Below are 144,179 nucleotides of genomic sequence, written 5' to 3'. Positions count from 1 at the left end.
AATGGAGAAAAATTCAACTTCATCAAAATAAAAAGCATTTGTGGGGTGCCTGGGTGGCTCAGTTGGTTAAGTGTCTGACTCTTGATTTCAGCTCATGTCATGATCTCAGGGTCATGGAATGCAGTCCCTCACCTGGCTCTACACTGGGCATGGAGCCTGCTTAAAAGTCTCTCTCTCTCTCTCTCTCTCCTTCTGTTCCCCAACCCTCCACTTATGAGCTCTCTCTCTCAAAAAAAAAAATTGGGGGTGTCTGGGAGGATCAGTAAGTTAAGCATCTGACTTCAGCTCAGGTCATGATCTTGAGGTCCTGGGATTGAGCCCCACCTTGGGCTCCGCTGTCACCAGGGGCCTGCTAGTCCCTCTCTCTCTGCCCCTTCCCCCACTGGTGCATTAACTCTCTCTCTCTCTCTCAAATAAACAAAATGTTTTTTAAAGATCTTATTTATTTATTTATTTGACATAGAGAGAGTGATCGCAAGTAGACAGAGAAGCAGGCGGGGGGCGGGGGGGAGCAGGCTCCCCGCTGAGCAGAGAGCCCAATGCAGAGCTCAATCCCAGGACCTTGAGATCATGACCTGAGCCGAAGGCAGAGGCTTAACTCAACTGAGTTGGGTTAATCAAACTGAGCCACCCAGGCACCCCTCAAATAAATAAAATCTTTTAAAAAAATGTTTGTGCTTCAAAGGACACCATCAGGAAAGTGAAAAGATGACTCATAGAATAGGAGAAAGTATTTGCTAATCATATATTGGACAAGAGACCTGTATCCAGAATGTAAAAAGAATTCTTTTCAATTCAATATTAAAAAGATAGACAACTCAATTTTTAAAAAGTGGGCAAAGGATCCGAGTGGACACTTCTCCAAAGAAAACATACAAATGGCCAATAAGCACATGGAAAGAGCTCAACATCATTAGTCATTAGAGAAATGCAAACCAAAACAACAATTAGATACCACTTCACACCCACCAGGATGGCTAAAATAAAATAAAATAAAACAAAACATATAATAGGGAGTGTGGGGGAGGAAGAGGAATTGTTCCCTTCTATGTTGCCGATAGCAGTGGAAAATGGTGTGGCTGCTTTGGAAAATAGTTTGGGGGTTCCTCAAAATGTTAAACATGGAGATACCATATGACCCAGTGTTTACTCCTAGCTATAGACCCCAAAGTAATGGAAATATTTATCTATACAAAATCCTGTACATGAATGCTCGTACCAGCATTAATTATGACAGTCAAAAAGTTGGAAGAACCTTAAAAACATGATGCTAAGTGAAAGACACCAGCCACAAAAGACCACACATCATATAATCCCATTTGTATGAAATGTCCAGATTGGCAATTCTGTAGAAAATGAAAACATGTTAGCAATTGTCTGGGGCTGGGGGAGCAGCAGAGATGGGATCGGGTGTGATGGCGATGGGTGAGGAGCACAGAGTATGGGGTTCCTTTTGGGGGTGGGAGTGGTGAAATGTTCAAAGTCATACTTAGTGATGGTTGCATGACTGAATATACTGAAAACCACTGAGCTGTATACTTCATGTGAATTATATTTCAACTAAGATGTTTTTAACAATTAAATTAAAAATTAATGTCTTTAATCACACCAGCCACATTTTTAAAAAATCAGGGGCAGGGGACTTTAAGCAAATGACTAATGAACTGAAACCGGCACTTTTGAGAGAGAAGAGAAATATATGAGAAGAAACAGTGATGCGCATGAGCTGGGCCATGCCTTGTGAACAATGGACTCTCAGTGGGTACTAGTGAACTGTCTGTGAATATGAAATAGATGTGTTTTAAAAGGTCTCTTGAGACTCTTAATCTCACAAAACAAACTGAGGGTTCCTGGGGGGAGGGGGTCGGGAGAGGGTGGTGAGGTTATGGACATCGGGGAGGGTATGTGCTATGGTGAGTGCTGTGAAGTGTGTAAACCTGGTGATTCACAGACCTGTACCTCTGGGGATAAAAATACATTATATGTTTATTAAAAAAATTAAAAATTAAAATTAAAGAAATGAATACATAAAAGGTCTCTTGAAACAGAAGATATATACTACAGGAAAATTGTCTGAACTAAAAGTACTTAAAGCCCCAAAATTGGCAAAGCCCAAAAGCTGAGGAAGTAGAGGAAGACATAAAAGTTTCCCGGAGTTCTCTCCTTATTAGGGCAGAGTAAAACTGGGGGAAAAGTGTCTTGAGGGGAAACGTGTGACTTAGTGGAGGGAACAGTTGGTATGTTGTTTTCAAATAATGCAAGAAGCATATGTGTTTGATCTCTAATGTACAGAGACTGAATCACGCATCAATAAAAGGGAAAGCAAGGTAAAACTTCTGAATTAACAAGGAAGATGGAATGGGAAAAGGAGTCAAGAGCTGTGTGAACACACCAGCAAATACAAGAAAAGAAATAACTTAAAAGCATTTTTTTTTTTAAAGCAGAGCTGGTTTTGTCTCATGTTTTCTTGAAGTTACACGGGGATTATGGGTTTTTGGAAAGAAAAACCACAGAAGTGAAATGCCCTGTCATCACATCCCATCAGGTGATAGATGACATGCACACAACATCACTGGTGACATGAATTTTCATCACTTGGTTCAGGTAGCGTTGGCCAGGTTTCAGGCATAACTGTAAAATATTTTCTTTCCCTGATCTATTGTTTGGAAGCCAGCCGGTAGGTGTTCGACTCCCAATGGGGTGGGGATGAGGGGGTGTGATGGGGGTGCCCTTGCAGGATGGAATTAAGCTCCATCTGCTGGACCAGGAAGCATCTACATATATTTGGTTTTTGGTTTTTGGGTTTTGGTTTTTCATTTTATTTTATTTTCTTTCTTTTCAGTGTTCCAGAATTCATTGTTTATACACCACACCCAGTGCTCCATGCAATACATGCCCTCCATAATACCCACCACCAGGCTCACCTAACCCCCCACCCCCTCCAAAACCCTCAGTTTGTTTCTCAGAGTCCACAGTCTCTCATGATTTGTCTCCCTTTCTGATTCCCCCATAATTTGTCACTTCTCTCCGTCTCCCAATGTCCTCCGTGTTATTCCTTATGCTCCACAAGTAAGTGAAACCATATTATAATTGACTCTTTCTGCTTGACTAATTTCACTCAGTATAATCTCTTCCAGTCCCATCCATGTTGATACAAAAGTTGGGTATTCATCCTTTCTGATGGAGGCATAATACTCCATAGTGTATATGGACCACATCTTCTTTATCCATTCTTCCTTTGAAGGGCATCTTGGTTCTTTCCATAGTTTGGTGACTGTGGCCATTGCTGCTATGAACATTGGGGAACAGATGGTCCTTCTTTTCACTACATCTGTATCTTAGGGGTAAATACCCAGTAGTGCAACTGCAGGGTCATAGGGAACCTCCACAATTCTAGAATGAAAATTTGTCTCTTCTCTCTCCCATGAAATAAATTTTTAAAAAAGCATAAACATGAGAGGAATAAAGTCCAGTATATCAGTCATTCCAATAAATGTTAAATAACTAAATTCCCATTAAAAAGCAGAGACTGTTCAGCAGGTGGCAGAGGAAAAGGGGAACAAGACTAGACATATGCTATTTACTATAAACATATTGAAAAGAAAGCAAACATATTAATTAATTAATTAATTAATTAAAGACACAGGCACCAAACAACTACTTTTTTAAAAGCAGGAGCTAACCACATCACTTGGCATAAGGGAAATACAAATCAAAACCACAAGGAGATCCCACCTCACACCAGTCAGAATGGCTAAAATTAACAAGTCAGGAAATGACAGATGCTGGCAAGGATGTGGAGAAAGGGGAACTCCCCTACACTGTTGGTGGGAATGCAATCTGGTGCAGCCACTCTGGAAAACAGCATGGAGGTTCCTCAAAAAGTTGAAAATAGAGATACCCTATGATCCAGCAATCGTGCTACTGGGTATTTACCCTAAAGATACAAATGTAGTGATCCGAAGGGGTATGTGCACCTGAATGTTTATAGCAGCAATGTCCAAAATAGCCAAGCTATGGAAAGAACTTAGATGTCCATCAACAGATGAACAGATAAAGATGTGGTATATATATATACACCATATATATATATATATATATATATATATATATATATATATAATGGAATACTACACAGCCATCAAAAGAAATGAAATCTTGCCATTTGCAATGAGGGTATATGCTGAGTGAAATAAGTCAATCAGAGAAAGACAATTATCATATGATCTCCCTGATATGAGGAATTTGAGAGGGAAAATGGGGGATTTGGGGGGTAGGGAAGGAAAAAAAACGAAACAAGATGGGATTGGGAGGGAGAGAAACCATAGGAGACTCTTAATCTCACAAAACAAACTGAGGGTTGCCAGGGGGAGGGAGTTATGGAGAGGATGGTTGGGTTATGGACATTGGGAAGGGTATGTGCTATGGTGAGTGCTGTGAAGTGTGTAAGCCTGACGATTCACAGACTTGTACCTCTGGGGCAAATAATACATTATATGTTACTTTGAACATTTTTTTTAAAAAGCAGGAGCTAAGATCAACAAAAATTTAAATTTAAACAGATTAACAGCATAAAGGGAAACATTTTGTATTGAGACAAGGCATAAGGCAAAATTTTGGAAGACAATATGACTCATAACCCTGTGTGCTTAAAGTAATTATGGCACCTAAATACTTAAGGAAAAAACTATTAGAAATGTTAAGGAGGGGGTGCCTGGGTGGCTCAGTGGGTTAAAGCCTCTGCCTTCGGCTCAGGTCATGATCCCAGGGTCCTGGGTTCGAGCCCTGCATTGGGCTCTCTGCTCAGCGGGGAGCCTGCTTCCTCCTCTCTCTCTCTGCCTGCCTCTCTGCTGCTTGTGATCTCTGTCTGTCAAATGGATAAATAAAATCTTAAAAAAAAATGTTAAGGAGAACTTAAAATTTCAAATATAGTGAGAGACTTCATTATATCTCTTTTATATTTAGATAGATCCAATAGACAAAAAAAAGACAACCAACAAATCAGTAGAAATTAATTCATAGATATGTAATTATCTATAGTTATGCAAATAATGGATAACATAAAGCAAACCATTAACTATTTTAGGTTATATTTCATTTACAATGGGAGCAAAAATTATAGAATACTTAAGAAATTTAGCAACAAAAACACAAGACTGATATGAAGAAAATATAAAATCTTAAAGATATAAAACAACGTGGGGAAAATACAAAAGCATACTACAATTCAATCTTAAAATTTGGCATCAAAAACAGTCAGTATTCCTGAAATCATTTCCTAAAATTTTTCCAATTAAAATTTCAATTAGTTTGTCTAATTGGGTAAAATGATCTTAAAACTTACATAAAGGAAAAACGTGACCAAGTACAGTCTAAGGAGGACATCTTGACTTACCAGATAACAAAATATATGATAAGGCCATTGTAGTCAAACTAATAATCTATTTCCATGAGATGAGGAAAATAGATCAGAACAAAATATAAAACCCAGAAATCGATCTCACTGTATATGATAATCCATTTTATGGCAATGAGAAAATTATGGATAATTTAATAATTATTGTTGGCTCCACTAATTATCGATCTGGAAGAAAAACTTTGTATATCTGTCTTAAGCCTTATAGTAGAATAAAGTTCACATTGCTTAAATATTTAAATGCAAAAATAATAGATGATTAGGATTTTGCTAAAACTCTAGATGATTACATAAACAATCTAGGAAAAGGAAAGACCTTTTCTCTTTTTTGTTGTTTTCTTTTAAGGAAAGACCAAGACTGAAAACCCTGGAGCTGTAAGGAAGAGATAAGCATATTTGCCCCTATTTTTTTATTCGACAGATATTTATTGTGTGCAATACAGTTCCCAGGATTCGCTACACACTCAAGACAAAGTCTCTGCTCTTACAGAGCTCTCATATTGGAAGGGGAAGATAATAAACAAATAGATGCCTAAGTAGCAAACCAAGTGATGGGAAGTACCATGATGAATAAAGCTGAGTGTGAGAGTAGAGTGGCAGGGCTGTTCCTGTGTGTAGGATGGTGTGATAGCCTTGGTGGCAGCCTCTCAGGTCTCTCTTCAAGAGAAAACCTGCTTCAGGCAGGGCTGTTGATACCATCAGTGGCTGCCATACCTTCAGGATCCCCTGCAGTACTCATGTCAAGGCCCCTCGCTTCGCAAGCTCCTCCCAGCCATACCTGGGCATGGTGTGGTGTGGCTACAACAGCTGGGACCTTCCTGACCCCCATAGGACCCTTCTTCTAGGCATTCCTTGTTCTTGGACCTCCCAAAGCCCTGGATAAGATGTTCTCAGAGCTGTATTGTCTTCCAGAGATCTTCCAACCTCATCCTCCATTCTTCCCTCTCTCTTAACACTGCTGTCCTACCTGCACTCCTACCTGAAACCTATTTCTGCCCACTGCTGCTCTTCCCCCTCTGCATCTCTCATACTTCTACTTCTGTCTTGACCTTTGCTTCCTGGTGGTCCCCCAATGACGTACATGGTCATAGAAGAACTCATTTTTAAAGTAAAAAATGCATGACCAGAATCCGGAAAGAATTGAGGTAGAAAACCAAGAGGATATCAGGTGGAAGAAACACCCAGAGGGAGGGGACAGCAAGTGCAAGTCTCTGAGGTAGGAACATGGTGTTCATGTGAGATATATTGGATTATTGTCCCCAGTTCCTCACCCTTTGTCTCTCAAGTGACCTTGTGGTACTTACCAGAAAATAGAGAATACATTTCCACCCACGGGCTTTGGGTTTGGCAGTATGATCTGCTTGACCAACAGATAGTTAGAGGAGATCACTTTAGCAGAGGATTTTTTTTAAGCAGAGGCTTTAAATGCACTTACAGAGATCTGGCTGGGCCTCTTATGCTTCTGTGGTCACTGTAAAAGGAACATGCATGAGCAGCCACCTGTCCTAGAAATACTGAATATGCATGTAGCAGGTCTACACCCACCCGAAGCTTGGACCAGCCTAGCCCAGGTGAGCTTGGCTTAACCTCTGAGTAAGAAAAATAAGTGTTTTATAAGCTCTGAGATTTGGAAGTTGCCTGGTACATCAGGTTTTGGGGGAATATCTGATACCTGGTTAAGAAATGAGAGTCCAGATATGGACCCTCAGCTCTATGGTCAAATAATCTTCAACAAAGCAGGAAAAAATATACAGTGGAAAAAAGACAGTCTCTTCAAGAAATGGTGCTGGGAAAATTGGACAGCTATATGTAGAAGAATGAAACTCAGCCATTCTCTTACACCATACACAAAGAAACTCAAAATGGATAAAAGACCTCAACATGAGACAGGAATCAATCAGAATCCTAGAGGAGAACATAGGCAGTAACCTCTTCGATATCAGCCACAGCAACTTCTTTCAAGATATGTCTCCAAAGGCAAAGGAAACAAAAGCAAAAATGAACTTTTGGGACTTCATCAAGATCAAAAGATTCTGCACAGCAAAGGAAACAGTCAACAAAACAAAGAGGCAACCCACGGAATGGGAGAAGATATTTGCAAATGACGGTACAGACAAAAGGCTGATATCCAGGATCTATAAAGAACTTCTCAAACTCAACACACACAAAACAGATAATCATGTCAAAAAATGGGCAGAAGACATGAACAGACACTTCTCCAATGAAGACATACAAATGGCTATCAGACACATGAGAAAATGTTCATCATCACTAGCCATCAGGGAGATTCAAATTAAAACCACATTGAGATACCACCTTACACCAGTTAGAATGGCCAAAATTAGCAAGACAGGAAACAACATGTGTTGGAGAGGATGTGGAGAAAGGGGAACCCTCTTACACTGTTGGTGGGAATGCAAGTTGGTGCAGCCACTTTGGAGAACAGTGTGGAGATTCCTTAAGAAATTAAAAATAGAGCTTCCCTATGACCCTACAATTGCACTACTGGGTATTTACCCAAAGATACAGATGTAGTGAAAAGAAGGGCCATCTGTACCCCAATGTTTATAGCAGCAATGGCCACAGTCGCCAAACTGTGGAAAGAACCAAGATGCCCTTCAACGGACGAATGGATAAGGAAGATGTAGTCCATATACACTATGGAGTATTAGGCCTCCATCAGAAAGGATGAATACCCAACTTTTGTAGCAACATGGACAGGACTGGAAGAGATTATGCTGAGTGAAATAAGTCAAGCAGACAGAGTCAAGTATCATATGGTTTCACTTATTTGTGGAGCATAACAAATAACATGGAGGACAAGGGGAGATGGAGAGGAGAAGGGAGTTGAGGGAAATTGGAAGGGGAGGTGAACCATGAGAGACTATGGACTCTGAAAAACAATCTGAGGGTTTGAAGGGGCGGGAGGTGGGAGGTTGGGGGAGCCAGGTGGTGGGTATTCAGGAGGGCACGTATTGCATGGAACACTGGGTGTGGTGCAAAAACAATGAATTCTGTTACGCTGAAAAGAAATTTTTAAAAAATGGCAGGGAGCTTAATGTGACTGCTGCATGCTGAGCAGGGGATGGTGGTAGGAGACATAGCAAAGAGCCTAACCATTGAAAGCCTCATTTCAGAGACTGGAGTCTTTGACTCTTACTCTGAGTGAGATGGGAAGCCATTGGAAGTTTGAGACAAAGGGTGATGGTATTATTGACATTATAGAAGGATCACCATGGAAGTGGCTTATGGAAGAAAAAAAGGATACTGTTAAGTGAAGTCAGTAGGTGTCATATTAGTTTGCTAGGGCTTCTGTAAGAAGCATCACAAACTGGGTGGGTATTTTTTTTTAATTTTTTATTTCTTTTCAGCGTAACAGTATTCATTGTTTTTTCACCACACCCAGTTCTCCATGCAATCCGTGCCCTCCCTAGTACCCACCACCTGGCTCCTCTGACCTCCCACCCCACCCCACGCCTCTTCAAAACCCTCAGGTTTTTCAGAGTCCATAGTCCCTCATGGTTCACCTCCCCTTCCAATTTCCCTCAACTCCCTTCTCCTTTCCATCTCCCCTTGTCCTCCATGTTATTTGATATGCTCCACAAATAAATGAAACCATATGATACTTGACTCTCTCTGCTTGACTTATTTCACTCAGTATTTTTTTTTATTATTTTTTTAAACCTGGGTGGTTTAAACAGCATAATTCATTATCCCACAGTGCTGAAGGCTAGAAGTCTGAAATCAAAGTTGACCTCTTTCTGGAGGCCTTGAGGGAGGGATCTGCTCCAAGCCTCTCTCCTTGCATGTTATAGCTCTCTTCTTCCTGGGTCTTCATAAGGTCTTCCCTCTGTATGTTTCTGTGTCCAAATTTCCTCTTCTTATAAAGACACCAGTCATGTTGGATTAGGGCCCACACCAGTGACCCCATTTTAATTTGATTACATCTGAAAAAAAAATCTATCTCCAAATAAGGTCATGCATGTTCTGAGGTACTGAGGTTAGGAATCCAACAAACTGTTTTTGAAGAGACACAAGTCAACCCATAACAGCTGTACGATAAATCTGGGGGGTATTTTCAAAGAGAATAAACAGAATTAACATCCATATTATAAAAGGAGCTCTTTTAAATTGACAGGAACAAGTCTGACAAACCAATTGAAAAATGGGCAGTAGACATGAAGAGGCAAACTAAATGGAACAGAACAGCAAACCCAAATGACCACAAAGGTTATAAACAAATGCTCAAGCTTGCTATAAGTGAAGAAATATAAAGTGACAATGAAAAATCACTTTCCACCTATCAGAGTGGCTAAAAGTAAGAATGCTGATGATATCTGCAATTGGCAGAGATACAGAGAAAAGAGTACCCCCACATACCAGTGGAGGAAACAAACCACTGCAGCCTTTTACAGAAGCAATCTGGAAACTTGTACTAACGTCGGAAAGGGTGAGCAATTTCTGATGAGTCGGCATCAGGGTATATGCAAACCCCATTTCCCAGAAAAACAAGGATAACTTGTAAAAAAAAATTATATTTTAAAATACCAACATTTTAGAGTCTCTAGAAATTGTCCTAAGGGCATAGAGCAAAGAAGAACTTGTTTAGGAAAATCTACTTAATTTTGGTAAGAAAAGCAAGAATCTACACCACTTATGAGACAGCTTTTTCCTTCTCTCCCCTTGCCCCCAGTTCACTGGGATGGAAGTTTCATTTCAGGCAAGTGTGGTCAGGAGGATGAGGTTCTCTCTCCCTTAACCTGTCAATCAAGGGTCTGGTATCAACCTAGGAGGAGCAAGCTGTGCATTTCACATTCCTGTCCACTACTCTCCCCTAGTCTATATTACAGAGGCTAATCTAGGCAGGCAAAACCAAGAAGTCAGAGGCTCCATTTTCCCCCAGCCTATACTCAAATGCTGAAGGCTCTACCGTATATGCCTCTGGATGAGAATAATTGAGGACTACCATCCCAGCTCACTTGTTGGGTATAGGTTCTACCAGGAGAGGCAAGCTGAGAAGACCAGAAGCTACCACCTCTGACCAATGGCCTGTTTGTAAAGCAGGAGTCATTCCAAGAGAAGCAGGCTATGTCCCTGCACCCAGCTCCAAAAAATCAACCCAGAGATTTTGCCCAGAGAAAAAGTTATGTCATAAAACAGAAAGCTCTGAAGCTCTCCACAAGGGAACTGACATGCAGACTTCTAACAAGAGAAGAGATCGCTTTATTAATTGAAAAAACTTTCCACAAAGAAAAGCCTAGACCCAGATAGCTTTAACGGTGAATTCTACTGATCATTTAAAGAATTCTTCGCAAGCTCTTCCAAAAACTCAAAGAAGAGAGAAACTTTCCCAATTTATTCTATGAGCCTGTATACCAATAGCAGTCAAAGATAGCACAAAAAAACTATAGACTAATTTATCGTAGGAATATAGATGTAAAGTTCCCCAACAAAATACTAGCACATCAAATCTAACAACATGTAAAAAGGATCATATACTATGACAAAGTGGGATTTATCCCTGGAATGAAAGGTTAGCTAATATCCAAAGATTAATTAATGTAATACACCATACCAACAGAATAAAGGACAAAAATCATGTGTTCATCTAAACAGACTTAGAGAAAGGCATTTGAAAATGTCCAACACACATTTATAATTTAAAAAAACTCAGGAGCGCCTGGGTGGCCCAGTCGTTAAGCCTCTGCCTTTGGCTCAGGTCATGATGCCAGGATCCTGGGATCGAGCCCTGCATTGGGCTCCCTGCTCGACGGAAACCCTGCTTCTCCCTCTCCCACTCCCCCTGCTTGTGTTCCCTCTCTCACTGTGTCTCTGTCAAATAAATAAATAAATAAATAAAATCTTTAAAAAAAATAGTGAATTAGGAATAGAAGATAACTTTCTCAGCCTGATAAACGGCACTTACGTAAAACTCACAGCTAACATCATACTTAATAGGGAAGGACTGAAAACTTTCTCCCTAAGATCAAGAACAATACAAGGATGCCCATTCTCACCACTTTTATTCAATATGGTACTGGAGGTCCTGGCCAGTGCAATTAAGCAAGAATATAAAATAAAAGGCAACCAACCTGAAAAAGAAGGCATTAAAACTATCTCTTTTCACAGGTAATATGATGTTATACATAGAAATTCCTAAAGAATCAAGACACACACACACACACACACACACACACACACACACACACCATTAGAGATAATGAGTGAATTCAGCAAAGGTTCAGGATACCAGATTGACCCACAAAAATAATTTGTATGTCTACACACTAGTAATGAGCAATCAAAAAAAAATTAAGAAAATAGTTCCACTTTCCACTTTGGAAACAGTTTAGCAGTTCCTGAAACAATTAACAATAGGCTTACCATAGAACCCAGCAATGCCACTCCTTGGTGTATGTGATGGTTAATGTCATGTGTCAGCTTGACTGGGCTGCCCAGATGGCCACTTAAACATTATTTCTGGATATTTCCAGAAAGAGTGTTTCCAGAAAAGATTGGCATTTGAGTTGGTGGACAGAGTGAAGCTGAGTGTCCTTCCCAATGTAGGTGGGTATCACTCAATTCACTGAGGCCTGAGTAGAATGAAAAAGCCAAAGAAGGCTGACTTTGCTCTGTGCCTGAGTGTTTGAGCTGGGGCATCAGTCTCCTGCCCTTGGTGCTCTTGCTTGTCAGGACTTCAGACTGAAATCTGTACCATTAACTCTCCGGCTTAGGTCTTCAATCTACCACTGGCTCTACTGGGACTCCAGCTGGCAGAAAGCTGATCATGGGACTTCTCGGCCTCCATAATTACATAAGCCAACACCATCAGATAAATCTCTTCATTTATATCTTGATTCTGATTCTTTGGAGAAGCTTGACTAATACAGTACGTACCCCAGAGAATTGAAAACAGAGACTCAAACCAATACATGTACACCACGTTCAAAATAGTACTATTTACAGTAGCCAAAAGGTGGAAGCAGTCCAAAGAATCACTAAGGGGTGAATGGACAAACAGAACGTGGTAGAACCGTAGTTGAATATGATTCAACCATGGAAAGGAGTAAGGTACTGATATTTCCTACGCCATGGCAGAGCCTTGAAAACGTTATGCTAAGTAAAAGAAGCCAATCATAACAGACCACATACTGCAGAATTCCATTTCTCTAAAATGCTCAGGATAGGGAAATCTATAGTGACAGAAAGTAGATTAGTGTTTGCCTAAAGATGGAAGGTTGGTGAGAAGTAAAAGTGACCACTATTGGGTATGGGTTTTTTTGCAAGGAGATAAAAATGTTCTGATATGGGTTGTGATGACTGCACAACTCTGTAAATATTCTAACAACTATTGAATTGGTTTCCTCAGAAATACAATTCCCAGGACATAAGAATACACACCCAGGGATTCTTATTGCAACATTGTTCACACCAACACTGTATCAATTACAATTAGAATTACAATTAAGGTCATGAAAACAAAGTGACTGTTCATCTATAGGGGGTTGTGTGCATTAGTATAATACACTCATGCCATGAATTATGGTGCAGCCATTATAAAACATGAATTCATTCCCTAACAATGGCCTTGAAAGGATTTCTATTAGTTTTTATGAGCGAACAAGACAAATGGAATAACTGTGTCTATAATGGGATCACATTTTTGTAAAATAAGCAAAGACCCAAAACCTGTTTCCTATACATATATTTGTGTACACAAACACACACACACACACACACACTGTACCTGCTCATCTCAGCAGAACTGTGATCATGGCAGAAGTGTGCAAAAATGCCCCAGGAGTGGGTGGGTCATTGGAGCTATGGAAGAAAATGATATTGCTTGGGTTTCCCAATCAGATACTGAAATCAGCGACATGTCTGACACCTGAGCTTAAGGACAAGACATTTTGAAACTATTGAAACATAAGATCTGTATAATGACATGCATGTTCCACAGGATCCAGTCCCTGCCACTTTCTAGCTCTGTTGTTTTGGGCACATTACTTCTCCTCTCTGCGCCCCAGCTTCCTCATTTAAAGGGGAGATAATCAGGATCTGCTTCAGAGAGTGGGGGTGAGGGCTGAAAAAGTTAGTGTGTATTAACACACACATCCTGTTGTTTGCTATTTATTATTATCTGTATGACTCGTTCTTCACTGCAAATTTTGTACAAAACCACAGCCTGTTCCTGCTCAGGAAGTACAATATGGTTGTTTTTCTCCTTGTTGGCTTTTTCTTCCTCTTCTCCCCACCTTCTTCCCGTAATGGAAGGACGTGTACTCCTGGCCTGCTCTGTGGTCACTCTGAAGTCATGGCAACACTGAACGGAGAAATAGGCCAAGCGTCAGGCAAGGCCAAGTGATAATATAAATGGACTTAGCAGACTAGAAATATGGACAGCACCCAATGAAATGAGAGCCATCTTGGGAGGCAAATGCAAATGACTTTATCTAAGAGGAAATAGTTCGATGCATATTCAGCCTGAAAGGGAAGAAGAGCATCTCTCAGGGAGATGGACACAAGGGGCAGGAAGGGAAAGGACTCTGACAGGGCTACGGCAGTGTCCCTGCTCTGCACATCATGACCCCAGGGAAAGGAGATAATTCCTCATGAGATACCCCCTGATAAATATGTCCTCATCCTATGGACTGTTTATTTTGCTTCATTTGGATTTTCCAACTCAAATAGAGACCAGTGGTCAAGTGGTTGATGTCATTTGTTCACCAAAAATATTTTTGTCAGTTGCATTAGTCATTCTTTTGGCAGCTTTAACTACCAAATTAGAACCATCGCACATAGTCTGAACCACTGCTGGGCACTGTGCCCTCATGACAAGCACAAATACCAAATCTAGTACAGAAGCAGGTCTCCATTACACTGTATAGACACAGCCTTGGGCTCCAAAGCTAATGCCTCAAAATATACTTGGCACAGAGCTGGTGCTGGGTGCTGGGAGGTCACTGCTGTGGCTGTATCTCCCCATGAATTTTAGCTGGAGCCTGCCTCTCTTCTCCCGGTGGGGCACATCGTCTCAGGAGGCTTCGTGTCTGTAGACAGGAGAAATAGACTGCTCTTAAGAACTAAGTATGAAGCATTAGAGGGCAACTGACTGATTAAGTTGGGAGAGAACCCACTCATCATCCATTCAGCAAATACTTCTGTAGTTCTCTCCCAAAGCACCAGACACAACGGGGTTGCAAAGAAGAGACAGGCATGGTTCCTTGTCTTGATGAGTTTACACGCTGTCAGGAGAGACGGAATGGGAGGTAAATAAATATCAGACTAAAATGCAGGCTTAAATCAAATATAATGAGGAGAGAAAATATGAAAAAATTACTTCCAGCTCAGAAAGATCTCAGAGAGCTTAGTGAAAGAGAAGTGCGTTTCTCAAGGCTCAGAAAGAGAAGTGCCTTTCTCAACTCCCAGAAGGAGTTCAGTAAATGAACATGTTGGGGAAGCAGGAAAACAGAGATGCCAACATTCCAGGATGAGGAATCATGGGAATAAAGGCTGAGGGAAGAAGGGGGTTTCCCTGGAGAGTGGGGAGTTGTGCTGGAGTGATGAGTCTGGGAGTGGAGAGAGATCCCAGAAAGGAAGACATGGAGACAAGGCTTGGTAGATGGAAGCCCAATCCTATGGGGCCTTGCTTACCTGGTTAAGGAATCTGGACTTTGCTTTGCAGGCAAAAGAGAACCAATGAAGTTTTCTGGTCAGAGGAGTGACATGCTCATTGCTGTGCACGAGATAAGATTCCTCTGGAAAGAATGGGCAGTAGAAGAGATTAGTAGAAGTGGCAGTGAGGAGAACAAGGAGGAAATTGCACAATCCTCAAGTTATATTGACTAAGGTCTCAGCCAGGGCTGCGGCAGTGGGGATAGAAGGGAGGGACTGAATGAGAAGACATCAACTCTGTGTGGGCTGGGAGCTCAGGGGGATGACAGCTTCTTACAAGGATAAGAATGGATCAGTATCTGTCTTGCCTCTAACTATGACAACTTGGACTAGTCCCCTAGCCTTCTCTGCATTGGTTTTTTTCCTCTGCAAATTGGGGACTATAACTCTGGCATCTGATACAATCAGCAGAGACTGGGGAAAATAAGATGCCTTCAACCCCATGAACTGTTTACAGCTCCCTGGAGTAAAGGGGCCCTAAATCTACAACAATCTTAGCAAAGAAAGCCAATTGTTTTAGAGCAACAGGATTAATGGGTGGTACTTTCAGTCCCTACAACCTTCTTGTGGTTGAGCTGACTCAATTTCCTTTTTAAAGAAACTTTTCCTTTTCAAGGTTGAGAACAAAAAGATCTGAAGGTCATCATAAACGAAAGTGAACACCAAAGCAAGAATGTTTCTGTAACTAATGACATCATCAACACACGTTGGAAATCAGTCACAGGATCTGTCAATAACGGGTTTCATTGTCAAAATCTACTAATTTCCTTTATGGATGCCAGATTCTTGATTCACTAAAAAAATCTATGAGAGCATAATCTCCATCAGGGAAGTAAACAGAGCTATCTTGTTCACCTGTCAAACCATCATCACCTAGCTCAGGCACCCTATCATTGAAGGAGTGAATGATATGAGTGAGCTACATGGTCACCCCCAGTTAGTACACGGTACATTCTCCTACCAGAGAGAAGTGGCAGAATTATTTCAATCAGACCTCTCTAGCAGCACAAGGGAAAATGTCAATGGACCCAAGCAAACTTTTTCTAGGGGAAAAACTTATATTTTTAGATAGATAGATAGATAGATTTCTAACATTATGAACTTTATTTCCTGCAGACTGAGTTCTTTCGGTCTCATTCAAATTTTTCTTAAGGATCTCTACATGTATTTCATGCTAAGGCAGAAAGTGGTCATGATGAGCATCATCATATGGGTCAGGGCTCTAAGTTATAAGTGATAAAAACCTATTTAAACTGGCACATATGTTAGAAAATTACTTGTCTTCAAGCGTGGCTGAATGCACATATTCCAACAATGCCAGTAGGAGTTTGTCTCTCTCCATCTCTTGGTTCTTCTTTCTTCTGTGCTCGCTTAATTCCTAACTGGGTTCTCCTTTGTTAATGGCAAAGAGTCCAGAAACTTCAGGCTTCAAGTTTTACCAGTCTAAAAACCCAGGAGGAAAAAGAAAGCCTCTCTTTCTCAGTGATTCTTCCTAAAGTCCCAGAACTGCCTCTCATTGGCTGAGCTTGGGTCTCATGCTCATCCCTCCACCAATCGCTGGGATTCTAATTGTTCAAGGCTAGCCCTGGAGCAAGGGAACTGAGATCAGTTCCTTGAACCTCTGCTTGAACCACAGAGACTATAAACAGAGGAGTGGGAAAAGAGGTAGTTTCCCAAAGGAAAATCAGGTGCTGTGAACAAAAAGGGTAAATACATATTTATATGTATAAATATATACAACAAATATGTAAATATAAATGTAAATATATGTAAACATATATGTAAATGTATGAAACAAGTAGGTTCATGCCACAAAGGCAAAAATGACTTGATATCTTTAAAAAAAAATCTATCCGTGTGATTTCAACATAATGATGAATCAAAGGAGAAAAATCATATGATCATATGGACTGACACAAATCAAGTGTTTGTTAAGTTCAACTCACATATACCAGTATTTTTTTCAAGAGGCAACTTCTCTGCATGACTTATTTCACTCAGCATAATCTCCTCTAGTCCCGTCCATGTTGATACAAAGTTGGGTAATCATCCTTTCTGAAGGCTGCGTAATATTCCATTGTTTATATGGACCGCATCTTCTTTATCCATTCGTCTGTTGAAGGGCATCTAAGCCTGGAGCTGGGTATTAAGGAAGGCACGTATTGCATGGAGCCCTGAGTGTATTGCATAAACAATGAATCTTGGGACACTGAAAAAATAATTAAAAAAAAAAGGGGGGGTAAATGGATGGTGGGAAGACTGGATTGGCAGGTCACCATCTCCATCCATCTAGAATGTGGATGAGTAGGGCCACATCTGATGGGCTGTCAGAAAGAAGGTGATTAAGCCTCTTGCCACTATGGATGCCATGCATGTGCTTAATGATAACAAATGAGATCCAGCTCAGCCGGCAGCTGCAGAAAAGGAGCCAGCAGGGTTGGGAGTGGAAACCAAGCAGCAATCCATCTTATAGCCTAAGAGTTCCCTCAAGTCTGTTTTAGTACATGAAATGCCCAGACTGACTCAGGCACTTTTCAAGTTGCAAAACTTGCTCTCATGCTCAGCAGATATATTCGAAGCTGTTTTATGACCAACAGTTAAACAGGAGGAAATTAAGGGAGAAAAATCAAGGATACAGCTTCATGCATAAAACTCAGCCACACAATTAACAGAGCCCACGTTAATCACACGTCAGTTAGGCCTCAGTGGTTTGATGGTTTTTCATTGGCAGAAATACGCAAATCCTGATAGGCAAAGAGGGTTGATGCCAACATAACTGAAAAACCTAAACATGGGGGCTCTATCATTAATTAATCAAGTTATCACTCTTTGTGGTATTTGTGTGATATTTGGTAATTGAGTTTTTTAGTGTTTCTCTCCCTTTAGCCCCAACTCTTTATCATACCCAGCCTTCCTTTATCTAGACGTTCCAGTGGAAGATGAGATGTGTTTTTAATAATAATAAAACCCTTGTATTTGTAGATCACTTTGTACTTCATAAAATGGCTCACTAGAGTCTTCCAGCAGCCTTCGAAGATAAGCAAGACAAATATTATTCTCCCAAGTAACTACCAGAGTGTCAGGGTTGGAGTCTGGCTTGAAAAATACCAGCAGAACCCAATTATCTTGCAAGCAGTAAGATATCTTCTCGTTCTGCTGGTGGAGTGTTCTGGAACCTTGGTTCAGGGTGAGGCACAGACAGGTGGAGCCTCTTAGTCAGAACAAAACCACCCTTAGTACTTGTAGTCCAGGGTCCCAAGGAAATGCTACACAAGAGGAAAGGGATGAAATATCCCTGGGCTTGAACAGAAATATCTCAGGCCAGCAAACAATAATTCCATAGACAGGGAAGAAAAACAATCACGTAGAAAATCCAGAGAGATGCATTTCATAAGATAATACAAAGATGCTCTAGCTATCTTCCTACTTCTGGTGTGGTTAAGAATTCTTTGTACTTCCTTGAAATGTACTATCCCGTTAGGTCTCAATCTCTTAGACCAGAAGTATCAGCATCCGCATGGCTTTAGGAAATCTTGAGGAAAAAGTTGAGTTCCTACAACTGGGGGAATTCTTATGTCTTTCAGATGCATCCCTCCAAAGCTGATAAAGTAAGAAATGTACTCAGACAGTGGTTCCTTGTTTTAATAAGAAAAATAGTGGCACATTGAATTAATGTTGGTTACTTTTTTGCATGACCCTAAGGCCCATGCTTGGAACTACTAACCCTAAAAATGATCATTACTAAGATCATTATCTTAGTTCTGCTGGACACCTGCTGTCTTAGGAATCCTCTTCACTGCCTTTCTGAACCTGAGTCACACTTTTATAGATCCCATGTCTTCCTCTTTTTATTTGTTCTCTTGTTTTAGTAGAACACATGCTGGACAACTTCCTGAGAAGTTATTTATTTCTAAGTCCTTAAATGACTCAAAATGTTTTAATTTATCCAATATACTTCATTGATGAGTTGGGTTAGGTAATAACAAATTCTAGAAGGAAATCATAATACCTCGGAATTTTGAAAATTTTAATCACTCAAATTGCCTTTTACCACCCATTGCTGCTGATAGGGTATTTGGGTGATCTAGTTTGATTCTGGAAAACAGGATTGCCACATTTAGAAAGTAAAAATACAGAATACCTGATTGAATTTCCATTTCAGATAAACAAGGAAATATTTGGGACATATTTATTCTAAAAAATTATCCTTGTTTGTATGACTTCAGATTTAATTGTGTGTCCTGTGTTTTATCTTTTACCCCTGTTGGGAAAGCTTTTAGGACATTCTCATTATCCTTGATGTACTGGAATTTCATAGTATATTTTAAAAGATTTTTATCTATTCGTTTATTTGAGAGAGTGCGAACAAGAGGGGGGAGGGGCAGAGGGATAAGCTAACCCATTGCTGAGCTGAGAACCCAACCAGAGCTAGATCCCAGGACCCGGAGTTCACAGCCTGAGCCCAAGGCAGATGCTTAACCAGCCGAGCCACCCCAGTTCCCTTGACGGTATTTCTAAGTGTGAGTCTTTGAAAGAAAAAAAACTCATCATATTAATGCTAATTGAGCCCCAAGAAAGAGGGTATGGTTTTTGTTGACTTGTTTAACTGGTGAGTCACGACTGTTCCCATGCCACACCTCTCTGTCAGCTTGGGTTTGAGGAAGTGGAGCAAGAAAAAAAGTTTTATCAAACACGGAGTTTAAAAATCCTTAGAGAAAGTATTATCCAAAAAGAGGCATAGGAAGACTCCAGTGTACTCCATATAGGGCCTGGTCATCTAGTTAAATTATCCGGTTTGCAGCCCGGCCACCCAATCATCATGTCACACAGCATCAGTGAACAATCGTGGGAAAGGACCCAGAATTCAGGCTGAAGAGCCTTGCTTTGTAAAAGTGACTATTCTGAACACATCCTGAATTTACCATGTAATTGCTCTGCTGTGAACATAGCACAGAGATATGCTATCTCCAACCGAGAAGATGATTTGCTTGTGAGATGCATATTTCCCGGGGTTATCTCGGAGTGAACTAGCCAGAAAGTAAGTGAAGAGGCAGAGAGATAAGAAGTAATCACTTTGGAAAGTAGTCGTAAAATCAGGCAAGGTAAAAACAGGTCAAAGAAATTAGAAGGAGAGCTATAGAGCCAAGAGAGAGGAGATTAAAAAAATAACTTCAGAATCATTGAACTGGGCATGACCTTAGAAATCACCTGGGCCAGCCCCTCCTCTTACCAGTGACAATACCCAGCCTTGGGGAGCAGAAAGAGTCACAGAACCAGACCAGACCAGTTCCCCTGATTCCCAGTCCAGTGTTTGTTTATTCCACTCCATTGACGGTGCCGTTTGGGACCTCTTGCACAACAGCCCTATTTAATCATCTTGACAGCCTCTGAGAATGATAAACTTTCTCCGCAATGATCTGACTCAGCTCAGAGTAGCAGCTTCACCAAACGCCCCATTAAAATGCAGTCAACTCCATAGGGGTGGTGGATTTCAGGGGGCTTGCAGAAGGTTCCCCTGACCAAAAATATTGCCTGCACCCACCTGCCTCTGTGTCTGGAATTAAACGTTGAAAATGTCTGTTGTAATGCAAATGACTACATTTAACATTTTGCTTCTATCTTTGTAACAACTCCTTAACAAAGATGAAGGTCTTGATGGAATGTGACATGGACAAATATGTCTTGATTGGACGGGGGTAGAATGATTAGACGATGGCCTGAAATGTATTAGGACCCATCAGGTACAAATGGCAGCAGGTGCCTACTTCACCATCATCATTTCATATCAGACAAAGCAACAGATTGCTTTGTGCTCTAATCATTTTCCTGTCATCAGATTTCACTTTTGGTGTCTGATGTCACAGTAAGATATTTTAGTAGACCTAGTTTCCTTGATTACTTGAATAATTCACATTTTGTATCTGAATATGGGATGTTTTCAACAGAACAAAGTCCCTTTAAATGGCAATTTTGATTTCAGCAACAAGAATTGCTGTCTGGACCACATGTGAAGGTCATTTGCCTTCTTCTCCTTGTGAGCAGAAGTTAAGGAAGATGAAGATTGAAAGATGGCCACTGGTTTTCGCCAACAAAGAGCAGGTGTAATACAGTGATATGGACCAAGGATAGATTGCCATGCCTTGTTGAGAAGTGAATGCAGGTGGGACATCTGTGTGGCTCAGTGGATTAAGCCACTGCCTTCGGCTCAGGTCATGATCTCAGGGTCCTGGGATGGAGCCCCACATCTGCCTCATCATCCCTGCTGAGCAGAAAGCCTGCTTCCCCCTCTCTCTCTGCCTGCCTCTCTGCCTACTTGTGATCTCTCTCTCTGTCAAGTAAATAAATAAAATCTTTTTTAAAAATTCTTAAAAAAAAAAAAAAGAAGTGAATGCAGGTGAAAATGTGGGGGAAAATAATGTAGACAGTCTTTAGAGAACCTTGACTATGGCCACAAGAGAAAATGTTTTATTAAAATGTTTGATATTGATTGGCTGGTTAGTTTCAAAGGTGGGAGAGCTTGAGCATTTCTACTATCTTGGGAGAATGAGGTAGGGCCTCAGCGTCTTCAGCTGCATATTGCAGAAATGCTAGTACCACCATAAAAAAGTCTGTGCAAGATCCCCTAGCCTATTGGCCAAAGCATCAGGATTGAAATTTGGGTCCCTTATCAGCTTGTTCTCTTGGGTGCATGGGGTCTCTCCATTTTGCAAATGTTGGGTTTTCAGTGGGTCATGGGAGGATATAGGTGGTTATTTCTGTACAAATACATTTGGAGAGAGCTGTTAGGTCCTCTTGGGCATGGCAGGGACAAAGAAAGCAAATACTTGGCTAAGTAAATGCATTCCATTTGTCAGACACCAGGGTAAGCACTTTACATATAACAAGTTATTCAATCCTCATAGCAACTACACAGAGCAGACGAAGTTACTATCCTTATTTTACAGAGAAAGACATTGAGGCTCAAAGACATTAAGTAACTTGCCCAAGATCACACAGCTAGTAAAGTCCAAATCAAGGAGCCCATGTCCTTAACCACTAGACTATACTGTCTTTCATGGGGATGCAGAGTAATGCTGATTTTTATCACAAATTACCAAATAATATTTTAAAATGTCACAACTCAGTTTTTTCTGGGCACAGTCATACTTATTGTCCTATTTTACCTTATTTTACTTTCAGAGCAACCAGTTGTGAGACAGCTAAGGCAGAGAACACCATCTGCATTTGAGAGTAGGGAGACACTGAAGCATGTTCTCTCCTCTCTCTCTCCCCCTTCACCTCACCCCAACCAAACACACACACACACACACACACACACACACACACACACGCATGCACGCACACACACTTCTATTAGGAAACAATGGAGCCTGGGCTGGCTCAGTGCCCAAATTTGCTGCAGAGTTGCCAGGACCCTTAAGGGAAGAGATTCAGTCCTCTGCTGTTTTTAGCAAGTAATGCCTGGTGTCCAAGGTAGAGAAAATAAACCCATTCCATCAAAATGCCAGAACACGGGCCCTTGAGCTGCTTTATCAAAGAACTAAGTGAGAGGATTCATAAGTAATAACCAAGGAAACAATTCCTAGTAATAGAAAATCTTGAAAAAAGATAAATGTAGCATGTCCTGACCCCTTCTAGACTTCTTCCCCCTTCCAGGTGACCTACAGTCACTTGGCATCAGGGAGCTCTTTGGTGAGATGGTGATTTGCAATTAGCTTTAGGAATAAAAGAGGAAACACAAGTTGGTCCCACATGCTCTTGACACAGCAGATTATGTAAAAAGGCAGTATTAATCACTTATGGAAAGGAATCACTAGTATGAAGAGGAAAAGTCAGCCCAGGTGTGATTTGTTGATAATTTTAAGGAAGGGTCATGTCTTATTCATCTTTCCACCCCCAGCAGCCAGAACAATGTTTGGTGCACAGTCAGTGCCCAATAAATTTTATTTAATGATTGATGAATATTAGTCAGCATATAATGATGGTCATGCCTGCCACCATGATTTGATTCTCAAAAACCAATGATTACGCTTGTGAAATCTACTTAGTTGGGCAGAAGGAAAATCAAAATGGCACCAAAAAACTGAAATTCCTGGCCTGAAATTCCTAGGGAATTGTCTCAACTTTTAACTTGCTTGACTGGTAGCATTCTGACCTTTATGAAAGCAATTCTATCATTGGTGGGTAAGTTTCTAGGCAAACTATAAGATTCTTATATCTATGTTCAACAGCAGCATAGAACCATATTCCCATTGTAATTATGTTTACTTGGCAAGATTTATTTGGCGCTCCAATCTGAGATGGCAGAAAGAGACATTCTTTTGCTGGAGTCCCAGTTTCAGATTCAGGAACTCCTTTTTAACCCCCTTCCAACTCTGTCTTTCTCTCCATTACCTGACAAACCTAGTCATACTGCTCTGTGCCCCGACAGAAGCCTCTTCTCTTTCTATTTCCTGAAATCTCAGCCTATTTTCTGAATCTCAGGGACTCCAGTCTGACGCTTTGGAATCACCCTTACTCAGTATTCCCCTCACTGCCACACACACACACACACACACACACACACTCACACACACACACACACACCTTAACAGGCTACCAGGTACCAGTGATTCTACTTAGCCATTACTTTATTTCAAGACATTATCTTTCTGAACTACTGCAAAATGTTTCTGTGTCCCAGGGAGAAGAAAGCTATAAATGCTGTAAGTCTTTTTGCCATTTCTATGCATGGAAAATTACCTGAATTCATAGGTTTATATGTGTACTCAGGTGCCTACAACACTGGGGTAATAGATGAGACTGTAAGAAGGGATAAAACTCTCCAAAAAGGGCACACTCATTCTTCAGGACCTTGGAGAGAACCAGCAGAGGCAGCTGATGAATAGATATCGGCCAGTGCCGTCAGAACCAGCTCGTGAACAAGGCCAGTGCAGGGAAGAACTCAAGTTAGATGTCTGGTCACAGATTTCCCTTCTGGTTCTTGAAACTTTGAACCCATTCCTGTTTCAGGGCTTTTGTGTCAGATGTTTCTTCTGGCTGGAACCCTTTGCTCCTGTATATTTGTATTGCTCTCTGCTCCTCTCCATTCAGGTCTCAGCACAAATGGCTCTGCAGTAAAGCCTTTCTTCAATCACTCTTATCCCATTTCCTTATAACAGTGACCACTATTTGCAACTGTGCTACGTATTCACTTGTCTACCTGACTGTTGTCTCCCTCACTTTCACAGAAATTAAGCTCCGTGAAAGAACAGACCATGTCTGTCATCCCTGTGGTGTTGAAAACGTACCTGACACCCAGAAGGCACTCTATAAATATTTGACAAATGAGGAGATGAAATAAGACAAGCAGTGAGAGCAGGCAATTAGATTTGAGGCTGAGGAGACTGTTGAGGACCTTGAACCCAACAGTTTGAGCTAATACCAGACACGTATTTTTGGGTTTGGAGAAGGAGGATCTAAGATGCCATGTGTAGGCTTGTGTTAGCTTGACTCATGTAGAAACGGGCATCTAACAGACTCATTGGGTGACCCTGCCAATACTACATTTTCATTTCTAGAATAACCAACACATTTTGAACTAATAAAAGTGAGACAATTCCATATTCTTCAAAACCAGAAGGGAATGAGGAATGTTTCCCCATTTACTTCCTCCAATTATGTACTTTGATTTTCTCAGTGACATCAAGTGGAGACTGACCAGGCAAATCACTGAATGGGTTGTTGAACTACTCCATAGAGGTCAATGAGTAACAACAGTTGCCCCTTGTGCACCCAAATGTTTATAGCAGCAGTGTCCACAATAGCCAAACTATGGGAAGAACCTAGATGTCCATCAACAGATGAATGGATAAAGAAGATGTGGTATATACATACAATGGGATACTATGCAGCCATCAAAAGAAATGAACTCTTGCCATTTGCAACAATGTGGACGGAACTAGAGGGTTTTATGCTAAGCAAAATAAGTCAATCAGAGAAAAACAGTTATCATATGATCTCTCTGATATGAGGAATTTGAGAGGTCGTGGAGGGTAGGGAGGGAAAAAATGAAACAAGATGGGACCAGGGAGGGAGAGGAATCATAAGAGACTCTTAATCTCAGGAAAAAAACTGAGGACTGCTGGGGGGTGTTGGGGAGGGGATAGGTGGCTAAGGAGAGGGACAAGCAGACTCCCCGTTGACCAAGGAGTCTGATGTGGGGCTTGATCCCAGGACACTGGGATCATGACCTGAGCTGAAGACAGACATTTAACCAACAGAGCCAGCCAGGAACCCCAACACTTACCTTTTTTAAAGGACTTTATTTATTTGAGAGATTGCACGAGCAGGGGAAGGGGAGGGGCAGAGGGAGAAGCAGGATCCCCGCTGAGTAGGGAGCCTGATGAGTTACTCAATTCCAGGACCCTGGGATCATGACCTGAGCTGAAGGTGGACACTTAACCGACTGAGCCACCCAGCAACCTGCTCCTGCACCCTTATTTACAGAATTCTTAGGAAATGGTAGAGTCTTATGGCCAGGGAGCTGGAATCCTGCCACGTCTGCTGATGATGAAGGAACACACCCAGGTGGTAGAACCATCTGTCTGCCCAGGATCTGAATTTGGTTAACAGGTTTTATTTGGCCCACATAGTGGTTTTAAGTTTTTTAAATTAACCACCAGCATTTTATTTTTATTTTTATTTACTTTTATTTTTATTTTTATTCAAGGAGGTTGTGTGGAGCCCAACATGGGGCCTGAACTCACAGCTGTTAGATCAAGACCTGAGCCGAGATCAAGAGTCAGACACTTAACCGACTGAGCCAGCCCCGTGCCCCTCACCAGCATTTTAAAAAATCTGAAGAGTTCACTTAAAATAAAGATTTCCAGCCTGTCTTAAAAAGGCAGAAGTTCAGGTGTGTGGTGGCTCAGTCCTTGGGCGGCTGCCTTGGGCTCGGGTCATAATCCCGGGGTCCTGGGATCAAGCCCCACGGGATGATCCCTGCTCAGCAGGTAGCCTGTTTCTCCCTCTCCCACTCCCCCTGCTTGTATTCCCTCTCTCTCTGTCAAATAAATAAATAAAATCTTTTAAAAAAAAAAAAAAAGGCAGAAGTTCTAGTAATACCGGCCTTTGAATTCCCACATGACAAAAGTCGCCTGACACTGAGTAGCAGCCGCACTCTGTAGGCGGGATCCGTGGCTTCAATGCCATCAGAGTCCCCAGCACCCTCCCTTCGCACCGCTGAGCCTACTCCGCTCATTTATCTTAACTGCATGGCCCTTGAAGGTGCTTGAAATACAAGGATCAGATGGTTTTGGCATAGGGAACATGAGAGTGATTAAGAAAACAAAGTATCTATAAGGAATTAATGTGTCCATTTTTCCAAAAAAGCAACAAATCTGTGATCCATTGCTATGGGCATGGACTTTGTAATACTATGCAGATATTTATGAGGACACCGTACGCAATTTTGCAGTGTCCCCTTAAGAGAAGTTCTGGTGAACTCTGCATATGCGTACATGTGTGCACAGAGGCATGTACGCAGGAGATACTCAACAAATATTAACTGAATAAATTAATGAGGGGCTCAAGAGAATTCATCAAAATCCTAAACCCTAGGGGCGCTTGCGAGGCTCAGTCAGTTAAGCATCTGCCTTTGGCTCAGCTCATGATTTCAGGGTCCTGGGATCGAGCCCTAAGTCAGGCTCCCTGCTCAGTGCAGAGTCTGCTTCTCCCTCTCCCTCTGCCTCTCCTTCCCTCCCCCTCCCCGCCCTTGCTCATGTTCTCTCTGTCTCTCACAAAATAAATAATCTTTTTAAAAAATCCTAAACCCTAAAAAATATTATGAACTACTGCTATGCATCTTCCAGCTTCTGAATCCACTGTGCTGCTTTTTTTTTTTTGCCTCTTATTCCCCTCCCCAGTATTAATCCAGAACTAAGACTAGAGATGTAAGTAAAACCCATTAATTAATTATAAAGAGGCCGCGTTGATCAATCATCTGTTAGTCTGCTTGCATTCGTGTGATGTGGTTTGATAGGGCCTTCATTACATTAGTGAAGCCAGGACTTCTTAGTTGGGAGATACAAAGTCCTGGCCTGGCTCTACCACTAACTGGTTGGGGTTCTTTGAACAAGTCACTTGGCTCTCTGGCCAAAATTTGGTCATTCATGTAATTATGTGATCTCCAGGGCTCCTCTCTGCTTTACCGTCTCTGTTTGCCTGAAAAGCAGACACATATGAGGTAAGAAGCTGGGAAGACAGAGCAAACAGAGTCTAGCAAGGAAAGACCAAGAAGAGATTTTTTTTTTTCTTTCCTGATAATTAAGGCAAGGAGGTCTCCAAATGCCTGGGCCGCAATCCATGGAGGGACAGGAGTGGAACGTGAACTCATTAGCAGGATGTTGAGTAAAACTCAGAGAGGGAAAGAGTAATGGGGAGGGAGTTCAACTGGAGACTGAGAATTCTAAAGAAAGAATGGAAAAGTACTGCTAATTAGGTCATTTAGAAACTGAACAACTGAACGTAATTCTTGCTGAAGCAATAAGAAAACACCGAGGGGATGCATATTAGGAACAGGGATACATGCTAACAGACAAAAACAGGATCTCCAGGATCCCCCAAGTAACTCAGGAAAACAAGCCCCAGGCAAGCCAATAGATACCAGGTAGAAAACGGCCCGTGAATTTCAGCACAGTTTTCAAAAATATACAAGGAGACACACAGTAAGTGCTCAAAAAATATTTGCTGAATTATATTATTAAAAGGTCAGATGTGCTTTATTATGTAAGAATTCTGACATGAAAAAAATGAAAAATATGAAAAGTCTCAGAGTAATTATTCATTATTACAAAAGGATTCATTCCTGGGGCACCTGGGTGGCTCAGTGGGCTGAGCTTCTGACTCTGGATTTTGCCTTAGGTCATGATCTCAGGGTCGTGGCATGGAGCCCCGTGCCCTAAGTTGGGCGCCATGCTCAGTCTGCTTGGGATTCTCTCTCAGCGTCTCCCTCCCCCCTGCCCCTCCCCTTGCTCATGCACGCGTGCACGCACGCTCTCTCTCTCTCTCAAATAAATAAATAAAGTCTTTAATTTAAAAAAGGATTCCCTGCATGGATATTTTCTTGAAACAGAATCTTCCACCTTTGAAATGTAAAATTAAAATATTTCTATTTAAGGTTTTTCATTAGTAAATAAGAGTTCAGAATCAATGCTTTATTTAATTTAGCATCCATGTTTCCTAACACAGCATCAGGCACAGAGGGAGAGTTAAATAGCTTGCAGTGAATAAACACATGGGTTTTGTTTACCTGCTGCTGCATATCATGCCTCCCTAACTGAATAGCTTAAAACAACAGCCTTCTGTCTCACAGTTCTCTAGGTTGACTAGGCTTGGTGAGAAATTCTTCTTGCGGTCTCACTTGGGTTCTCTTGTGTGTTTGCAGTCAGATGGCAATGGAGTTATCTGGAGGCTCCTCGCCTTCTTGGTGTAGTCTCAAGCTTCACCCGCTGCATGCGGGCTCTCCCTGTGGTCTTTGCAGCAGGGCAGCCAGACTTACTATAGGATGGTGGCTCAGGGATCCCCAAAGCACAAAATCAGAAGCTGCCAGGGCATCCGAAGACTTGGGTCTGGAGCTAGAAGCATGGTGTCCCTTCTACCATAGCCCGTGGGTTAAAGCACATCACAGAGCCAGCCCAGGGTCAGTAAGTGAGGGAACTACAGTAAGTGAGGGAGGGATAGGAAAAGGAGGTAAGGCTCACTGGAGGAGTTTTTGTAACCTAGTCACGCAGCTTGCCCTCACTCAGGGCTAGTTACTTCCACTGAGGCAGAAAGCAGGCTTAGAGCCACATAGCTGCAAACATGGGCCGTTCTTATGGAAAAGGAAGAACGACTCAGAACCAGAGCACAGAGGATGAAACCAGGAGCCGAGAAGAACCATTCCTAAAAAGCAAAATTGTGCCTTATCAAGGAACATTCCCTGCCTGGAGTCAGAGAAATTGGGACATGTGCCAGGCTGGATTTTTCAGAATTGTTATAAATCAGTGACTGCTTGTGTCTCACTTTCTCTCTCTTTTTACACAGGGAAGTCAATTGTAGTTTTTCTATCTCTTTCATTATTATATGATGGGTGGGTGAGGGGCAGATAACTTGCCCCTTGCTGTTCTCTGCACTAGAGGAAGTGCATGTAAGAGACTGCCCCCAGGGAGTCCCATCCAGACCAGCGCCTGATTTATGGACGACAGCCTGGGTTTCAAACTGATGCCATATTGGGCTGAGATTTTTAGGGTGAGTGTATTTTTCACATAGAAGGGACACAAATCAGGGATGCCTGGGTAGCCCAGTTGGTTAAGCATCTGCCTTCGGCTCGGGTCATGATCCTGGGGTCCCTGAGTCGGGTTCTCTGATCAAAGCGAAGTCTGCTTGTTCTTCCCTATCTTCCCCTCCCCAGCTCATGCTCTCTCTCTCTAATATATATATATACATATATATATGTATATATATATATGTGTGTGTGTGTATGTATATATAATCAGAAAGAAAGACGCCTGGGTGGCTCAGTCGGTTAAGCCACTGCCTTCAGCTCAGGTCATGATCTCGGGATCCTGAGATCTAGTCCCACAGCGGGCTCCTTCCTCAGCAGGGAGCCTGCTTCTCTCTCTGCCTCTGCCTGCCACTCTGCCTACTTGTGTTCTCTCTCTCTCTCTGACAAATAAATAGATAAAATCTTTTTAAAAAGAAAGAAAGAAAGGAAACGAATCATTGCAAGTCAGAAGATGGTAGCTAGTCTCCGAAATGGCTCCCAATGAACCACACCTCCCCGCATCACACCATTGTATGGACCCTTCCCTCACTGAAACTGGGCTTCCCCAAGACTTGATTTAACTAACAGAATAAGGCAGAGCTGACACTGTGCCAGCTAGGACTTTAGTTCCGTTGGCCTGGAAGCTTCCACGATTTCATTTTTGGAAACACTGAGCTTTCACATAAGAAGTCTGGCTCTCCTTCTGGAAAGACCACATGGTGAGATGACATGGAGAAGCTACATGGAGAAGGAGAGGTAAGACCACTTAAAGAGAGAAGAGGTCCAGCTATGCCAGCATCCCAGCCAAGCCTCCAAGTAAGTACAACTGCAAGAGAGACCCCAAGATAAGACTAGCAAAAGAACTGCCTCTCTGAACCCAGTCAACCTACAGAAATTTGAAAGATAATAAAATGGTTGTTTTAAGCCACCAAGTTTGAGAGTAGTTCATTCGTGCATCTAGAGGTAACTAAAACAACATCGATGGATGAATACGGGCAAAGTATACTATCTCAGGAAGTTAAATTTTCATATACTATCCATAAGTTTCTTTTCTCGAAAAAATATTTGTCGAGCTCCGACACTGGTCAACACATCCTTCTTGTGCACAGAGGAAAATGGTGTCTCCTTTGCCCCCACTCATGTGCTCTCTCCTTAGAAACCAAGCTTAGATATAGATTTAGGGAAACATCTTCAGTTGAAAGTCAAAATGTTTAGTTAAAATTTTTTAAGTCTGTTTGTCACTGGCTGGAGTGCCCTCAGGCCTGAGAGGAGGTGGTCTTGATGCACTAGCAGCAGGAAACCATCACAGATGCTAGGGGGAGCAGTGACATGATGAAGTAGTATTTGGGAAGGTTCATCTGGCAGCAGCGTGCAGACAGGTTTCAGGGTGTGCGAGTGGGATAATGAGGTATAAGCTCATATGCAAGCTGACCTGCATCCAAACCAGGGTAGATGGGAAAGGAGAGAACTTGATTATAGAACTTAGTGAACAATAGAAAATGAAAGAGATCATGCCAAAGATTATTGAGACTGGAGGAACAACAATGTCATGAAGAAGAAGAAGAAGAAGAAGAAGAAGAAGAAGAAGAAGAAGCAGCAGCAGGAGGAGGAGGAGGAGGAGGAGGAGGAGGAAGAGGAGGAAGAGGAGGAGGAGGAGGAGGAGGAGAAGAAGAAGAAGGAGGAGGAGAAGGGGGGGAGGAAGAGGGAGGGGGAAGGGAGGGGTGAGGAGGAGGAGAAGAAGGAGGAGGAGGAGGAGGAAAGAAGGGAAGAGAAAAGGAAAGGAAAGGAAAAAGAAAAGAAAAGAGAAGGAAGAATGTGGGATAATTGGAATAAGAGTCATTCATGTGTGGGAAGAAAAGATCCATCCAGATTTTGACTTACTCATTTGGACAAGAGGACAACTGAACACAGCTATTGTAGAAGCAGTTGATGGTAAAACAAACAAAAAAGGCTGGAGCAACATCACTCGGCATCAGGGAAATACAAATCAAAACCACAATGAGATCCCACCTCACACAGTCAGAATGGCTAAAATTAACAAGTCAGGAAATGACAGATGCTGGTGAGAATGCAGAGAAAGGGGAACCCTTGCAGGGGAATGCAAGCTAGTGCAACCACTCTGGAAAACAGCATGGAGGTTCCTCAAAAAGTTGAAAATAGAGCTACCTTATGACCCAGCAATTGCACTACTGGGTATTTACCCTAAAGATACAAACATAGTGATCCGAAGGGGCATGTGCACCCGAATGTTTATAGCAGCAATGTCCACAATAGCCAAACTATGGAAAGAACCTAGATGTCCATCAACAGATGAATGGATAAAGAAGCTGTGGTATATATATATACAATGGAATACTATGCAGCCATCAAAAGAAATGAAATCTTGCCATTTGTGACGACGTGGATGGAACTAGAGGGTATCATGCTTAGTGAAATAAGTCAGTCAGAGAAAGACAATTATCATGATTTCCCTGATATGAGGAAGTAGAGATGCAACATGGGGGGGTTAGGGGGGTAGGAGAAGAATAAATGAAACAAGATGGGATTAGGAGGGAGACAAACCATAAGTGACTCTTAATCTCACAAAACAAACTGAGGGTTGCTGGGGGGAGGGGGGGTCGGGTGAGGGGGGTGGGGTTATGGACATTGGGGAGAGTATGTGCTATGGTGGTGCTGTGAAATGTGTAAGCCTGACAAGTCACAGACCTGTACCCCTGGGGATAAAAAATACATTATATGTTTATAAAAAATAATAATTATAAATAAATAAAATTTTTTAAAAGGTAAAAAAAAACAAAAAAAGGCTGGAGCAGCAGACTATGGGTAAGAAAGAGGAAGATAGGGATTCAGGAGGTCCTACGCTTGCCCCACTTGCAATGAGCATGGCTTTGCCCCACCAGCCAGTACACGACACAGCTTGGCCCAAGTCACAATTAATGTCTGGATCTGAGACCTGGAATTCTGGAGTCCTTTCCAGTCACCCTCCTTTCTAAGAAGATCCTAATACATCAAGGTGGTTGCAGAAACCCCAGTGGAGAGTAGAGTGCTGACAAGGAGAGGTCACCAAAGACCAGTCCTCTGCAGAGGGGCCCATGATTAAGCTAGCGAATTTGAATCCAAAGCAGGTAATTTTCCAGCTTCCCCACAAATTATCTTCAAAGCAGCACAGTGTCATTACTTACTGTTATGGACCAAATGTTTGTGTCCTACCCCAAACTCATTCGTTGGAGCCCTAACCCCCATGTGATGGTATTAGGACGGAGGGCCTTTGGGAGATGATTGGGTTGTAGTAATGTCACCAGGGTGGAGCCCCCATGATGGGAGTAGTGCTCTTATAAGAAAAGGAAGAGACACGAGAGCTTCCTTTCTCTGCCATGTGTTGATATAGCAAGAAGGCAGTCGTCTACAAGCCAGGAAAAGAGCCTTTACCAAGAACCAAATAGTCATCACCTTCACCTTGGATTCTCAGCTTCCAGAACCTTGAAAAATGAATGTCTGTTGTTTAAGCTTCCCAGTCTGTGGTATCTTACTATAGCAGCCCAAGCTGACTAAGACACTTACCCTTTAAATAGATGCTGTATTCTACATGGAAGTGAACTTGGTAAACTCCCAGTAAACTCACAGTGGTTCAGAATAGTTCAAGCTCTCCTGGAGAGCAGCTTGTGTCTCCAATCCCAATGGTACTAGATATTCCTGCCTTAAAGCCATAAAATAAAAATTAATAATGCCTATGAAGACAACAAAACAGAACTGGAATTCCTTCTGTTTTGTCACTCTATGTGACCACTTGGAGTTTTTTATTCATGTTTAAAACTTTTAAACAGTGAAACTCAGTCGTGATCATTTGAGTGTGATCATTTGAAAACATGCTTTTTTAAAATTCATGTTTAAAACTTTTAAACAGTGAAACACAGTCGCTGGAGTGATCATTTGAAAATATGCTTAAGTGAATCTGAAATCTAGATACCTCTATAATATATTCTTAAATCCAAAGTGTGTGAGGGGCTTGTGCATTAGGACTCAATCATAGCTATGTATGTCATTAAATCTCAATATTAACAGTATTTGTTCTTCCAATCCATGAGCATGACTGTCTTTCCATTTCTTTTTTTTTTAAGATTTTATATATTTATTTGACACAGAGAGAGAGATAGCAGGAGAGGGAATACAAGCAGAAGGAGTGGGAGAGAGAGAAGCAGGCTTCCAGCTGAGCAGGGAGCCCCATGTGGGGCTTGATCCCAGGACCCTGAGACCATGACCTGAGCTGAAGGCAAATGCTTAATGATGAAGCCACCCAGGCTTTTTTACATTTCCTTGTGTCTCCCTCAATTTCTTTCCTAAGTGTCCTATACTTTTCAGAGTACAGATCTTTTACCTCTTTAGTTGGGTTTATTCCTTCGTATCCTATGGTTTTGGGTGCCATTGTAAACGGGATGGATTGAACTAGAAGGTATAAGGCTAAATGAAGTAAGTCAGTCAGAGAAAGACAAATACCATATGATTTCACTCATATGTGGAATTTAACAAACAAAACAGATGAACATAGGGGAAGGGAAGGAAAAATGAAATAAGATGAAAACAGAGAGGGAGGAAAAGCATAAGAGATACTGAACTCTAGGAAACAAACAGGGTTGCTGGAGAGGAAGTGGGTGGGGAGATGGGGTGGCTGGGGGATGGGCATTAAGGAGGACATGTGATGTAACGGGCACTGGGTGTTCTGTGCAACTGATGAATCACTAAATTCTACTCTTGAAACTAGTAATATAGTATATGCTAACTAAATAGAATTTACATAAAGAATTTCTTAAAAATCTCAATAGTAATGCCAGCATTGTTCAGCAATTAGATAACAATTTTTATTTAGGAAGAAGTATTTTATTATTATTGGTGGCACATGATGATATTACAAAATAGGCCAACTTCCAGTTCGTTTTGTAATTTAGAAAAGTCTCCTCAGAAAATGCACTGAATTAGGGGCAGCTGGTGGCTCAGTTGGCTGAGCATTGTACTCTTGGTTTTGTCTCAGGTTGTGATCCTGGGGTCCTAGAATAGAGCCCCACATTAGGTTCTGAGCTCAGTGTGGAGTCTGCTCAAGATTCAATCTCTCCCTCTGCCCACCCCCCACTCTCTCTCTCTCACTAAAGATGGGTAAATAAAATCTTGGGGAAAAAAGAACAACTTATTACCTACACCAGGAGTGGACCGTTCCCGCTGCCCTGCCATTGGTATGCCAAACAGAGCCTGATTCTGGAAAACAACAGCATAAGGATGTAGCACTAAACGACCTCAGTTCCTCCAGTCTGAATGACCATAGACCAGAATGCAGAGACACAGATTGGAGCAAGCACCTTCTGCATAAATTGCGAAACCCATGTGGGACTGTTTGACTTTCAGAGAAGTCAAATAACTGGCCCAAGTACCTAGTTAATGAGTAGCTACATGAGACAGACTTCTGGAACTCACCAACATCTGTCTTCTCTCTTTCTTTGGCACACTGCTAGATCATGTTCCTTGTCCCCTTGCATTTAGGTGGGGTCATGTGACTAGTACTAGCCAATAGAATAAGGGAGGAAGTGGTCTTTGCCCCTTCTGGCCCTGGCCCCTACAACAAGTCCTAACCTCCAGATGCTCCATGCCCTTTCTCTTTTCTTGTCTCCTGGCTGGATGCCAAGGGTCCCATGGAGGGCTCAGATGAGGCACTAGGTGGAAGGAACCTGGGTCCCCAAATCTCTACGTGGACACATGCCAGTGTGACGAAACACAAGCTAGCCTATCAGAGGATGAGACGCCACACAGAACAGAGACAAGCCATCCCCCCAAGCCCTCTTAGACTAGCCAGCCCCAGCCAGCTCTGCAGATTCTCACATGAGACACCCGGTATATAAATATATAAATGGGTTATGACATGGGGAAGAAATGCACATTTATGATGTGAAGCTACTGAGATTTTCATGTTTTTACAGCTTTTACACCACAGAGACACAGTGCCATCGTTTGAATCAAGGCCAGTTTGACTCCAAGCCTGTAGTCCCAAAGGGCGCAGAGCATGATTGAAAACAGATCCTACCTCCTAGCCCAGATTCCCCAAATTACACCTGGCTGCACAGAAAACCATCCCTAAAATCCCATCACACATGATTCCGTCTGTAGTACTAGACTCCAGGAGAACCCTTAGGAAAATATTGTGGAGCTTTTGCTACATAACAAAGCACTTCAACACCAAGTGGCTTACAGCAACAATGAAAAGAAAAAAGCAAAGAAAAACGTAATTGCAGCTCACAGCTTGGAGAGTGTGCAGTTTGGGGCCTCCCACAGCTGAACGGTTCTTCCAATCTGGGCCAGACTCTGTTAATATCGGCTGGGCATGCATACATCTGTCCTCAGCTGCAGAGCTGCGCGGCAGCTGGCTAGTCCGTCATGGCTTGGGCGAAATGGCTTACCTCTCCTCCATGTAGTGTCTCTTCCTCCAGCAGGCTAACCTGAGCTCGGCGAGGTGGTGGCAGCAGCCAAGGTCACAAGAGCAGCACACAGGTATTTCCAGTCAAATCAAGACTATGTGGCTATGCCAACAGTGGCATGGGAGGGCATTATCTAATGCTTGGATACAGGAAGTGGGAGCAAATGTGGTCATTACCACAATCAATCTACCCCAAGAGCCAAGGATCACTGTTTGGGGACCAGAGCACAAAACAACTGTGTCACCGACTCTCCAGCCCTGACCTCCAAACCTCCACCAATAGTAATACGATCTGGGTGGGGGGGTGGGGGCAGGCAACAGCATCAGTTGGCTTTTTTTGGAGTTTACTGGAAACCAAGCTTGGGAGGAAATGACCAAGTCATTGTTCCTGTGGTTGGTTTGGCAGAATTCTGGAAGCAGAGAGTCGTCTCCATCTGACAGAAGGATGGTTCCACTGGGTGTGAGAAATCTTCTTCCTGTAAAAAGTGAGTCATGATAAGAATAGGGTGCCAGACCTCCCTCGTACGCGTCAGCGTGGCAAAGGAGAATGTGACCAAATCCATGACGAGTGCACTCCCTTTCCTGGGAGGCAAGAAATACAAGAACCTGGCTGGAGAAAGAAGGGCTCCTGGGGCGGCTGCCCCAATCTACTCTCTGCTAACGTTTCCTTTTGTCTTCGTTTCTATGTTCCAAATCTTCTCCTTGTGCCTTGCTGCTGTTTCTCTAAAAATGTCTTTTACTTGGCAACATCCTAACCAAGAAGAGGAAAATATCTAACAAGAAGAAAAACACAGCTTGCCTGTCATTTCAGGGACGTAGGGACAGAACAATAATTTGTTTTTGAGTTATTACAGGTTGAATTGTGGCCCCTCAAAATTCACGTGTTCAAGTTCGAACTCCCAGGATGTCAGAATGTGACCAGTTTGCAAATAGGGTCATTGCAGGTGCCATTACTGAAGATGGGGTCATGCACACAGGAAGAACAGACTTGAGATAATGAAACAGAGATCGTGGTGATGCAGCAGGAGCTAAGGACCCCAACGATTGCCAGGCCATCATCAGTAGCTAGAAGAGGGGCATGGAACGGCCTTCTGAAGAGCAAACCCCACCAATGCCCTCAGACTTCTGGCCTCCAGAACCGAGATGATACATTTTTGTTGCTTAAGCCACTCAGTCTGTGCTAATTTTTGTTACAGTAACCCTAGCAAAACAACACTAGTGTGAGCAACTACCTATGTCATGGGCCATTTCCACTCATTTTCTTTTTTAAGATTTTATTTATTTATTTGACAGACAGGGACCACAAGTAGGCAGAGAGGCAGGCAGAGAGAGAGAGGAAGGGAAGCAGGCTCCCCGCTGAGCAGAGAGCCCTACGCGGGGCTCGATCCCAGGACCCTGGAATCATGACCTGAGCTGAAGGCAGAGGCTTTAACCCACTGAGCCACCCAGGCGCCGCTCCACTCATTTTCTGTTCCACTTCCTTGCCCCCAAGACTGTTGGCCCCACTTCCAGATGAGAACACTGAGGCTGAGCCAGCATGGTCAAAAGCCAGGCTCAAGCCCAGGGGTCCCAACCCTGTCCATGCATTTTCTTTTACACAATGTTGCTGCCTATTTGTTGCTGACAAAAGGCCAATGGCAAGCAATTCTAAAGGTAGCTAACACCCCCATTGTGCCAGAGAATGGTTGCTGAAAGAATTAGTTCTTAATTGATTCTTCACAAACTCCATGATATTTTAAGTATTTCCAGGAGTTCCCTATTGAAAGGAGCCCTATGGGAGACCCTTTTGTATTGCAAAGGGTCCTTCTGGGTTGTGAATGATAACCTTGCTTCCCTCTTGATTCATTTGCTTTGCAAGTGTAATTCGTTCTCATAAGAGAGGTTTTGAGCAAGCGGGCCTGCCTTTAGTTCTGCACCTCTGCCTTGGCTGGCAGCGGCTCAGTAAATGCTTGCACTTGCCACTGTGGTGATAGCAGTGACGGGCGTCCACCAGTGGCACTGCCTTTTAAATACAGGGGCCGTCTGGAATGATTTCCTCCCATTTCAAGCCGTTTTCAGCATCCTCAACTTAAAATCATTGCTTGGGTAGAAAAAGGGAAAAACATCATTTTGCTAAATGCCAACATTTACCTATTAATTACTCCCTAACTATTAGTGAGCTTTGTGTTAATTACTATTCCAAATTCCTAGGTGCTGGTAAATTAGCAGGTGCTTCATTTCCTTTCCTGGGTCTGTCTTTGGGCTACCAGGGCAGAAAGATTCCCCTCAGGAGATGCATATGGCCCATCGGAGAGGGGCTGGTGGTGGCTGGAGTGGCTACAATCTTCCTGCTTTGATGACAACCTCTACCTGGGAAATACAGTTTGCCAATGTTATCGGTAACTTTCAAGGTTCTTTCCTGCAATCACTTTCATTATTAGTTAGTTAATTCACGAGCATCAGGTGAGTATCTACTAAGTGCCAAGCACTGTCCTTGGCCCTGAAGATGCAGAGATGAAGAGAGGAACTCCAGCCCTGCCGCTCACTCCTCACCATCTAGCAGGAAGCCACGTGGGTAAGTCAGAACCACAGCAATGGGGTGAGTGTTCTGTCAGAAGGCTAGAGAGCACAGAAAAGAAGCGCTACACTTTGCTGGAAATGGCAAAAACCATTTCCCAAAGTTGGCAGCATTCTCACTAAATCCGAAGGCTCAGTAGGAGTATGCCAAACGCATAATGTGACAAAGGACATTTCAAGAAGAGAGAGGAGTGTGTGTCAGAGGCAGCTCTGAGCACCTGGTGTTTGGAGACTGGTGGGTGGCTAGACACAGGAGGGGATGAGGGAGGAGCAGGAAGTGAGTTTAAACCAGTTTCCCAGGGGGCAAGATCGCAAGGGAGCTTGGACATTAGTCCACAAGTAATAAGGAGCCACCGAAGGGTTTTATCCTAGAAGGGGGGACTTGATTAAATTTGGTGGCATGGAAGGTGTTCTGCAAAGTGAAGGGGCTGGAGGCAGGGAACTGAATGGAGAGACAAATACAGTAGATGAAGGTCCAGAGGGAGCAGCGGGACAGACGGAGAGAAGCGCCTTTGAAGGCCTAATTGGCCTTATTAAGCAATTCATCAATTGGGCAGCATCCCACCCAACAGGCAGAGAGATACTCCAAAGAGTTGTACGAAATGGAAGGTGTTTACAGGCAGGAAGGTGGGGCGGGGAAGTTATTAGGGAAAAAAAAAAACAAAACGAGAGAGAAAGAGAGAAAGGTTTGTTTCAGAACATGACATCTTTTCAGGGAAGGAAACAGCAGTTTCCTTTTTTTCTTTTTTCTTTTTCTTTCTTTCTTTCTTTTTTTTTTTTTTTTGCTATGGATAAAAATACGATTTTTAAAATACATTTTTTTTAATTGAAGTATAGTTGACACACAACAGCAGGGTTTGTTTTTTGTTTTTTTTTTTTTCACGCAGGTTACCTCACTAGTGCTGATCAGGAAATTTCTGATTAACTTTTAAAAGGCCACAATTAAAACTGTAATGAAGTCTTAGTTTGCTATTACTGGGGCAAACGACACCATTCTGAGCTTATTTCTTTTTCTTTCTTTCCTTCCTTCCTCCCTCCCTTCCTCTTTCTCTTTCTTTCTTTCTTTTCTTTCCATCAAATGTACTCAGCTGAATTCTGTTTTTAACAGTATGTTTAGAGTGCAGATGTCACAAGGAAGCTTCCAGAAATGACATTTGTGCTCACTCCTTGCAGGGTGGGTTAGGACCTGCTCACTCATTCGGACCCAGCTACCGTGAGGAAGTCACACCTGAGTCACAAAACAAGTGAGTCCCGTTTGCGATCACATGAGCGGGAAATGCTGGCCCGAGGTTTTTCAGTCAGGTTTCCAGGTACACATAACGGAACCCCCTTGGGCCACCATAAGCAGGAAACGAATTTATTAAAGGATACTGGGTAACTCAGAAAATGTCCAGGAGGGCGGGAGGGCTAGGCCTGGGAGCCACAAGACTGGGGTCGGTCTGGGACCACACTCTGAATGGCTTCTAAGGAGATCCCACGGCGGGGGGGGGGGGGGGGGGGCGCGTGACAGCACACAGTTCTCACCCCTGACCCTGGAAGCCCCAAAGTCTCCTGCCTCCAGCAGCCCAGTGCTCCCTAGTTTCCCTCAACAGAAAGCAGTTTCCAGCGCCTGCTTCCTCAGTCCGTTGTTTTCCTAATCGAAGTCTCCAGGCAGCGTATCTGACCGTCAGAACTTGGATCTGTGAGTGATCCCCAACTACAAGGAAGGCTGGTAAGCCTTTCTCCTTGAAGAGGGGAGGCTTGTGTTGCAGAAAATACCCCAAACATCAGAGGGGTTTTAGAGCATGTGATTAGGAAACAGACAAATATTAGCTCCAGGAGGCTGCCATGTGAAGAAGAAGCTGGAATTAAGTGGTCTCTTCCTCCCGGGCTTCACGAATCACTGCTTTTGTAGACATTGCAACTTTTTACGTTGTAGGATAGTTCTTTTCCCCGGACTGGGAAACTCCCCGTGGCAGGTGCGGTGTCATTTTTGGCTTTGTGTGCCACCTTGCTGATGCTGTACACCCAGGAGCAGCTCCTAAGTGCGTGTCTCCAAGCCCACGATGACCGTAGCGCCTCCGGGTTTGCTCATTCAGGGAGGGCCCGCCACGTACCTGCTGTGTCCTGACCTGTGTGGGGCACCGCAGCTGACTTAGCACCTGGACTGGGCACACGTGGGCTTGCGCCCTGCAGTCACCTTCTGTGCAAAGTGCGCGGGGATGACGCCTGACATTTGTCATCACGGTGATCACCATCATCCTTCCAGGAAATATCAGTTTGCCCTGGGAAAGCAGCCTTCCTCATCATTCAGGGAGGTCAGAGCCTCCTTTGGCAGGCCACCCCAGCGGCCCCTGCTTGGCACTGGTTTCCATGGACGCTGCCTCAATAAAAAGAAACCCAGAAGGAAGAAGTACTGAGTTCCAAGGCCATGTAAGGAAAGGACCTTGTAGGCCGCCTAGTCTTTGAAATGAGGACTCTAGGTCTGGGGGAGAGGCTTAACCCACTGGTAACTCTGTTCCCATCTGTCTTTCCGAGAGGGAATGCTCAGGGATGCTCTGCTTCCATGCCGCTGGTTCTCCTGCAGCCCAGGGCGCTGCCCAACTCTTACGCCTCCTCCCAGCAGAGCCGCTGCACCCGGGAGATCAGCATCACTGCAGGGAAAGAAAGCCATTCATGACAACTCTGCCACAGACTTAATCATGATCCCAGAGGGGAGAAGTGAGGCCCTGGGCGGATGGCTTCACTTCTCAGTCTTGAGTTTTAGTGTTGAGGGGTTAGGAGTCCCCGTGGGGTTCTGGCCTGTTTCCCTGGAAACACAGGCAGAAAGAGTCTTCAAGGAAGCCAAGCAAATCCACTGTGACCAGGGGCCCAGGCCCAACACCACCCACAGACTTCAGCAGCTTCCGGCAGATCGAGGTAAGTGGGTTCACTAGAATTCAGGGTGAGTCAATGCCCCAGGTTCCAGTGATAATGGGGGCTTCTATGTCTTGCTTTAGTTAAGCTTTCAGAAGGGTACAGTGTGGACTTCTCATCTGACACAGAGTAGAACCGATGACACCGATCTTAGGCATATTGAGATTAGTCTCTTGCTCCTTACCACACTCCAGGTGTCCATGCTCTAGGTTTTCATGATCATGGCCCCATTCTTTTGAATCTGAGGTTTCTTAAAAACCAAGCCTTTAAGCAATCTCGTTTTAAGTTATTTTATGTCTACTTCCACCCAGGCAAGATGAGGTCCACTTTACTGAAGTTACTCTCCCTCCTTGAACAGCTGAAATGCTGGACAAAAGGTATGGAACAATGGGTTTCAGACACTGGACAACAGGCAGTAAAGGACAGAGTTCCCTGAGAAAGGAAGAACAAGGGAAGCCCAGTGGTGTCCCAGAATGATGTCAGGAAAGAGTTTCCAGAACATAGAACAGAGAGGGGGAGACCCAGGCAAAGAGTTTCCCTGAGTTGGGAGATGCAGTTGGAAGATTAAGGAACCCAAGGCAGCTCCAGTTCACAGAGCCAGATGTCAGTGAACACAGACCTGTGCAGAGAGAAAACTGCAGACATCTTTAGAGGGTTCCCTTGGAATCTTTGGCCGAATACCGATTAGTGATTGCATGTGAGGACACTAGCTGAGCGAAGAGGGAAGACCCACAAGCAAAGAGCAGGAGAAACAACTCCCAAAGCCCACACAGAGCTGGGAATCGTTTGCAACAATTAGAGTGGAGAAACCTGAAGTATGTGGGATATCAGAAAGACATTTGAAAGACTACTGTCGGATGGGATTGTCTGGTACCACTCAACAAAGTTCAACAGCAAGCCTCAAAAGAGCCCCATTGTTTTTTTCTTAACTGCATCCCAGGACAAAGCACAAAAGCATGTAAAGGAGCACCAAAAATTCAGGACCCAAAAACATAAAATGTAAAGTGCTTAGCATCCAATGAAAAATGGTCAGGCATACGAACAAGAAAATATGTATGATCTCTCATGAGGAGTCATACATATGTGTAATTGGTGGCCCTCGTGTAAGAAGAAGGAAATGATGCTAACAGTTGAAATCAATAAAGTCTTAAAAAGAAATAACAATAGAAAAAGGAAACCAAAAGCCAATTCTTTGAGAATGTCGATGAAATCTATAAACCGCTACACATAGTGATCATGAATAAAAAAGAGAGAACCCAAATGACCCACTTCAGAATGAGAAAGTGGACATCATAATAGATCCTATAGAATTAAAAGGATAACAAGGGGTATGATAAACAACTTTATGACAATAAGTTCAGTGATTTCGATGAAATCGTACAAATTTCTTAGAAGGCATAATCTACAATGCTCTACCAAAAAGAAGTAGATAACCTGAATTGTCTTAAAGCTATTAAAGACATTGATTTTTTTTTTAACTAAAAATTTTGGATGAAGAAATTCCAGGCCCAGAAAACTTCTCTGGCAAGTTCTACCAAACATTTAAGGAAGAAATGATACCAAATCTACACAAACTCTCCCCTCAAATTGAAGAAGAGTACGGTAGGCAAAATAGTGGTTTCTACAGATGTCCATGTCCTAATCCCTGAAACCAATGGATGAGTTGCCTCACATGCCAAAAGGGGCTTTATAGATGTGACCAAACTATGGATCTTGAGATGGAGAGATTACCCTGCATTATCCCGGTGGTCCCAGGGTAAGCACAGGAGCGCTTGCAAGTGAAAGACAGAGGCAGGAGAATTGAAATAAGAGATCAGATGATGCTACACTGTTAGCTTTGAAGAAGGAAGACGGGGCTGTGACCCAAAGAATGCAACAGCCTCTGGAAGCCAGAAAAGGCAAGGAAATTGACTCTCCTAGAGCCCCCAGAAGGAAGTCAGCCCTGCCAACACCTTGATTTTAGCCCAGTAATATTCACTGTGGACTTCTGACCTCCAGGACTGTGAGATAATAAATTTTGTTGTTTCAAGCCACTAAATCTGTGTTCATTAGTTCAGCATCAATAGAAAAATAATACAAACAGGGAACACTTCCAACTCATCCTATGAAGCCTGCATTATCTTGATACCGAAACCAGACAATGGCATTACAATAAACCACAGAATAACAACACTAGATGTCATCAGCAAATTTAAGCAAATCTACTCTAACAATATATAACGAAGATAATTCCTCATGCCCAGATAGGGTGTAACCCAGGAAAGCTATTATGATTCATATTCCATTGCTTTTCCAACCTGCTCCAAATCCCTTTAATAGACCTGGCTTCCAATAACCCACCTTATACCATCTTGACCTTTCCCCATTCCACTCTTCACTCAGAATTTAACTGCATCAGCCTTCTCAGCATTTCCTAAATATATAAAATATCTCTGTATGCTCATGCCTTTGCTCATGCTCTTCCCCCGCAAACACTGTCCTCTCTAGCTTTCTCACTAGGGACGCTTATTCACTCTTCATATCCTAGAACAGATCTCTTCTGGTGCTCTGAGAAGCCTTCTGCTTTTAGTCTCAGGCTCTTCCTCCCCATCTTCTGTCTCTCTCCACAGCACTCCAATGGGACCCGTCTTATAAGACTTCACCTTCTGTTATAATTCTTACTTTCTTCCCAGACTGTGAGTTCCGTCAGGGCAAGAATGGTGTCCAATTCATCTTGGAATCCTCAATGCCTAGTACAGTGCCTGTCACGTGGGAGACTCTTCATAAATTACTGATCAATAGATACCGCACTAGAGAATAGTTGACAGTCACTTGAGATAGAGTCTAGTGTTCTGTGGCACAGAGGGAACTAATCCACAAGGAAGAAATGAGCCTCAGAGACTGGGAGGGTTCCAAAAAGAAACACATCATCTTTCCACTCAAAATTACATCATCTAATTGACATGCGTTTGGAGCCCCACCATGTTGAACCATTTATACATATGATATTCCTTTTGAGGGTAATAAGGAGGATGTGATTAATCCCATTTTTCCAGGAGGAAACTGGAGCTGAGGAAGGATAAAGTATTCACCCAAGATTATGGAATGAGATAGTGGCAGAGCAGTGAGACCCACTCCCAGGTGGCTCACAGTACCCCACACTGCCTGCTCCTTTCAGCATATGCCACAGTTTCCCACCTCGACCTGAAGCAAGTGAAAATTAGATGCAGGCATCCCCTTTGCAGTTCTGAACCACGGGCCCTCTCGATGATTTCCACTGTAGGCTAAGGTACTGGAGGTCTCCCCAGCCCGGTAGAAACCCTGGCTGCCCCTTGACCTCTACATCTTCTGGTTAGCAGAAGGTCTTATCTCTAGCAAAGCACTTAGAACACTAATAAAAATGGAAAAGAGAATATGTTTGAATGGAAGACAAGTAGGTACAGCCAATAGCCCAGTGAGCCTTCCCATTTTACATCTTAGATACCATGGAATCCTATTCCACTCAGTTGCGTCCCCATCCCCGCGAAACTTGGGTAACGTAGATAAAATCTCTTGCTTCTGTCTCTACTCCTCACCTGGGGAATTTCCTTTCCATTCCCCCTTTTCAGATCCCATCACTCTTCATGTAGAAAAGGAGCTGAATTCTTTCCCCTTGATCATTCATTTTTTTCATCTGTATAATGTAGCATTTTAATCTTTTCCTACATGAGAAGAACATACTTAGTTCCTTTTACCTCTCCAGAATTATTTTGTTTGCATTCATTTTATTTTTTTAAGATATTTATTTATTTATTTATTTATTTATTTTTATTTATTTCTGTGAGGGAGAGAGAGACTGCAAGCACAAGCATGAGCTGGGGGAGAAGGAAGAGAAGCAGACTCCCCACTGAGTCGGGAGCCCAATGCAGGACTCAATCCCAGGACCTTAAGACCATGACGTGAGCCGAAGGCAGATGCTTAACCAACTGAGCCACTCAGGTGCCCCTGTTTTGCATTCATTTTAGCTACTACCATAGCATGCTTAGAAAGATGCTCTTCCTAGAGGGGTGGCTCTTGATCTTTGACAACCAAGAATAACAGACAATAATCCTTGTGTAATGCTTTCCAGATTGGACACTGAGGCACAAAGTTTAGGGACACAAGCAGAGACAGCTTTAGGTCCCTAAGACAGTAGTAGTGGTAACAATACCTGACGTTGGTAAAGCTTTACACACTTTCTGATGGCATTCCTCGACCCTTAACAACCATTTAAGGTGAGCAGGGCAGGGCAGTTTCCAACAGTAATAAAAACATTTGCTTATTCCAGGGGTAAATACTCACAAAGATTTCTGCCCTTGTGTTGTGTTTTTGCATGTGACCTGGCTTTCTCAGGTCCTCCTTCTTGAGAAAGAAAGACTGGATTAGCTCAAATGCTTAACCCATACCCTCAGAAAGTTCATTTGCTTTTGCAAGATTTCTGCAGTTCCAAGAGGCTGACATCCTCAAAGCATCCTCTGACTCTGGCTTCATGTCACTTTTCAACTCCTGCTCTAATCCAGTTGTCTGCCTTGTAACTGACCCACATATGGAACTCAGCATTACTTTTTAATTTACAAAGACATACACACACACACACACACACACACACACACACACAGAGTCTTCATAAATAACAAAGACTCTGTTAAAGGTTTGGGGACAAGAAGAGTGAGTCTTTTATACGAAAAAAAATTAATACAAACCTTTTAAAACCGGACATCAGATTTCCCTGATCTAATGGGTAGATCTCCCTACCCATCTTGGCGGGCCATCCACTCTTCCCTTCCCTGTCTTCTCTTTCCATCCCTCAAATTCACGTTCATTTCTATGGGAGAACCAAGAACCAACCAACATCTTTTTTACCAGGTCTCAAGTTCCTTGTCATGGAATTCTCACCTTCTGCCCCAAACAGTTTGTCAAGGTGTTTCCCAGAACAAACACAGGAGGAAATCTGGGGATAACCATGAAGATCATCTTTTTGAATTCCTAATATAAGCAAGGAAACTGAGTCTCAAAAGCTTTATGTGACCTGCCCACGGTCAGCGAGTTGGTATCACTTCTAATCTTCCATTAGCTGAAAGACACAAAGCCTGAGACATAACTTTCCAATAAAGCTCCCTGTGCGAGGCTGTGAGCTTATTTTTAAGATACAGTCAATTGTACTTTGAACATTTTAAGGAAACAGTATGGTCCTCTTCACTCAGCTCCATGAAGCAGGGGCAGGGGGCTGTGAAATGAAATTGTGATGTGTGGCCTGCTGGATGCTTGTCTCGTGTTGCTACAGGATTGTGGGTGTTGCCAACTGCCTCAGGAAGCATAAACAGTAATGTTACTTCTTCCACTGTGTGTGGTACTGAGTGATACAGTAGAGTTAATTTCTATTCCAGTAAATACAATGCCCAATTTAAAGAGATTCTCGGGTTTTCTCCTTCCTTTCGGTATTGTTTTTGTCCTATATTGCTCATTCCCTTTATTATAATGTGATCTGGAGTTGCTTCCATTCATAAATCAATATGTTCCAGCAGTAGTAAATATAAGTACTCATTCCAGGGGTAAATGCTCTGAGAGATTTGTACCCTCGTGTGTGTGTGTGTGTGTGTGTGTGTGTGTGTGTGTGTATTTATTTAGCCTGGACTGAGGCCCAGGCTGAGTTTTCAGAGTAAAGACCACACACACTAGAGTTCCTTACACAATCAGTCCCTGGGGACCCTACAGCAGCTCCTCACGTCCTCCTGCCTTATCTCAGATACATGCCCGCACCACAGATCGGATGGGGCAATCCAGGAAGGGTGGGACATGGAGCTTAACAGGAAAATCCCAAAGCAGGTGCTGAGAGAAACGTGTCTGGTCCCCCAGGTACAGCATGGTGTCAGGAAGGCCAGGCCTCGGCCCCAGAGCTGCTTCTGGAGTGACACATGCATCCTGGGAAGGGAAAAAAGCCAGGGCAATTCCAGGAGCAGTGACAAGGTGGGCAGCAAGATGGAAGTCAGTGAGCGAGTGTCGGATCCATTCTCTCTCCCACCGCGGGACTGAGGGACTGCTCAGGGGAGAGACGACAGCAACTTTAGAAGGACGGGGATAGTGGGCAGGTTAGCAAGATGAGACCCCCAACTCATTCCACAGAGATCTGTGCACAAACATATATGTAGGGGACATTGCTCTGACGTCTAGGGAAACAGCCATACAAACATTAAACATAGTTCCCACACTCATGCATCTTATCATGTAAAGGAAGAGAGATCGTAATTAAATAATCACTGAAGTGGTTAAGTAATTCCTATGGTGATAAGGGCTGTGAGGAAGAGGTAGAGGGGCTTTGTAAATGCGCGCTAGTGAGCCCTCGCTGGGCCCGGGCGGTCAAAAGCACTGCCAAGGGGGTTGAACATGTAGGTTGAGCCCCAAGGGATGAGCTGGCTACGTGAACGGCACCCATGAGAGAGAAAAGGTAAGTGCTGAGCATTCATGCATTCGATAAATATTTATTTGGTGCCTACTGTATACCGGGCACACGCAAAGCATTTGGGATGCATTAGTGAACAAAAAGGCAAAGCTCCCTGCCCTCACGGAGCTGGCGTGCTTGTGGAATGAGAAGATGAAAAGCCAAAACTGTTTGGGCCTCGGTGTGGCTTCTCCGAGTGAGGGGAAGAGCTGGAGATGATGCTATGCGGTAGGAAAGGGCCAGATTACAAAGTCTTCTTCATCATGGCGAGGGGCATAAGATCCTGGTACTTTGTATCTCCCGGGTACGATGCCTGAGAGATGGCAGCTGCTCAGCACACGAATGAATGGATGAATGAAACAATAAATGAACACATGAATAGCTTCAGACAGGCCAGTGAACAAGACCAAGGGCATTTTGGAAAAATAATTCTCAGTGTAATGTCCAAGAAGGAATCGAGACAAGGAAACCAGCCAGAAGTTGCAATTGTCTGGTTCAATAGTGGCCACATAGGTTTGCTTATTTACTTATTTAAACATTATATATGTGACCACCACGATATGGGAACATTCATTAATACCAGATACATAAAAATACAAATTTGGGGGCACCTGGGTGGCTCACTGGTTTGAGCGTCCAACTTTTGACTTCGGCTCAGGTCTTGACCTCAGGGTCGTGAGATCGATCCCCACATCTGCTCTGCGCCCAGAGCAGAGTCTGCTTGTCCCTTTCCCTCTGCTCCTCCCCAACTCCTATTCTCTCTTTCTCAAATAAACGAATAAATAAAATCTTTTTGAAATATAGAAAGGGGTCATCCCACTTGGAGATGCTGTGAAGCCAATACACAGCCTATCCCCCTCCAGTCATGACACCAAAACAGAAACTGGAGAGGCTCTGGCCAGGAGCCCATCCACACCGATGACCCTTCCACTCTGGAAGCTCCTGCAGGCAGGGATCGAGATTTATCCTGTGCACAGGCTGACGCTGGCATCCTCTAGAATGAAGCGAATGCTCACCAGCATTTACTGAATGCCTACCATGCCCTAGGCACCGCAGGAGATGTACATTTAATTAATGGCTGCAGCAGCCCTACAAAGTAGACGTCATGTTCTCCCTATTCCTATTTGATAGACACAGAAAATGAAGCTAAGAACCACCGAAATTATACAGCTCGTTCTTGTCTAAACTGAGATTAGAACCCAGGTATGTCCGACATCAACGGCATTAACATTTCACTCTGCCTCCCTCTGCCTCATGGAGACCCAGGGAGCTTCAGGCCCTGGTCCCAGCTCCCCATTTTGGCTTCCTTGATCCCCATGCCTCCATCCCCACATGCTATGTCCATCCAGCCGCCTCCTACACACCAACCTCTCCACCAGGCATCGTGAACTTGGGTCCAATGCTGAGGGTCATCAGATCCCACTTTGAAGACAGATCTCACAAGGACTTAGAAACTCACCACAGAAGCAGAGTCTCAGGCCCACCCAGACCTACAGAATGAGAATCTGCATTTTGTCAAGCTCACCAGGGGTTCTGTATGTACAATTTGAGGAGCACAGGTCTCAGCCAGAAATGCTCTTTTTCCTGCTCCTCACCAGGCTACACTTGACTCAACATCACCTGAGTATTCACAACACACAAGACTGTGCTTACAACTGAGGACACAAAGTCGAATTAAATATGAGACACAAACTCAAGATGACGATAATGTAGTCCTGAGAGAGACATGTAAATAAATAGTATTTTAAAGTGTGAGTGCTAGGAACAAAGTAAGAACAGGAGAGAGTATTTCATATGCCTCACTGTCTCCAAGCACCATCATAATACCAGGCACGAAGAAAAGTCTTGGTGATATTTCTGGAAGAAAGTAAAGGAGGGAAGGTAATGCAGAGAAAGGGAAGGAGGGAGAAACGAGAGGAGGAAGGAATTGCACTAAGCTGTAGTTTCTAAAATGACAACTCAAACAAGATGTGTCCATCAGTGATTTCCCCACTCAAACACTTGGATACCCTGATATCAAGGTCACTATTGTCCCCAACCCACCAGCCTCTCCCCTTCTCCTCTTCCCATGTGATTTACTTGGAAAGTGGTGTTATCATTCTCAGTAATTAGTCTAAAAGTCTTAGGTTTGTCTTTGAATCTTCCTTCTCCTTTGCTCTTTCTTTTTTTTTTAAGATTTTATTTATTTATTTGACAGATAGAGATCACAAGTATGCAGAGAGGCAGGCAGAGACAGAGAGGAGGAAGCAGGCTCCCTGCTGAGCAGAGAGCCCGATGTGGGGCTCGATCCCAGGACCCTGAGATCATGACCCGAGCCGAAGGCGGAAGCTTAACCCACTGAGCCACTCAGGCGCCCCTCCTTTGTGCTTTCTTAAAGCTATTATAAAATCTTCCTATTCTGTTCATTCATGTGTGAGTTACTCAGTGTCCAGTGTGTGTTCTGTGTAGGAGTTCAGGGGTGAAAAAGATCATTTCCGGCTGAAGTGCTCTTGAGTCAGAGGGTTTCTATGAGTCAGAGGGTCACAGTGTGGGGGCAGACAGAGAACTGAATCTTGGCCCAGCCACTTACCAGTTTGACCTGGGAGCGGTCCCTTCCTTGCTTTGCACCGTTATCCATAAAGGAGGATAACAGTACCACCTCACGGACTCACATAAAGACTCGGTGAGACATACACGGTCGCCATCATTATCATCGTCAGGGAGCAGGGTGGGCTTTGAACATGCAGCCGGGGACTGAGCTTACAGAAGGACAGAGAAGTGGAAAGGCTGGAGCTCTGTGGAGGGAATGGCGAGTCGTCTGCTCAGGGTGAGGCCCAGGGTATGCTGGAAGCAGAGGCTAAGAAGGCTCAAAAGCCTGCTTGGGGCGCCATCCTGGAGCACTTCAACAACCCATGAGATCTGTGGTGAATCTGCGACAAGAAGACACTGAAAGTTTCTACAATAAGAAGAATCATGACCAAAACTTGTTTTCACTCAATGTGTTGGCTGACAGTGGCAAAGATGGGGAGGGAAGAGCCTCCGGCCAGAAGTGGGGTAGTCAGGAGGAGACACTGCCTTGTAGCGACAGAGGTGCCAGTTCACTGACATGAAGAAGATGGCAGTACTTCTGAATGGAAACATCTAGAAGGCAGGTGAATGGGCTAGCCTTGAACTGAGGAAATGTTTGGGCTGGAGGGACCAACTTGGAAGACATCCATGGAAAATAATAATTAAAACCAGTAGCATGGGTACATGCCCTGAAGGAGTTCAGGTAGGGGAGGAGAGACCCTTGGGCATACTCTGTGGGGGACGGGGAAGCAAGAGGGGTTGGAGAAGCCAGGAGGAGAACCGGGATTTGCAGAATCATGAGATTAAAAGAAGAGAATTAAACCCTATGGAGAAGGACCTAGAAAAGGACTCGAATATGGCAGAGACAGGCATGAGTGACCTTCAACAGGACAGCTGAGCAACTAGGGCATCCTTTTCCACAGTCTCTGCAGCCTAAGGTAATATGAGGCTGGTGGGAAAGGCTTGATACATACAGGCTACGTGAAGCAGCTGTCACGTCTTGGGCCAAATGCCTTCTGCGAAGAGTCCATGGCCACGGTCCACTTCCTATTGAGCTTAGCCTGATTACTCTGACTTGAAGTGGTGGGAGGGGGAGCTCACACCAAAAAGTCAAGTTGTTTCTTTAACCTTGAACTCTTGGACCTTGAGGATTCATTTGCTCTCTTGCCTGTCTTCAGGACGTCCAAGCTAGGTAGAAATCCATCTCCATTTTTAACAGCTCCAGAGGCAACAACTCGTGGTAATCTGTTCTCCAGTTTCTGAATACCCTTGCCAAGGTCAACTAGAAAATAGGCCCTTGTAACCCGGAGTTTCTAAAAAGCACACTTGACAAATTGAGTAATGAGTCAACCAGTAGGAAAAATAAAGTCAGAGATCACCCTGCTTCTGGAAAGACTGAGCATGGGGTCATCGGAGGCTGAGGGAGCGGACTGTAAAGGAGGTGCAGAGGCCAGAATCCCGGAGAGTGTGCTCTAGGGCTCTAACTTGGGAGAACTGAGGGTCTCTGTCATGCACAAGACCATCAAAAGCATGACATACAAAGGAACATTTGTGCTGTGCCCTGCGAATAAACTCGAATGAGGTTATTCACAAGGAATGATTGTCATCAACGTCTTGTCATTGAAGTCTTTCCCTTTCTTGGTGCCTAGAGTGGATGACCCTTGAGATGGCATATGGTGCTCAGAGACAAAGGGCATCACTTACCACCAAGAAGGCATGTCGTGAGGGAAGAGTGGGAGGACAAAGAAGTACCATGCAGAAAGAACTAGAATAAAAATATAGTCTTGCTATAGTTAAGGAGACAAAGCTTCTAGTTAGATTATGGGAAATAATATTTTATATTAAAAAATAATTTCAATCATTTTAACATTTACTGAGCAGCTCCTAGGCGGGGAGCCCTGAGCTGGGCAACAAGACATGAGGCCACATTCCCTAGAGGTGTGAACAGCTCACTGAAGGAGATCCACGTGAGCATTCTATGGCGACACAGCACGAAAGGCACTAAGAGAGGTGAGTAGGTGAAGCTCACGGGGCAGGGACACTTACTACTCCAAAAGAGAAAGAGGAGCTTATAGAAGAACAGCACAGAGAGATCGTGGCACATCTTGAGGACTCTCATGCATGCTACATGGATTTAGCAGTCCACTGGCATTTGCAGACTGAATATTCATGGATGAACACCGTCTCCACTGTGTGATCTGAAAGGTCTCCGCCATGAGGTAATTGCTGAGACACAAATTTGAATGGCTTGCCAGGATGCCAGAGCGGACTCACCAGCCACTTAGCTGGTGAATGGACCACACCCGATGGCTGGTATTCATGTCCCCACACAGCTCAGCTCTTCTCTTCTCTTTGACATCTATGAAGTCACGCTCCTACTGTGGCTAACATTTTTTTTTTATTTGATTTGCAGAGCCAGGGAAACATGGAGTTAATAAGGTACACATGTCATGAAGTAAGGAGTTTATTTTAATGGAAAAATTTATTTAAGTCACTTTAGAAATCACCTTGGTCCCCTCTTTATAGAACCATAAAGAGTTTAAAAGGATCCCTTACATTTTTCACACTTTACTGCTTTTTATAGTGGAAATGATATGTCATGGTGACATTCATGATTTTGGAGGCTCATGAAGGTCATAGATGAACCCTTTGAGAATGTCAAGGGTCCAGGTCTGTGAATAATGAGTTATATTTCATTAGTACTCTACTGGATATAACAAGGCCTCATTTTAAGTTGGAAACTAGGTATATTCTCCTTTATAGGCTTTTTCTACCACTTGGAGAAGGCTGCCATTGCTCTGCCCGGTTTACGAAGGCTTAGTATGTGCTACCAGAAGATCAAGGATGATATTTATCCGCGACACTGCAGCCTGACAACAATTAACTACATTCCCTCCATTGAGTGCTTTTCTCTCCTTCTACTTCCCGGAACCTCATAACCCCTGGGACTCAAACTCTGGCCCCGCCACCCAAATACCCTCCCCGTACTTCAAACTTAGCATGACAACCCACAATCTCAATCTGCTTCCAATTCTGTCTCCTTGTTTTGACTATTACTAAATCAAATGTATTTATTGCTGAAGCCAGGAAATTCAGAGTTGGCCAGACTCTTTCCCCAACATCTAATCAGTTACAAAGTAAATCGATTTTACCTCTTAAATGACTCTCAGATGCAGCCAGGCCTCTCCAGCCCCATGGTACTGCCCTAGCTCTGAGCCAAATCATCTATCATCACAATACCGTGACCCCCTGCGTTGAAACCATCCTTGCTCTATCCTCCAAAAGGATACCGGGTAATTTTTCTCAAACTGCAAATCTTGCACTCATTGGCTTCCAGTGAAGATCAAGATAGGGTCCTATCGATAACTGGTTCCTGGCCAGTGACTCAGATGCCCTCGGTCTGCATCCAACACTGAGAAACGCCTTGGCTGTGAGCTCTTTATCTCCCTAAGTATGCTGCATTCTTGCAGACCTCTATGCACTCTGCATTTGCCCAACTCTTGTCCTACACTGCCTGAAAACTCTCATCTTCTCCGAGAGCCTCTCACAGTACTTTCAGGATCCAATTCAAATGTCATTACTCCAAGAGAGCCACGGCTGTATCTCGTAGGGGCTGGCCCATCTGGCCCCCCACGGTACTGGATACACACCACTATTGTGTATGTGTCACAGCACACGCTAACATCTTGTTAACAGGTTTATCTCCAGTGATCCGTGAGCTCCCGTTCATCTCTGAATCCTAGTGTGTAGCACAATGCTCAGCCCCTGCCAGGAAGTCAGTGAGCATCTCCTGAATGAAAGGATTGAGTGATTGAGATCTGTAGCGAGGTGGTAAAATGACCGAAGCGTGTTATCAAAAGGCAAAAAAGGCTTTTTTGTTAACTACAAAGTGAATCAAGGTGCCAGAAAAGTTAAAACAAGGATGAAGAATGCTTTTATCTCAACCGACTTTTAAATTACTCATCACCTCTGTCCTAGCTAAAGACTAACCGTAGTCAGCCCCCCGCAGCCTGGGAGTCACTGTTTCACACTTGGGCACCAGATCCTGCAACATGTTCAACGATCAGAGAAGAAATACTTAAAGAAAAGCTATTGGGCTTTTAAATGTAAAAAGATGCCCAGAAAGAGGATTTGCTAAATATCATTTCCCGTTTGGTACATCGGACCACAATAAACCAGGCATGGCTTGGGTCATACTGCACACAACGTCCAATACCTACAGTGGCAGTTACCGTAGGGCCATAACAGTGAGGTTGCTCTTTCTTTAGTCCCTCATTCATTCACAGACGACTTGCGGGTCAGCCCCCACGTGCTGTGCTCTGGAGAAGCTAGGACAAGGGTGGGCCCCTGAGATTCCAGGCTTACTACAGACCGATGTCCTGGACTTGTATCATTAAGCCGTTACTATTTAAATCCAGCCTGGTTCCAAAAATGTTCTCAAGTTCCCCTTGTTCTTAGCAGGTCACAGGCTACCCTGGGTAACCTCAAGAAGGCTGCTCACTCAGCATTCTAATCCAGCTAGATGGCCATGTGGGGCACGACCTGGCTCCAGGACACAGGTACGATCAAAACGCTGTGTTTAGGGTGAGTCCACCGCTGTTCTAATGCCCCAGCGTGGGGGGTTTTGTTGAAAGAGCATTTTCTGAGAAAGAAAAGATTTAGATGAAGGCAGGAGATGAGTAAAAGCTGAGCTCATGCTAGAACCCAAACTCTTGGCATTTCGGTGACGCGGTGTTAGGGCTCGGGGTGGGGGAGGCGGTTCCCTGGGTGCCCTCCCTACGTCTGGTGGCGGAGAGAAAAGCTTCCAGAGCAAATCCAGTCGGGGAAAGACGTAAACCCACCGCATTCGGAGCCGCTCCCGGAGGCTTCCTCAAGGTAGGGTACTAGGGGAGCTCAAGCCTAACTCCGACCTAACAAACCACATTACAGTAACCCACCAGCCGAGGACAGCCGCTGCCCCAGCCCCCGGCTGCCCCGGACGGGCTCCCGCCGCACTCGGGAGCGCCGCGCCCACCGCGGCCCCACCCGGGCCCGGCCGGGGACCCCCCCCCCAACCCCCACGCCCACCCCGGCACCACCTACCGCAGCCCCGCCCCGCGCCGGCCCCACGTGCAAGGGCCCCACCCCGGCGCCCGCGGCCCTTTAAACACCCCCCCCTCACACACCGCCTCCCCCCGCCCGCCACCCGGACGGCAGCCGGAGAGGGACAAAACTCATGGCGTACAGCCAGGCTCCTCCGCGGATCACGTCCCGGGCGGCCCGGCCCGAGGGGCCCTCCACCCCCGGCCGCAGCCCCCCGGCGCCCCCGAGCCCCCAGCGGCCGGGCAGGGGAGTGCGGGGCGGGGCCGGCGGCCGCGCGGATCTCCGCCGCCGCCCTCGCCGCCGCCGCCTCCGCCTGCCGCTCGGGCCGCCCGCTCGCCCGCCGCTGGGTGCGCTGCACGCGGGGGGCAGCCGCGGTGCAGAGGTTCATGCAGCGGCGGCGGCGGCGGCGGCTGCTGCTGCTGCTGCTGCTGCCGCCGCGGAGGCAGACAGACCGGGCGCTGCCGCCGCCGCCGCCCTTCCCCCGGCTCCATGCCGCCGCCGCCGCCGCCGCCGCCTCCGCCTCCTCCTCCTCCTCCTCCTCTCCGGCGAGGGGCGGGGGGCTCCGGCCCCGGGTGGGCACCGCTCCGCGCAGCGCCGCTCCCCCCTCTGCCCTCGGCGGGGGCGCCCGCCGCCTCCTAGGAGCGCACGCTCCGCGCGCCCTGCCGGAGAGAGGGGGCGGGCGTGGGCGGGGGCCGGCGGGCGGGCGTCGGGGCGGCGGGGACCCCGCGCGGCGGCCGGAGGAGGGGGCTTCCCCGGAGGATGCCCGGCGGCGGCTCCCCGCTCCCGGGCGCGAGCTGAGCCGGACCGGCAGCGGGCGGCGCGTCGCCATGCCGGCGTGACGGGCGCCCCCGGCTGCCCGCGCGGGCCCCCGCGCTGCCCCACGCCGCGCCGCGCCGGCGCCGGGCGGCAGGATGGGCTGTATCCAAAGCATCACCTGCAAGGCGCGGATCCGGCGCGAGAACATCGTGGTGTACGATGTGTGCGCCACCATCGACCAGTGCCCCACGCGCATCGAGGAGACCTCGCCCATCGTCCTGCGCTACAAGACCCCCTACTTCAAAGCCTCGGCCCGCGTGGTCATGCCCCCCATCCCCCGCCACGAGACCTGGGTGGTGGGCTGGATCCAGGCGTGCAACCAGATGGAGTTCTTCAACACCTACAGCGACCTGGGCATGTAAGCGACCGGCGGCGCGGAGCCGGAGCGGGGTCCCTGTCCCCGTCTCTGCTCCCCACCCCGACCCTCCTCCTCAGCTCCTTCTTAACGCTCTCCCCATCCTCTTTCTAAACCTTCCTCCCGCCTCCTCTTCCACCTCCCTCCTCCCTGCGCTTTTGTTTCAGTGACAGGGCGGGTGTAGGGAGGCTCCTCGCGAAGGCATTTTCTCGTGGTTTGCTTCTGACTCCCCGTGAACGCGAGGAGGACGGTGCGGGGTGGCGAGAACGCGACAAGGAGGGCTCGAGAGACGGGCGTGGGGGGGGCTGGCGAGTGCCCTGGGAGTTTCGGGGCGCCGTCTCGGCTTGATGGGGCTTCCCGGGAAGAGTTTGGGGGGACCTGTGGAGAGAGGAGTGGCGTGGAGTGCCGGGGGCGCACGGGCTGTGCCGCGCGTCCTTTGGAAAAGCCCGAGAGGGCTTGGAGGAGAAGGTCCCGGGCGTCCGAACCGGACTTGCTGGTTGTGCCCTGGTTCCCTCGGCTGTTGAAGTCGAACCCTTGTGCCCCAGGCCGGGAAGCCTGCAGGCGTTTCCATTCGGAGCCGCAAACCCGGCAGAGCCACCTATCTGGCTCGGCGCCCTCTGGACGAGTTGTGCGGCGGTGGGGAGCGGGAAGGCACCTTGTGCGAGCAGCCTGGGGCTGGCGCGGCGCGGGGTTTTCCTTGGGCTCCAGAAAGTACACGTCTCCTGGCTGTCCAGGGTCCTTACTTGCTCCAGAACTTTGCTCATTGCGGCGCCGGGAGGGATTTCCCAGCGCCCACCGGCGAATCCAGTCGGCGAGCTGGGAGCTCTCCAACTTCGTTCAGCAGCGCCGCTCGGTGCGCGCCGAGGTGGGCGGCTGCGGGGAGACCCCGCACGGCGGCGACTCCGCGGCCGCCACCGGGAGCCCGCAGCCTGCCCCAGAACCGCAGGCTGCGGGCTGTCGCATCCAGGACTTTTTAGTTACTCACTTGCTTAACTCCCTGCCGGCCTCCTTGCAGAAGCCGGCTCTGAGCAGTTGGCGACCACAGTGGCTAAAAGCTTTGGGGCCTGCATTGTACCTGTGTTAACGGTGTTGGTCTAGAGCACGTTAATTAGCCTGCAACCTCTAGAGAAACCCTTTTCTGGAAACCCAGCCTCATTTCATGTATTAGCCGAAGACTCTGGAGCTCCCAAGGTTCATGCGTTGAATATATGGGGCAAGAGAGTTTCTATTTTGAAACGCCCAACTATCTTTTGCAATAGCAGTTCACAGGCTTTGTACTGCACTCTGAGAGCCTGGAAGTTAACACTAGTCAGAGGTGCTGGAAGAAATTTTGGCGGGTTGTTTTGTTCCCCCTGCCTTCCCCACAAAGAGTTTGAACTTTTCTCTTTCAGCATAAAAACTCAGTGCTGGAGGAAGCGCATTCCTCGTGAAGATAGGCGAGAGCCTAGTTTCTTCCTATATGCCTCTGTTCCCTGTGTTCTTATCTTTCTGGAAGACAGCCGGATGTAAGCAATGGGGACATATTATTTTGGGTGATTCATGCCATTTAAAAACAGACACACCCTCCCAAGGATGATTATATCAAAACACAGGGGTCTCTTAAAGCTGTTCTTTTAGAAACCCATTATTTCCAGCCAAGTCAGGGAAAGGCCTTCCCTTTTGTCCTGGCCCTGATGGCAGTGTGCACCTTGCGGGGGCGGGGGAGGGGGTGCGGTCAGTAATTGCAGTCTGGGGCCCCTGCAGAGGAAGCCAGGAAGGACTGAGCCAAAACAGCCTCACTTTTCCCCAGACTACACAGCGAGGCCTCTCTGTTGCTTTGTATCTGTTGTGAATCAGTAAAGCAAAAGCAAACAAATAAATAATTTCTTTCCATAAAAGAAAATATCTTCTACCTCAGGAAAAGCAGAGCTGAGATATAAACACAGTAGTTGAACTTCTTGAATCTGGGGGAGCGTGTGTCCACAGTGGAACCAGCTTTATCGGGGATGAACCGGTGTTAGGTCCGAGGGGCACTTACTCCCTGACCTTCCCTTGCTGAATTCTTGCCTCTGGGGCTTGGAAAAGAGCTTTGCTTTTAAACTGCCACTACCGGTATTTTAAGATTCTTGGTGTTCATATCAATGGAAGCAAAACAAAACCCAAGAAATCGTGAAGCATATTATTGGAGATCCGGATCCAGAGCCCACCTGTTTTCACACTTGCAATAATTGCTCTGTTTAAGCATACTTTGGAGGCCAAATCTGATTGAACCCACAAAATGTTTATGCCCTGAAAACTTAGCCAGTGCAGACTCTTTCGTGGAACCTCATATTGCATGAAAGTCTGCACAGTCTGTTATTACACACTTTAGCCGGTATCTTGAGTGGGGGAAAAAAAACACCAGAGGCTGAATTTTCACCCCGTGCAATGCTTTTGTTACATGAAGCATGATATGATCGGAGGGTATAGGTTAGAAAGCTGCCTTTTCAACATTTTAAAAGGGACTGCCGGAGGAAATCCACAATTTAAAATGGCGAGAAACTTCTGGTGACAGACTTAAAAGAAAACATGAGCTTTTGTGGTTTAAAGTTTCAGCATTTCCAAGAAGGAGTAGGTTTCTGAAGGAGCCTTTGAAATAGTTGATGATCATGACGGCTGGAGCTTAATTTGAACTTGAACTCAAGTGATTTGGAACTTCCTCACATGATTGCCTAGAACCCAGGCTGGTGAATATTCACGGCCTCTTACCTGTTTCTCCTTTGGCCCTGCTGAACCCCGCGAGTGCAGCCCTGGTCCAAGTCTTCATCTTTGGGGAAGGAAGGACGTCTGGTTTTTTGTCAATCATTCCATCAATAAACAAATATCCACCAAGCACCTCTCAGAAAGCAAAGGACCAAGAGGGCAGCTTCATCGTTCCTCATGTAGGAGGGAGGGAGGGGCACGTGCAGTACCAGGCTTTGCTCCCAAGGGGTGTAGCAGAAATGCTGGGAGAGGGGCGGGAGGCCAGGCAAGGTCTTCTAGAGGCAGAAGGACTGGAGCTGGATGTCAGCAATGGGCAAGATTCAGCTGGACAAGGAGGGGGCTCGTTCTGGAAGGGAGGAACAGCAAATACATGGGGACAGGAAAGTCTCAGGTGTCTTAGGAGAGCATAAGGAGGCCAGGGTGGGGCTTTCGAGTAGGAGAGCAGTGGGAGGTGAGGGCCAGAGGCAGGCCAGGGTCTGCTGGGAAAGGCCTAGGACAGAATGACCTGGAAAATAGAAGGTTGAGGTCCCGTCTTCTGAACCAGTGTGGAGAGGCTCTTCATACTTTCTTCCTACCTCTGCAGCGTGCAGGGGCTTTCAACAGAGATGTAAGACCTTTGTGATGAAACGGTTTAGAAAGCTAAAGAGCGCCACCCAAGAGGTTTCCAGAGTGAGGTGTGGACAAAGAATGGGGTTCATGTGTCAAGGATGAATGAGGTGAAGCTGAGGTCAAGGGGAGAACAGACAATGGCTAAAGGCGCTCCCCACTCTCTCTGAGCCCGTGTGCGTCGTCTTCTAGAGCGGTAAAGGGATTGTGCTCAGCCTGGGGCTGGGAGACCCTTGGCCTGGGCGAAACCTGCAGAGCTCATAACTCGCTCCTGCCCGTCTCTGCTCCTCCCTCAGAGTCAATGTTGATGCGACTTGGACTCTACCTGCCCACCTTTGTTGCCAAACCAGTCCAAACCGAGCTGGTTTCTATCCACTCCAGAATCGTTCGGGCGCAGTTTGTGATTTCCAAGCCAGCAGGTGGTTTTGAGAGACTCACTCTTTCAGCAATATTCCACATAGTTGACAGATCCCTCCATCTTGAATCACTCCCATCTGTTAGCTTTATGCTGTTCTTCTAGCATTTTCTCTGTCTTACCTCAGAGTACAACTCATCAGGACATTCCCCATCTGATCCTCTCCCGGGAGAATTGTATCCATCCCAATGGCGGTAGATGGCCTGTGTGATACGCGGTCGCCTGCAGTACAGGTGTGTGTGTGTCGATGGACCTTTTCCACTTGTCTGTCTCCAAGGCATCTCAGGCTTCATGTGTCCAAACCGAAACTCTTGATTGCCGCCATAGCTCCCTCCCCAAATCTGCATCTCCACCGATCTGCCCCCATCTTGGTATAAAGAACACCTCCAGCCCCTGAGCTGCTCAGGCTAAAACCTCTGTGTGTCATCCTAGAATATTTTCCTACACATCCAGTCCATCATCAAAGCCCGCTGGTCCTGTCGGTGGCGTAGCTCTGTAATCCGGCCACCACTCAAATATCCTCACAGGACAGGTCACCGTCCGCCTTCACCTGCTCCAGCAGATGATTTCCAGCCGAACTTCCCACCTTCATTCTTGCCCTCCCTCCTGTCTCTTCCCCACACACTGGCCAAGTGAGATTTTCAAAATGTAAATGTCATCACTTTCCTGCTTTAACTCTTTTACTGACTTTTCATTGAAATCGGGAGGCTCTGTGAAGGCCTCTTCCCAGTCCCTGAATTTCTGTTCTTAAGCGATGTCAGCCTGCTTCCGTTTCCAAAACAAATAAACAAATCGCTTCTTCATCCCAATTCAGAACTTTTCCTTGTGTTGCTCTCTGTCTGAAATGCTCTTCTTGCCCACTTTTTCTAGCACATTCCTACTTCTTTTTCAGGTCTGAAGCCTGAGCTCGTCAGAGGCCACCCAGATTTCACAGTTTAAATTAAGGTTCTTCTGTTCTCTTGAATGAGACACTATTCTTTTACTTGTTACAGTTTGTAAGAACGTAACTGTACGTTTACTTAACACCTGACCCTTCTGCTAGAATATAAGCCCCATGAGAGCAGATATCACATCCGTTTTATGCCTTCTGAATGGTGCTTAGCTCCTAGCAGATACTCCATAAACATTTGAAAAATAAATGAGCCATTCTTTCCGACCTCAAGTACTCTGTGTCATCTTCAACAAATTGTCTCTCTCTTCAAAATCAGCTTTTTTTTTTAAAGACTTTTTTTTTTAATTAGAGAGAGTGAGAACACAGCAGGGAGGGGCAAGGGAGAGGGAGAACCCGGAGCAAACTCGGTGCTGAGCACAGAGCCCAACGCAGGGCTCGATCTCATGACCCTTAGATCACGGCCTGAGCTGAAACCAAGAGTCAGATGCTTAACTGAGGCCCCCGGGCACCCCTCAGAATCAGCTTTTCCCGTCACACCCAAGGCTAACCCGATCAAGCTCTTGAACTCTAGACACCCTAGCCGTGGCTTAGCGTACACACAGTTTCACGCCGCTCTGCTTTCGTGTCGTTTCGTTCTGCGTCGCCCCAGCAGGTCCGCTGCTGCTCAGCACAGGCCTTCCCTCTGTCACTTCCTCTGCCTCCATGCAGATCTGTGCACCAGGAGTGGGGTTCACCAAACACCGAAGCCTCACTTTCACGTCACCTGTGATCAAGTGGCATTCGGTGTCTGCCCGCAGAGACGTAACCTGGAGACGGTGTCATAGCACCGTTCGCCCGTGTCACTGCCTCGTGGCCAGAATCTCAGGACTGTGGGTGCTTTAGTACCCCACCCCTTCGGATCATTTCCCCCAAAGCTAGCACTTCCCTTCTTGTCCGTGGCTGCACGCGGCCTGCGCGTCGGTGTGGCTTTGAGTGTGGCCCGCGCCAGTCATAGAGATGGCTCCTTCGGGCATCTGATGAGACCCCCGGGCCACTTGCACCAATACCCACCCTGTCCCATTCCCGTTACATCCGCAGAGGGCAGGGCTCATGACCTGGGAGGGGCTAGAGCTGCTCTTCCCCAGAAATGTCGGGGACTCCCAGTCTAGAGCATCAGATGGGAAACAGGATCCTGTTCCCTTCTGAGAGTCCTGAGTGCCCTTGAAGGGGAGCTGGCCTCACCCTTTGCCTCTAATCTTCTCCATCTCGGAGAAGAGGAGCAGGGAGGATTAGCAGGTCTGATCAGGAAGCATTAAGCTCACTGGAGATAAAGCAGGACTCTGGGGCTGGAGGGGATGGGAGGGACCGGAGGAGACGTCAGGACTTGGGTTAGGAGAGGAGGTGAAAATGAAATATGGCTGGTGTCACCCAGATGCTACGGCGCAGCCGGGCACTGGGTGGGCAGGGACAGCAGGGTGTCGGTGACCTTCCGTCGGGCAGCAAAGGCAAGGGCTGTCTTTGGGGCCACGTCTGCAGACGCTCCATGTTCCAGGCGAAGAGAGAAGGCTGGCGATAGGGTAGGGAACTGCAGATGCTGCCGGTGTGGGGCACAAGATCCCAAACACCCCTTACCCCGATTTGTACAGTGCTCCGATCTCGGCTGCCCCTCCTACGACCCCGGGAGCTCGATGCTGTCAGTGTGCCCATCTTCCTGAGGAGAAGACTGAGGCTCAGGGAGGTCAGAGGACTCGAGGGCACAAGCCTAGCAAGTGGCGGCACGGGGACTGACTTCTGACCCTGTACCCTGCCTATCCGTATGCTGCCATGCTTGGCCCGGCTATGGCGGGGACCAGCCAGCACCCCATTCCCGTCAGCACTAGGAAACCTGGCGGTTACGGCCGCTAAGGCCTGGGGCCTCGCTCCTGCTTCATCGCTCCTCGAGGAGAGGCTCTGGTTGCCCAGAGGCCCCGGGTGGGTGATGCTGTAGTTCCCTTCTCATCTGGCCACTTGGGTCACGGATTCCGGAGGCGCCGCCGTTTCTGATGTGTTAACACTAACCAGGCCACGGAAAGTGGCCACCGTTTATGAATGGCTGTCCTGAGAAGAGACAGAACAGGAAGTCAGCAGCAACAGGGCGTTCTGGTGGCCACCCCCAGACAGGCAGGGTCCACGTGGTGCCGGGGTCCCTGGGAGGGGTTGGGGCACCCACACCAGCCGCAGAGAAACCCCCACAGGGTATCGGGGGAGCTGCCTGCTATTCTCACTGGGCCTCCCAAATCAGCGAGATACCCTGGAGTTGTTGCAGTGGGTTTTAGAAAGAGGGGTGCATGTGTCCAGGTGGCAGGAGAATCGTTCGCACCCAGGAAAGCCTCCCGAGAACGGGAGATGCGCTACTGAAAGGCCGCGAAGGGAGAGGGAGAAGCCGTGGGAGGTCTCTGTGCCGAGTGCTTTCCACGCACGGCCCCCACCCGGGAAATCTCAGCAGCCGGGGGTCCCTCCTGTGGCAGCAAGGTTCAGTAGCTGGTCCAAGCAGCCCCGCCAGGAGCCCAGGCCCCAGCCACCACGGCCCCCCCCTTTCTAACCCACTGCCTTCACTCCTAGGAAGGAGGCGCTCAGAACTCGCTCTGCAAAAGATCGTTGTCCCGCTACAGTTCCCTAGTCTTTTCCAAAAGTGTCCTGCTGTAGTACATTCCTCTGAACTGTGGGTTTCCTCCCTCCTTCGGAAAAGGAGAGAATTGTCCCGAGGTCAGGGGTGCGGACGTCTCAGAGCTCCCGCTGAGAGGGGCAGTAGACATTAGCAGTGAGAGCCAGCGCTTTCTGGGGGTGCAGGGGGCACAGAAGGCAGCCCCCAGCTCTCAGGGACCCTAAGCCGGCTAGTCTGGGCTGCAAATTGTAGCCCTGGGCCGCCGCCTCAGGAGCTTCCTTGAGGGTCCCGTGTCAGCCCCGATGGGCAGCGCGACAGTCACCAGCCGACGACTGTCTCCCAGACCCCTCAGTTCCTGGACTTCAGATTCTGCTTGTGCCTCAGACTCTCCAGATCGGCGCTGTTCGGACAGATGATCAGGAATAGAAAGAAAACCCCCTTCCGGTGGCGAAAGGACCCTTGGCTCACCGGACCAGCATCCCCCTGGCTCCTGGGAATTGTGGTACTACTGTTCCCCTCCCAAGGCCCCCTCAGGCTGCCATGTTAGCCCTGGGGACCCTTCTCCCTCGTTAGGTTCCAGGATGCTAGCCGGAGGGAGCCAACAGCTCCCTGTACCCGCTGAAGATGGCGGCTCCCCAGTGCCAGGGTTCAGGTCAGAAGGCCAGGGTTCAGGTTCGAGTCCCCGTCACATGACCTGTGGCAGATGCCTTAACAATTCAGTGTCTGCTCTGCACACATGTCACTGGGTGATGAGATCTGCCCTGTCGCCGTCACTGGGGGGTAAAGACCGTGAGAGAGCTCTCCAAACTGAAATGGGCTGTGCATGCGTTACTGTTATCATTATGGAGCGTGACCCTTGTCACCAGAGGACGACTCTCAATCAGCCTCAAGGACCAGGGAGGTCGTGGCTGTGGCCCTGTGGCTTCCGGGCAGGAAAGCATCCTGACTCTGAGGATGGGGGGCCCCAGACAGCTCAGCGGCTGCTCCCCAGCCCTGCTCAGAGCCGTGGCGTGGCGGGGAGAGAGGCTGGCTTTGCCCATGGGGAGCCGGGCTGTTTTCCACACGTACTTGGGGGTGGGTGGAGGCTACCCCTCGTCCCACCCAGAAGTCACCCTCTCAGATCTACTCTGACCTGTGGGCTCTGGGCAACATCCAGAACCCTGAGCCCCTCCAGTTCCTGGACGGGTTACCTGCAAGTCAGCCACGTCCTGGCGGAGACTCCCCACCCCATCCGGGCCCTCCTGAGGTAGCCGTGTCAGTCAGATGAGGAACCTAGGACTTGGGGACGATTCTAGAGGGTGTGAGCCATGCTGCTGCAGCTCTGGAAGGCGCTGTCGCTGCAGATGTCCCAGCCCAGGTGGGCAGGTAGGACCAACACCTGAAATGATTTGCATCCAAATTATCGTTAGTGTGTCTACTGTCATTAATACACTTTATTCTCTCCGTATAAAATGACTTTGTCTCTTTGTAAGAAGACCTCCCATAATTAACCTGAAGATAATCACGAAACATATTTAGGGCAACCATAATTCCCATGTCACACGTGGAAGAGGAGGCCCAAAGAGACCACAGAGTGCACTCAAGGTCACACTGGCAGACACTGGGTGGGGCAGGCTCAGCTCCAGCCCTAGTGCCTCCCGGTGCCAAGTGCACAGTCAGCCAAGCCTGGACAGGAGCTGGGAACAAGAGAGGTCACCCTTGAGCCTGCACATTGGGCACCTCTGGGCTAGTCCGCATTTGTGGCCTCTGAAGACAAGAGGGCAGAGAGAACACTTCAATGTATTCAACAGAAGGAAAGAGAAACATGCAGGCTGTCAGATTAAAGTGAAATAAATTTAAGACTGTGGTGTCTGATGGCACCTTACTGGGGTTTCTGGGACAGGCCTGCCTCAGAGAGCCTCTGGCTGGCGCTCTCCTGGGGCCTGACCTGTCCAAGCTGGCTTTGGGCCTGTGTCAGGCTGGGGCACTCAGAAGCTGTCAGAGGCCTGGCGAATGGGAAGTAATAAACCAGCATCCGCAGTCAGCGTCTTGAAGGGCAGGTGGTCTGAGGAGGTCGGGGCTTCCGGGCATGAGTGGGGGCCTAGACACACCTTGGCAAGTTGGGAGTGGCCAGAAATAGGCCAATGAGATGTTGCTTTGCTCTAGGCCCGGGTAGGGGACCGGGGTCGGGCGCTGGGGTATGTGGGGACCATGAGGCTGGAAGGGACTCAGGCTGGTCTGGGACAGGATGCTGCCTTACTTCCTCCTCCTAAGGGCCACCAGTCGGGCCTCCATTCCCAATGGCAGCCTTCACACCAGAGGCTGGGGGGACTCAATTCAAGACCAGATATTTCTTTCTTTTTTTTTTTCTTTTTTTTTTTCAGATTTTATTTATTTATTTAAGAGAGAGAGAGGGAGAGCAGAAAGGGAGAGCAGAGAGGGAGAAGCAGACCCCCCCACCAAGCAGACAGTCCAACGTGGGACTCGATCCCAGGACCCTGGGTCCACGACCCAAGCCAAAGGCAGGCGCACAACAACTGAGCCACCCAGGAACCCCTCAAGACCAGATTTTTTGAAAGCAACTCAGATAATTGAGACTCTGTTTCAAACGTTCATAAATAACCTTCACATTTTTTTAAGCAATTTGTGTCAGAAAACTAAGCCCCCACTCCCAAAATTTCTTCATGGCCTTTAGAGCCAGGGAGCCTGTCTGGTGCTGGGCCACACGTGGACTTTAAGGAAGGAGCAGGCATTTGCCTATCGTCCGTCTCCCAGTGAGGCCGTAAGCAGCTTACTCAGTGACAGTCAGCCGCTTGTTGAAGACGTGTCTCACGCTCAGGGCGCCACGTGCGCATCTGTGAGTGAGGCTGTTACTTTCCCCGTATCAGAGATGAAGAAACTGAGGCCCAGAGAGGTTGACTAACTTGCCTGGCGTTACCCAGCTAATCAGTGACAGCCGGCATTAGTAACCAGATTTCCAGAGACTCTGTGACAGGAGGCTGCCTTTATGAAGAATGAACTAATGAACGGATCGGGGGGGTTTCAGGAGACTGCCTGAGCGCTTGCTTTGGTCCTTCCTGAGCAAACCTGGGGAACAAAGGGTTTAACCAGATCGGAAATAGCCAGCCTCCTCGCCTCCCAGCTGGTCTGCTCAGCTGGCCAGGACATGACGTTAATGAGGCTGGGGTTTTGGGGTCGGACCCAAGGGACCCGCTCAGCACCTGAGTTCGCATTCTTTACCCTGCCGGCCACCTGGCAGGTGACCTCGACCACCTACCATTCAGAGCAGAGTCTAGATTCAAGAGAAACTCCCAGAAGACTGCAGGTAGCGGGCCAGCAGAATCATCCACGAGTCGGGAGTGTTAGGGCAACGTGGGGACTCATCTCGCCCCCCCCACTGACTCTTCTTTACAGACGGTGACTCTGAAGCCCAGAGAGGGGCTGTGACACAGCCAGTGACCCGAGTCCTTCTGACCCTGGGCACCCCTAGTCCGTGAAGGAGGAACTGGGTCACCACCCCCTCTGATTTCATCCCTGCCCTCACCACCCCGCTCCCTGTTTGCTGAGGGTCCAAGTCTCTGGGCAGATATCCCCAAGGGAGGGAGCAGCCCAGAGTCCAGGAAGGGCCTGGCCCTCGGCAGCCCAGGGAGGAACCCTCATCAGCCCAAGGGATGTCTGCACGGTTGCAGGAGTGGACAGACCAGCCGACTCCCACCCACCATAGACAGTCATTAGCAAGCAGGAAAGGAGAGGGTCTCCCCAGAGATGCCCATCACAGATGGCAGGAAGTAGGAGGGTCTGGCAGCCTGAGGGAGGAGGGATGTGTGGAGAATGTGAGATTCTGCCTGGGCGCCCAGCAACTCAGAATCCCTTTCCCCCCACTTCCCACCCCCTTGGGCTCAGGGGCCGATGCGGTACATGGGCCCCCGGCCCGCTGCCCACACACAGGCAAGGTAGCTTCATGGTCCCTGGCGGGTCCAGAAGAAACAAGATCCAAGAGGTGTCAAAGGTGACAGATTGGGGGGGTGCCCCCCCCCGACAGTAGGGCTCAGCTGGGAGGCTCCTGGGGATGAGAACAGCTGGGGCAAATTTGAGAGGAAAATCCCAGCAGCCGGGAGACTCTGTTCCTGTTGTGGCTCTTAGCTGGGTTTCTCTCCACCTTTTTTCCCTCATTGTTGTTCCCTTGAGGCCTTTTAGCAGGGGGCATGATCTAAGCGTGCAGCCGCTTAGTCTCAAGAAGGGAGGGGTGGAGGGGAACGGAAGCCAGCCGGTCAAGGTCAACATACCTTGCCCTTGGTGGGATCTAAGGGTGGGTCTAGAGGAAGGACTGCAGGGGGGGCCACGTGTGCCTCCGAGCAGCCTATCCCCTTGGCCCATCTGGTGGCTCCGAAGTTCTGTCTTCGTGCCCCTGCAGCCTGGCCCTCATGTTGCCTCGGGAAAGTCCGAGCAGCCGTCACGCGGTCTGCCTCCCCCTGACACGCTCCTGTTCAGCCTGGCCTTCCCTCTCAAAACTTGCACGGGGACCCACCTCCGGCCCTCCCTGGAGGACGAGGCACCCTCAGATCTCCTGGCCTTGTTGGGCCCCTCACTGTGGTCCTGTTGGCCTGCACAGCCTTTTCAAGTCCCGGTCCCTGTCCACCACGTGCACCGTCTCTGCGTCCACGTCAGCATTTCCCTGCCTGGTTTCTGGCCCTCTGCTCCTCTCGGGCCAGTCACCCTGTCAGCCGGGCCTTAGCCAGGTGCCTGCCCCGGACCCCCGTCCTCCTGGGCCCTCACTGTCAGACTCCCTCTTTCTCTCTCTGAGGTAGGACAGCCCAGAAGAGCCATGCTGTCCTTTGCCCTGGGAGGCCGAGAGCCACCCTGTCCCCCTCCACGTGCCCTCTGAGCCTGCACTCTTCCTCTCACAAGGGTAGGGGTCGGGATTTCAAAAGCCATGGAACAATCTTTATGAAGAAAATTGTTTGTGACCTACAGGGGCAACTAAACTAGCGTTCTGGAAGTCTGGCAAGGCAGCTGAAACTTGGGCCAGACCAGCGGGCCAGGGACATCGCAGAGAGGGTCGGGTAGGGAGGCGACAGACTGATGCGCCAGGCTCCAGGGCCAGCCGCTCACAGAAGTCTGCCACAGAAGGAGGGAGTGTGAAAGAAGTTGAAGAACTTGGTTCACTGCCCTTGTCCTCTTGGTGGCCATCAGAAAGGCCTGGGTGTCAGGCGCAGACCCTAAGATGTGGGAAAGAGGACAACTGATGGGTGCGGACAGGGCGGAGGGAAGCCACAGCCCGCCTGCTCCCGCCCAGCGAGGCCCAGCTCCTGACCTTTTGTCCGGCCCTGCCTTCCCGGGGGTGAACTTGGGAGACCCTAGCCGGGCTGCCACTGATCTCACCCCCACCCCGAGGCCAAAGAGCAGCCCCCCACAGTCTTCTCTGTTGAAAGGCCCTAGGGTAACCGTCTCTGGGCAGGTAGCTGAGCCGACCAGCCCCAACTAAGGGGTGCATGAGATGGAAGGGAAGGCTGGGGCTGGGCACCCCGAGATGCACCTCCCTCTGCAGCACAGGTGCGTTCCTCCTGCACCAGCCGCCGTCTCTTCTTTCAAATGACCCTGAGAGAGGACATCTTGTCAGAGCCCGGGTCCCCCCAGAGCATCGCAACACTGGGGGACCCCCATGGGGGTCTCAGACTCAGAGAGGGAACTGTTGCATGGAGAAAGCAAGGGTCAGACCTGAAGTTTGCCGAGAAGGGGTCATTATGCAGATCGGGAGCTAAGGGTCCCTTTCTCCTGCAGGAGCCACCAGGCCCTCAGCCTAGAATGGAAGGGGAGATACGGCATGGGTCCACCTGATGAGGTTTTCACGGAAGCCTTAGCTGTCAGCCCTTAACCTTGGGATCTGTGCAAACTGTTCCGTTTCTCTTTAGCCAAATGGTCGAAGGGTCGCATGGGCCCAGGACCTGAAGCCGGGACGCTTGGGCACAGCACCCTCGGGGATGGACTGTGAGCACTTGGGGCCTCAGATGGTTTTCTCTCCACTCACATCGCACCACCATTTCTGTTGTGTGTGGTGGTGGCTTAAGACTCAGGAGGGAAGAGTCCCAGGCCAGGGACCCCCACCCTGGAGAAACCACCAGCCCTGAGCCGAGAAGACCAGGGATGCTTCTGGATCAGCGTACAGGTGTGCTGAGTCTTCACGAGGAAAATCCGTCCTCCCTTGGACACCGAGAGGGGTTATTCTAAGATTTACTCTCAGCATCTGGTGCTTCCTGAAATGTCTGGGCATCAGAATTAGGATCTAGAATTTCACCTTAGTATTTACGACTTGCCACACACACAAAAGGAAAAGCATTTTGGAATGCTTTCATGCTATTCCAAAAGAGCAAAGACATTAAAAAAATATTCTGTTAGAAACATCTCTGGTTAAATGGAAGCAGAGTGGCCGGAGAGACGGAAGTGGGTAGATGGTGAGGCTGTCTTCACTGGGACAGGTCAGGGACTAAGTAGAGCCAGAGTTCAAGAGCACAGACCTGTTTCCAGGGAAGCATCGAACTCCTGAGCTATTACAGCTCTACCTGTAATCATTTCCAGTCTCAATGGTTCGGTTTCTTCTGTGCTGCCATCCCTGCTTGTCAACATTTTGACGTATGCATGACCCAGGACAGAACAGAGATGGAACGCCTTGACCCTTGGCTCCTTGGCGAAAATCGACTCCCAGACAAGCTCAGAACCTCCGCTCTGGGTCCCCCCAAGCGGCTTCTGAATATGCACTATTTACGCCCATGACATCAGACTTGTTCGTTGTGTTGTGCAAATGTCCTGTGTTCCCGCCGAGTTTTATCTGCTCGCTCTGTTCGCTACCGAGAAGGTCCATTGAAACTCCTCTCCAGGCGTGTTCACCCTGCGGGCTGCCCAAGTTTGCTTCATACACTTCAAGACTGAGCCTGCTTATTTCTTTGCTTTTGCTTCCTCTTCGTGTTTGACCTCCGGGGAATCAGTTTTGCAAGCTCAACCACGGATTCCATGAAAGATCTGCAATGGAGGGGTTTTCGAGATATTTACTTAACTACATTATGACTTCCCTACTAGGCTCTTACGTTCCTCAACTATAGGCAAAAGTAAGGCAAAAAAATACACTTTTAGGGGCTACTTTTTCTGGTGGGAAGGAATATCTTTCAGAGCAAGCTGCTTGTCGAGGCAAGGCCCTTCAGTAAGAAGAGCTGAGGTTTCTCAGCACCCCCGGCGCTGTGAGTGGAGAGAGGAACCACGGCACAGTGAGGATCTTGGACTGAGGGAGTCTGGCAAGACCTGTACTGTGCACCGGCCACAGCCGACGGAGGCATACTGCTGCCTCAGTGACTCAGTTTCTCTGCGGTGCTGAGGTGACTCTGCTCAGTGGCTGTGGCATTGGTCCCCATCTGCACACACTTCAGGGCCCTAAGTCTACCTTGATGAGCCAGAATGCTCTGCTGGAGAGGAAGCTCTTGAGGCCCTGTCTGAGCACAGCCATGCCCAGGGTCCCTCCAGGGGATCAGAGACTCAGAAGGGTTTGCTGCCGCTTTCTTTGCTCTGCTTCCCTGGGCCTGACCCCGAGGCCCATTCTGCTCTGGCATTTGGCCCTTGGCAGGTGGTGAGCTTGTGTGCCTCCTTCTCTTCCAGATGGCTCAGAGAGGGACCAGCAGGAGGAGGGAGGGGGTGGGGAGGCAACGCTGTCTGCTGTTTGGAAGGCGTAACCAGGGGACCCCGAGAAGGCACCCGTGCCTGGAGTTGCCCGGGCACTCCTCGGGCTGACTCGCCTGGACGTGGGGACGGGGGTGGGGACTCCTGCACCGAACTGCTCTGGGGTTGGGGGATCCCAAGGCAGTTGGGGGTCACATAAAACTAGAATCTGGTGACGCAAGGCTAGGCTGGAACTTTAGCATCTGCCGAAGTGCTTTTCTCTAGGTACTTCCGCTGAGGCTCAGACTTACTCTTCGAGCTCGTGCTGTCATTGTCCCTATAAGAAGGGAGAACACCCAGGCTCCGGAAACCTGAGCGATCTGGCAGGTTCACGCTGTTAGGAAGGGGTCACACTTGCCACCTGATTCAAAATTGGTTGCTCCCTCACGGTAGCTGATGGTAGAAAAAGAAAAGGCGATAGAACTTGAGAAGCTGGAAAGGCCTCTTTTTTATAACAATTAAGTGAGTTTAATTTTTTAAAAATATTTTATTTATTTATTTGACAGAGATCACAAGTAGGCAGAGAGGCAGGCAGAGAGAGAGGAGGAAGCAGACTCCCTGCGGAGCAGAGAGCCCGATGCGGGGCTCTATCCCAGGGTCCTGGGATCATGACCTGAGCTAAAGGCAGACGCTTAACCCGCTGAGCCACCCAGGCACCCCGAGTTTAATTTTTTATGCAAGCTTGACCCTCCTCTGAGAAACACATGACGGTCTGCAGGAATGACCTCGCCCAGACGGGCGCTGCACCGGCAACACAGGGACGGAGCCTCCCCTCTCAGCTGGGTCTCCTGGCAGCTCCGAGGGGCAGAATGAGGCATCTCCTCCCTCAGGTGCAGGTGGTGCCCGTCGGAGAGCTGAGCTGCACCTCCCCGATCTGATTGGCATGCCGTCATCCGTTCGTCGCTGCCCGATAGACACAGGACAAACAAGGTATGCCGGAAGTTTCACCCAAATGTGTCTCCTTAATACTCACTGAATTTCACGTTGCCTCCATTACACACACAAACCGAAGCTCTTCAAAGATCACCTGATTCGCCCAAACTCGTGGTGCCAGAGCCAGAATGCAAAGGACTCCAGGTTCAAAGGACTCGAAGCTGTGCCTCTGACCAGCAGGACCTGTACAGCATTTCCAGTGCTACTGCCTCGCCCAGGACATGGCAAGCAACTCAAGATGACCAGCCGGGCTTGCGAAGGCTGGGAACAGCAAATAATGAGAACACCTGATCAGGGAACGATTGCGAACATTCCTACCAAACTGCACGTGCGCGCGAGGGAGTTCGGGATTTTTCTGCAAGCCCACAGAGCAGTCTGTAAACAAAAATGATGGAAGACTTGTGCTCTTTGTGTTAACGGCCCTTTGCACCTTGCATTCAGGTGGGGTTGGTGCGTGCTGGAGTGGGGTGGAGCCGGAAGTTCGTTGTCACTGTTGTCATTGTGCAGGTGAAGCATTCGCTGCCTGGGCAGAGGGCGCCCCAGGGGAGAAGGGCACAGGGTTCAGGGCCACCTGGCTCCTGAAACTCGTGGCCCTTAACTCCCTTTCACTGGAGGCCACAGAGCCTGAAGAGCATGGACTCGGAGCCCCCGTCCACGGGCTATGTGTGCCGCTCCGTACGTAGCTGTCATTAGCTGTGTGACTTCAGGCAGTTCAGGGACCTCTCTGTGCCTCTGCTTCCCCATCCATAAAAGGGGGTACCTAATTCATAAAGTTGTTAGGAAAATGACACGAGTTAACATTTACAACATGCTTTGAACAGTGCCTGATTGCATTGCGGGCACCCTGTGTTTTGTTAAATGGTTTAAAAAATGGGTGAGGGGTGCCTGGGGGGGGCTCAGTCAGTTAAGCGTCTGACTCTTGACTTCCACTCAGGCATGATCACAGGGTCGTGGGATGGAGCCCTGCATCAGTTTCCACGCTCAGCAGGTAGTCTGCTCGAGATATTCTCTCTCTCTCTCAAAGTAAATAAGTAAATCTTTTAAAAAATCAATGAAAAATGGGTAAACAAATAACTAAATGGACAAGTACACATTGAATACCCGGTATGTGCCAGGAGCTATGCTAGGAAATCTTTCATCCCGTGCAGAAAATCCTGTGGTTGTGTACAAGCCCTTCAGACAGCTCAATCAGACAGCTGCTGTTACTAAGCACCTGGTGCTTGGCACTATGTGGGGTCCACTGTAGGCTTTGTAATCAGGGAGGCCTGCCTGGAGGAGGCGGAACCTGATAGACCGGTAGAGACCACTGAAAGACTGCCATAAGTAGCCTTTTCTCCAGGCAGAATTATACCAGTTCCCTAAAGTGTCCTTACCAGGTTCTAACTTGCTCATCCTTGGGACTCTGTTCCCAGAGAAGGTCTTCACGAACGGGCCGCAGCCACGGGACGACTTTCCACGTAGACGTCGTTATCCTGGCCTGTGCCTGCTTTGAATCTCCAGAACCGCAGCGTTCCAGTAAAAGAAGTTAGGTGTTACCTTCAACAGCCCCTAGGACTTTTCTGGCCATCCTCTCCTCATACCGAGACTGTCTTCCCCGTCCCGGCTGTCAGCAAATTTCCCTTCCCTGTGTCCACTGCTGTGCTGACTAGGCTGACTCGGTTCTCTCCTGACCACCTCTCCCAGGACTGATTTCCCTCTGCTCGTCGCCTCCTGGATCTGCTGTCTCCTGAACCCCAGACCCAGAGCTCAAAGCCTCTGGATTTAATTATGAGCTCCGAATTTTTAGGAACCTTGATGGCTTTGTGTGCATGCTTGGCTGGGGGCGAGACCTACAAAGACAGAGTAGAGGGTCCTTATCCAAAGTCATCAGCTGAGCCTGAGCACTGAATGTGAGGAAGGCAAAAGACCCACAGCTTCTAAGGGGAAGCCGAGGATAGCCGCAGGCCCTGTGAGCCACAACGAAACACGTGCTAACGCTCACGAGGCTGTTTACCTGTGCCCAGGTGGACGGAGATGCCCCAAGACTCAGTCCCCACCATTCGTCCACTTTTCCATCCTCCTGGCTTTCTGGGTTCTGAACTGAAACATCAGTTTAATGTGCCACCCTGACCCAACAATCAGTAAGTTTAATTCAGACATAAAAAAAGTGATTCAGACAGGATCCTAAATAAACATAATGCTCTGTGGTCCCAGATGTCATAAAACCCACAGTGGAGAAGGTAGACATTGGCCCTTGAGGTCAAAAGCCTCTTTAACAAAGTGGCCGTTGCTGTAACTGTGAAACATCCGTCCGTTGAGCTCAAGGCCCAGAGCATTCCCGTGAATTGTCCTCAGGGAAGATTCTGGACCTTCCAGGCCATGTTAATAATAACCATCCTTCATCTCGGTAACAGAAATTTACAAAGAGCTTTGGCTCGTAACATTTCCTCTGCTCCTCACCGTAGCTGTGTGAGGAAGGTGGGGAGGTATCATCTCTTTTTTGCAAATGAAGAAACCAAGACTCAGCAGAGTTATGTGATATGTCCAAGGCCTGAAGGCAAGGGATACGACTAGACAAGCTTCTTCTAAGTCATGATGCAACCTTTGCCCACGTTGCCCCCCCTTCCAGCCCTCGGGTTCTGCCTTTGCACGTCAGCTTGGTGGGCAGCCGACCAAGGAGAGCCAGTCACCTTTCATTTGGAAAACTTGCAGAGATGGGCTCGTTGTGGTGCCAGGAATGTGTCTGACTTGCGCTTGTCTTTGACAATATGCAGATCCATGGCGGGCATTTCGCTGACTTTTGCTAAGATAATGCTTTGTGGCCTCTCTTGAAGTCACAAAGCAGCTGAAAGGGAATTTGAGAAAACATCAGACTCATCCTTCCCTCTCCCCCGGGAAACCCAGCAGCAGGTGGGCGTCCGGTACGACACAGGCCCTTCCACACACACCACCGCCAGCCCCCTTTGCCCATTGAAAACCCTACTTTCCCTTTGAAAACCTAGCGAAGTGCTGATGGCGTGATGGCCTCCAGACCCGACCTGCAGAATGCCCTGGAAGGCAGGACACCACATGCGCTCGGGGACAGTTTTTCCCCATTCAGACAGGTTAATGAGACAGATGGAAACACATCCAAAATGTCAAGTCTCACCTCGGTTTAGTAGGAGGCGACCCCGATTTGGAAAAACGAACATGCTGGAAACAGTCTCGATCCAAAATTTGAGAGTCTGAGGCAGGAATGGTAATTTCTGTGGTCCTTGGCCTCCTGAGTCTGGGGCCGCCCTCCAGGTGTCACCTCCTTTACCTCAACTAAGACAGATTTCACCCCGGAGGGCCCCCTGCCACCTGTCTTCTCTGGCATCACTTGAGAATAGAGGAGCTGAAGTCTGCCGGGGGCCTTTGAAATGACAGTCCGGTCTCGCAGGTGGTGTTGAGTCCCCCCACTGCTCTCCCCATGTCTGGCCTTTTCAAAGAAACTCAGAACTACTCCTTTTCATAGGTAGGGGGCTGGAAGAGAAGGTTCCTTTTTTTTTTTTTTTTTTTTGGGCAGATGAATGAGTTACAGAGCAGCCCCTGGGTGAGGCCCCGTGGGGGAGAACAGAGAGGAAGTTTCTTCCGAAAGGAAATGGCAGACCCCGCCTTCGCCTGTGGGCTCTCTATCTTTGCTAGAGACCTTCAAGGGGTCTCTCCCCTTGAAGCTGAAGATTCTGCCTGGAGGCAAGTTAGTTTACACCTTGTTACTGAAAAAAATAGCTGAGGTTTGAGAGATACACCCCTGCCCACTCCTTGTCTGTCAAGAGCAAGCACGAGCTCCGAGCTCTGATGAATGGGAGACCCCTCTCTGCTCCCCTCTTCTTGCCGCTTCTGCTTGGTGGTGAGGACAGCCAGCTTCCTCCTCCCCAGGCCTGCCTCTCCCCTCTGGGAGCTGAGCGAAGCCTTTAGGAGACATTTAATGTTCATAGGCCTCTCTTGCCTAGAAGCAGTTGAAGGGTTCTTGGGATTCCCGGATTTCAATCCATCTCTTTCGTTTGCTACAAAATTTATTGCCATCTGTTGATTTCATTCCTGTGACACCCACATCAAGATCATTCATAAAGAGGAGCAGAACCATTCCTAGACCCTTCCCTGACTCAGCACATTCCTGCATCGAAATGCCGGAGCCTGCCTGGGTCCGTGAAAACACATTCACGCCCCGCCTTTGGTCTCTCGGTCTCTCTCTCCTTGCACGCACACGCGCGCGCACGCACAGTGTGCACACGCACACATCGGAGGGACTGTCAGGCAGTTTTGAGTTTTGGTATTCGTTTCCTGAATGAGAAGTTGGCACTCGCCCGCCCCTTTACCCCTCGGGAAGCCTGGTTGCCGGACCCACTAATTTGGGTTCAGGATGTCTCTGCTGCCTCTTGTCAGCTGTTTTGCCTCGTCCTTACTCATTCCTTCGTAAAAGCCCTGACCTTCCTTCCTCTCATCAAAGGTAAATTAGCAGATTGTGTCTTAGCTGTCCCGCAGCCCCTCCCATCCCACCCACCGCACCCATGGGAGGCTTGGAGGGTTTGGGGACAGACAAATGAGGTGGCCCCAGCCCAGGGCTCAGCGCAGGGCCTGACTCCGGTTAAGGGCTCCCCACCCCTATCGCGGGTGTTGTTCTAGCGTCTGCCAGTCCTGTCCTGTCCTTTAGTCTAACCTCTGTCAGATCTGTCAGATCCCCGTCCTTGCCCCCTCGTGCCACTACCACCTCCTCTTCCCTGCACCGCTGCCTCCCACATGGCCTCCCTGCCTTCTATCCCCACGCCCTACCCTCTGCCCCCCATCCTCTGCACCCCGTCTGAGTGGGCATTTCAGCACATACGTCTGATCATGTCGTCCTCCGACTTACAAGCCTCCTGAGGTGCTCCATGCCCTCCAAAGCAAGAGTCAGACTCCCTACCAAGTAAGCCAAACGTCTGCAGGGGGAAGGGTGGAGGGCATGTAACTCGCTTCCTCTGCCGGCCCCAGCCGGGGTCCCCTTCCCTTCCGGAAGACACCTGTGCATCTCCCCGGAGAGCTTCTCTGGCATCCCCCCCACCCCAAGTCGGGATGAGCTCTCCCTCCCTCCCCCCGTCCCAGCCTCTACCACACGTTCATAGCCCGATTCCTTTGAGTGACTGCTATCATCTGGACCTGACTGGTTAGTGGATTGCTGTCATCTGGATCTCAACTCATGTGGTCCTCACAACGATCCCGTGAGCTGTTCTCATGACGGCCACCTCTGCGTGAGGAACTCAGGATGGAGAGAAATGAAATGACTTGTTCAAGATCACACAGCTCTTTAGCGTTAGGACTGGAACCTGGGATCTGGCTCGAGTCTGCATTCGTCTTGAGTCTGCCACCAGGCTCTGGGGCCTCCTCTACTGTTGATCGAACCATGGCCTTTTCTGGATTGAGCTCCTTGACCTAAGAAGCCGTGGGCGACACCTGTCTGGTCCTGGAAGCAGCCACCCTGCCCGGCTCCAGGCCAGAGCACATCTCCTTTCCATTAACCGTTCAGCCAGTCCATCCTCGTAGGCCTGTGGATTTAAGGCAAACCCTCCCGTTTCGGCCAGTTGCCCGCCCATCGCTCCGGTGTAGGCCCAGATTGCCTTCTAGGTGTTAGAACCATGGGGCCAGAGACTTAGGAAACAAAACCTCACCGTTGGAGAACTTGTGACTTGGTTGAGGAAATAAACAAGATCATACATAAACGTAGAGTCATGATAATGAGTCCTCAAATCACAAACAAAGACAGTTTCTTTGATTTATGGTCAGTCCTGACATAGAGTCTCCCTGTTGTCCCAGCTGGACCCCAGGCCCCTGAAGAGAGGTTCCAAGTGCCTCTCCATGGGCTCAAGGCTTCTGCGGCCGCCCCATGTCTTGGCCTCGGTTATACACTCTTCCCAGGTCTGGATGATAGTCGTCACTCAAAGGAATCGGGCATCTGGGAGATCCCAGGGTAGAAGAGGTTTTCTGGAGGCAGAGCCCCAGACTGTAATAGACCCAAGTTGTTCAGGACTCTAGAACCTTCTTTAAGCATAGTCTGACACCCCCTCCAACAATTACTTTCCGTTGCCCCATGTCCCCTAGTGAGCTACCTCCCTAGAGATCTCTGCAAGGCAGTGGTCCCTTCGATGCCAGAGCGCCTCGGGTCAGAGCAGAACAGGCTGCCACCGCACCCCTCACGCTCACAACCAGCCTGATCATGGAACTGTGCCCAGAGCAAGGAAGCCAGGACCTCTGACAGGATGCCCTGCTGGGGTGCAGAGAGTAGCAGAGGTTTGCACGACCAGCCCAGCACCCGGAAGCCTGCCACTCCCCTGCAATTACCATGCTCTCCAGCCCAGAGCAGTCTCTCTCCAGCCCAGAGCAGTCTCCCTCCAGCGTCCAGGACACGTGCAGACCGCGCTTGGCATGTGCAGCTCTGTATCCAGCAGCACACGCAAGACAAGACAGTGCGAGCTGTCATGGGCCGTGCATCCTGCAGCTGCCCGTGATCTGTGGCCACCCTTTGCCGGGCCCCACGTACATACGTACCTCTCATCACCTCCAAGCAGGAACACACTTGCCTCTTCTGTAAAATGGAGATAATCACACACACCTTGTGGAGTTTTTGTGAAGATTCTGCATCTACTCATCTAACCAGCGGTTCTTGAGGAGCTCTCCTGGGCCCAGATCCCAACACCTAGTAAATACGCAGGTACAACAGCTGTCAGGAAATGTGTGTTAGGGAGTTTCAAAATGACGTCCAAAATGTCCAGGTAGAAATATTCCACTGTCTTCCCTTCAGTTGTTTCATGCTGTGAGGATGTTCAGAGAGAGGAATGTCGGGGCGCCTGTGTGGCTCAGTCCTTAAGTGTCTTCGGCTCAGGTCATGATCCCAGAGTTCTGGGATTGAACCCCGCATCGGGCTCCTTGCTCAGCCCCATCAACCATTTGTCTCGCTAGGATGTAATTGCGTGTTGACTTATCCATTTGTCTCACTGGACACCTTGAGGGCAGAGACCATCTCCATGCATTTCATGTGTCCCTGCCCCAGAAGGCACCTGTTGGGCCACCACAGGTGAGCCCTTTGTGAGCGCTCCGCCCACGCGATGGCCCACCCATGAAGAGGGCATCCACTCTGGGAACCCTGTCTAACACAGCTACTTCGCTTACAAGGCAGTGAGGCACTCTGGAGTTTTGTGTCCAGAGACCAGAGAGTAACAAGAGAGCCTGGACGAGCTGGGAAAATTTCTGGTGTCCTCCTGGCTTTGTGATTCTGGAGCACCTTCAGAGGATGTCCTGAGGTGGCAAAGGGTCTGGATATTCTTTAGGTAGCGTTCAAGGGACTGTAAGAGCTCAATCACAGGCAGAAGAGGGCACAGGTGTCTTGGATTATTTGAGGCACCATCCTACAGAAGGCAAAGAGCTTTAAACTCTTTTGAAAGACCCCAAGGCTAGAAATAAAGCCAGTTATTAATTAATTCAACAAGTATTTGTTGAGCACGGCCAGATAGCAAGAACTATTCTAGGCAAGGGGATGCAGTCATGAATAAAACAGACCAAAAATCCCCACCCTCGTGGAGTTCATATTCTAGCGAGTGGAGACAATCGACAAATAAACGTGGTGGGTAGGTAGGAGCTTCTTGGAACTGCACAGTGGGCTGCCTGGGAGCCAGGAAGGCCTCTGCATTCAGGGATACTTTCGGGACTTCTGTGGCTGCTGATTAGACAAGATGACCTTGTGAGTTCCTTCCAGCCCTACAATCCTGTGAGTCTCAGGCTAGTTAGGATGAGTGGTCTCTCTCTATTCGGACACCTCCACACCAAATCTGCCCTCCACCCTCCAGCAAGTCCCACTCTGTGAGCGATGTGGTAGATACAATGACTGGTTTTCTGTGTGGTACCAAAACCCACTGCTGAAACGTGTCGGGGGGGGGGAGGGGCGGTGGTTGCCTTTCCTTGAGGTTGCTGTGCTATTGAGGCTGAAGAAAGAGGACCCCGGAGGATAGGCGATGTAGTTGGACCCATGAGGGTGTCAGGAGGAGGGAGAGACAGAATTGCAAGCAATAAAAGGAAGGACGGAGGCTTCGATGGGGAGCGAGCAGAAGCAGGAGACAAAGGGGAGCTCCCAACTCAAAATGCAGACCCCCCCAGCCTCCCTCTCCACAGGCCCTATGGCCATCATCCTCTTCTCCGAGCTGCAACGTCCCAGGTTGCAGCAACACAGCTCATGTGTGATGACTAGGTCTGGGACAGCCACCCTGGAGAGCAGGATGGAGGGGTGGGAGGGATACGAGAGGACTCAGCTTCTGCCCCCAGCCACGTGCTCTCTCCTGCCACAGCCCTGGAACCCGCTGCCCCCCCCCGGGGGGGGGGCTGGGGCTGCCTCTGTTGCCAGCCGTGGTTGTCTTCCGTTCTCATTCTTCCTGAGCTCCTGCACGTGGGGCTGGAGAGAGAAAGCCGGCAGGTGCGGAGCGGATGCAAGTGAAGCAGAATCTCGGGCTTCAGACGCCTCGTTTCCGTTCCACTGCACCGCGTTCTCTGTGTCTTCACGTCTGCTGATAGCATCACGGTGCAGCAGCAGGAACACCGGCCTGCGAGCTCCGAGTTCTAGGATTCTGACGTTTCATTTGATTGCCAGTAATTCCGCGAGATAGAGAAAACAGGAATGATCCCCTCTAACCTGCAAGTGAAAAAACGGAATCCGGGGAGAACTCATTTATCTGTGTTCGTGGAGCCATGACTGGTAGTAGGGCCAGGAGAGCATGACTTAGTGAAAAAAGTCCTGGACTTGGGAGTTCACAGTCCTGGATCCAAATTTCAGCTCTGCTATGGTCCAGCTGTGTCACGTAGAATGAATTAATTTTCTAATAAACTTTATTAGCTACAAAATAAATAAGTATTATTATGCAAAATTATAGGTACTTGAAGAAGAAAATGTAGCCAATAGGTGACATCATGGTGACATCGTGGTCCCATTAGCCCTTTCCGTGCCTGGGGCAGACATAGCTAATCGATCATAGCACACTCTCCCACCGAGCAGCCCCAGGAACCTGCTGGCTCCCAGAGCCATCAGCCGTTGCTGAAAATCGGAGCTGGCACATAAAATGAAATTGTTTGCCATCCCTCCGCTAGATCTCCAGGTTCTCTTCTAATCATCCTGGGCACAGAAATCTGTTCTCCTCTTTTAGCCAGGTCAGCCTGGAACCTCCCTTTCCTGGATATATTAGAATAACAGAATGAGAAGTTCCGGGTCCGGGGCCCTTTCCTTGCCCTTCGTCTGCCCGTGTTGCTCTGGAGTGTAAGGGCCCCTCCTGTGTGCTGGTTGGGAGGAGTGAAGGGGAGAGAGTGAGCAAACACTTTTTATTTTTTTAAAGATTTTATTTATTTGACAGACCACAAGTAGGCAGAGAGAGAGGGGGAAGCAAGCTCCCTGCTGAGCAGAGAGCCCGATGCGGGGCTTGATCCCAGGACCCAGAGATCATGACCTGAGCCGAAGGCAGAGGCTTTAACCCACTGAGCCACCCAGGCGCCCCAGCAAACACTTTTTTAAACCATGGAATGCAGGACTAGTGCGTTCAAGGAGCTGACACTCGGAGCATCTGCTCTGCGCCAGGCACTTCATTAACACACAGGCACGAGCCGTATCTGTATTTGGGTAGGTGGGCATTGCGAGCCCTCCACCACCAGACATCCAGGTTCTCTTCCCACGTGGAGTCCGAGAAGGGAGCCAGGCCCCTGGATCTGGGGCAGATGTACCGCCCCAGTTATAGTCAGGGTAGCCTGGAGCCCGGGATAGATGCTCCCTGACCTCATTGCTTTTCTTCTTTCAGCAGATCTGCCAGTGGCCCCTTTCCTCGCTTATCTGCTCTTTGAGTCTTTATGTGGGATTATTGCTTATCAGTAAAGCTAGGCTGCTGGGAAGAGAGAGAAGGAAGGGTCACAGCTGGTAGTAACACTGGCAGGGAGAGTTGGCAACAAGAGCGGCAGCAGCCAGAGCAGAAGGACGAGGCGCCTGGATGCAGCTGTCCTGTCCCCTGCACCAGGATCAGCACAGGGTGAGACATCTGCCTCCCCAGCCCCACGCCCGGCCCCACCCGGGCCTCGGCTTCCCCCTCCCTGGGCTCTGGGCAGATTAACGTGCCCTCTGGAAAGCACGTGGGGCTTCTTGGAGAAGGCCGTGCTGTGAACTCCAACAGTGGCAGAAGACAGAAGTCTCATCAGATCTCTGCCTCGTTCCGTGCCTTAGGATCCTCACAGCCTCGTTCTGTTACATCCTCCCTGTCCTTTGCTAGTTCCCAGTGGGTCCCATAGACAAAAGCCCATCACTGGCAGAGTTTGGCGAAGACACGGTACTTAGCCTACCTAAAAATACTGGCAAATGGCACGTCTCCCTCGGAGGAGCTGTTCGAGAAGATTGAGTGCTGATGCTCGCCCTGTTGCTGCGTTTTTCCTGCTCTGTCTTGTGAATGCAGGAACCCCTGGGGATTTCCGTGGTTTGGGGGAGACTACATCTCTCCCTAAAGTATCAAAACCAACTTTTAGAAAACGGGTTTGGTATGTATTGAGTCTAAAATACCCTGGATGAGTAACCTTTGCACTACCTTTGCAGAAGGCACACAGAATGGGACCCTTTAGGGGAAAGAGAAACTCATTCAAGCACTGACCCCGCCCAGCCCCCAAGTGACAGGTGGCATGGCGTTAAGCGCTGTGTCTGGGCCTTGCTAGAGCTGATCCCAGAAGCCTGGGACCATGATGGAAATGGTTCCCTTTGGAATCCTCCCTGGCTTGGGTGCCTCTCCATCTCTCTCCTCACCTGGCCACAGAAGGAGACTCAGTGCCATCCATCTGCCTTTTCTTTGAACCTTCAAGGAGAATGGCTTCACCCAGCATGTCTCGTACGATTGGACTGAATAGAAAAGCAATGAAAGCTTATCCCTTATTGAGAGTGAAACAGACAAGGGCTGATGCAGGCTTTCATTATAAATGGGGATCCAGAAGGATTCAGGTAATGTAACCCGAATCTCCATCAGGATGGTGTTTCCTGCTAGCCCATCTCCCAGCCTGAGGTACTGGGGTCATTCCCAATATACCCTTCGTTCAGAAAGGAATTGTTCTCAGAGTTTTGGACTTTGAGAACAAAAGAATGTGTTTTGAAGATTTCATTGCTTTTACACTGTCCTTAGAGATTATACATTCCTGCCCCGCGAGGGACTTTTTTTCATGTTTCTTCTGGGGCAGCCCTAAATCGGTCCATATGGGTGTCAAAAGAAAAATCCTACAGCAAGTAGGTTCTATTTGGAAGTCTTCTGGAAAGATAAGCCCCTGCACGTGGACTGAACTCCTTCAGGGCACTTGTAGGAACCTCAAAATTGGCCTAATTAATGTTTTTGCATAGTAATATACCTGTTTTCATTGTAGACTTAATTAGCTTCTTTAAAAATAATTCTTCAGGTGAAAGATGTTAATGACTTCTCATCCTGCCCTGCTGAGCCAAGCCGGAGAGCTTGATAGTTTTAGGCCAAATAAAAGGAAGTAGTACTTTGCGCTGTAGGTAGTAAATGTGCAAAAATCGTTACTCCGAGAAACAGTATGGGCTGAAATTATAAATAGATTCCAGGAATGAACTCTCAGAGAGTCGTGGATGACAGATATAAATGGGGTTATTAAATGGAAGTTAGGGGACATTTCCAAAATACTTAAAGTTAACATTCTAGATGCATCTCCCATATTCTCCCATGACCCTCTGGGACACCCCCGTTAGGGGTGCCTTGTAAGGTGGGGTGAATTCTGGTCTGACCTACTAAGGTGTTTTAAATTCTCAGTCTCCACTCTTGCTAAGCCCGTTTAATCACTTTAATGTCTATTATCATGGTTATTTTTTTGATGTTCTGGTCTCTTTCAATTGGCCGCTCTCTAGAACTCTCTGAAATGATTTGGAAAACGTCCGTGGGTCCTACAGCCCAACCCTAAGAGGGAAAACCCCTGAGCTCGGCTCCTGCCTCTGCCAACTCGGTGCCCCACCCTGAGCTGTCGCTGAACCTCTCTTGCCTTTTTTTTCCGTATCACAAAGAGAGGGAGTTGGATGAAAGCTCCCCTGAGGTCTATGGGTGGGAAAATTCTGGGAATCTATAAATAAATACAATATGCACACTCATTCAGAGAGTGCCTGGAGTGAAAGAATGGGAGGGGGCAGGGGACTGCTTTGTCTTTTTTTTTCCCACTTTTTATTTAAATTCAATTAATTAGCATATAATGTATTATTAGTTTCAGAGGTGGAGGTACATTAATACAATGTAAAATAATACATTATATTATTATGTATTAATAATAATACATAATGCTTTAATTAATACATGATTTCAATATAATATAATATTAATTAGTATTAATTAATACATAATTACAATATTATTATTATTACATAATAATATAATGTATTATTTGTTGCAGTGATTCATCAGTCTTATATAACACCAGGTGCTGTTTCCCTCATGTGCCCTCCCCAATGTCCATCACCCAGTTACCCCATCCCCCCGTCTCCCTCCCCTCTAACAACCCTCAGTTTGTTTCCTATCATTAAGTCTCTTATGGTTTGTCTCCCTTTCTGTTTTCATCTTGTTTTATTTTTTCCTCTCTTCCCCTATGAACCTCTGTTTCATTTCTTAAATTCCGTATGTCAATGAGATCATATAATTTGTCTTCCTCTGATGGACTTATTTTGCTCAGCATAATACCCTCTAGTTCCATCCAGGTCATTGCAAATGGCACAATTTCAATTATTTGGTGTCTGAGTAATACTCCATTGTGTATAAACACCACATTTTCTCTATCCAGTCATCTGTCGATGGACATCTGGGCTTTTTCCATAGTTTGGCTATTGTGGACTTTGCTGCTATAAACACTGGGGTGCACGTGCCCCTTCGGATCACTACATTTGTATCTTTGGGTAAAAACCCAGAAGTGCAATTGCTGGGTCGTAGGGTAGCTCTATTTTCAACTTTCTGAGGAACCTCCATGCTGTTTTCCAGAGTAGCTGCACGAACTTGCCTTCCCACAACAGTGTAGGAGGGTTCCCCTTCCTCTGCATCCTCACCAGCATCTGTCGTTTCCTGACTTGTTAATTTTAGCCATCCTGACTGGTGTGAGGTGGGATCTCGTTGTGGTTTTGATTTGTATTTCCCTGATGCCGAGTGACGCTGAGCACTTTTTCATGTGTCCGTTGGCCATCTGTGTATCTTCTTTGGAGAAATGTCTGTTCAAGTTTTCTGCCCATTTCTTAATTGATTTATGTGTTCTTTTGCTTTGCCTTATTTTTTCAGGAAGGATAAAGTAGAGGACTTCTCCCTTCAGACAGGAAATGAACATTGTAGGGACAGTGTCAGGAAAGAACTGTCAGCATCAGGGGAAACCCCGGTATGTTCCTTTTCTCCTAACCTGGTAAAGGCAGTGAGTGACATGCAGGGGAGAGCCTGTGTGTAGGGGTCGGGCAAGTCTGGGTTTGGATGTGGCTCTGTCACCAGCTGAGTCTGTCCCTCATTGGTAAGCTGGGGGTGATAATGCAGAGCCGTGGGATTGTGATGAGGCGGCAGTGAGTGGCGCGAAGTCTTGTCCGGTTCCTGGTATAAAGTGAGTGCCCGGTACACGGGAGGGAGGCAGGGGTTCCGAACCAACGTGATTACGGTGGCAGGTTCCGCCTCGCCAGTGGCCGGCAGAGAAAGAGCTGCCTGCGGCTGTACAAAACCCACTCCAGTTAGACCGGCGTGAGGTTTGCATCGGAAACCATCTCCAACCAGTAAAAATCAGATTCGGTGTTCCATGTTATACCCAGGGTTCTTTTTTTTTTTTTTAAGATTTCTCAGCTTGGCAGAGTCATATTGCTTTAAAGTTATATTCTACTAAATACACGTTCTACTAAGTCCTTGGAAATAGTAGCACACCTGCGGAGTTTGGGGACGGATCCCGCAGGATGAGGAAGGCGTCTGGGTCACATGGCTGCCACCTGCTGTCAGAACACACAAATTGCAGGTTCTTTTGTTTCATTAACAAATATTCCTCTAAGGTGCATCTTTGGGAAAGTTCAGAATTCTCTAAACCTAGAATTCTGAAATAACAAGCATCCTCTCCCTAGAGTTCTTATAACCTGCCCTTGTGGAAGACCAAAGGGGGCCTTATTAGGGGTTTCAGGCACTGCGTGCTGCTGCTCGATCAGCCAGCTGTGCGGAGTTCTGCCCTTGTTCCCCGTGCATGAAGCCAAGAGAACCAGGTGCAGCCTCCAGCAGCTGTCCACTCCCAAAGAGAAGAAGAGGGCCACTTGGCCATCCCCAGAGTCAGCAATGTCTCCTGTCCTGCCAAGATCCCACCAGTTTAGCAAACAAACCATCCATACCTTCCCTCCTTGTTGGAAGTGCAAGATCTCCAACAAATTCCTGGCACCGCTGGTGACCCAACCTGGCCCCAGAGATCATTTCATATCCCGGAAGGCTCAAGTAGTACTGTGGACACCCTACGAACTGCTCTTACAGCTTTCGTCATGGGTCATGCTGGGAAGCCGGCAGATACCACGACGCATTGTTTGATCGCACTAATGAGCTGGCGTTGTGACTCAGGCCACTGCTTATTTCGTGACACTTCTGGGCAGTAGCTGACGTTACTGGGTCATGTAGTTGATGCAATATGTGTGTGTGTATGTGTGTGTATACACACATATATATGTGTATATATATAATATGTATAATATGTAATATAATATATAATATATTGATACACATATCAATATATATCAATATATATCCATATATTATAGTGGTTCTTTTATGGAAAGCGACTGGAAGCAAGAACTTGGTGCCTTCATCCTAACAGGAGAGTCTCTGCCTAATTAGGGAGAATGGTTTGGCAAGAGGGCACAACTGTTGGGTGGAGAACCAGGCATTAGAGGGGTGGGGGAACCTCCCGTGGCTGCACCTTATGGTGGTACAAGGGGAAAAAAGATGACATATGGGAAAGCCCTTGTAATGAGGGCTGACGTTCACCAGCCGCTCACCGTGCACATTCCCCGTTCCGTGCACGTTACAGACATTTCATCCGCAACGATTACCCTGTGACGGTAAGTAGTGGTGGTGGTAGTACTAGTAGTAGTAGTAGTTATCCCCATTTGACCAATGAGGGAGCCACAATGTGCAATTTCAACGACTTGGCCAAGGTCACACTTCAGTGGCAGTGCCAGATTTTGAATGTCGGTCAACGCCGGTGTCCCTGTCCTCACCCTGTGAGTGTTGGGGGGAGAGGAGAGGTCTGGAATCACCCCTCTAAGTAGCAAAGTGGGAACAGAGAAGCCAAGCCCTCCCCAGTTTGGTGTGTGAACTGCATCACCCCTGTGTAATACAGTAGGAACGGTACCGCCCAACGTACCGTATTCGTTTTGTGAGTTTTGTTTCTCGGCGACCGTTACTCCGTGCCCTGTCTTCATGGCCTGTTTCTCCAATTTTTAAAAATTGGAGAAACCCATACTTAGAGGAGTTTTTTGGGCCTTCCTGACTTTCAGCCTCAGATTGGAGCAGAAACCTTCTCAACCGCAGGCAACGGCTCTGATCCAAGTGAAAGTGATGCCTGTGTGTCCCTGTCACTGTTGAGACCGAGGTCTTCTGCACCCCGCTGAGCACCTCCTGCTATGCGGGGCTGGGCTTTTTCAGGTCACGTCTCCCGTCCGGGGCAGCTGTGCTGCCGAGGCCCCAGGCTCAGACCCCACAGTTAGCACCTAGCCGCCCCCCGCGTTCTCCTTCATCAAACATTCAGGATTTGGGGGGCATCCCGTTCGGAGCTTCTCCAACATGCCCTAGAGACTGCGCCGCTTACCCTGGGTCCCGGTGACTAGGAACTTTATGTTATTTTATACAGTTGTCCCTTTTCTTCCTCACAGTGCGCCCAAATCTGCCAACTGTCGCCTTCTCCAGGAATCTCAGTTCTGCCCCAGGGCCCCCAAGAGCATCTTCTCGCGTGGCCGCCCCGTAGACACTTGAGGAAGTGCTCGCGCCCCCCGAGTGCCCTCTGCCCGTCCGTCTTCTTCAGGCTTTTTCTCTCCCGCAGATGGCAGGTTCCGGGACACGGGCCCAGATACTCCGAAGTGGCCTCTGTGTCTGCCGGGCCCCTCCCCCCTCCGTGCCAGCCAGCTGCCCTCCTGCTCTCTGGAGTCCAGGAATCCAGGAACCGAGGCGCTGTGTCAGGTTTCCCAGCGCGGCTCACCTTGGGCTGCTTCCCAGGCTGCTTCACTGCGCTTGGAGCCTAGAAAACCAGCCCTATGCTCTGGGGCCTCAGCAGAGCCACCATGTCCCCGAGGGCTTAGTTATCCATGGATGGGAGGGGGACGTGCTTTCCTTGCCCTGTCGTGCTTCCCAGCATGGCCCCAGGGCATTGCTGGACCCGCCAGCCAGCGGGGATGAGGGGTCCCTGGTCTTGCTTCCCGCTGGCTTGTTTAATTTGGAGGGACTCCAGGAAAGCATCCCGGCCCAGGAGAGTGGTCGGGAGACCAAATCATTTTACCTCGGCCCACGCCCTTGTGGTCACATGAACGTCCACCAGGCTTGTTAACAGTGATCTCGGCCGGTCCAGTGTTTTGAATTCCTGCCATGCTGTGTGTCTAGGCAGGTGGACAGGCACGCCAGGAGAAGGGACGCAGCTGGGAACCAGGGAACCTGGGGGTAGGCCTGTCCCTGCCACAGAAGTAGCTGTGCTGTCTGGGGAGAGTCACCTGACTTGTCGGTGCCTTGGTTTCTCTGGCTCAGTCACAGGGTTAATCATGCCAGTTTTACAGTAATTCAGGGCTTCTCTGCAGGAGCATTATTGACACTTTGGCTTGGGTAATTCTTCGTGGTGGGGGCTGTCCTGTGAATTGTAGCAGTTAGCAGCACCCCAGGTCTCCACCCACTAAGAGCTAGCAGCATCTCCCCATCACGACAACTGAAAGTGTCTCCAGACATTGCCAAGTGTCCCCCGGGGGGCAAAATTGCCCCCCAGCTAGGAGCCACGGCGTTAATCCCCAGGATGACAAGGAAACACAGGATTACCATGTGAGCCCCTGCAGGACACGCCGTGGGTGCCACCGTCAGCATCCTTCAGCATTTTGGTCTTCTCCAATCTGACCAGAATTACGCCAAAGCAGAAAGAAGAAACAGCATATTCGAAGGCAGAGCCTTCTGAGATACAGCAGGAAACGTGACATGTCTGTGCTTTCCTTTCGCGCCATCCAAGTGTCTTTCTTCTAAGGTTTAATATCTACTGTGTGTAGGGGAGAGCCAGAAGGATGAGTAGCAGTACCTGTTTTCATGGGCGATAACCTCTAGTGGGAGGAATTTTCGGGCACAGAAAGGACTGGAATGCAGAGCGTGCATGCCTGAGACCGCCAGGAGGTGCTCAGATGGCCGATGGCCAGGAGGAAACTCTTCCTGGAAGGGCTGATGTTGGGGAGGGGCTCCGGGGGTTGAGTAGGATTCCAGCCGTGGGAGTTAGGCAGCAGGGCCTGCAGGAGGTCTGAGCAGACGAGCAGTGTGACGGAGGGCAGAGACGCACACAGCTTGAGAGGACGAGGTAGCCGGACATAAGACCTAATGGCCGGTCTCTGAAGGCTCTAATGTCCGCTGGGCCAGTCGTCCTCCATGTTGGCAATGGGGAGCCATGGGAGGTGTGTGAGCAGTAGAGTGCCGTGGTCAGAGCTGTGTTTAAAGGGCTGTTCGGTGGCAGTGTCTGGAGTGGACTGGAGCGAGAGGTACAAGGTGTGTGGGGACCTGAATGAGAGTGATGGCCGTGGGAGCGGGGAGCACAGGGCGAATGAAGGAAGAGGGGCCAAGAGGCAGCAGGACTGGTGAGCGGTGAAGGGGGACGGGGAGGAGGTGGAGGGACAGAAATGTGGAATCTGGATCCCTGAGAAAGACGCGGCCATTAATGGAACAGGAGGAGCCAAGGAGAGTCTGGGAATCAAGAACCCTGGGCCCTGGAGGGGGGGTCTGGGAAAAGCATTAAATGTGCGGGTTTCCCAGAGGCGGCCACGCCCATGCCCGGACCGGCCTCCCACACTTCCTGTGGGAAAAGACACCCGCGTGTTTGCTCAATGCTTTGTTTTTCCAGAGCGGACAGGCTTCTCAGATCTATTTACAATTTTTTTAGACACGATTTATGTGACCCTCAAAAAATAACATTCAGTGAGAAAAGAGAGAGGCAGCTCAGTCTGGGGCCTTGGTCCCCGTGCAAAGCGCTTTTTCATAAGCAGAGAGAATCCGAGTTTGGAATTAACTAAGTTAACAGCAGGAGCAGAACCGCACACGGCACATAGGCCATATGCTATTTTTTCTGAATATTCTAACAATACACCAGGACGCTTTGAGTCTATGTACACTGGCGTGTGCGCGCGGCAGGAGCTCTGAGCCTGCTCTGGTACCGCCGGGCTTCCTGCCATGGCTCACACCCCCAGCAGGAAAACAGAGCCGGGACGCTGGGAGGAGCCCGTATCCCCTCCAAAGGCTTCTGCCCTCCCAGGGCCACCAGTCACATTGGCCTCGTGTCCTCTCAGCAGGTGATCCAATGGCTTTCTTTTTCCTCCTTGGACCTTGCTTTACCTCCCCCCAGGCTTTTTATTATTTCGTTCCAGCTCTCTACAATTATCACATTGAGATCCTTAAATGCATCCAAGAAGGGACAATGAAAGCAACGGCTCCCGGGACACCCATCCATCTTCTGTCCCACGTACATATTAAGTCATCAGTATTTATCTGCTAACCAGCCAGAGGGATGCTACATGCCTCTGTGGGGCCACCGTGGGACAAAGAAGGCGGTCCTGCCTCGGCCACTCTGGCTGACAGCCCCATGCCTGGTTTGCTCCCGGTGGAACAGTGGGAGGAGAGGCCCAGGGACCAGGCTCCCCCTGGCTTGTGGATGTGGACAGTGAGATCCAGCTTGAAACCTTGTCCGCTCTCTTCTCCAGCTGATGCCTGAAAACAGCGGCTTCCGTGTATAGAGCTGTTCACAAATGATCCGGCTGGGTCACGCGCAGTAGCCCTAGTAGCCCCGGCAGTGGCCATGACGGAAACTACGTGTGTCTATAGAAGTAGGAAGTTTCCAGTAGGAATATTAAGCCCATATTACAGGGAAGACTGGGCTGCACAGCGGGGCGTGACTTGTCCAATACATTCTTGGTGGCAGCAAATGCCATTGTACTATTAGTCACAACAGGGTTAACCGTTTATCGAGCCCCTAACGTGTGTCTAATGCTTTAAGTGGAGCTCTGAGCCCCTCCACTGGGGCCCGAGCCGTTGAAAGAGGAACCGTAGAGCCTCAAGGTTGGGGACACCCAGGGTACCAGATCCTGGCCCCCTGCGTGGAAAGTGGGCTTGCTGTGTGTGGGGACAGATGAGGGAGTGACGCTCTACAGTCCTGGGAAAATCCCCAGTGCCCCCCCCCCATTGGCGGCGATCAGGGGCAACATACTGATATGCATCCCATCCCCATCGGGGGCAGGACTGAGCTCAGAGAGGGTTGTCAGTGACTGCGGCTCCAGGAAGCTGGGGAAGGAGGCAGGACAGGAAAGAGAACTGTCGGGAATTTCTGAGTCTTGGGTCCCATCAGACCTAACTTGGTTGACATGGGCGGACATCAGGAAGCTTTGGTGTGGGGCTCCTGGGGGGCTCAGTCGGTTAAGTGTCCGCTCAGTCATGATCTCAGGGTCGTCAGGCTCCGTGCTCAGCGGGGAGACAGCTGAGGATCCTCTCCCTCCGCCCCTCGCCCCATTCAAGTGCACAGTCACGCACTCTCTTTCTCAAAAAAATAAATCTTAAAAAAAAAAAAAAAAGGCAGCAGCTTTGGTTTGCCCTGTGTAGGGGGAGGGGCATCCAACCTCAGGATGTACACCTGGGCTCTGCTGTAGACCCCCTGGGCTCAGTCCCGGCTCTGATACTTCCTACCTACAGGTCACGTCACCGTGGGCATCACCTTGCTCTGCCTCAGTTTCCTCTTCTGTAAAGTGACTTGTATCGTGACCTGCAAGGGCCTATGAGATATTAGCCCCTCACTGCCTCTCCCGCTCGTCTTCCCTGGCCTCACACCTACCCAGCCTCTCTCACCTCCTCACCGTTTCCTGAGCACCCCTGGCACGGTCCCACCTTGAGGCCATTCCCACTGGCCATTCCCTTTGCCCAGAATGATCTTCTCCCAGACATCCCGATGGCCGACTCCCTCATGTCCGACACATTCTTGCTCAAATAGCATCTTCTCAACGGGGCCCACCTGGACCATGCCCCCAGCGCTCGCAGCCACTCCCGTGCTCTACTGTTCGGTCCGTCTTCTCCCTAGCCTGCTCTGTGGTTAACCTCGTGGTGTGCTTGTGTGTTATGTCTGCTGCTTGCTGTCTGTAGACAAGTCAAAGATCTCTGTCTTTGACTCTGTCCACTGCTGCATCCCAGGGACCCACTCCAGAAAGAGTCCGCCATAAACGGGTGCTCATCACACCGTCGAAAGGATTGACACAGATTTATGAGGATTAAATTAGATAGGAGTTGTTAATAGTTTAGCTCAAAGGCTGACCCATAGGAAGGACTCAATAAAAGGCTGTCTCATCGTATCTGAGTTTAACATTGATTAATTTGCTGCTGGGATGTAGTTTGGGTTCAGGTCCTACTGAAGGGAAACGTGGGCCATGTTTAACTTGCCTTCCTTCTAGAAGCAAGGAGGCCCTTCTATTGAGCCCTGTGGCCCACGAGGCCGGTTGTTGAAGTCAGCTTCAGTACACAGCTGGAGAAATCAAGTCAGGGGACGTGTGACAGCTTCTTTAGGAAAGCCGCTGAGTCAGAGGCCTGCCAGTCGCTGGGCCGGCAGCCGAGGGAAAGCAAAGCTAGACCAAGGAATGCCACAACTCCAGGTGAAATGTGTCCCAGCGCTGCACACCCCAACGCTGGCTGTATCACGTTATGCTGAAAAAAAACTGCGTCTCAGCTCAGTGTAGAAGCCGCCTCTTAAAAAAAAAAAAAAAAAAAAAAAAGAAGCCTCCTCTTGTGCCACGAGGCAAGACGTAGTTACCCACAGAGAAAGCCAAGTTCGCTTCAAGGATACGGAGACAAGTTGCAGAGAAAGAAGTGTGGCTGAGTCAGCCAGAGGCATTTCGCAGAAAGGGCCGGTGGGCAGCAGAGCTCTGGCCGGCTCATGCGGTCTGCCGGGACCCGGGCAGCTCGGCCTCTGACCCACAGGTCTGCAAAATCCAGCTCAAGGAGTCTTTTCTCCTGCCCTCTTTGTCCTCCTGTCACCCCATGGAGAAAGTTCGATTCGATTTTGTCAGACAGTATTTGGTGAGTGCGGGCTCTGTCATCGCCTGGAGTGTGAGGGTGACTGTCACTGTCCCCGCCTTTGATGGCTCACAGCCCAGCAGGGCAGACTGCGGCTCTTCAAGCCAGTTCTGGACACAGGGGTTAGGACCACAGACTCAGAGCTGTGGGTGCTGGGTTTGAATGCGGCTCTGCTGATTGCCGGCTCTGTGGTCTGGCTTCTGTACCTCAGCTTCTTCGCTTCGTAAAATGGGGACTAGTAATACGCCTGCCTCGTAGGGTCGTGGTGAGGGGCAAGTGACTTCAAGTGGGTCTGCTGCCTAGAACAGTGCCTGGCACATGGTAAACGTTGTATGTGTTTGTCTTCATTGCCGTCATTACTACTGGGGGGACGTCGTTCCTCGGAAGTACTGTAAAGATGCCCAGGTGGGCTGGGTGCCAGAAAGGGACATCCGATCTGATCCAAAGCTTAGGAAGGATTCCTGGAAGAGGGAACAAGAACTAAATCTAGCAGGATGAGCAGGCATGACCCAAGCAACCAAGGTATAGATGTCCCCGGAAACGGGTACTGAAAACATGAGCAAGACAAAATGGCATGTGCTGGGAAGTGCAAGGGGACTGGGGCTCCTGGGAGGGAACGTTCCAGGCAGGACACCAAGTAGTGAGGTGCTAAGTGGACTATGAAATCAGATCATGGTGGGCTTTTGCGTTTACCCTTCTGACTTTAACCCAAATCCCACTCGTCTCCCCACTTTGGTATGCCCCGGAGTGGAGCTCAAGGACCAGTCACCTCCCCCCATTCCACAGGCCACAGAGTGAGCGAGGAGTGGGCATGTGACCCACGCCAGCCGATCACATGAACCCTGGGATCTCCGCTGAGCTGGGAGAGTCCAGCTCACCCAAGTGCTGTGTGTGGTGGAGACATGTGGTTCCAGGAGCCCGAAGGACCCACCCCGTGGAGGGGTCCTCAGTCCTGGCCCCTGAGATCCCAGGAACTGCCCAGATTCCTGTAGTTCCTCCTTCTGCGTTGTGAACTTCCCAGCATCCTGACAATAAGCCCTTAAAAAAAAAAAAAAAAAAACAAGCCTTCTCAAGCTGGTCTGCGACATTTGCAAATGAAACAGGCCTGACTAATAGGCCCCCGCTAACGAGCTGGGATTTCATCGCTGGGATTTCATCGCTGAGCAGCGAGGGAGCCATTGAAGGTGTTAAATTGGGGTCGGCTATGCATTTGAGACGCAGACACCCTGTGGAAGACAGCTTAGAAAGAGTAGAGAGGGGACACCCGTTAGGGGCTGCCGGAGTCCAGGAGAGAAGTCTGGGGCCTCGCTGGCTCAGTCAGAAGAGCACACGTGGCTCTTGACCTTGGGGTCATGAGTTCGAGCCCCACGTTGGGCATAGAGATGCCCTGAAGTAGGAACAGAGAAGGCAGACTGATCCCAGAAACACTGAGGTGACCGAGAGCAGCCCGTCCGTTGTGTCTCTGCACGGAGTCCCGGTCTCCTCGGGTCCCTGGACCAGCCTGGGTTGTGTGAGAGGCCTGGCCTCGAATGTCAAGGCCTGAAAGTAGGAAGTGGGCAGCCAGCAGAGACAGTGAGAGGCGCTGTGTCCCGCCCCTCCCCCTCCCTGTGCAGCAGACCCTTTGGGCTGTGCTCACTGTCCCCGTGGTGCTGGGCATGGTCCCCACGGCTCTACGGTCATGGCCATGGAGGGATTTCTTTTCAGTGTGTCTGTCTGGTCTCCCACCTTCCTAAGAGTGGCTCCTGTGGAAAGCAGACCCAGGCCTCTGCTACTTCTGTCTGTGCCCCGGAATCCTGCACGTAGCAGGGACAGAGGCTCCCAGGATGGCCTCAAGGGGGAAATGGCATTTTGCCCAAGTACCTTCTGTGTCCCAGAGGCCTTACCCATGTTAGTTCACTGCATTCTCGCAGTAATCTCGGAAGGTCCTTTGTCACCATTTTACAGAGGGGAGAATGCCAAGGTTCAGGCAGACGACACACACTACAGCACACAGCCACTAAGGGAAAGAAGAAGGATTTGAACCCAGATCCGTGATGATTCTCACTTCTGGATCGATATTTGGACCATCTGTCCGTGGGTCCCAGCTGTGTCTGTTCTGATGTCTGTTACTGCCTCCGATAGGAGCCTGCCGACATCGTGCGGGACAACACACTTTGCAAACATCTGTAAATACCACACTCCTGGGGTTTTCCCTTCCCCTTTATTAACTGATTCGGGTAGAGGTGAGTTGGGCTTCTAAGATGAGGCGCAGTAGCTTCCTTTCTGGACCTCCCCGTGGTTCAAGGGCAGCTGCCATCACCCGCTGCTGGAAACCTCGCTCAGGCACAAGCCTTCCGTCTCTCACGCTTCACGTGAATCTGTGTCCCCGGCCCAGCAGCCCTCTGCCGGTTATCAGCTACGGCATCAGCCCACACATGCCCTAGGATTGGGCTTATCCTCTCCCTTAGGGATGATTTCTTTCCTTCTTCCTGGTTGAGGCGCACACACAAACCCAGCCCCTAACTCACTTCCCGTGTTTCACAATGATGCCTCAGCAAACCTACCCCCCAGGTCAGGGGATGAATCTGTGATTCAGCAAAGCAGTCAGAGAGAAGGGGTTGCGGCAGAGTCATCCCAAATATTGTGGCTGGGAGCATATAGCAGGCGCTCTATCGTGCCTGACTGGGAGTTGCCTTGAGGGCTCTGGGTCTCTCTAGGGGGCTGCCAGGTGAGCCTTACGTGCACCACAGGTGAACTCGGCCACGTGAGGGCAGCTACACAGCCTGGCTCCATCCATCACTTGTCACCTTGGGCCCATGGCTTCCCGCCCTGGATCGCAGGTTCCTCAGCTGTCGAATGATGACAAGAATAGTACCTACTTCCCGGAGTTGTGAGAATTAAATAAATTAGCCCATGCAAAATGCTTGGGACACCTGTTAGGAGGTGACACTCAGTGGGTGCCAGTGGAGATCATTACCCCTCTTGGGTCCTGGGCCCCATGCTTTAAGAGGGCTCCGCGCTCCACGAAGCAGGAGTTCTGAATGGCCGAGGAGACATCTATGCCCGAACTCCTCCTTCTAGGCCATGCTTCAGGGATCCAGGACCCCCGAATTCCCTGCTGAAACAGCCTCGAACTGCTCCCAGGGCCCATGGGGAGCTTTTCGCCCCAGGTCAGCCTCCTGGAGGGACCTCCACAGCCTTGGGAATCCTCAGAGGCCGCTGGTGCATCAAGGCAGAGCCTGGACCGTGGACTTCACTGTCCCACCACATGGGTCTGGCCCCTCCCCGACCTTGAGGTCCACGTGCACAGGTGTGTCACCCCTCGCCACCACGGGCCAACACAGAGCTCTGTGGAGTCTGAAAATTCCGAGTTGGAAACTAATCTTCCAGACGGGAAGATGTCCGGTAGCCGAGGTAGCAGAATGGCGTCTTTCTTACCTAGCAGTTGGTAGGCTTGACTTGTAACTTGCAAATATTTGCTCCTGTGGCGTGTGGGCTTTTTTTAATTCTTGCCCCAGACCCCGAACGTTTTTGCGGTGGGCCTCGTGGTGATAATCGTGGTGAGGCGTGAGACTGAGAGCAGTTACTCTGGGCTGAAGCTCTGGGATGTGTCTGTCTCGCTGCATTGATTTCTGTCCGCGATCGCTCCCTCCGCTAACTGTGCCCAAATGGATGGAAGGCGGAGGTACTGGGGACTTAGCTGTAAGGAGTAAGATCAGAGACGTTTGCCGATACGACGGGGGGTATCCAGGTTCCCTACTTGCTCCTAGGGGAGGTCCTCCGCTCACCGCCCCTCCTCTTGGAAACAGCCGTCAGCCCGTTTTCACTCGCCCGCCGCACTCCAGGGGCCGCCGGAGTCTTACGTTTTCGCTGACTTCAGCAGCCCTTGCTGTGGTCCTCGGGGATGTCCCCTATTCGTCCAGAGCCCCTGGGGCCCGAGCAAGCACAGTTGTCAGTATGTCGGGCACTCTGGCCAGCTAAGATCAATCGCAATAATTCACACCAACATACACAATTGGATTCCCACACAAATCCCGTTAGTTCTTCCCTCGTTTCCCTCGTCTGCCTCTCCTCTCCCAATGATCTTCACCAGTCCAATTTGCCCTCGTTTCCACTCGATATGCAGCCCACCCAAGGCACCTGCGGGTTCCTGCAGCCGCTGGGCCCAGTTGAGGCCCCGTGGGCCAGCAGCCGCCGTGAAAGGCAGCTCCCAGACTTGGGAGGTGGCTCGGTGTGATGGAAGGCACCGGGACACACGTGAGTTCAAAGCCCAGCTCTCTCACTTCCTTCCTGTGCGTGTCTGGACCAGTTGCTTAGCTTCCCGGAGCTGGGGATGCTGCGTGTGTACAACGCAGATCAGAATGCTGACCTTTTCACTTGGGTGAGGATTTAAATAGGCGGCACAGGCAAAGCCCCAGCACAGTTCTCAAAAGATGTAGAGACGAGGACCTTCTCCATCTCTGCTTGCCAGCCCCGCCCCCGCTGTCTGACATGGTACATGTCCGTTGTGGTCTTCGGTAAGCCGGGAGGAGCTGAGGCCACTGAGGAGGGCAGGCTGAGCTCAGAGCCAGGAGTAACAGGGTTCGCCCCACGCAAAGCTGCCTCTGGTGACTGACTTCCTCCCTTGGCTGGGAAAAGTCACCCTTGAAATTCAAGCTTGTGTCTGCGCTAGTCAGGAGCTCTTGGGTCCAGGGAACCATGCCCGTGTGAAATGTATGGCCTTGGCCAGGCCTGGGGGGTGGGAGGGGTCTCTCAGGGACCCAGCATGCACGTTAGTCTCTCGAGCACTTACGTTGGGAATGCTGATGCTCTTTAATCTCTCCCATGAATATTCATCGCTCTCTGTCCAGGAGAGATGTGTGATAGAAGTGGCGATGCAGAAAACGTAAAGGCTTGTCAATGGTAGGGAGGAGGAAAACAGTCCTCTAAGGGGCCGCAGTGGGGAGAAGGGAGATGGGGAGGCTTTGCTTCCAACTGGTACTCTCCTAGACTAACGTGGATCATCCGGGCCGTCGATTGATCTCGTAGGTCTGAGAAATCTCCCACGCAGAACACAGAGGCCCAACGTGGGCCTCCGGTTGGCTGTCTGTTCTTTTAAATATGATTGTGGGCAGGTAGGGTGGTTTTCCCCGGCGCATTCTCTCGTTTGGAATCTCTTATTTCAAAAGAAAGTAAGTATCAGGTACTCGTGTGTTTTGCTATTCGTAGCCGATGCCACAGGAGGAACTGAAGGCAACTGGGTGTGTTAAAATCATTTTAACCCATCAGGGCCTCTTGGAGTAATTTCCCTGGAAACCCGAGGAAAGGGTTTTCAAGTTGAACTCGAGACAGTTGTAAATGTGTCCTTTTGTTGGCTAACGGAAGGTGAATGCTAATGCTGAGAGGGGATCCAGGAGCCAGATGAGTTCTTGTCTTAGAAGCTCTCTCTGCCCGCCAAGGCCTCTGCCTTCTTGGAACAGCCCTTGGGAGCCAGCCCCATGGGATCAGAACTCAGGGTGTCAGCCCCGTCCTGCAGCCGGCCGGTGGGAGTGGCCCTGGGCCCATCAGTTCACCTCCTCCCTAGGGTCTTGTGTCTGTGAAGTGAGCACATGGCATGATGTCATGGTTCTTGTCCCCTCTCAGCCACCAGTGCGTTCAACCTGAAAGAAGTCACCAAACTCTGTCAGCCTCAGTTTTCCTACCTATAAATTGGGGGATTGCATTAGAGAGAAGGGTAGCAAAGTTCTCTAACGAGCCAGATCATAAATACGTTGGGCTCCACGGGCCATATGGTTGCCATCATAACTAGTCAAGTCTCCTGCTGCAGCACGACGACAGCCAAAGAGGATATGTAAGTAAATAGGTGTGGCTGTTCCAATAAAACTTTATTTGCAAAAACAGGCCACAGGCCCTAGGTCCTGGATTAGAGAACTAATAAGGTTCTTTTTTTTTTTAATTCACAATATTTTTTTCTTAAATTAACAGCTTTATTGAGATATAACTGATACATGAAAAACTGCACACATTCAGTATTTCATTTGACGAGTCTGGACATCTGCATGCCCTCATGAAAACGAACCACCACAGTCAAGGCAGTACACAGATCCAATAAGCTTTTTCCTAACTTAATAAAGTTATGTGTTTTATCTAATGAAGGCATAAAACCCATTAGGAGATGAAATTGTTGCTTCTTTTACTTGCTGTGTGATTAACTGAAATTATACATTAGATGACTATCTTGGGATATACTTGATAAAAATTTCATAGAATGTCAGACTCCTAGAGCTCCAAGGGATGTTCGGGATTACGGAGTGCCTCCGCCCCGCATGCTGGAAGCACCTCTCCCCCTGCCTGCAGCCCTGGTGATCCATAGCCTGCCAAGGGCCTGTCACCGCAGACAGCAGCCCCCTCTACCCAGGCCCCTCCAGTGCTGAAGGCAGACTCCACATCCTTGAGGCTTCACCCACTGGTCCCACTGGTGTGCGCTCCTTCCTTCTGCCTCCTCTTTCTCCCCTCCTCCCCAAGATGAGCTGCAGAGCCCAGCACACTTATCTCAGAGGACCCAGTCAGCTCTGCCTCCTTCCCTCCAGGGCATTCCTGGCCTGGCGTCCCTGGGCCCCACAGCCCTCCCTAGCTGCCTCCGTCCGGTCTGCTCAGCCCGGCCAGCCTTTAGGAGTGAGTGCTCCCCAGCCTTTGGGAGTGAGTGCTCCCCAGCCTTTGGGAGTGGGTGCTCCCGTGGGCTGCCTGCCTAGCTTTCCAACCCGGCTACGTTCCCGACTCTCTCAACCCCTGTGCCCTTCCCAGACATCCAGAAACTCTGCCACCATCCAGCCCTTAGGCCCCCATTCATTGAGGAAGAAGCTTTAGAACGTAGGAGAACCCTTGAGGTATTTAAAATTCTTTTCCAGACCAGTCAGACCCCCAGTGCCTTCGACCTACCTATTTCCCTATAGTTCAGTCATTCCTGCCATGAATAAAACCGCTAACCACCTTCTCAACAGAAATCTGGGCTCACGAAAGCACGTATCCACAGAAAAATCAGTGCCATTAAGACTGGGAGGAAACAGGCCCTCGGAACTGCACTTCTCAGGTGGGAGTAAATGGCCACTTCTGTTACCAGTGCACGGGACAAGCAGCCACTTGCACCGACCAGGACATGTGGTGCCGGGGGTGCCGAGACCACAGGGGCCAACCATCTATAGGAACAAGGGCCAACTTGCGATTCAGGAGTCTGTCATTCTCTTTGTACTAGGGGGCCCCGGGAGCAAGCTGCAGGCTTCACAAAATGCAAAATTAGGCACGAATCCTACCCAGGAACATGCGTCTTTCCCTAAACTGGGGAGGGAAGCAGAAGGAGACATGGAAAGGCAGAAGTCAAGATACAATCCAAGGGACACAGTAGAGCCCCAGTCAGGAGAGATGACAGGGTGCGCCCCTTAGAAACGAAGGGTCATGAGACCTTGGGGTCCACTGTTCTCACCTCCCCCTTCCTCCAGATAGTCTTGAGGCCTGAGGGGTGCTCAGGGTAATAGAACAAAAGCAGTATTGGACTCCGAAGTCAGGTGTGGGTGAGCCAGGGAGGAGGGGAGCTTACCAGAGGACCACTCTGCAGAAACACACACCGGGGATGACGTACATCCAGCTGTGGGCTTAGTGAAAGGACACTCCTCTTCCTCAAGGGACCTGGACATGAGGAGCTCTTTAACTGGGGAACAGGGCATGTGGCATGCACTTCGTTCTACCTTCATTAATGGTTTTCCAAGCACGTCCACAGTTGGGACCGCATTTTCTCTTTAGAGGAGGGGTATTATTTCTGCTTTCTGCACGAAGGAGTGGAGGCTCGGAGAGGTCAGGGGACCTGACTGAGGTGGGGCAGGGACACAGCTGCTCCCTCTATAGCTCTGGCATCCTCTCCTCTGGAAGGCATCCGTGTCCCCACTGCCCCCCTCTCCCTAGCACTGACCGCAGGGCCCTGGACTCCTCTCTCTCTCTCTCTCTCTCTCTCTCTCATCACTCACTAGATCCTAAGCTGTGTGAAATCAAGGGCCACAACCTGTTCACCTTATCATCCCCAGGTCCGAGGACTTGCCTGGCACGTAGAAGATGCATAAGAAACACTGAGAGTTCATTCAGCGTGGCCTCCAGGGCCTGTGGGATCTGTCCCCCCCTCCCGCCCCGTGGTGTCTACACCCTCTTGGGCCTCACTTCCACCTCCCCTAAGCCCACCTGAAGTACGTGAAGTGCTTTCCCACCCCAGGGCCTTTGCGCTTGCTGGCCTCTTGGCCTCCACGTACCCACGCGGTTCTTTGCCTCACTTCATGCGGGTATTTGCTTAGGATGACAAAGTGACAGCGTTGTCCAAGAGGCCTTCCCTGCACCTGTCTTACAAGGCAGCTCCCACCCCTCATTCCCTCTGTCCTGGGTGTTTGCTGGCTGTTTCCCCAGCCGTGCAAGCTGCCTGAGGGCAGGAGCCTTGTTTGCCCCCTGCTGTGAGCCCAGAGCTTAGAACAGCCTCGGCCACTCAGTAGACCTTTGCGGGATGCATGAACAAGCCACGTGCATCATGTTAAGGCACCAAAAGCTGCTTTCGGCTACATCTTGAGAGGGCGTAGTACCATGTGCCCTTCCTAAACCTCTCACTCCTCATCCTTCCTCCCAGAATTTAAAAATTACCATCTCTGTGCTACCAAACGAAGAAGGCTGAGGGGAGCCATTCGTGCAAAACCGGACTCCCTCCCTGGGTGTCAGGAGCCCTTGGTATTGACGTGGGTCAGACACACAGTCTTTACTGTCGAGATGGTGGCCGATGTGGAGCTTGGGGAACGAAAAGCAAAGAAGCCGCCCTCTACTCAGGGAAGAAGAAGGAATCGCCATTGTTCTGTTCTCCTGGGCAGGCTCCGTGTCCCTTCTTGTGTGTCCTCGGAGGCGACCCGCACAGAGCACAGAGCTGGGGAACAGATGAGCAAGGGTCACCTCCCCACCCGCACCCTGTTGTCATGCAGGGTGGACTAGGTTTTTTTCAAGTCCTGCTGGAAATCTCCTGGCTGGACGGCTTCCCAGATACCCAATCTTCTTGCTTGAAGTGCATTTCTCTTCTCCTTGAAAATTAGTACAGGAGGATTTGTCTCTGTTAGAAGCCCCATCCTGGCGGGAAGTGCAGAGGGCTCCCGCTGCACACACAGACTGGCTGATGCTTGGTGTGTGCGGAGCACCGGCTGGGGCTGGGGGCTCCTAGGGAGGGAGTGTGAGGGACAGGGGGGGAGGGGCACTACATACAGAGAAGTTTCCGGGGACGCTGCACTCAGAGGACGCATGAACTGACTCCTGTCTGTCAAGAGGTGGGAAGAACTGTCCACAAGCTTCCTACGGTCCTCCTCAGGGAACAGAGGGGCCGGAGCTGCCTCCCATTCCTTGTTACCGTCCTCCTCTCCCCTCACTGACCAAGATCACAGGGAGCTCAGGCCCTTCCCACCGTGAGACCCAAGGGAAAGCAGAATTGGCCCTCTCTCTGGGGACAGTGACTCAGATCTCAGGAATGATTCTTTCTGTTATAATAAATTCCTCAGGCGCCTCTTATGGGCCACGGATTTGAAGAGCTGAACTGGACACAGGCCCGCCTTCTGGGTGCTTCCATCGTGGAGGAGACAAGTGTATACGGAGGCAGAGTGGGAGAGCCTTGTGGGCCTCCCGAGGAGCCCAGCCTTCCTTCTGTCAGTGATAGGGAGCCGCCGAAAGGTTTTGGGAAGAGGTGTGGTTTGGCTGCATTTCCACTTTCAAAAGGGGGTCATTAGGACGTCACGGAGGTCCCGAGCCTCCCTTGACCCCTGCACGCCACGGCCCCCTCCTCCCCCAGCTGGGCCAGGCGCGTCTCCCATGCGCTCACGCCGCGTGAGGTGCTCACACCCTGCGGGGTGGGGATGCCCGCCCTCCTGTCCTGGTCCTCCCCTGCATGCCAGGCTCTGTGTCACACTCGTCATTCTTCCCCAGGGCCCTGCACAGAGCCCGGGCCACTGCTGGTGCTCATGAAATATATACATAGACGTATGTATTTTTAACAAATGTCAAACGGAATGACGGCCGTATTGCATGAGAGAGAAAACTGGGGTCTTGGTGAGCCAGAGCCCTGCCAGCCGGAACGTGAGCGGGAGGCAGAGGCTGGATGGGGGGCAGACCCCGGAGATGGTGGGCAGAGCAGTGGACACAGCAGGACCCAGCAGCCTCCCGTTCCTCTCCTGCTTTTGCGTTCCATGAGATGGGAGGTGTCGGTGCCTCCTCCCAGGGGTGTTGCACAGATGAAATGAGACTATGACATGGCAGCTCACTGCCAGGGGGACTGATGGCTGCCAGGCTGCCTCGGTTTCCCCGGGGCCCGTGTGATCAGACCCCAGACTACTAGCTGCTGAGCAGAAGGGAGCGGAACCATTGGAAGGAGGTAAAAGTTCCCTTTTCTACCTTCTGCATCTCCTGCCGAAGGAGCCATTTTCCTAGGGGGCCCGCATCTCTCTCAGGCTCTGGACCCTCTGGCCTCAAGGGCCAGACTTTTCTGAAAGGTGGCAGATCTATACCAAAATCAATTCCAAAAAATCCCAGCCACTCTGTGACTGACAGACTGACCGACCAATGGACCAGCGGCTCTTCACCCTTGCTGTGCCGTGGACACCTTTCCTCCCCGAACTTCACGTTCCTGACCACTCATGGGCATGAGACGATGTTTGTCCGTTTCACGAATCCGGTTCAATCATACTGCTGGGAGCGCCTCTCAAATTCTACTGTGCAGCAGAAATGCCTTTTTGTCAGCATGCGTGGTCCCCCCAAAGGTGCCCAGCATAGAATGTGCACAGAGGCGGCCTGTGGCTAACGTGGAAAGGATGAATGGGGTCTGTTTGATTTCGTCATTGTCCCATATCTTGTTCTAAAAAGAATTCGCGTGCCAGCAGGTACCCATGTGTTGGTGGATCCCATCGTGGGTACCGTGTCGCCAGCTCTGCTCACATCCTCCTTTTGGCCACCATTTGGCCTCGTGGTTTCACCCCAGTTCGGATCCAGACACTGCTTCTGCTGGAGATGGCATGTCCCTCCGGCTTCCCCAGCTCGCATGGCAGAGCTGACAGAGGCCTGGCATGAGGTTTCAGACCTGTGCCCACCTGTACACGGGCCCATCTCCATATCCCCTGTGCAGCAGCCCCCTGTGCCAGGAAACAGCAGCTCCTTCCCGTGTCAGGCTACTGAGGGGAAAGCACCCAAGCGAGCGTGCCAGGGAGACCAGCTAGAATGGCAGGACAGGGCCAGAGCCTCTGGGGGCCGGGGTGGGGGCTGAGTCCAGCCCCCCACCTGCTAGAAGGAGTTTCTGATGCCACATTAACAAGCCACTCATTTGAGTGCCATTTGTTTTGATCAAATTCCTCTTTTATAAAATGCAGACGGTGGGGGCACCTGGGTGGCTCAGTGGGTTAAAGCCTCTGCCTTCGGCTCAGGTCATGATCCCAGGGTCCTGGGATTGAGTCCCGCATCGGGCTCTCTATTCATGGGGGAGCCTGCTTCCCCCTCTCTCTCTCTGCCTGCCTCTCTGTCTACTTGTGATCCCTGTCTGTCAAATAAATAAAATCTAAAAAAAGAAAAAATGCAGGACGGTAGGGACGCCTGGGTGGCTCAGTCGGTTAGGTGTCTGACTTTTTGGCTCAGGTCATGATCTCAGGGTCGCGGGATGGAGCCCAGCCCACACTCATCGGGGCATCTGAGACTCCCTCTCCCTCTCCCCTGGCCCCCACTCATGCTCTCACTCTCTCTCTCTCTCAGATAAATATGTAAATCTTTTTTTTTTTTAATGCAGAAGAGTAAATCCTAATGGTCCTTCACACCCTGATGAAAATAAATTTAGTTACATACTTAATTGCCAGTGTGTATAAAGCTTGAACACAGCTTTTGTCATCGCACATTTAATTTCATCTTCATAACTCTGCGATGTGGTTTCTAGGCCTGTCTCACACTGTGTCGTCATTGGACATACGGCAACAATAAGGGAGTTCTCTTCCCCTGCAGACCCGGTCTCCCTTGGCTGCCCCACTTGGTCTCCCGGGAAGGCTGTGGGGGTAGGACCCCGCTGGGGGAGGGCTGTGAACTCAGGGCCCATGGTGGGGGCATCCCGCGGCCAAGAGCAAAACGGGGAGGGCCACGGTGACAGCCAGTCTGCTCACCGTGGCTCCCACGCCCGCACCTTCCTCCCGACTGTGGCTGGGACAAGGCATGCAGGTCTGGGGCCACGGACTGGGCACAGCTGAGCCTGGTTCACTACAGGTAGTTTCTGTAGTGTTACTTTTTTAACTAGGAAACATTTTTTTTTTAATCTCTCATCTCTGTATCTTAGCCAGTTTAACAATGCACTTTAAATGGATTTCCTAGGGGCGCCTGGGTGGCTCCCTAGGTTGAGTGTCTGACTCTTGGTTTCCGCTCAGGTCAGGAACTCAGGGTCCTGGGATCTAGCCCTACATCGGGCTCCCTGCTCAGTGGGGAGTCTGCTTGAGATTCTCTCCCCCTCCTGCTGCCCCTCCCCCATGCCTGCATGCACTCTTCCTCTTTTTCAAATAAATAAATCTTAAAGTAAATAAATGAGTGATTAAATAAATAAATGGATTTCCCAAGAATACAGACGTGGAATGCAGTGACTTGGGTTCGTATCTGAGCTCTGGCACCTGTTAGGGATAGGACTGTGGGCCAATGACAGAGCCTCTCTGGGCCTCAGTGTCCACATCTGTGAAGTGGGAGTAACCCCAGTACTTCTTGATAGGGTCGCTGCGAAGGGAAGCGAGGTGCCTGTCCAGGGAGCTGAGCACGGGGCCTGACGTGTGGAAAGCACTCGTGGAACCGCAGGCAGGCCCGGGCCTCGGTGCCGCATCCCCGTCCTGCTGGGTTCGAGGGCAGGAGCTGGGGGACGCCCCCATCTTGGGGGACAGGGAAGCTGGCCTCTTCTAGCCACCCTTGAGGAGGGGGGCGTCTGCGGCAGGCCGTGCAGGCGGGGGGTTAGCCGGCACCCTGCTCTGCATCAGTGAGCTCCAGGTCGTACGGTCCCCCTCACAGTCTTTCCTCAGCTCTCTCAGAGGAGGCGATGCCGTGAGGGCCCGACATGGGTCCCGTAGCAGTGGGAGGGTTCTCAGGGAGGGCCCCTTCCAGCTCCACAGTTTCTCTCCTGGGCTAATTCAGACTCTGGGCCAGGAAAACCAGATTCGTGCTTTTATAGAAACCGGGTGAAGTGAGGTGAGGAGGAGAAGCCGAGCCACAGGCTCCACGGAACGCAGCTCTGGGCTCTGGCCTGTATTTTCCCTCGACCTGCCTCTGTTTTGTGTCTGTCTGGGGCCCTGGGTTGTCAATGCCATTATAATAGAAACGTGATCAGTGACTAAGAAAACCAATCCCTTGTACATGCGTTCTAAAGATGGGAATGACTCAGCTCAAAGGGGATTGCAGAGGCAGTGGAGAGAGTCACCCAAGAAGTGAGACAGAAGGAACAGAGCCAGGACGGCCCGGCCACCTCCAGAGACGCAACGGCAGACTTACAGCCGGGGAAGGCCAGGCCGCTGAGCCCTGGCTCTCGACGTTAATCAAGTCCGTGAGAACCTGGATCGTGCAACTTCCCGAACTCAATTTATATTCTCTTAGGCAAGATCTCTAGGACCTGGGTGGAAATTTAGCCAGAGAGCAATAAAGAACGGTAAGCCACAGGTAATGAACCAGCCTCCAGCGAGCCAGGAGCCCTGCTCTCTGGCTGGTTCTATTTTAAATATAAGAGGAAATTAGATAATATTGAACATTCACCGGGTACATACTAGGTACCAGGAGCCGGGCTCCAAACTTTAACGACCTGCATTCACAGGGCCCCCCCAAAGCTGTGCAGGAGGTTTCCCAGACCCGTACAGACCAGTATAGACATCATCCTAGACCTTGTGAATATGAATTTGCCCCCAACGTAGGTGGCCAAAAAGAAGTGAGAGTCCCCGTTACCTGTAAGGAAAGCAAGAGACTTCGTACTTTTCCAGAACAGACTGTGGGTACAGCAGGCACCCTGCACGTGAACCTCCCAGTCAGCATGTCCTGCTGGCTACCAGCCGTTCGGGCCTCTGTCCCAGGGAGCCCTGGACACGTCTGAGACTTCCGGCCTTCTCTCTGCATGGGTGAGATCGTTCTTATCAGTGTCTTGACGACAGCCAATGTCTAAAAGCAGATGCCCGTTTATTGGAGTGCAGAGAGCAAATGTGAGCCCATTATAAGCCTCTCCTTCCTATCCCTACCCATCGGTCTTGGAGAGAGTCCTACTTCTAACAACTTTATAAATGTGCAACCTACTTGGTGCAGAGAACAGCAGGTGCCTCGAGCAGGGCCCACCTGGACCTCTCAGTTGCTTGATCCAAGGGGCGTATGAAAGAGAAGGCTCAGGTCCAGGCCAGCGTCTTGTGGATGGTCAGGAGAACCCTGTCAACAACAACCTGTAACTGGTCTTCCCACAGAGGCCTTTAACCTTCTACCCTCCAGGTTTGGTCGTCAAAGACTTCATGCCGGTCATTTTGTTTCTCTCCACTGCCAGAGAGACCTCTCCACTGCTCAGGGGGGTCCTTGCAGGTTTCTCTGTCATTCCTCACGTTTCAGGGGCACAGGACCTCCCAAAGCATGACTGCATGGTGTCAGCGACACTCACCTTACAACGAACACCCAGTATTGCGTGCAGAGGCCCTCAGACCTTGCGCCTGTCCCAGGATCGTGTCTTCCTGGCGGGTCATCACAGCGCCCACGAGCCCTGCTCTGCGAGGCGTCCGAAGCCATGCTCCCAAAGTTGGGGCCGCAGTTCTACTCTCCCAAACTGGGGACTCCCTCCTTGCTTTTCCTGTGGGACTCGGTTCCAAGTATCACGGAGTCTGCAGTGACCAAGGCCCACCCAGCCAGCAGCCAATGTGCTTGTGACATCCGCTCACGGCATCAGTGACTGGCCGAGCGAGACAGGGGTGGGGACATTAATGCGTGGCCCGACCTGCGAGTGCTCACCACTCGCCCCGGCCTGGGCCACAGGAAAAGAAGACAATGCGCAGAGTCCGAAACAGCAGCGGAAGGGAGCAGTTACAGTCCCGTCCCCCTGGACTCTTCAGAGAGGCCCCGCTGTGCCGAAGGAGGAGGGAAAGCCAGGATTTCACGACCCCCGGGGCTAGGGCCGGTGATCAAGCCCCGCTCGTTTCCTCTTGAAGACGGCTCTTCATCTCCTCTGGATCCCAGGACTCCAGCCCCGTTTCCCTGGCAACTGGGCTGACCTCCCGTGGCAAAGGTTGGCATGCGGTGGGGTGCAGGCAGACCGCGCACGGTGGTACTGGGGGGGCCCCGGGGCGAGGACAGGAGCGGGAGAACATGACAGCAGGCCTCTCGGGCAACATCAGGCCAGTCGGAAATATTCTCCTGTGTCCACATCTGAGATGAGGGAACGGGCCTAAAGTAGGGAAGTGACTCGCCCTGGGTCACGTGGTGTAGACACCTTAGAACCAGGACTTAGGTCTCCGGTGGGGCAGGTCTCCTTCCTTCCCGAGACACTGCTGCCACTGACCAACATGGGGAAGGGTAGTGCTTGGAGGTCTTTCCCTTGGAGAGGGGACAGGTGCGCCGTGACCTGCGTGCAGGCCGTTGGGGCCTCTGGCCCACAGGTGGGAGCAGGTGAGCCCGCCGCCCCTTCCGGAGACACCGGTGCCGACGGTGGCTCCCTGTCCCCAGCAGGGGCTCCAGGGTCACCACAGAGACTCGGAGGCCCAGAGGGTGGCTGGAAGCCCGCACGCGTGCTCCTTCCTACTGGGTGGAGCAACTCGGGAGGAAAACTTGCTGAGAGCAGCAGAGGCTCCCAGGACGACTGGCAATTTGAGCTTCTTAAGAGACAGACAATATGTTGGTACCAGATGTCATCTCAAGCTAAAAACCTATGGTTATGTTACTTAGATGATCTTCTTTATTTACTCTAACCCACAATCCAGAAGCCAGTCTCGGCTGAACGTGGGCCGCTGAGCATTCCTGCGAGAACTGCGGCTCCGTATTTTTAGGCGTTGCCATTCCCAGCTGGGGACTCTCGTTTCGGTCTGCTGCCTGCTGCACTTGGGGTCGGACTGTCTCTGCAGTTATTCTGTCATTGGTCCGCAGGAGTTCGCATCTTACTCCTCCCTGCTGGGGGAGTGTCACCCCCCAAAATGGTTCCTAACGCGCTCCCCTGCTCCAGCCCCAGAGACCGTCTCCTACCTGGGAAGGTCCGTGCGTCACTGACTGTGTCTCTCACTTGGGCACTTCCCTGCTCAATTCCCCATGCCCCCTTCTCAGCAGGGGCGAGGAGAGGCATGACTGAGGTGGCCAGGGCGGGGGTGGGGGGATGTCCCTGGGGGTTCAGGAGTCCGGGGCCAGGGGCAGGGCAGCCGAGACTGTGTGCATGGAGGTCCAAGCTGTAGAGCTCTGCTGGAAGGCGGTGCAGCCCCTCTTCCTGGTGCAGCCCCTCCCACCCCTCCCCTGCTGGCTCGGGCAGCCCAGGCTGTAGCCCTAGGAAGCTAGGAAGCGTGCCCACAACCCCAGATGTGCCCACACCACAGGCCAGCACCAGCCCCTGTGATGTCTGGGCGTGCCTCCACCCATGTCCTTCCGGCTTGGTCACCCCCGCTGCCCTAGCCTGTCACCTCTTGTGGGACTGGGATAGTAGCAGTGTCTATCATGGAGTTGTTTGTGATCAAAGGAAAGGAAGCTGACCCCCGCCGGGAAGCCACTCTGCCCACAGGGCCTGGGCAAGCACTTTGGGAAGGGGGCAGCATGGCCGTCTTCGGCAGTGCGGCCCTGCCAGCTCGCTCCTGCAGGCCCCCAACGGCAGGTGCAGGGGGATGGAGAGTGCCGTGCACGGACAGGAGGGTCTGGGGGGTGCAGGGGGATGGAGAGTGCTGTGCACGGACAGGAGGGTCTGGGGGGTCGGAGTGGCCTGCCAGTGTGGCCTCCTCTGAGCCGTCACATCGGACGGGTGGTTTTATCACTCATGTTCTTATATATTAAATGGTTCTAATAATAGCCACTGTGCAGAAGGGTGACTGTGGGATTAAGAGTATCCAATGCCCTACACCCTCAGACATGTCGCAGCAGCGAATACTGCTGCGGTCACTGCAGTCACTGCAACAGAAGTCTTGTCTCTCCCTGCACCCGCCGGCCTCTGCCGGCCCTGCCTGGCCTCTGCGACGCCCAGGGTTCCCTCCAGAACACGGAGCCATTTTGATTCACAGCAGCTTCCATACAGGGCCAACACGTTCCCGGCACATTCTGTCCCCATGTCTATAGAACATGCCTGCACTGTCAGCCTTCTAAGGAAGGTATGGGCTGGAGCAGAGGGACATCTGTCCCAAGCGAACGGGCCAGCATGGGGCCAGACTCTTAGCCCAGTGCAGCACCGCCGAGGGCTCTGCTGGGTCCACCTTGCCCAGAAGATGCCCACGGCCGCACCGTCAGGGAGCAGAAGCCCACGGCCACGCGCTCCTCCAGGTGGAGAGGTCCCGCCCCCCCCCAATAGCAGGGTGGAGGCCTTCTGCTTCTGTCCCCCAACTCCTGGCTCCCATCGGGGCCCACATGACTCTTAATTCCCAGCACTCCTGTTGCTGGTCTTCAGCGGCCACCGTTCTCTTGGCAGTGACCACGGGCAGCGTCTTGGCACCATCCCCCCCCGCCTCCCGAAAGCAACCTCTCTGGGGCTGCATTCAGAGCTTTCTGTGTGAGGTCAGCCCTGATCCCAACCTCCTACTTGTTCCCCAACCTCCAGCTCCGTGAAGTGTGGCCTCAGGACACACACACACACACACACACACACACACACACACACACTCATTCACAGACACACTCATTCACACACACACCCCGAGGACCTCTCTCCCCAGGTCCCCCGTGCCCCCTCCTCTGTTCCCTGAGCCCCCTGCCCTGGTCCCCATGCTCCCTTCTCCCCCCGGGGAGCTGCCGTTGTCCTCAGGACCAGGTAGTTTCCCTTCCCAGCAGCCCTGTCCTGGCAGCATCCCAGCCAATCAGGATGCGACAATTGTTCCCCAGCAATCAATGCCCACCTCACCTCCAGCACCTCATCTAGTCGGCTAATTTCGTTGCTTTCTTTAACAAAATAATAAAGAACACTTTCCTTGTGACCCTCTTGCCTGCCGACTCCCGGCCCCTGCAAAGTTTCTGCTGAGCAGGATTGCTCATTTCGCAACGAATTGCTCTGACGCACTTTCCTCTCCTACTTGTCCTCCATTCATTCAGCACAGGCTGGAGGTCTTAGAGCCTTTGCAAGTGACAAGGGACAGGAAGACATTTTATATAAAAGGAAGCAAGCCCTTTGACTGAAAGTGGGGGGCTCTCATAGGGCCTGGCATCTCGTGATATTTTGGTCCCGGACAAAAGGGACCGCTTTTTTTCTAAGTAAAAGTAATGGGAAGGGTGGGTGCTTGGAATTGACGCATGAAAATTAGAATTTACGACCACCCGCATGTTTGCGCTGCCGTGCACAACCACCACGTACAGCTAGACTTGAGCCGCCACCTGGCTGTGTGTTCCTACCACCCCGCCCCACCCAATACCTCTTCTGGGTCTTTCCTTACAAACTGACATGTCCCACTTTAAAAAAACGGAGTATTGGGGTGCCTGGGTGGCTCAGTGGATTAAAGCCTCTGCCTTCGGCTCAGGTCATGATCTCAGGGTCCTGGGATCAAGCCCCGCATCGGGCTCTCTGCTCAGCAGGGAGCCTGCTTCCTCCTCTCTCTCTCTGCCTGCCTCTCTGCCTACTTGTGATCCCTGTCTGTCAAATAAATAAATAATATCTTTTAAAAAAAAATAAAATAAAATAATTTAAAAATTAAAAAACGGAGTATCTATTTTTTTTAAGATTTTATTTATTTATTTATTTATTTGTGAGAGAGAAGGAGAGAGAGAGCACACAAGCAGGCAGAGAGGCAGAGAGAGAAGCAGGCTCCCTGCCGAGCAAGGAGCCCAATGCGGGACTTGATCCCAGAACCCTGGGAAGGCAGGGGCTTAACCCACTGAGCCACCCAGGCGTCCCTTCAGAGTATCTATTTTTAAAGAAACTTGTAAAATAGGAGAAATGCATTGGTCCTCGTGTATATGTCACAGCAAGAGTTTTCGGCTCCAAAATGCTTCTCTGCAAGACTCCTTTAGTGAGTATCTGCCCCCGTGTATTTGTTCCTCGTCATACCCTTAACTCAGGCTGAAGTTTGCAAGTGGACTTGAAGGAGGATAGGTTTAAGGCTCAGAGAGGCCTGGCTTTAATCCTAGCCTGGCTGCTTAGTGGCAGGTTAGAAGGGCTCTGAGATCCAGTGTACTCCTCCGTGACATGGGCATCGTTGGAAGATTAAAGTTACTTGTTCCTTCGTTAGTCAAAACGACGGATTAGAATGACACCTCTTGGGGCCTCTTCACTCTCACCTTAGCACGCGAAAGTCATCAGACAGACAGCACCACATTTACGGGAGCATGTTCGGCACGGTTGAGCCTATCATCAAAGCTACTCTGCAGACACAAAACTCCCTTGAGGGGCAAGGCTGGCTTGCAGCCGAGGAGCACGGAGTAAAGGAAGACTGAGGTCTGTCCCGGGCGAGAGGCTTAAGGAAGCTCGAAGCTCAAAGACCAACAGGAAGCAAATGGGCAGAGAACCAGACCTGACTCCACAACGGATGGTCTCCAGGAGGGGCAGAGCAGGACTCCCTAGGTGCAAGGAGGAGGAGGAGGGGTGGTGGAGAGCACTGACAACCCCAAGGGTCCCAGCCAGCCTGGGGTCCCCTCCTGGGAGGAGGAGCACGGCCGTGCCCACCATCAGAGGGACACTTTCCCACAGCTCTTTATTCTCCACACCAGTGCTCGCCTCCACTGGCACAGATAATTAGCACTGATGGCAGCTTATTACCCAATTATTTCTGGCTCATGTTTACTAAGTGTATTACAGGCAGTTTGGACAGAGAGTCTCCCTGAGAGCCAGTTCTGGAAAATTCATCAGAAAAATAGAATCTTGGTACATAGGCTCCCACCCTCTTTGCGTTTCAGAAAAAAATGGTAGCTCAACCATGTGGACCCCAGTGTCTGGGCTCCCAGCTATCCTGCCTCCATGAGAGCATGGCAGACAACACACAGAAGGCAGGTGGGGGTCCAAGACCGGTCTCCGTCACTTCCTCACTGTTAGACCTTAAGAAAAACCACCTGACCTTTCTGGGCTTTGGCTTCCTTGGCTCTCACATGGAGGACATACCATCAACCCGAGGGGATCACTGTGAGAGTTAAGTGGGGTCGTTGAGGAGTAACTTGTGAAGTGTGACGTGCTAAGCCAGTCTTGGGCGATGCTGATTTTCCCACTGGCTCGGTCATCAAACGTTTGCAGAGCATCTCTGTGGCAGCGAGACATGGGGGATCTACAAGGAACCGTGCCTGAAGCCCACCCCGTTGCATCGACCTGACCACACCATCATGGGGGCGTGGACAAGGCCACCCCCTCCCCTCCCTCCTTGTCTGCCCTCACTCTTTTTTTTTTTTTTATGATTTATTTATTTTCTTGTATAGAGAGCCAGAGTGCAAGTTGGTGGAGGGGCAGAGGAAGAGGGAGAGAGAGAGCATCCCAAGCAGACTCCCCACTGAGGGCAGAGCCTAGCTCGGGGCTCAATCCCAGGACCTGAGATCATGATCTGAGCTAAAACCAAGAGTCCAACGCTTAACTGACTGAGCCACCCAGGTGCCCCAGTCTTCCCTCACTCTTGGCCCAACCCCACGTTCAAGTCATTCAGAAGCTATCCTGTGCCCTCCCTGCCCGGGCCACGCGGCTCCCTCCTCCACCACTCAGTCTTCATCCGGGATTCCACATGGGACATGTTCAGACCCCGCATTACCCCAGGCTAGGTCATTCGCCTCCCGCACCGTGGTCCCCTTTAAAGCGGGACAGTGCTACTTCCAGCCTCCCTGGGTGGTTGTGAGGATTAACCAGCGAATGTGTGCGAAGCGCGGGGAAGGATGCCCGTGCAGAGCGGGGCCTCGATCAGCGCTGGCTGTCGTCGCCGTCACCACCTGTTCCTCTCCCCAGCTGGCCTCCAGCTTCTCCTACCTCCCCTAGGATGACATGGCTTTGTTCCCGGATATCCCACACTGCAGTGAAGTGATCTGCCATGAAGCCTGTCCTCCCCCAAATACCATCAACATTGCCTGGGATGTCAACAGCCCTGTCTTGAGTCTCGGTGTCCCCCGCACGGAGGACAGTGCCAGGCATGGGGCAAGTGCTTGAGACATCATGGAATTAAATTTAAAATGAGCCGTATCTTTGATGCGGTTTTTCTTTATTATTGATTTTGATAAGGGTGACATTCCCTTCGGTGAGGCGAGGTGGAGCCGTAGAAGGATGGACTTGACCTATGGTGTCGGGAGGCTCTTCTGTTGTCATCATTGCCACGGCCGCCTCCTTTGGCTCACGGCACTTACTTCCCGGTGACTTACTTTTCAGCCCATTCTTCCTGTTGAATGGGGTCCATTTCCGCGACTGGGCACTGATGTGCCTGTGCAGGGGGCTGGGCTGGTTCCTGTATCCGTGAATGGGTTGTGGGGTCCTGGCCTGGAAAATGGAGTGTCATCTCCAGGGCTGTGTGCTCAGGAGCCCCGAGCAGTGGCACATGCAGGATAGAATTTTCGGTGCCTTGGGTCTGCATGTTGACATCTTTCAACCCACAGGAATGCACGGGATCAGAAAGGAGGCACTGGGAATGGGAGGGTCTGGAAGGGACAGGAGGAGTCTTGGATAACTGACCTTGGTATGAACCTTTGTATTTAAAAAGAGCCCCTTCTGCAAGGCTGTTAGAGCTTCCTGCTTGGCTTCCCATCGCAGCCTCTACTCTCTGGCTTTATACTTGCTTCCCCGCAGACCCAGAGCCCCGGCGTGGCTCAGGAACCGTGTGGGCCGAGCCTTGCTGAGTCCACGCAGTGCTGCTGACCACAGGGCTCCAGCCCAGGAGGAAAAGCAGCTGTTCAGTCCCACCAGAGTTATGGGCAAGAGCCCCGTGCCTCCCAGGGAGCTCCCTCCTGCAGAATTCAAGGGACCCTGGTGAAATTCCAAGTATCCCTTGGACGCCTGCAGGGCAGGGCCACCCCCACCACAGGGACGCGGGCAACATGGGCCCCTCCATAGAGCCCTGTCCTCCTGCCAGGTCCATTTCCTAGCTCCCTGGGCACCTGGATACCTCGGAGGCAGCCCCTACCCCTTCTGGGAGCCCTAAAATAGACGACCTTTCACACCGCTCTTCCAAAATCTTAAATTCAATCAGCCACTCTCAGGGGTTCCCACCGGGCTTCCTTCATCTCTTGAGCCCTCCGCCTTCTCTCTGCCTGCCCCACCAGGTTCCTCCTCCACCCTTCACAGGCAAGCAGCCCGACCACTTCTCCAAGACTCTCCATCCTCTTGCCTCCTGCAGATGCTCACTACCCCACCTCACGTGCTTATGCAATCCCACCACATGCCCGTGTGTGGTGCTTGGTACTTCGTACTTGGTCTGTGGTGGTAACCAGAGTCCGCGTGTTCTAGCCCGCACGAAGACACGGACGTTAAAGCACAAACACACTCATGCCTATGTAATTGCCAACGGTGATACGGTGAACGGTGATACGTTCTGTGAATCAGGAAAAGCACAGGTTCTGGAAGAGAAACCTAGTTTAGTTCAGCGTGGCGGGAGGAAGGGCATGTGCAGTGCGGGGAAGGTCCCAGAGAAAGTACCACTGGCACTTGGAGCTAAGGGTTATGCCGAGTTACCCACATCAATAGCCGGGGAAAGTGCTTTCCGGATGGCATGTGACAAGGTCCTGGTGCAGGGCAGAGTCTGGCATGTTTCAGGACTACAAGGGGAGAGGGTGGGGATGGAAAGAGCACTGGGCAGCGTGGTATGAGATGAGGCCAGGGGCAGAGTTCCAGAGGCCGGATCGGGCAGGGTGAGTGGAGAAAGTGAGGGGTTTGGGCTCTGTTCTACCTGCAGTAGGAAAAGTCGCAAGATGGGGAGGCCGCCCCTCCATCCAGGTGGCTGGGCGCTGTGGGCAAAGGTGACACAGGCTTCCAGAAGTCAGGTGAGCTGGGATGGCCAAGAAGCACTTCCCAGAGGACCATGGGGTGGAAATGGCTTGGCCACAGCTGGATGTCACTGAGCGAACCCAGGAAATTGTAATGGGCACAAAACCTAGCGTTCCGCAGACTTCCCATGTAAACTGCACGGTGGTTCCTGGCTCTGAGGGGGCGTTATTATCTGCATTTTACAGCTCAGGCAGCTCAGGCTGAGGGGAGCCAGGGTGCAGTGCGGGGGGTTGTGCGACCGAGGGACAGACCGGGATGCAGGCCCAGATCTTCTGACGTCGAGACCAATGCATTTCCTCGCTGCCAGAGGGTCTGCGGAGGAGAGGGAAACTCCTCCGGGAAAAGTGAGCAGCCAGTGGGGAGCACGGAGTGCAGAGGGCTCCACGGCTCCTTCCGGTCACACAGCTGTGACAGGCTCCCAAAAACAGAATAAGCATGAAGCTCCGGATTTCAGCTTAACATCTGAAGAGAGTGAGGTGCCGGAGGGCTCTGTCGTGAGCCAGACCCCCAGCCGGCTCTCGGGCGGGTGCCGGCATCTTCAGAGCAGAGATGATCCATCCAGGGGCAAAAGCCAGTCCTCCGGGGGTTGGATGAGATGACCCACAGCTTGAGCAGCATTGGCTCAAAGCGTCTGCAGCCTGGACCCCGTGCTGGGGGAGGCTGACCACAGAGCCGCCTTCCCCAGAGCACAGGACACAACGGCAGACACACCTTCCCTAAGTCAGCTGCGTTTCTTTGTACACAGGAGTATCGAACGCTCTCGTAAGGAAATTAGGAAAACGGTCCATTTTATAAGAGTATCCAAAAGACCGGAAGTAGGGAGGAGCAGGTGCCCTCCCGCATCCCCAGTGCCCCGGAACCTTCTCTGGCCTGAGCGCGCTCCTCACCTTCCTCCTTGCACCGAGGTCATGTGTGTACAGCTGACACCCGCCAGGAGCCAGGCCACAGCCAGCAGTGTGTCCCCCCCGACACACACATGGCCTTGGACGCAGAAGAACTTCACAAATTAGGCATTAAAGGAGTTAATCGATTAACGAGGAAAGCAGATGGGGGGATGGTGGGGGGACAGATAAATAATGTAACTTTTTAAAATCAAAAACAAAACATGGTCAAGTGGGAGGCACCCAGGGGAGGGGAAAGAGTGTGGGGTCTCTCCTGGGTTTAAATCGTGGCTCTGTCACTTCCCAAATGGGAGAATCCAGACAAGCTACTTCTCCGTCTGGGTTGCAGCCTTGGTGAGCCAGGGCTTACCGACGCCTCCTTCACGACAACGTTATGAAGATGAAATGAGCTGACCCGTAGACAGTACCGAGCATGGCAGAGAGAGCAGGAGCTTGAGAAATGGTAGTTTCCTCCCATCTCTGGAGAGCAGAGTGCTTTAATTTGGGCCTTAGAAGTGACCAGGGTGTGAATCCTGGCTCCACAGTTTACCAGCTGCCTTATCCCGGCGTGACTCCCTCTCCCTGTGGCTCAGTTTCCTCCTTTGCAAAATGGGGTGGTGATAACAGAAGCCATCTGGGAGCATTGTTCCAGATTAAGCGAGAGCAGGTGTGTGCAGCATGTCCCTCGCCGAGAGCCCCGGGCCATCCCGCCTGGACCGAGCGCCGGAGGAATGCGTTTTTGGAATCTCTCTGCCCCTCTAGGTCAGTGATACCTCTGCAAATTCCTCTGTGCTCACACATGTGTCCACCTCCACTTCCCCGCAGACAGGCAGCTCTTCTGTGTGCTAAGCAGGACCTGTCTAGAAATCCATTTTCATGGCCCTGTCGCCAGGACACACACGGAGCCCTCAGCAGCCACATATCGTCTGCCCCCAGCGTCGTCGGTGCTGGTGACCCCCCCATCTGCCGCCCGGCTCAGCGTGCCGTGAAATGCAGTGTGTGAAGAACATACAGTGGAAAGTTAATGAAAACAATAAACTCTGATTTGAAAAGTCGGTGCCGCTAGCCCACACCACTTCCGTCCTCAGCCTCATCCCTTCTGTGTCCCTCTGTCTGCCCCACTCCTCTGCTTTGCTTCAGGAACTTGACCGTTTCCCCCGCTTCCAGGATCCTGGCTTGGGTATGATGCGGTGGGGACGGGGATCTCCTTGAAGAGGAAGTGGAAGTGCCAGCCTCGGGCACATCCCCACTCCCCACCTTCCCTCCCACAGCCTGCCCGGTGCCGGTGCTGGGGAGAGATGCGTGCTCCCGGCAGCCAGCCAGTGGGACCCCGCAGAGTCAAGTCCCTCGGCCACCATGCCTCCCCTGGGGACACGCCTCCGCTGGAGTGTCACCCGTACCAAGAACCAGGGCTTTGGGAGGGTGGGGGTGAGGGGAGCAGGGTAGGGCGCTCAGGTCAGCACTGGCTGCCAACAGCCTCTGGTTCTGAGCCACAAGTGGGCACAGCTGCTGGGGGGGTCAGACTCATATCAGGTCAGCTGCCCACTTGCTTTGTGACTTTACCAAATGATTTAACCTGAGCCTCAGTGCCCTATTTGGGTGGGGGGGGGGATGTGGAGGGGAATAATGTGTGCATACTTTGGGGTTGCTGTATCAAGTATCCAGTAGAATGTTCAGTATCCAGGAGGCCCCCGGTTAACATCAGCCATTCTTGCAGGCAATAGCGGTATTACTAACACTCGACTTTTTGGAGTCCCCTCTGTCTGCCTTGTCACCATAGACACTGTGCTCAGTCTGGTTCCTCTGGTCTTGTTCTTGCTCCAATAAATAGATCTTTGACTTCATTTTCTAGTTTCTGCCCTATAAGCCCCACTAACCACTGAGGCCAAGGAGCCCGTGCCCCAGACCCTGCCTGGACACTCCCCATCCCTGGTACCCAGACCCTCGGGTCACTCCTGAGTCCCATCCTTGGCTTGGTGGCCCAGAGCAGGTCTTTCAGCCTCTCCCCTGGTCTGTTGGCCTTTCTACCTACCTCCCCAGTTCTGGTTCCCCAAAGCAGCCCGAGCCCTGTGGGCTATTCTGTTGGACTATCTGATAGGGTGGGCAGGAGGGGGAAGAGGCAACCTCTCCTCTCCAGGCTGGGATCAGAGAGGCTCCGGCACCCCTGAACGCCTGCTCAGACACCTGGGCCTGGGAGCCCTGCTCTGGTTCGTTCCTTCATTCACTCGTTCAGTTGTAAACATCTAGTGACTTCCTGTTCATCTTGGGGAAGATTTAGCAATCACGTCATTACCAGTATGTCCTTGACCTTGAGGAACTGTTCCCCATTATGATTCCTGAACCAAATGGGAAGAAACCACAACTACGATCTAGGCCAACAAATACGAAGACTTCGGAGTTCTGGCTCCAGCCTCCGTCGGCAGCGGGTCCAGATGTCAGGGTGGGATGGCAGAGAGGCGGCCTGCTCCGCGGGGCTGCCTGGGGCCCCCCACCAGCCATCCTCAGGATTCCCCGTCTCTGTCAGATGCATGTGTCATCATTAGATTTGGCCCCCAGAAAACCACTTGTGTCTTTGTAAACAACAGTAAAAGCTGCAGATGTTCTGTGCTAAGAGTCAATGAGACCCCAGGGCATGCGGGGCCAAGCTGGCAGCTCCCCGGACTGGGTAAGTGGGGGGGCCCTGAGTTGTCTTCCTCCAGGGACCCACCTGGAGGACCCAGAAGATTCCACACTAGGAATCTCACTTGACTAACATAAAAAGGAGTAAGCCTCCTCCCAGTCAGTGACAGAACAAGAGGAAAAAATGCAAAGAAAGGGTTTGGGTGCTCCGAGGGTCAGAGGTCTGTCATCATCACGGGAGCTGGATTCTGGGGTGTAGGAGCTCCCAGGAAGGCTGGCTTGGGGCTGGGACCAGGCGGAGTGATGGAAACCATGTCTCCTTCCGCCCCAAATGCACAGGCTGGAAGCATGACAATCGGGGGCTCAGAACCACTCGTCGGGAGCCACAGTGGCTCCCCAGTGGCAGGTGGTGCCAGAGACTCAATCAGGAGGCTGCCAGGGTCCTAGAGGGGAGACCAAATCAGGGCCCTAGAGGGGAGATCTCAGGCCCAGCTGAGATCCAGGGCAGCAGCCAGAGTCCCCAGTGTCCTTGGAGTCCTGGGAAAACCAGATGGGTGGGGTCCTATGTCCTGGGAGGAGCAGCTCATCCCAAGAGAATATCCATACAGTTTCTTTCCTCTGAAATCAGATTTCTTCCCCTTGAGGCCCTGACAACCCCACTGGCCATTGGCATGAGTGCCTCCATGTGCCAGCACCACCCATGAGCCCCGCTCCAAGGCGCTGGAAGAGCCTGGAGGGGCTGGGTGGGGGGTGGGGGGAGGCTGCTCACTCTAGCCATGGCAGTCAGCTGGACTGTCTGTTTTCATCCCTAGAAGCCCGACGAATGATGGACAAGAGGAGAGGGAAGGTGGACATGTGTTTTCTTCCTCTCATTTTGGGATTTTGCTACTACAGATAGATGCTTTGTTAAAACTGAGAAATTCTGTCCATCCATATTGCATGGATACACCAGGATATTAAAAGTAGTTACCTATGATCATAAGATTATGGGTCTTTCCTTTTATTTTTATTTTGTTCTTGGTTTTAAAAATAAGTAATTTGGGGGCACCTGGCTGGCTCAGTTGGAAAAGCATGCAATTCTTGACCTTAGGGCATGAGTTCAAACCCACTCTACACCCACAGTGGATGCAGAGATTACCTTTAAAAAAATTGTCTTTATTCTGTAATAGGAAGTGATGAGTGACTTAACAGGATTGCAAATCTCGAGTGTGAAGCATTTGGGACCAGAGCTGAGCAGACTGAGGGGTGGCTGTCGTTGACCTGGGGAGGCAGTGCAGGGGCGGGGGGGCTCACACTGACCTTTGTGCAGCTCTGGACATTGGCACCTGTGAACCAGCCAGATGGCCTTAGCGCCACAGCACAACTCAGGGCTGTGTCCTTGGAGCCACCTTTGGGAGGGGGAGGCGGAACTCTCATTCTAAGAACAGGGGAGGAGCCTCTGAGTGCAGGTTGAGCCCCTGGAGGTTGGGCGTGGACCCCCGCCATGCCCAGCACAGCACCTGTGCCTGGACAGCAGACACTATGCTCCCTCGGGACACGGCCTGGGCCTGCATACCTGCCCTACGAGCATGAGTGAGGACACTTGCCCTTTCAGCTGCCCTGGCCTGCAGCTGTCTGTGGGGAAGGGTGCTTTGCTCCAAGAAGCTCAGAATTGGAGTCAGAGGTGAACCATCCTCAGACATGACCCAGAAAACTGGCCACTGACCCGAAACCTCAGGCATGTCAAATATAAACAAGCCAGCAGAGGCCTCTGAGAACCCTGCTGGGCGAGGGGGTCCGCTGGAGAAAGTAGTGAAGGATAAATGCATAATAAGAAAATGTCTCCCATGCTAGTGAAACCCAGTCTAGACAGAACATGAGTGTGGCTGCAAGGGAAGCCTTTCAGTGAAACATGGAGCCTCTCCCAACATGGAGGGCTCTTTAAAAACACTGGAAATTGTTTTTTCTGCTGTGGGAAAAAATACCTCCCTGTGTGCCAAGAAAAAAGGATGTGGTCAGAAAGGAAGGGGCGGAGGAGGAGGTGGGAGGCTTCTTGGAGTCTGACATAAACAGTGCAGAATGAGGAAAAACCTAATTTTAAAAACTTACTCTGTAATCATGGTGCAAACCATCTGAGAACCGGGAGCCCTGCCAGAGCTGGGCCGGGGACTGGTGTCTGAACAGGCTGAGAGGCTGCCTAGAGGCGGTAGGCGTCTGGACTCACCAGGTGACACAGGGCAGCGGCCTTGACTCCTGCTTCCCCCACCTCCCACCGCAGCCCTCTCCCCAGCCCTGAGCCTGCCCCCACGTGCTCCTTGAAAGGGGCTTCTCTTCCTCCTCTCCTCTCCCTTCACCCACCAGCCATGGGCTGTTACTTCCAGCAACTCGGGGGGGGGGGGGCGCAGATTCAGGGACACGAAGGTGCTGGCCCCTGCCTTTGCCAAGTCAGATCCTAAGCCACGGACCCTCTGATGTGGCACTGACTGCTTGTCCCTGCGGTAGATGGAGAAAAGCCTGAATTCTCAGAAAACATGACGTTCTCTTTAATTTTCCACACTCCTGAGTGGTAATGCCATAGGTTTGAGCCCTGAAGATGAAGAGAGAAGCCAGGAGCCCCTTCCCACCATCAGAGTGCAGTGAAGTTAACACAGCAGCCAAATTCCTGTAGGAGCAGGCTCAGAGGGTGGACAGACCACAGACTCTCAGAGCAGTACCTGTGGTACGATCAGGGCTAATATCGGCCTTGGAGCTGGAGTGGGGTTTCCAAGGTCCCCTGTCCTGCCTGCATTAACTCATCGGTTGGTAGACTTTGGAGAGATCTGTGGCCCTGGAAGGCATTTGGGGAGAGTGGAGGGTGTCTGTTTAGCAGTTGTTTAAAAAAATGTTTCAATATTTTAACAACTGGTATGGCGATAGCAAGTGTCTATTGGCTAATATCACCCATGACTATTATCATTATTTTTCCAGAGCGTTTGGACCACAAATTTAGTACCAGGGAGTCACTGTGAGGAAAGCATGTGATTTTGAATCAGATCCTAGATTCGCAACTCAGCTCTGCCCATTGCTAGCTGTATGACCTTGAGCAAGTTCCCTATTGTGTAATGGAAAGTAGAATGATACCCACTTCATGAGATTGATCTAAGAAGTGTGTGCAAAGCTATTTCTGAGAGTACTTTGTAAATGTTAAGACTGAACAGATGTGAGTGAGTAAAAGCACACAAACCAAAAGGAAATGGAGCTGTCCAGGGTTCTGAAGCTACGGGGCTGGAGATCTCCACCTGTCCCCAACATTTGTAGGGCCCAAGGAAAGAACACGAATGAAGGCCTACATATTAATTTTAATTAATTTCTAAATTTTCTAAATACTAAATTTAATTCTAAGTCAACTAATGGAAAGCTAAGGGTGTAAGTCAGACTAAGTGCTAAATCCCATCAGTTCTGTCCTCCTACCCTGATAGACACACCTTTATAACAACCTAAAAAACAAGGTTCAGATTTAGAATCCTTGGACTCCTCAGAATTCTGTGCTAGAGTGTAGCGGCTCAGGAAGAGCCAACCCCAGCTGCCCCACTCCTCTTCCCACCCTGGCTCATTACCATATGGAGAGATATGGACCATCACACATATGCATGTGGATGCCTGACACACGTGTCCAAACTCCATGTGCACCCCCAACAAACAGCCAAGCTTTGGCACACACAGGTAGAGTAGGCTTCCCTTAGGAAGACAGAATGGGCAAAGGGCCTGCATTGACCATGGAGGCACATTTGGAGCCCTATGGGCTGGGAATACTGAGATCCTAGATACCCAGACTGTGGTCTAGAAGGAGGGCAACAGGCTTCAGGTGGGCATGTCTTCTTAGCGCCACAGGCCCCTTGCTCAGTGTGGACTGGCATAGCTACAAGATACCAGAGTGGGTCCCTTAAAGCGTAAGGCCAGGCGGGGACTCCTCTCACCTGGGCTGAGGGGCCGTGTCATCTTGGATCCCAAAGCCTCCCTTGGAGCTTGAAACAGGCTTGAAACTACACATCCATCAGGGGACATCAGTGTCAGCAGTGCTGCCTCTCCCTGCCCTCGAGAATGCTGCTGCTGGTCTCCATCCCCGTGGTGACCACAAGGTTTCATGGGGAGCAAAGTAGGGCTCCTTCAGAGAAGTTGTGCTGTCCCTCGTGGGCACTGGGAGAACTGGCTGGAGCCTGGACCTCAACCCAGGGACCCCTTATTTGAATGAAATGTTTGACATGAGCTTGTTTAAATGAGATTTGCCTTTTTCTTCTAAAAATGGGATGCAGAAAGCATGAAGGTTGCAATAATCGATGTTTTCATTATTAGCTCCATCGGTGAGTCCATTAGCTGTGAGCTTTGGGTCAATGACTGGTTGTCTAAAATGAAAACACCATGTTTATCACCGTGAAGAGAGGGTTGTAGGAGGAGGGGAAACAGATACTAAGGTCTACCCAGCATGTTAGAGTTTACGAAGTGCTCACATTCCATCTCTCCAGTTGATCCTTGTAATAGCTCTGAGACGTAAGGAGCCTGTGAGGAGTTATTCTCCTTCCCATTTTACACACGAGGAACCTGAGGCTGACAGGAGCAGCTTGTCTGAGGCCACCCCGCTGTTACCTTGGGACTGATACCCAAACCAAGCACAGTGTGAGTGTTTTCTCCACTCACCACGGTGAAGACTTCGAAGAGAAAAAATGAGATGAAGAACTCATTTACGGTTAAGGTTAAGATTAAGGCACTTTCCCACAAGTGTGGTAAAGGAGAGAAAGCAGGGTTTGGGGTCAGAGAGACCTGACTTCAGATCCTGGTGCTGCCCTTCCCATTGGAAGGACTTTGCACAGTTCGTTCTGAGCTTCTTTTCCTTGTGTGACCAGCATATCAACATCCCTGCCTCACACGGTTGCTGTCAGGTGCTTGCCCATGGAAGGATCAGTGGCTGTTAGTTTCCTTCCTTCCCAACCCTCCCCCTATCGCTCTTCCTTACTAATACCTCAAGTCAGATCTCACTTGTACCACACGCAGTGCTACATACTTTGCATTCATTACCTCATTTAATGCTCACACCAAGTACATCAAGTAAATCCTATTAGTGTGTCCTATTTTGTAGGTGGGGAAGCTGGTACAGAGAGGGCAAGTGACTTGCCTAACTGACACAGCCAGTAGGTGGTAGCACCTGGTTCACAAGCCGAGCCACCTTGGCTCCAAATATCCTGCTCTCAGCTACTCTGCCCAGCCTTCTCCCCACCTTGCTCTCTCGTCCCCTTTGTTGCCCAACTTCTTGAAGGAATTACCTGAACTCCAAGTGCCTTCTTGTGCTTTCTCATTCCCTCTGCAACCCCTTACAGGACGGCCTCCACCACATATCCTGACTGCTGTCTTGATAATTAATAATTCTCATAGTCTTTTTCTTAACCCTACTCTCTTCGGTTCATGTGGCTTTCAGCAACGATGGCTTCCTGAAATTCTCTTTTGACTTTGGAAGTGAGTTGTCCCCGTTGGCTAACTCTTCTGCTTCTTAGGCTCCTCATGTCTCCTGGCCATCTGAACAAACCTCCTAAGGTATCTCTTTTAACCCCAGTCATCTCACCATCACCATCAGCCAATCCTCTCCATGCAGACAGTTGACAAATTTACACCTCTAGCCCCGACTTTCTCCTAAGCTCTCGACAGCACCTCCCAGTTGAAATTCAGTCTCTTCCTATCTTTCACTTACGATCATTTCAGTACTTACTTATTCAACAAGCAATTCTGATCTCCTTCTATGTGCCAGGCACTGTTCTAGGTACTGGAGATATGGCAGTGAATAAAACAGGGAATCCCTACCTTCTTTAGGGTTACCTTTGAGGACCAGGGTGAGGGGAGAAAGACCATAAGCAAAGTAAGTAATACAGTGTATTAGACAGTGGAGAAAAATAAAGCAGAGTCAGGAGATGGGGAGTGCCGGGGCAGGAAGCTGTGATTTTAAATACAGTTGGCAAGAAAATTTGCACTGAGAACATGATATTGAGCCAGCAATAATGGAGCCAAGAGAGCAAGCCTTGAAGATCCTGAGGGAAGAATGCTTCAGATAAAATGAAGAGTCTGTGCAGAGGCCATAGGTGGGAGTCTTCCTGGCATGCTCAGCTGAATGGGCAAGAAGGAAAGAAAAGTTGATGATAGCCAAAAGGAAATGGAGAGCCAGATCATGTAGGGCCACATAGGTTCTTTCAAGAACTTGGGCTTTTCCTGAGTGGCTTAGGAGCCATGGCATCATTTTGGGTAGAGAAATGACATAATTTCACATTTGTTTCACAAGATCACTGTGACTACCATGTTGAAAATAGACCAGGACAGCAGAGCAGAGGTTTTAGCAAGAAGGAGACTGGTCAGGAGGCCAGGGCAGCAGTCCAGGAGGAACAGCTCTAGCGTGGATCAGGGTAGGACAATGGAGGTGATAGATGGAGAGGAGTTGAATTCTGGATAGATTTTGATGACATCAACAGGATTTGCTGATAGTACGTGGAATGTAAGAGTGTGGTCGAGAGTGACTCCTAAGTTGTTGGCAGGTGGGCTGTTGGGTCTACGGATCTAGAGCTCAGGGAAGCAATCCAGATTGGAGATAGAACTTTGGAAGTTGTCGGGATGTAGATGGTACTTAGCTGTGGGACTGGATTCACCAAGGGAATGTGAGTAGATAGATAGGAGAAGAGAACTGAAAACTGAGACCTGGCACTTTCCAAGGGTAAAGGGTTGAGAAATGAAGCAGAATCAGCAAGGAATGGCGAGGAAGAGCTCATGAGACACACGGGGAAATAGGAGTCATGCATGTGCTCGATGTGCCAGCCACTGTGTTCCGGGCAAAGATGCAAAGACAAACGTGACTCCATCTTCACTCCCTCATGGAGGAGTCAGGACTTTGCGCCCTGAAATACCACTGTGGGTGGGTCCAGGGATGGGTGTGGGATATCAGAGGCAGTGGGACCACACCTTGTTACTTCTGAGAATGACTTTACACACACACACACACAAGTCAACTGTGTGTGGCTCCTCTGAGTGTTTTACTTTATCCCTTCTTTTTGTCTCTGACAGGCAATCAGTTACCAAGCCATAGAGTATCTGCCCCTCCCCTCCGTTCCTTCCAGCCTAGATGGAAGCCTCATTAAAGATCACCTACAACGTTGCAAAAGCTCCTGAACTTGCAGGTTCTCTCCTGTTGGCCCTCTAATTCTCCTTCTTACATCACCCTACTTCCTGGCACATTATCCCCTGCTCAAAATTCTACCACCCCTGGAATGAAGCCCAGTGCCTAAGCCCATTACTAAAGGCTACTTCACAGACTGACTCTGCCCTGCCCACCCAGCGTTGTCTCTACTCTTCCTAGGTGGTCCTTCTGTTTCCTGGACACTCCATGTTCATGCTTAAGGCCACATGTTTGCCCATGGTGGAACCTCCCACTGGGGTGTGCCTTTCTTTGCTCCCATATTTCATACCCATTTCCTCTGCAAAGCTCTCCCCCCTATAGCCTGCATGGATGTCCATGTCTCCAACATCCTGTATATCCTGTATCACTCCGAGTCTGTGTTGTTCACTTTTGTATATAGGTATATAATGGCCATTATATATCATTATATATATATATATATGTGTGTGTGTGTGTGTGTATAAATATATATATAATATACATATTATATATAAATATACATATAAATGGTAAAATTATATACCATCAATATAAATTATATACCATTTATATATATAAAATGGTATATAATATATAATATATATAAATATATATAACTATATTATATATAATGGTATATAATTTTACCATTTATATGGTATATATATGGTATAATTATATGCCATATTATATGGTGTGTATATATATATGGCATATATATGATACACAACTTAGTATATATATGGTATATAATTTAGTGACTGTCACTAGATACATTTATATTCACCAGTTCATTCGTTTTTATTTGTGTGTGTGCCTTGTCTGCCTCCCCCTCAAGGATAAATAACTTTCAGTGTTAAACATGGTGCTAATTCTAATAATAGAATACATGAATAGTAGATGTTAGTCTTTTTTTAAAGGCAAAGGAATATATAAAGGGTAAAACTGTGATAAAGCATTTCGTTGTATACAAGCTCTACCAAGCTCCAGGTAGATAGGCGTGAAAGTGATTCAAATAAGATATTTATTCCTTCAACAAAAATGTATTAAGATCTACTATAAGCCAACAATGTGCTCAATACAAATGATTCAAAAATAAATCACAATCCCAGGTCTCAAGGAAAACAGACACATAAACAAATAATTATAATATAATTTGAGACCTGTAAAGAACTAGGTACATCCATGGGAGCATGGAAGAGAAGGCTTCCTAGAGGAGGTGATGAAGGTGATGGTTCTCAAAGGATGAGTGATTAGATCCAGTGAGACGTTAGCGGGGGAGAGAGTGCTATAGGCAGCAGGCATAGCGTGAGGAACAAGGAAGAGGTGAAACAGCATGGTGTGCGGAGGTGGGAAGGCCAGACCACAGAGGCCATATATTAAGGAACTTGAATCTTATCATGTGGGTGGTGCCAGTGTTGTCTTTGAAGGGCTCGGGGTGTAGAAAGGACAGACTCACGTCTGTGTGTTTGAACCCCAGTGCAGCTAAAAGATCAGTTTGGAAGAGATCAGGATTGGATGCAGAGGGGCCAGTTATGGACCATTACCTGTAGCCCAGGTGGAAGGTGCTAAGGGCTTGGATTTAAATGAGGGCAGTGATAGTTGGATGGAGAAAAGGAGATAAATTCAAACATCACTTATGGAGCAAAATTCATGGACACAGTGGTGCAACAGCTGGGACAGTCTAGGGGAGGGCATAGGAAGAGCCAAAGATGACCCTTACTTCTGGTCTAGAAGACGGGGTGAGCAGTGGATCACGCCTGGAAGAGACGGGGGAAAGGGCCAAGTGCACGCTGGAGGTGGCATGTTCACTTTGGGCCATGTGGAATTTGAAGTGCCTCTAGCACTTGAAAGCAGTCCTCTTAAATGGTCAGAGAGTGACTCCAGGGTCCTATCGCTCTTGGAGTTTATCAGGGACTTCTTTGAAAATCATTACCAGGGCACCTGGGTGGCTCAGTCTTTAAGCGTCTGCCTTCGGCTCAGATCATAATCCCAGGGTCCTGGGATTGAGTCCCACATCAGGCTCCCCCTGCTCTGTGGGGAGCCTGCTTCTCCCTCTCCCTCTGCCTGCCATCCCCCTGCTTGTGCTCTCGCTCTCTCTCCGTCTCTCTCTCTCTCTCTCTCTCTCTGTCAGATAAATAAATCTTGAAAAGAAAAGAATACTATTACCAAGGCCAGTTTATCAGCCACATAAACCAGTCATGCACTGTATAGGCATAACTCTTTTGGGGGGGAAAAAAGTGCCACTACCTTAGAATGTACATTAGTACCTATTTTTCATAAAGGAAATAAAAATACGATATTTTTGCAAAAAAGAAACCTATTCACTAGACTTACATCATAATGAATTTTGGCTACTTCCAAAATCAAACCTTCCCTTAATGATGGAGCCCTTCAGGCCCTGGGGCTCTGGGAGAGAACATGCCTCAGACCCAAAGGATTCCGATAGAGCAGTGTCAGAAGTCACAGCAATGTGGATGGACTGAAAACACAGCCTCCCAAGGTCACCTTGCCCACTGGCTACACTCGGCCTTTGTTTTGATGTGATGATTTCTTAAGAAACTTGTTTATTTCTCTATTCCACAGAATCGTCCAAGAAAAGGGTATCTTCCTTCTCTCCCAAGACAGGCACGAGAGTGCAACTTTACTGTATTATCTCTGTTTGCAGAAAATCTGGGACCAAACTAAGCTTTGTAAATTTCCCACATGACTGATGTCTAGAACCCTGGGCTTAAGTCTGCTCACATAGCTCTAGGCAGGAAGGTAAGGCCAAAAATAGGAACTGTAAAGACTCTATAGACAAAGTTTCTTAATCAACCAGCAAGATAGCCAGTCCTGAGAAGGACAGTATTATACCAGAATCAAAAACCAAAAACCCACCAGAATGAAAAATTCCCCAACCAATATGCCACAGTTGGCACAGTGTCCAAGACGGAAGAACAAGTACAATTTGGTACTGCCAAGAATGCTTGTCCTCCCGTCCCACAAAGGAACCAAAGGAACCCAAAGCAGGCCTGGTTACTGTCACCTAAATGGAGAACAGAGTTGAGGCAACACAGAAAGTAAATGCCTGGTGACTTAATGATCATCCCCACACTTCAGCTGGGGGTAAGAAGCTGATTTCATAAACCCAACAAGCAGATTGGGTCTTACCTGACCTCTGACGCGTATATGGTCACATCCCACTCAAACAACATTGACGTCCCTCTGTACAGTGAGACACAGCTGTAGCATTATTGGGGAGCTACACATCGGCGCAGCTACAGTGAGCGTGTTCAGCAAAGTGGGCTCCCTCTGACTTTCTACTTGAGGTCATTTCCTCTTCTTCATTTCTGCCAGTCATGACACACCGCAGTTATTCCCAGCAGTTGCCAGGGGCATGGAGACAAGAGAAAAGGTTCTTGCAGTGGTGGGCCCACCTCCTCCCCAGGCAGCCCCACCTTCCCTTCTCTTCAGATTGGGGCTGACTAGCGCAGGGGGTGCTGCGGGGAGCAGCCAGCGGCAGCAATTAGTGTCGCTCAGTCTCTGTGTGATGGTAAAGGATGCTGAGACATTTTAGTTGACAATGCAACTCTCTCTTAAGCCATTCGTATAAAGCCCTGTAGGATCTTCTGTCACTTCATAAGAGGAAGAACTTTCTATCAAACAAGGCAGCCACGTTTTAGTTGATGAGTGGAGCATCTCATTTTTTTAAATTATTAAATTCTTCTGCAATGTCACTGAGAATCACTCCCAGTGCCAACAGTGGGTATATGGAGAATGCATAGGCAGCCTCTGCTGACTAAACTTCTATTTGGGTTCAGTCCAGCTCCCTGGGGCTGTTCTGGGACCTGCAATCACATGAGACAGCCTGAGTCCTCTCCATTCTGGCTCTCTCCAGAACCAGGAGGTGGTAAAATAGAGTGGTCAAAAGCATGGACTCTGGAGGCAGATAATTCCCAGCCCCACCTCTTACAATCTGTAGAACCCTTGGTGTGGACTTTAACATATTTAAACCTCCATCCTCTTGTGTATAAAATGGAAATAGAAATTCATGTATCTTGGGGATATTTTGAATGTTAACTGAGAAATAACATAGTTAAAGTACTTAGCACAGTGGTTGGACTAGAGCAAGTGCTCAATGAGTATCGGCTGTGATGATGATGATGATGATGATGGCGGCGATGATGGCAGTGGGAGTGATGATGAGCAGAGGGGAGAGACATGGGCTAAGATCAGGAGCAGCCAGGAGGAATAGCAAAGTATCCAGAATGACAAGTTTGCTAAGCTAAAGAATTGGACTTCCAGGCTGGACCTGAAGTCAGTGGGATAACAGCACATTAGAGACTATGTATGCCAGCCTACAGCACCACATTTGCATTGAGGTGATTTTCAAGGTGACCATGATTTCCTTTTGTTACCAGTTTCTACATCTGTTTGCCAAGTGCTAGACTGGCCAACGACTGGAATTTTAGCAACCTTCTTTGTTGAGTAGAAATTCTACTACTATGATTTCTTGGGAAATTGGTGTAACCCTTAACTCTGTTCCTTTTGCCCTCCTTTCCACCTGATACTTCCTTCCAAGTACATCAGATTTCACCACCTCTTCCCAACAAGCAAACCTTACACACACACACACTTCCCAAGAAAGTGGTTCTTGCAATGGAATACCTCTAACCAGCTGATGACAATTCCGCCATCTGATTACGATTACACCATCCCAACGAGTTGATGCCTCCATGGGGCTCACAAATGCCTCTCTGAGCTTTCTGTTCCCAGTTGGACCAGCTATGACTTTATTTAACTTGTTCTGGTACAGCTTTTTAATCTTTGTGTTGTTCTGATTTGTCCCTATTTAATAATGAAGCATCACAGCATAGAATTTTTCTGGCCAGAATTCCCCTCTGAACTTCCCATTTTGCCCAAGTTGACCATGTTAGTAAGTGGTGAGCATCTCCTCCGTTTTTAAAAAACTCATTCAGCCTCTTCTTTTCTTGTGCATCTCTTCTGCTTTGCCAGGTCAAGCTGGGAACTACCTGACTTGAGGGAAGGGAGAGTAAAAGCCATCAGTGACTCAGATGGGGTGAGCTACCCTTGGTACGGGAACACCACGGAAACTGTGACCCTGGTTGGTCCCACGAACAAGATCTCCAGGTTCTCCGTCAGCATGAATGACAACTTCTACCCAAGTGTGACGTGGGCAGTGCCAGTGAGTGACAGCAATGTACCACTGCTCACAAGGATCAAGAGGGACCAAAGTTTCACTACCTGGCTGGTGGCCATGAATACCACCACGAAGGAGAAGATCATTCTACAGACCATCAAGTGGAGGATGAGGGTGGACATTGAGGTGGACCCTCTTCAGCTCTTGGGGCAACGGGCCCGGCTGGTGGGCAGGACTCAGCAGGAGCAGCCCCGGATCCTGAGCCGGATGGAACCCATCCCCCCTAATGCACTAGTGAAACCCAATGCCAACGATGCCCAGGTCCTCATGTGGAGGCCCAAACGAGGACCACCTCTGGTTGTGATCCCTCCTAAGTAGACACAGACTGGCCTGACTGTGTGTGGAGCACATGGCGCTATGACACGCAGTGAGGTTGCCAGGGGTGGCAGGAGCCAAACTGAGTTTCTGAGCCAAAGCAGACCTCTTGGTTTGCCAGCCTTTGCAGCCACTTACGAAGAGCAGGCCTGCTTCTGGGGCGGCAGAACCATAATCCTTAGGAAAAGTCCCTTCCTTTTAGGAATAAAGAAATCACTGATTTGACAGACTTGCTGTGATTACCATGCAAGTAGCCATATTTCGGAGCTGACCAGGATGATTCTTTTACCTGAACTATTGACCATTTCTTTCCTGTGAGATGCAGGGGATGGAAACAAAATTAAACAGTGCCTGTGGCAAATGCTGCTTTCCAACCAATTAGAAGTGGGAGTGAAAACATCCACACCAGGTGTTTGTAAGACAGACAGTCCCGCTGTCTGACTAGAGGGTGCTTGGGGAGGGGGGTGGGATGGAAGTCGGGCGGTGAAGAGAATGGGGAGAAGGAGGAACGAGTTGCTACTACAAAGTAATACCTATGAATTTATTAGTAGACAATCAGATCTTCAACATACTCAGTGGAATGAAAGATACACCTAGAGAATTAGAGATACATTGATATTCGCTCCATTCTGAAGGGCGGGAGGGGCGCCTCCTGGGAACTGTCCAGAGTTCTGATGTGAATAGACAGATGGTGCCTCGATGGTTCCATCTACCCACCTCTTTCCAAAATTTGATTGTTCTGAGTATCTTTTTTTTTTTTTTAAGATTTTAGTTCCGAATATCCTTAATCACAGTATTTGGATAGACAGTTCCTGTATTCTGCACAAGCTATGATAATTGGGGACTTCACCATGTTCTTTGGTGAAACGTTAATTGTGATTTTGTTTATAGCTGCTTATCCTGTTCCCATTACCAATTCTAAATTTACAAAAAGATAATTGTTTATAAACCATGGAATCCATGTAGGATTTCGAGAACATTTTAACAAATAAGAAGACTATTTTCATTCTTTTGGGGTCTTTTTAGCTTCTGAATGATGTGAACATACAGAATGCATATGCCTATGTACATGCCCACATGCAAGCATACACGCCAGGATGCTGACAGCCTGACCAACACAGGGGCCAGCAGTCCCTACACATGACCCTGTAGCCCAGGACATACACTTTATATATGTTTATTTTAGCTCGATTTCACAGAAGCTCAACTTCAACTGCATGAGCTCTTGTGAGGAAGTGCCTCATAATGCTTAACTTCAAAGCTCTTTAATGAAAATCTGAGCTGCTCACGTTGTACAATGGCTGAGATCCAACTAACAAGGATGAGAGACCATATTTCCTTCAGTCAGGCCACCAGCAAACATTTTAAAGAGTTTCCAGTCTTTTTTTTTTTTAATCTTTTTTTTTTTTTAGATTTTATTTATCTGACAGAGATCACAAGTAGGCAGGGAGGCAGGCAGAGAGAGAGAGAGGAGGAAGCAGGCTCCATGCTAAGCAGAGAGCCCGATGTGGGGCTCGATCCCAGGACCCTGGGATCATGACCTGAACCGAAGGCAGAGGCTTTAACCCACTAAGCCACCCAGGCACCCCAAAGGGTTTCCAGTCTTTGCCATTAGGATTCTTTCAGCTGTTCTAGCATATGTCACCCAGAAAAGAGCCTTTCTTTTTATTCTCAGTCATGCAAATTGTGGTACACACACACACACACACACACACACACACACACACACACACAAGGTTTCTTCATTTAAAATCCCCAAGCAAAATAATTGTAAAACTGTCACAATGTCATTGTAGATTTTATGGATAGATACTGGCAGCCTAATTTCAGAGGTGAAAGAGTTGAAGTTGAGAGTAATTATTACAGTCCTATGGTTGGCTTCAGTGATATTTTCTACCAGAATTTCAGAATGGAGAGGAAAAAACAGGAGGACTTTTTCATTACTTTTATTAAAAATACAACCAAGTCTAATTTCTTTCAGGTTCTAGTCCCAGGGGATGGTGCTTATTTGCCAGAGAGGGTTAACAGATCCGCTCAAAATCCTGTAGTGTTAACCTCACACCCCAACCACCAACCACTCTCTTATAGATGAGTTATTGACGGCAAGCTGAGCTGTTTATAACAGCACATTAATGACACATCAGTGACTCACAGAAGACCTAGAGACATTCCCTTTAAAAATAATTCAGTTGTTACATTTGGATTCCACTGTCCTTCCCATGCTTCCTTGTTTTTTATGGGAGCTCCAAAGAGCTCCATGGCTGAAATAAACTGCCTATTTTACACCCTGATGTCTGAAACAACAAACTGTCTCTCTGATTGAATTAGACACCACCTTTATAGAATGCCCGGACACCAATCCTGGAATCCAACCCATGCGGCCCTATGCTAAGAAAACCTGATATTTAAAAATCCAGAATTGCAACAAACAACTGGTTAACAAGAAATGACCATTGTACAAAATCCTGTACAAGATTTCTGTTTTTAAATTCCCCTCGCCCCTCCGTTAAAACAAGACATGACTTCCACAATCACATTTACATTTAGTGTAACTTTTTCAAGGGCAGATCTATAGAACGCAAGGGGCAGCATACACAGCTAGACTTGTTCCTGCTGAAAATTTGCACTTTGCAGAGTTTGAAAAGAAATGACCTGGCCAGTTTTCTGGAAAATTATGTAATAACAAAATGAGAAAAATAGAGAGGGAAGTGCTTATCAAAGTTAAAAGCCCTTGGGCAAATGTACGTTATGATTATTGTTGTGATACTATTGCGAGCTGTGCAGTGGGTCTCTCGGTCTGGGAATGAGCCGGCAGAATGCTCCGTTGCCCTGCAGCCAATAGTGTTCAAGTTGAAGTCGCTTTGCAAGGAAACAATCCCTTTTCTTTTCTGGGATCCTTCCATCGTTACCTTTCAGCTTAGTCAAGGTACTGCCAAACGAAAGGCTCTCCAGCAAGAGAGAAGTCACCTTGAAATCTCTATTGGGGTCACCCCATCATCCAAGCTTTTCAGCCCCTGGAGTCCCCTGAGGTCTGATGCCAGGGGCCATCAGTTTAGAGAAGCTCATTCAGTGCCTTGATCAGGTTTTAGTTGGGTGGTCTCAGGGCTATACTTGGATTCTGAACACACACATAATTGACTGGTGGCGCAACAGCTTTTAATTCAGTGTAGGAAAGAGCATTTTGTCAGGTAATAGATCTTAAATGTAGTCACCTTTGAGATCTTTTCTTCCACAATCTCAAGGAAATTGAGGTCCAGTTGAAATAGCTCATCTATTCAGGGTCACAGACCTAATTAGCAACAGAGCCAAGAGAGAAGAGCCTGGGTCTCCCAAATGTCATAGCACAGCATGCACACACTTACCTGAGACCCAGAGTCCCATCCAGTGTCTGCCCCTGGACAATTCACCCTCCCAGCACTAGAGACAACTGAATCCCCCCTTTAAAAAATAGGGTGAAATCTTCATTACCATTATGTCAAAAAAAAAAAAAAGAATATTCCAGACTCCCTCTTATCTATGACAGCTGTTTTGAGATTGAACTCTTAATCTGGACCCTTTGAAGCATGGATTTTGAATTCCCAGCTCAGTGCTTTGGTCCACAGCGCACAGGAAGGTTGGAGGCTAGTCCTCTCGCTACCTCCCATACCATGGGCTTTTTACAACCCCTTGTCTCCTGGTGCTAGGGATGATAGCTCATAGGGCAAAATCACGTTTTAAGCAGCAATTCTGCACAGCAAAATAAGAGAACTGTGATTTATAGAGTATTTTACCAAAGGCTTATTCTATATGCCTCTTCTCGTCCCCAGTCTCGCGGGGAGTAATTTTGTTGTTGATATTACTGTCCCCATTTTAGAGACAATAAATTGAGATCCAGAGGGGTTAAGTGACTTATCCATGGGCGCACAAACAGGAGATGTCAGGAGCTAGGATTCACACTGGGCCATTTGGCTCCAAATCCCACGCTAAGACACTGCACGGCAAGCCCCCTCCCCCCAAGCATTCCTGCCTGGAGGGCACCAAAGAGAAGGAAGCAAGGGAGAAAGCAAGTCACTTTCCTCTCCACAGCCATGTAGTCCCTACCAGCTACTGAGTGGACATATTAAAAATAAGAGGACAAACCCTGTTTTCTTAGGCAAGGAAACCTTGTAATCCCCAGGGAGACTGTCCCCAAAAATGCCTCTTAGGAGCTGCAAGCTGGGGGACCTGCGGTCACTTGGCAGCTCTCAGCACAGCCCTGGCCATTAGTAGAGGAGGAAATCTGCTCTCCTGGTCTCAGAGCCCCTTCAACAGCCCATAAGCATGAAAAGAGAAGGAAAGTGTGCATCCCGCAGCTGGGGTCCCAGCTGAGCGAGACCCTGTCAGCCACCATCCCTCGATGTGGCAGAAGCAGCCCCCGGGGCAGAGACAGTGCACACACAATGGCTCTCCGAGCTCCGGGTGGCACCTCGAACATTCTTGTTAGAACGGAGGGCACAATTAGGCATTACCAGAGCCAGCTCCCAACTGAGCTGCAAAGAAAGATGTAAACACACACACACACACGGACCCACTACACTCTCACACTCCTCAAGCTGAAAAGAAAATTAATCAAAAACCCAATGAACGCCTGAACTCTATAATTAAGCCTAAATGATCCTCAGATAGAAAGGGAGCTGAGTGAGCAAGCTCAGTGCACACAGATATTTTTACCCCAGAGTCTTATTGCCATTAATTTCTTTTGAGATCTTGAGTACATCTGGTTCCAGTTACCCAGTAGGACATCTGCCTCTAGAAGGCCCGCAGGGGACTTGCCAGCTCAGTGGCCAGAGGACAGCCAAGGTTATCTGGCCATCCTCAGACACTTTTATGGGAATGCGTCTGGAGAGCTGAGGGCCATGGCCTTGCTCTCCCACCACCCCCCACCCCTGCCCATGGATCCCACCACTAACTTCAGCCCTGCGAACCATTCCCTCCGGCCATACCGTGCTTCACAGTTAACAAGGGGTTTTTACTGTCCTTTATGTAAAGCTCTGTGGAAGACAGGAAATCTTAGTACCGGCCTAATCTCTCTATCCTTTGTATTAACAACAACTCCCATTTGGTTAGTATGTTATACTTGACACAGCACAGTTACAGAGATTCTGTCATTTTGTTCTCGACGATCCTGGAAGAGCTGCCCTATGTCCCCATTTTACGGCTGAAGGATTTGAGGAGAAAGGTCAAGCGACCTGCCCAAGGTCACCCTAATGTTAGTAGTGCGTGGAGGATTTGAGCTTCCGTCTTCTGGCTGCACGCCTGCACTCCATTCTCACAGAACATTCTCTCCCTCGTTCAATGCAAGTATTGTTGTCTGTCCGTCCAGCCGCCGCTCTGCCTCGGGCGGGGCTGACTGACTAGGAGAGGGTGTCTGCAGGAATGCAGGCATTGATCCTTTCTGATTGGTCCCTAAATGCGGTTTGACAAGACAGAGTCAGCTCTCCTGAAGAGTCTGGGTTCAACTGTCCCAGGCTCCGCGCCTTCAGGTGATTGCTCTCTTACTCCTCACTGGAAGGGAGGCCTGTCTGGGGGCTCTGAAGTTGGAGGCCAGAGCCCAGGCCCTCAGCGTGACTCGAGATCCAGCAGGTGAACTAGACCTTCAGCAAATCATTTAATCCACCTGGCCTCCCATTTCCTCTGCTGTTAACTGAGCCACTAATACAACCCAGCCAACATCACAGTCATTGTAAGGCACTGTCATATTGGTAGAATCACAGGGCCCAGAGCTAAATGCACGATCTCAAGTTCCACCTCCTGGGAAGCCCAAAACCATTTCAGGGAAACCGCCAAGTCCGCCTGCCTTCAGTGGAGGGTGATGGGCTTTTAGCAACCCCCCACCCCACCCCCAAACACCTTACTGGAGTGGCCTGGACCCTGGCAGTCAGGAAAAGAAAGGAGACTACTATGTAGCCCCATAGAAAGCAACAGTGAGCAGAATTTGTAGCTGCAACTCCAACAAGCCTTTTGGAAAGGAAAGGGAGCTGAACATCAGATCTGGGCCAGACTTGAAATCCCAGCACACTTTGCCTGGTTTAAGCCACCTAGAAGAGCCAGCCAGGAACAGAGGCAGGTTTCCTGTTTTGAGCTCAGGCAAGAGATACAAAGGTGGAAAATTATGATAATAATACTTTTACACACACACACACACACACACACACACACCCCTTTTTGTGGGTTTCCACTGAAACAGAGGTAGAAAATAATTATATATATACTGTTGGGAGTGAGGCTCTCCCACCATCCTATCTCTACACAGTTTCCGATGCCCCAGATCTTGGCTAGGACTCCACAGTTTGGAGGTTGCACTACAGATCCGGCTCTGAGGGTACACATGAAAGAAGGATATACTTCAAATGTTCCACCCCTCAGGCTGTCCCACCACATGGCAGCCATATTTGGTTATGGCCCCTCTCTCTGCCCACCGTGCCAGCGGTGGCCCCATTCCACACGGCCCCACCTGGGCCGGCCACACAGCTTGCCTCAGGACAGCTTCCCAAGGCCCCCTGGCCCCACCGGGACCCAGCACCGCAGGCCCTCTGAGGAGAGAGGTACTCTTGCCCAACTGGGGAGTGGTCCTGAAGAGAAGCGACCCGCTCTTCTCACCAGGATAAGTATGAAGCCAGGCCTCTGGGCAGCAGGCCACAGGGCCACACGCAGGAGCCTGTCCTCTGCCTCCAGGCTCCCAATGGTCCTCAGCTAACCCAGAACATGTGGCTCAGTCCTTCAAGCAGTTGAGTGCGGGTCAGAAATGCCTGAGAGAAGGGAAATCGACGCTAGCATGACAGCCCTGAGGGGAGAAGGCCGAGACCCAGAGCAGTGGCCCAGCGGCTCTCGGACATCCCTGGGGACCACGGCGGCTCGGGCGGTGCGTGCGAAGCATTCAAACAGCAAGATGCCTGCATGGGAAGCTGGTCTCAGGCTGGCCCAGGAGCCCCCAGGGCTCTGGGAACAGGGAGGAGAAGGAAGGAGGACAGAGTAGTTGGCCTCAGGCCAGGCCCAGGAAGAGGCTGAGCCAACCAAGGCACCCAGGGTGCAAAAACTTCAGAAGGCCCTAGATGCAGGTTTGTGCAAACACTGACTCTGCCTTGCTGAGAGGGAGGACCCCACGGTGTCTGCCCGGGACGCCTGGCTTCCCTCAGCCCGCTCCCAGCCCTGCTCTGTGCATCGTCTACGCAGTGCTTTCTTCACAGGAAGGGAGGCTGGGGGGCGGCTGCCATGAGATCCCCCGGGATACTCATTCTTCCAGCAAGTGTTTATTCGGAGCCACTACTATGTGCCAGACTAAACTGAGGCCCTGCCCAGGGGGAGAGACGAGGCTCACAGGAAGCTCTGGGCACCACTCGTCCTCTCTGGCGCCACGCATCACGAGTCACCCCAGTTTAGTGAGCGCTCCTTCGGTCTGCCTGTGAGGGGAAGACGCCTCTCTGGCCCGAGGACTTGGCGAGGACAGGTGAGGTGACAAGATGCATTCCGTCGCATTGTGTGATCTCTTCCAAGGAAAGGCACCAGGGAGAGCCGACAGCCGCATCCATACCTCCTCGGGCTCTGGCGACGGGAGAAACAGCTGGTTATCTCTCCGTCTGCTCTTGTCCCTCACCCCACCCTCCAAACCAATTAGAATATTCCACACAGACATGATCCAATGAAATGTTAATTGGAAAAATAACAGGAAAGATAATACATGCACTTCAGGCTGAGAACTATTTCATTAAATTGAGCTTTGAAAGCAAGACAGCCAATTAAATTATTTCCCACTTCACTCCCTCACGTACCAGAAACTATAGAAAGCGATTACTTCTAATTAATTAGGAAAGAAAGAAGGGCCCTGCGTAGGCATATCAGATGAACGGGGACTGAGGCTCTACGTCACCCCGCCCTCCCTGTGCAGTGCGCGTGTGCATACACATGCACACGTAGGTGCACACGCATGCACACGCACACGCCTCCGGGAGGAAAATTCATCTGCTGTCTGACCTGAAGAATTCCATGGGTCTTCTGAAAACAGCACAAAAAACACCTGCTCCCAAGAGTCACTCACAAAATCAAACAAAGGAAAATGCCTCTTTGGGCACACGCATCAGAAGGGAGAGGGGGCCTTTGTTGTGAGAGAACACGCAGCTCGATACTCAGCTGGAGTCCAGACTTTTCACAGCACAGAACAATCTTGTCTCCGGGAAAGAAGTAGTCACTTCCCAAGCCAGCTCCCTCTTTCAAATGCCCAGAAAGGTGCCAGGGACCGGGAGACCGCTCCTTTTGAACGGACGGTAACATGCAGGTCTCATGCGAGGCATCTTCCCGTTTCCATCTGTGAAGCGGGAAGGCGGCCTGTTCTCATGGCCACAGTCACCAACCCCCCCCCCAAGTGTTTAAGGCTGTGAGAACATACTGGCAGTTTCCTTGGGGAAACCGAGCGACAAAATTCAACCATGCAGTTAAAATATTTCCTGTACGAAAATTACGCTAACCCAAAGGCACCCTTATTGTAGAGTAAGTTGAACACAGTTAACATAACATGAACATTGTAATAATGAATAGAATGGTCCTATAAAGCACTCGTCACCCGGATGTGACTTTCGCACACAGGCTTCTCTCCAGTATGGTCCATGAGCAGCACACAGCTCCGCGGTTGTCTCAAGGCTCCTGCCCACATGTGCCTGCCTCATGTCCCATCTCTGCCATCATCCCCCACGTCTGTCATTGTGCGCCATGCAAGATATCAAGGTCCGGCAAAGCCTAGCCCCATCAGTGCCCCTCACTTACTGCAGGACGAGGAACAGGCATTGTAGACGGTAGAGCACAGCAGCTAGTCTAGAGTCTAGGAACGGTTTCTAGAATGGCTTATTGGCTATTAATGGCTTATAGGCTATTGTACATATAATGAGGTTATTTGCAAACTTCAAACAACTACAACAAGTTGATTTGACAACCTCTGTAAGAACTGGGGTTTTGTTTTCTTCCTGAAATTGAAACCATGCATACATTCTGAAAATGCAGCGGTGTTCATTTGTTCTCAGAAAAACTTGCTCTGCCGTTACAGCTTCGCGTCCCTGTGAGCAAAGGCAGTGTATCAAAAATCCAAAGACACAAAGCAGAAGAAATGATCAGGGAAGAAAAAGGGGGAGGCCCGGTGCTTGGATTTACCTCGGGGCAACTCCACCTTCCGTGCATTCAAAAATATTCTTTTTATTTGAAAGATTCAGCTCGCTCCCCTTCTTTAGGACCACAATGATTACATAGAGTGATACACACAAATACCCCCACACACACAAAGATAGTGGTAGCAAATTGTCTTCAAAAGGAAAACGGACTGACAACTTCAACTGAGTAGTGTAGGCCTACACTCAACAAATTTTAGTGCATTTGGAGCATGCACCCAGGTACAGGAATATGGGGTAAGCCACAGGGTTTTGGTAAATCAGCAAGTCTTGCAAATCTCCTTGTGCCTTGATGCTGAGAATCAAGGCCATGGGGTTGGGTTGGGGATGGGGGTTCTGGAATTCCCACCCATTTCTTTAGATCCCTTTGTGGCTTGCTGGTGGGTTACACCTATGTGTCATCTGGAATCCCTTAATATTATTTTAGTTTTTAATCATTTTTTTAAGACCCACATAAAAGCTACAGACCCTCTTTACTGAGAAATGCATATGTAAAGAAGTCCCAATAACTTTGCATAAAATCACAGGGTCGTCGTCCCCTTGAAGTCTATTTATGAAGCCCAGATTATAAACACCTGCTTTTAAGGAATGACACCTTTGGTCACTGTCTTAATGCCCGTCTTATTTACATGTTTCCATGTCCACACACAGGTCACCTAGTAGGACAAGGCACGTCCAGCAAGCAGAACCACATGGCAGAGACTAAAGAGGAGGAAGTGAGCCATGGCTGGTGGTTCTAGAAGCTGAGGACCTGGACAGCTGATTTCCCATTAAAACGAGCGCCATTCTAACTGTCTCCTCGCCATCCTCCCACCCCATGACCTGTAGCCCCTCCTACCCCACGACGGGTCATGCAGCACTCCCCATGGACTGGCTGGGCTGGCTGCTTGGCCCTCGGTGGGCTGCGCTGAGGTGGGAGCTGTGCCTGCTGTCTCTTTGTGTGTGAAAAGATTGGGTCCATCCAGATCTCAAGTCCATCCCTGGCCCTCTAAGGGAAGCTGCCCAGGGAGAAAGAGCTGGTCAGCCTGGACTTCAGACACCTAACATGACCCAGCCCTGGTTCCCAAACTCTTGCCTTCCCTCCCTACGCTTTTGGTAGGGAAACAGCAGGAATGCGTATCGCCCTTTTCCCCCCTTCTCCACGTTGGGGGGCCAATGTGGATACTCTTCTCGAGACATCGCTGAACCTTGGAGCCAGGGTCAAAGCGGTCCTGCTTCCCTGGCATGGCCAGGCTGGGTGTCTTCAGGGGACCAAGGGCAAAGTGCATGTCAGCAGGATTGATGGGGAGAGGGGAGAGCCACCCTAAGAGGGCAAAAACGGTGTGCATTGTTTTATTTATTGGTTTATTGATTGGCTTGCTTTCTGGTTGATTTATTCAGGAAATATGTATTTCTTATACAGCAGAAAACCCACTTCCATCTTTGAGGCATCCAGCCCCAGAATCTGTCTTCTTGGCCCCGTAGAGCACAGTGAGTGACTCCCCTCTGAAGCCACAGAAAAAAGGGGGGGGATTCTCTCCCTGTACCCAAACACTTCCACCCCAACCCGATTTTCAGCCAGAAGTGGGGTTAGAAACCACCAGCTCTAGTCATGATAAAGCCACACAAATCAGCTAACAGAGAGTCAACTGTCCAAGTAGAACCTCCCAGCATCCCGTCCCGCCTCCCCGGCCCCCTATGCATTGTGGGGGGCATCTCGGATCTAGACTTCTCCTTCTGCTCTGGGGCCGCCTTCCGAAGGCCACGTGCACATGAGAGATGCCTGAGGAGTTTAAAAACCATCCATACCCCATCCTCTCCGCAACTCATTACAGCAGAATCTGGGGCTAGAGCCTAGGCGTGGGTGTTTTTAAAAGTACCCTGTATGATCCTAATGTGAAGCTAGGCTTGGGAAGCACTTCTAGTGTTTTTTCCCTTCATCCCTCCCGTCCATTCACATCCTTTATCCTCTGCTTCTGGAGCTTTCTGCCTCGCCAAGAATGGGAGTGGCCACTGGGGAATGAGAACTCTCTTCCCACTTCTCCAGCCCCTCCTCCTCACTCAACCTACCCATCAGGTCAACCAGCCTGAATAGATCCC

The 144,179-nt window shown here is 49.3% G+C and overlaps 1 protein-coding gene across 2 annotated transcripts; it reads left to right on the top strand.

Annotated features, from left to right (window-relative positions):
* The first annotated feature begins 55,050 nt into the window (after positions 1-55,050).
* Positions 55,051-133,288, top strand: FAM78B (family with sequence similarity 78 member B). Of its 2 annotated transcripts, none has more exons than XM_080824755.1 (2): positions 55,051-55,141; positions 132,411-133,282. In XM_080824755.1, exon 2 carries the CDS (start codon positions 132,559-132,561, stop codon positions 132,931-132,933), a length of 375 nt encoding a protein of 124 aa, XP_080680881.1. In that variant the 5' UTR covers positions 55,051-55,141; positions 132,411-132,558; the 3' UTR covers positions 132,934-133,282. The 2 variants fall into 2 exon arrangements, with proteins under 2 accessions (XP_080680881.1, XP_080680880.1); XM_080824754.1 differs by lacking the exon at positions 55,051-55,141 and adding an exon at positions 56,134-56,522 and having other exon boundaries at positions 132,411-133,288.
* The last annotated feature ends 10,891 nt before the right edge of the window (positions 133,289-144,179 follow it).

Source organism: Martes martes, assembly GCF_963455335.1.
Source record: "Martes martes genome assembly, chromosome: 15".
In the NCBI taxonomy this organism is placed as follows: domain Eukaryota; kingdom Metazoa; phylum Chordata; class Mammalia; order Carnivora; family Mustelidae; genus Martes; species Martes martes.
This window is presented reverse-complemented; position numbering and strand designations above follow the sequence as displayed.

Excerpts from the sequence above, each read along its gene's own strand:
- FAM78B (XM_080824754.1), top strand. The coding sequence starts at position 56,260 with ATGGGCTGTATCCAAAGCATCACCTGCAAGGCGCGGATCCGGCGCGAG. Across the intron at positions 56,523-132,410 it reads ACCTACAGCGACCTGGGCAT|GTCAAGCTGGGAACTACCTG; the intron begins GTAAGCGACCGG and ends CTGCTTTGCCAG.